At 49.0% G+C, this 138,147-nt stretch overlaps 24 protein-coding genes across 24 annotated transcripts; 11 read left to right on the top strand and 13 right to left on the bottom strand.

The window, feature by feature from the left end:
- Positions 1-15,421: 15,421 nt before the first annotated feature.
- Positions 15,422-15,861, bottom strand: VC83_08764 (uncharacterized protein; the record flags this gene model as incomplete). Its single annotated transcript, XM_024472307.1, has 2 exons — positions 15,422-15,720; positions 15,768-15,861. Coding segments are annotated over 2 exons (393 nt in total), but the record flags the coding sequence as incomplete, so codon positions are not given.
- A 5,106-nt stretch (positions 15,862-20,967) lies between these two features.
- On the bottom strand, positions 20,968-21,273 carry VC83_08763 (uncharacterized protein; the record flags this gene model as incomplete). The annotated part of the gene is made up of 2 exons (XM_024472306.1): positions 20,968-21,106; positions 21,203-21,273. The coding sequence occupies 2 exons, from the start codon at positions 21,271-21,273 to the stop codon at positions 20,968-20,970; spliced, it is 210 nt and encodes a 69-aa protein (XP_024320373.1).
- Positions 21,274-21,796: 523 nt separating this feature from the next.
- VC83_08762 (uncharacterized protein) lies at positions 21,797-23,335 on the bottom strand. The gene has a single exon (XM_024472305.1). The coding sequence runs from the start codon at positions 22,848-22,850 to the stop codon at positions 22,140-22,142; it is 711 nt and encodes a 236-aa protein (XP_024320372.1). The 5' UTR covers positions 22,851-23,335; the 3' UTR covers positions 21,797-22,139.
- A 12,040-nt stretch (positions 23,336-35,375) lies between these two features.
- On the top strand, positions 35,376-37,861 carry GAP1_3 (glyceraldehyde-3-phosphate dehydrogenase 1). Its single transcript, XM_024472304.1, has 2 exons — positions 35,376-35,859; positions 35,910-37,861. The coding sequence occupies exons 1-2, from the start codon at positions 35,559-35,561 to the stop codon at positions 37,463-37,465; spliced, it is 1,857 nt and encodes a 618-aa protein (XP_024320371.1). The 5' UTR covers positions 35,376-35,558; the 3' UTR covers positions 37,466-37,861.
- Positions 37,521-38,130, bottom strand: VC83_08760 (uncharacterized protein; the record flags this gene model as incomplete). Its single annotated transcript, XM_024472303.1, has 2 exons — positions 37,521-37,548; positions 37,622-38,130. The coding sequence occupies 2 exons, from the start codon at positions 38,128-38,130 to the stop codon at positions 37,521-37,523; spliced, it is 537 nt and encodes a 178-aa protein (XP_024320370.1).
- Positions 38,131-50,393: 12,263 nt separating this feature from the next.
- VC83_08759 (uncharacterized protein) lies at positions 50,394-52,658 on the bottom strand. Its single transcript, XM_024472302.1, has 4 exons — positions 52,334-52,658; positions 52,257-52,282; positions 51,284-52,164; positions 50,394-51,213 (listed from the first exon to the last, which is right to left on the bottom strand). The coding sequence occupies exons 1-4, from the start codon at positions 52,495-52,497 to the stop codon at positions 51,010-51,012; spliced, it is 1,275 nt and encodes a 424-aa protein (XP_024320314.1). The 5' UTR covers positions 52,498-52,658; the 3' UTR covers positions 50,394-51,009.
- Positions 52,659-54,051: 1,393 nt separating this feature from the next.
- VC83_08758 (uncharacterized protein) lies at positions 54,052-58,281 on the top strand (the record flags this gene model as incomplete). Its single annotated transcript, XM_024472301.1, has 3 exons — positions 54,052-54,491; positions 54,782-57,772; positions 57,845-58,281. Exons 1-3 carry the CDS (start codon positions 54,437-54,439, stop codon positions 58,279-58,281), a joined length of 3,483 nt encoding a protein of 1,160 aa, XP_024320315.1. The 5' UTR covers positions 54,052-54,436.
- An 11,627-nt stretch (positions 58,282-69,908) lies between these two features.
- VC83_08757 (uncharacterized protein) lies at positions 69,909-70,547 on the bottom strand (the record flags this gene model as incomplete). The annotated part of the gene is made up of 2 exons (XM_024472300.1): positions 69,909-69,968; positions 70,023-70,547. 2 exons carry the CDS (start codon positions 70,545-70,547, stop codon positions 69,909-69,911), a joined length of 585 nt encoding a protein of 194 aa, XP_024320322.1.
- A 26-nt stretch (positions 70,548-70,573) lies between these two features.
- On the bottom strand, positions 70,574-71,727 carry VC83_08756 (uncharacterized protein; the record flags this gene model as incomplete). Its single annotated transcript, XM_024472299.1, has 3 exons — positions 70,574-70,585; positions 70,645-70,936; positions 70,994-71,727. 3 exons carry the CDS (start codon positions 71,725-71,727, stop codon positions 70,574-70,576), a joined length of 1,038 nt encoding a protein of 345 aa, XP_024320323.1.
- A 2,309-nt stretch (positions 71,728-74,036) lies between these two features.
- VC83_08755 (uncharacterized protein) lies at positions 74,037-74,937 on the top strand (the record flags this gene model as incomplete). The annotated part of the gene is made up of 2 exons (XM_024472298.1): positions 74,037-74,151; positions 74,201-74,937. The coding sequence occupies 2 exons, from the start codon at positions 74,037-74,039 to the stop codon at positions 74,935-74,937; spliced, it is 852 nt and encodes a 283-aa protein (XP_024320320.1).
- A 12,489-nt stretch (positions 74,938-87,426) lies between these two features.
- Positions 87,427-89,574, top strand: VC83_08754 (uncharacterized protein). Its single transcript, XM_024472297.1, has 4 exons — positions 87,427-87,788; positions 87,834-87,900; positions 87,952-88,041; positions 88,157-89,574. The coding sequence occupies exons 1-4, from the start codon at positions 87,629-87,631 to the stop codon at positions 89,481-89,483; spliced, it is 1,644 nt and encodes a 547-aa protein (XP_024320321.1). The 5' UTR covers positions 87,427-87,628; the 3' UTR covers positions 89,484-89,574.
- Positions 89,575-89,761: 187 nt separating this feature from the next.
- On the bottom strand, positions 89,762-90,338 carry VC83_08753 (uncharacterized protein). The gene is made up of 3 exons (XM_024472296.1): positions 90,239-90,338; positions 90,009-90,133; positions 89,762-89,918 (listed from the first exon to the last, which is right to left on the bottom strand). Exons 1-3 carry the CDS (start codon positions 90,291-90,293, stop codon positions 89,814-89,816), a joined length of 285 nt encoding a protein of 94 aa, XP_024320318.1. The 5' UTR covers positions 90,294-90,338; the 3' UTR covers positions 89,762-89,813.
- A 134-nt stretch (positions 90,339-90,472) lies between these two features.
- On the top strand, positions 90,473-93,115 carry VC83_08752 (uncharacterized protein). Its single transcript, XM_024472295.1, has 4 exons — positions 90,473-90,747; positions 90,828-91,023; positions 91,072-91,248; positions 91,307-93,115. Exons 1-4 carry the CDS (start codon positions 90,697-90,699, stop codon positions 92,860-92,862), a joined length of 1,980 nt encoding a protein of 659 aa, XP_024320319.1. The 5' UTR covers positions 90,473-90,696; the 3' UTR covers positions 92,863-93,115.
- Positions 93,116-93,519: 404 nt separating this feature from the next.
- VC83_08751 (uncharacterized protein) lies at positions 93,520-95,362 on the top strand. The gene is made up of 2 exons (XM_024472294.1): positions 93,520-93,956; positions 94,026-95,362. Exons 1-2 carry the CDS (start codon positions 93,590-93,592, stop codon positions 95,006-95,008), a joined length of 1,350 nt encoding a protein of 449 aa, XP_024320316.1. The 5' UTR covers positions 93,520-93,589; the 3' UTR covers positions 95,009-95,362.
- An 833-nt stretch (positions 95,363-96,195) lies between these two features.
- VC83_08750 (uncharacterized protein) lies at positions 96,196-97,892 on the top strand (the record flags this gene model as incomplete). The annotated part of the gene is made up of 3 exons (XM_024472293.1): positions 96,196-96,650; positions 96,714-97,251; positions 97,307-97,892. 3 exons carry the CDS (start codon positions 96,196-96,198, stop codon positions 97,778-97,780), a joined length of 1,467 nt encoding a protein of 488 aa, XP_024320317.1. The 3' UTR covers positions 97,781-97,892.
- Positions 97,893-99,422, bottom strand: VC83_08749 (uncharacterized protein). Its single transcript, XM_024472292.1, has 2 exons — positions 98,985-99,422; positions 97,893-98,767 (listed from the first exon to the last, which is right to left on the bottom strand). The coding sequence occupies exons 1-2, from the start codon at positions 99,147-99,149 to the stop codon at positions 98,333-98,335; spliced, it is 600 nt and encodes a 199-aa protein (XP_024320354.1). The 5' UTR covers positions 99,150-99,422; the 3' UTR covers positions 97,893-98,332.
- Positions 99,405-100,603, bottom strand: VC83_08748 (uncharacterized protein). The gene has a single exon (XM_024472291.1). It carries the CDS (start codon positions 100,070-100,072, stop codon positions 99,764-99,766), a length of 309 nt encoding a protein of 102 aa, XP_024320353.1. The 5' UTR covers positions 100,073-100,603; the 3' UTR covers positions 99,405-99,763.
- A 651-nt stretch (positions 100,604-101,254) lies between these two features.
- On the top strand, positions 101,255-101,811 carry VC83_08747 (uncharacterized protein; the record flags this gene model as incomplete). Its single annotated transcript, XM_024472290.1, has 2 exons — positions 101,255-101,382; positions 101,538-101,811. 2 exons carry the CDS (start codon positions 101,255-101,257, stop codon positions 101,809-101,811), a joined length of 402 nt encoding a protein of 133 aa, XP_024320360.1.
- Positions 101,812-102,159: 348 nt separating this feature from the next.
- Positions 102,160-104,741, top strand: VC83_08746 (uncharacterized protein). Its single transcript, XM_024472289.1, has one exon. The coding sequence runs from the start codon at positions 102,677-102,679 to the stop codon at positions 103,916-103,918; it is 1,242 nt and encodes a 413-aa protein (XP_024320359.1). The 5' UTR covers positions 102,160-102,676; the 3' UTR covers positions 103,919-104,741.
- A 137-nt stretch (positions 104,742-104,878) lies between these two features.
- Positions 104,879-105,765, bottom strand: VC83_08745 (uncharacterized protein; the record flags this gene model as incomplete). The annotated part of the gene is made up of 3 exons (XM_024472288.1): positions 104,879-105,012; positions 105,074-105,431; positions 105,739-105,765. 3 exons carry the CDS (start codon positions 105,763-105,765, stop codon positions 104,879-104,881), a joined length of 519 nt encoding a protein of 172 aa, XP_024320362.1.
- A 308-nt stretch (positions 105,766-106,073) lies between these two features.
- VC83_08744 (uncharacterized protein) lies at positions 106,074-110,422 on the bottom strand. Its single transcript, XM_024472287.1, has one exon. It carries the CDS (start codon positions 110,301-110,303, stop codon positions 106,767-106,769), a length of 3,537 nt encoding a protein of 1,178 aa, XP_024320361.1. The 5' UTR covers positions 110,304-110,422; the 3' UTR covers positions 106,074-106,766.
- A 710-nt stretch (positions 110,423-111,132) lies between these two features.
- Positions 111,133-112,433, top strand: VC83_08743 (uncharacterized protein). Its single transcript, XM_024472286.1, has 2 exons — positions 111,133-111,338; positions 111,394-112,433. The coding sequence occupies exons 1-2, from the start codon at positions 111,179-111,181 to the stop codon at positions 112,242-112,244; spliced, it is 1,011 nt and encodes a 336-aa protein (XP_024320356.1). The 5' UTR covers positions 111,133-111,178; the 3' UTR covers positions 112,245-112,433.
- Positions 112,434-120,780: 8,347 nt separating this feature from the next.
- On the top strand, positions 120,781-121,170 carry VC83_08742 (uncharacterized protein; the record flags this gene model as incomplete). Its single annotated transcript, XM_024472285.1, has 1 exon — positions 120,781-121,170. The coding sequence occupies one exon, from the start codon at positions 120,781-120,783 to the stop codon at positions 121,168-121,170; it is 390 nt and encodes a 129-aa protein (XP_024320355.1).
- A 6,472-nt stretch (positions 121,171-127,642) lies between these two features.
- On the bottom strand, positions 127,643-129,672 carry GNA2 (G-Protein alpha subunit). Its single transcript, XM_024472284.1, has 5 exons — positions 129,333-129,672; positions 129,048-129,205; positions 128,715-128,973; positions 128,303-128,643; positions 127,643-128,152 (listed from the first exon to the last, which is right to left on the bottom strand). Exons 1-5 carry the CDS (start codon positions 129,477-129,479, stop codon positions 128,125-128,127), a joined length of 933 nt encoding a protein of 310 aa, XP_024320358.1. The 5' UTR covers positions 129,480-129,672; the 3' UTR covers positions 127,643-128,124.
- Between the last annotated feature and the right edge of the window lie 8,475 nt (positions 129,673-138,147).

Genomic DNA, 138,147 nt, shown 5'->3' with positions numbered 1-138,147 from the left:
AAGGCCTACCCAAGTAGGGAACGCCTGTTACAACTGTGGCAGACCAGGCCACTTTGCAAAGGACTGCCGTAGCCAGCACACTGGGCCGGGAGTCCGGAAGCTGGATACCCAACTCCTCAAGCGGGAGTGACTCCCTACCGAAGCCCTACGCCCTACGCAGGCGAAGAGGATGGAGATCGACATTGAAATCAAAGTAGGGCCTACCTGGCACAAGGCCAAGGCTCTACTCGATTCGGGGTCGGACGCGTCAACTATCCACCCCCTCTTCGCAAAAGATAAGAGCCTAGAGTGCCGAGACAAGGGCCCACCTCGAGCGAGGGCTGTGGACGGCAAGGAGATTGCCATATACGGAGCGGCGACCGTACAGATCAAGGCCTGGGACCATTTTCGAAGGGAGACGACCGTAGACCAGACGTTCCTTTCCATGGATACCCCTGGTGTGGATGTTATCCTTGGAATGGACTGGATCGTACAGGTCAACCCCCAGATCGATTGGCAGACCCAGATATGGCGCTACCCCTTCGATATATCGAAGGCGATGGAGGTGGGTATTGAAGAGCTAGACAAAGGCGATACTGCCTTTGTCCTGGCGTTGACCTCGGAAGGAGCATTGGAACCCCAATGCCCAAGGGAGTACGCTGAATTCGCCGACGTCTTCTCTAAGGAGCGGGCAGAAGACCTACCCGAGCTGGGTAGGAAGACCCACGGTATCGATACCAGCATGCAAGAGCCGCCTTACGGCCCGGTATACAACCTATCTGAGACGGAGTTGGCCACACTCCGGGAATACCTTCAATCAAGCGAAAGGAAGGGTTGGATCCAGAGGAGCATAAGCCCAGCGGGCGCGCCCATACTGTTCGTACAGAAGAAGGACGGCAGTCTACGCCTCTGCGTGGATTATAGGGGTCTGAATAAGATCACCGTAAAGAATAGGCACCCCTTGCCGCTGATCACAGAGACCTTGGATCGGCTCCAAGGAGCAAAGGTCTTCACAAAGCTTGATATTAGGAACGCCTACCACAGGATCCGGATCCGCCCAGGCGACGAGTGGAAGACCGCCTTCCGCACTCGTTACGGCCACTTTGAGTACAAAGTGATGCCTTTTGGCTTGGCCAACGCGCCAGCCACGTTTCAGGCCTATATGAACGAGACCCTCGAAGGGCTCGTTGATACGATATGCGTTGTATACCTCGACGATATCCTTATTTATTCCTCTAAAGAGGAGGAACATACCCACCACGTACAGGAGGTCCTAGGTCGCCTACGAGAGGCGAACCTATATGTAAAGCTCTCAAAGTGCGAGTTCAATACCAAACAGGTAGGCTTCCTTGGATATACCGTCACAACAGAAGGAGTGGCTATGGAAGGCGACCGGGTTGCTGCGATAGCTGAGTGGCCTACACCCAAGACCTACCGAGAGGTCCAGGTGTTTCTCGGCTTCGCCAACTTTTACCGACGCTTCATAGAGCAGTACTCCTCTGTTGTGGCACCCTTGACTGGCCTTATGAAGGGGGCCAAGGCCGGTAAACAGACCGGGCCCTTTGTGTGGGGAGCAATGCAGCAGGGCGCGTTCGATCGCCTCAAGGAGGCCTTCACCACAGCTCCCATGTTAGTCCATTTCGATCCAAGCTGTAAGATTAGACTTGAGACAGACTCCTCCGGCTTCGGGTTGGCAGGGAATCTTTCCCAATATGTAGAAGAAACCCCAGAACGAAGGGGTGGGTGGCACCCAGTCGCCTTCTTCAGCAAAAAGCTGGAGCCAGCAGAGCTGAACTATGAGGTCCACGACCAAGAGCTCTTGGCGATCGTGAGATCTTTCGAACAGTGGAGGCATTACCTAGAGGGTAGCCAACACCCAATCGAGGTCCTGACGGATCACAACAACCTGAAATACTTCATGGAAACCACCGCCCTCACAAGAAGGCAGGCGCGGTGGGCGCAGGCGTTGTCAGCCTACGACTTCCAAATATCCTATCGAGCTGGCAAGACCAACCCCGCAGATGGGCCGTCTAGGAGACCAGACTATGAGGAAGAGAAGGGTAGCCAGAACGTGATGCTTCCTACCCTTCGAAACAAGCTCCAGAAAGCCATACAGGCAGGAGAAGAAGCCCTGCAGATGAGGCGGGTAGTGGCTGACTTACAAGAAGTAGGCACCACACTGGGCGAAGACCAGAGTAAGGACACCAAGAGTCCAGGTCTCGTTGTCCCTCGAGTTATGGTGGCAGCCATGGCTCAGGGAGAGAGCGCCTACAGTGCCACGGCCGAACCCTTAGCGGATCTGATCAAAACCCTTCAAGCGGCTGACGAGCTCGCTGTTCACAGGGCCAGAGAAGCAGGGTCGGCGTGGGCGAAGGGCTCTTCAGGTTAGAGAGTAGACGATGCAGGCATCCTACACTTCAAGGGAGCGGCCTACGTGCCTCCCAATCAGGCAGTACGTATGGAAATCTTCAAGATTTGCCACGACGACCCTTTGGCTGGGCACTTCGGATATAAGAAGACCCAGGAACTGATCCGACGGAAATACTACTGGCCTGGATTAGACCAGGAAGCCAGGGAGTACGTACGTGGCTGCGATCGGTGCCAGCGGATCAAGCCGGTACGGCATAGACCCTACGGCGAAATGCAAGGCCTCAGAATGCCTACTAAGCCCTTTGAGTCCATAAGTATGGACTTCATCACAGATCTGCCGCCTAGTATAGGAGCAGACCAAGCTAAGGCTTCAGACTCCATTTTGGTAATCGTAGACCGATACACCAAGGTATCCAAATATATACCCTGCCAGAAGACCATTACTGCCACCGAGTTGGGGCGGGTCTTCCTTGAGTATTGGGTTAAGGACTTTGGAATTCCTGCTGAAATAATTACAGACCGCGGCAGCGTATTTACGTGCCACTTCTGGTCGGCCTTCTGTTTCCACCTCAAAGTACGGCGGAACCTATCGACTGCCTTCCACCCTCAATCTGATGGCCAGACGGAAAGGCAGAACCAGAATATTGAGGCCTACCTACGCCTACACTGCAATCAGCACCAGGACAATTGGGTAGAACTTCTTCACTTCGCGGAGCTTACCTACAATAATGCCTTCCACGATTCCATCCAGATGTCGCCAAATCAGGCTCGATACGGTATCAACATCGACCTGCGGCAAGGGATCGAGGACGACCCCATGAGAAGGGAGGTGCCGGTTGCAAGAGACCGAGTCCAGAAGATCCTCGACCTACGAAAGGAGCTTGAAGAGGCCTGGGCGAGATCGAAGGAAGCCCAAGTCCGAGGATATAACAAGATCCACAAGCCAATGCAGTTCATGGTCGGCGAACGGGTGTGGCTTTCTGCCAAGAATATCAGAACCACCCAGCCAAGTAGGAAGCTAGGTCACCGGTGGCTCGGACCGTATGAGATCACCGGGCGGATAGGTAAACAGGCGTATCGATTGAGGCTTCCCCCACGGTATAAGGCGATTCACGACGTGTTCCACGTCTCCCTACTCGAGAGGTATCGGGAAGGCGTTGAGAAGGCCGATCCTCCACCAGATCCAGAGATCGTGGATGGGGAAGAAGAATACAAGGTCGAGGCAGTCCTAGACCACAGGACTGTGCGGAGGGGTAGAGGAATCCGAGAGGAATACCTGATTAGGTGGGCAGGCTACACTGCAGCTGACGATCAGTGGGTTCCAAAGCTTGACGTAGGACTACCGTTAATCAAGGCATATCACAAGGAACAGACGCAGAAGGCAATGTAGTGTATTGTCCTAAACTAAGGGAAAAAAACAACGCGTCAAGTTCCGAAGGAGAAGGGCTCACAGACCCAGAAGCAGACCCCGACCCAGACCTAGAAGAAATGCGCGCGTCTAAGGATACAAAAAAGATGATGGGGAACCCCATCAGTCGATTTTCTCAAGTATCCGAAACCCATTCGACTCGGTTCCGACTCGGTTAGGCCACCCAAATGATCACACGTGACCACGCGGCTACCCGGAGTCTACTCCCTAGAATGAGAGACGAGAAGGCATCCTTACAAAACTAGGGCATGCACCACTCTATAACATGTCTTGAGAAGAGCTTGATCTTGTGAAGAAATACGTGGAGGACAATCTTACCAAAGGATTCATTGAAGCTAGCAACGCACCATTTGCCTCACCTGTGTTATTTGTACGCAAACCAGGAGGTGGACTTGGATTTTGCATAGACTATCGCAAACTAAATGTGATCACAAGGAAAGACTCATACCCACTTCCGCTCATTGAGGAAACATTGGCTCAAATCACGGGTGCCAAATATCTTACAAAGATTGATATTAGACATGCCTTTAATCGAATTCGCATGCAGACAGAGGAGGACGAAGATCTGACAACATTCAAAACTCGATTTGGATCATACAAATACAAAGTTCTCCCATTTGGACTTACGAATGGCCCAGCAACATTTCAACGATATATGAATGAAACATTAATGGAATACATCAACAAATTCGTCACTGCATACATGGACGATTTTCTTGTCTATAGCACAAGTAAGGAGGAACATGTTAAGCATGTCAAAATGGTTCTACAAAAGCTTTGAGAAGCAGGACTACAAGCAGATATAGCAAAATGCGAATTCTTCATTCAAGAGACAAAATTGTAAGGACTCATCATTGGAGTTAATGGAATTCGCATGGATCCTGGAAAGGTGAACACTATACTCGATTGGAAAGCACCAAAATTATTACGGGACACGCAAGCTTTTATCAGATTCTGTGTGTTCTATCGAAGGTTTATCAAGAACTATTCAAACATCATGAAACCACTCGTCAACTTAACGAAAAAAGACCATGTCTTTGAATGGACAGAAGCATGTCAGGAAGCATTCACACTTCTGAAAAAGACTGTCACAGAAGCCCCAGTCTTACGACATTTCGATAGAGAGAAGACAGCCTATGTTGAAGCTGATGCCTCAGATTTTATTTCCTCAGGGGTACTGTCACAGAAAGATGACAAGGGAATCCTACATCCAGTTGCATTCTTCTCGAAAAAGATGGCACCTGCAGAATACAATTACGAAATCTATGACAAGGAGTTACTCGCCATCATCAGATGCTTCAAAGCATGGAGACCAGAAGTCGAGGGCACAGCAATGCCAGTCCAAGTTTTGTCAGATCACAAGAGTCTTGAATACTTCATGACAACAAAGAAGCTTACTTGAAGGCAAGCTCGATGGGCTGAGTTTCTGTCAAGGTTAAACTTTCAAATTATATATTGACCTGGGAAACAGAACGGAAAAGCAGATGCATTAACTCGAAGACCAGGAGATAGACCAGAAGGGAACGAAGAAGATGACCACCAAAAACAACAACTTCAAACCCTGCTACCACTCAAGAGACTCCATCCAGACCTCCAAGAGATAAGGAAATTTGAAGATGCTAAGGTGAATCAAGACATCCAACTCGCGCCAGTCCACCTACAGGAAGCAAGTATTCTAGACAAAATCCAAACTGCGCAACTTCAAGACAGCTTATGCAAAGACACTATTCAGAAGCTTCAGAATGGAGAACGAAACAGTCCAGACATAGCTCTAGCATATTGCGAGGTGAAGGAAGGGCTCTTATATTATAATAGAGTCTGGGTTCCAGAAAGTGCTCATGTCGAACTCTTGCAAGAAATTCATGACCAACCAGCAATGGGATACCCTGGCATTGGGAAGATGATTCGGGTCATCAAAAGACAGTATTACTGGCCCCGGATGGATAAGACAATTATACAATACATCAAGAACTGCCATATCTGCAAAAGAAAACCTACAAGAGATGCTTACACGAGCTTTGGCCCGAAGGCAGCGCAGGCAGAGGACACGGAATGCGTCTGACAAAGCTCTTGCGGGAGTCAGAATCGGCATCGTCAAATTGGAATTCTGTGAATCTCGTCAGCCCAGCACACGTTATCACCCACGTGCCAACGCATTCCCATCTCCTACTGGTTCTCGTGGATTGTAAATATTCTATCCAATTTATTAGCACACCATCAGACAATCCACAAGAAGGGGTCACTTACCGTTCTCGGAGGGGTGGTCACTGGCGTTGTTGTTGGAAGACAACAAGAGGAAGTGGGCACGGCTGCGTACTCATAGTCTGGCTTACAACAATGAACTTTGAATCGGGTTAGCGCGGCCACTTCTCCTTTCATACGAGGGAAAGTACAACCCAAACGCTTCGCGGATGTGATTCGGAGCCCACTAGGACCACCAGGAATTTACCCCAGAGCGAACAAAGCAAACTCTGGTTTCGCACACTAAACGGAGTCGATACGGCACAACTCTAGCATGACATACAACGCACCTTCCTGACACGGCATATAAACAGGGTTGTTACAGATGCAATTACAAACAGAATTACCACCAACATAGAATGCTCTTTTCACGGATACCATTCGGAGATGTTGCGGAAATGATTCTCACAGCGTGTTTCACGGACAAAACACTCTCTTAAGAGGGGGGGTAGTGTAAGGATGCCTGTCCCTCAGTGACGGAAAGGATCTGAGTCAGACAGGTTACGGTCACATGATAAGAGTTAAGGCAGGTTAGCCGAGTCAGACCCGTTTCGGGTACTCAAGGAGATTGACCCAACGGGGTTCCTCTCCTCATCTTTTTTGTATCCTTCATAGTAGACCTATAGGATAGCATCCATTTAGCCTCCGACTCGCACTCTCATATGCTATTACTGTGAGCTGGGTGCCCTGTGTCCTTCACCTAAGTCCTTGTAGTAAGCTAAGAGGTGATTCTATGCCTTGAAAATGATAAATGGTAGGAGTGCCCATCTGTATGAATTAACACCTTAGATAATTAACACCCATTCCCTATTTTCTAGCTATATAGTCTTTAAACAACTCTTTGCTTCTAAGCTTGTAACTACCTTTGTAGTAGCAATAACTCCTATTATAAAGCCTGCTTTATCACAGTTGTAGATATCTTACTCTAACTAGTGTTCCTAGTAGTAGCCTCTATAGTAGTCTCTAGTTTAATAATCCAGTCTGTACTACTACAGTCTGTAAGTCTTAGCAGTCCATAGTGAGGTGCCTTAATTACTAAGTCAGTCTATAGTACTAAATAGGGCTATAGCTGTAATTCAGTCTGTAATGCCTAATTAGGTAAATTATGAGGCTGATCCTAATTAAAAATTTATACTCTGTGCTAACACAACACTATACGATCTCAATTCTTTAATGCCCTTAATTCTGTGATATCAATCAACTTAATATGGCCTCTTAAGTAGATTCTAAACTGTCTAATCTTTTTACCAGTGCTGTCAAGGACTTTAGCTTCTAATTATAGATGCCCTTATCACCATCACTAGTAACACGACTCTAAGCCAAATTTATAGCTAGTTCCCAAGCTAGTATATAAGCTGGTTCATTATGCCTTACTTGAGGATTATCTGTGTTAGATCAAAAGGCTAAGGGACATACATCACAGGTCTAGAACCATTGTTCCTTTCCTCCTAATGTCATTGTTCATAATGTAAGGGGCAAGTCTATCTAGCCAATATTGCTTTACTATCCTGTAAGAAAAAGGCAGTACAGGCTGTTACGATCGTCATGGAGGTCATGATTGTCATACTGACATTCGTTGCACTCAGTTTGCTATCAAACTCAAGAGCAAACTTAGAAATCTCCTCCTCAAACCTACAAGTCACCATACATATCTTGGCTTATCACACCAACAAGAGCAATACTACTCAACGATTGCTGCAAACTTTTCTACTACATCTGTTTATGCTACATACATCACGGCATATCATTTGGACACTCATTGAACAAGTTATTAAGAAAATATCCTCCTTAAGGGGGTGGGCCAATACTACCACATGGCATATTTCTACCAACTAGAGGCCTAGGAACATGAATGATAGCTCTAACCCTCTATGATTCATTACACGTCATCGCTCCTTAGTTACCCACAAGATTGGTTAAGTTATGACATAATTTATCTATAGGTACTCTGACCTTGGACCTCCTTTTCACTTCCTATAGGCTAGGAACCCAAGAGATGTTTCTATGGGATTCTCTTACGTTCACTACATGATTAGCAAGCTAGTTGTGGGTCGCACTTGATTTCTAATACATTTACCAAGCCTGGTTAGTCATGGAAAGTCATGGAAAATGAGAGAACTACACTCCTTTGGCATAAATAGGATTGCCCTTTCCTTAAGAAAGGGCAAGCAGGGAATACAGTAAATCGACTAGCACATACTTCTACGTCTTTTCCAAGCTTCCAAGCATTGATCTTGTTATTCTCTGTTTTTGAAAAGTCAGTGAGGTGCTAACCTCTGACTTACCCCTGAGTTCTCAGACTCAACATTTGTTGCAACTTGTCTAAACCACTTCACCACATCATACACCTGATTGCTGCGTTGTGGAATAGTCTAAGCTACAACCCTTTGGCTCTGTTTCCTAAGACAGTGTGTTGTCTTAGTAAATTCATCCCTTCCTTGGGTGGCTAGATTCTCATATCTGGTGCACCCACCATTACACACGAAGCTCCTATCTAAGGAAATACTATCTACTTATATAGTGGCTTCGTGCCAAAGGGATATCCGTGGATAACATGGATAACATAATATCCATGATATCCAATGTTATCCATCATGTGAGGTTTCAGCCATAAGCGCTAGCCATAGCACTAGCACTTAGCCATAATGTAATGGTGGGTGCACCAGATGTGAGAATCTAGCCACCCAAGGAAGGGATGAATTTACTAAGACAACACACTGTCTTAGGAAACAGAGCCAAAGGGTTGTAGCTTAGACTATTCCACAACGCAGCAATAGGTGTATGATGTGGTGAAGTGGTTTAGACAAGTTGCAACAAATGTTGAGTCTGAGAACTCAGGGGTAAGTCAGAGGTTAGCACCTCACTGACTTTTCAAAAACAGAGAATAACAAGATCAATGCTTGGAAGCTTGGAAAAGACGTAGAAGTATGTGCTAGTCGATTTACTGTATTCCCTGCTTGCCCTTTCTTAAGGAAAGGGCAATCCTATTTATGCCAAAGGAGTGTAGTTCTCTCATTTTCCATGACTTTCCATGACTAACCAGGCTTGGTAAATGTATTAGAAATCAAGTGCGACCCACAACTAGCTTGCTAATCATGTAGTGAACGTAAGAGAATCCCATAGAACCATCTCTTAGGTTCGTAGCCTATAGGAAGTAAAAGGAGGTCCAAGGTCAGAGTACCCCTATAGACAAATTATGTCATAGACAAATTATGTCATAACTTAACCAATCTTGTGGGTAACTAAAGAGCGATGACGTGTAATGAATCATAGATGGTTGTAGCAATCGTTGAGTAGTATTGCTCTTGTTGTTGGTGTGATAAGCGAAAATATGTATAGTGACTTGTAGGTTTGAGGAGGAGATTTCCAAGTTTGCTCTTGGGTTTGATAGCAAACTGAGTGCAACGAATGTCAGTATGACATGATACCCCTCTTAAGGACGTTTGTTAGCTGTGTGCTTGCCCTTTAGCCAGGTGGCTTTCTTAGAAAGAAATTCTAGAATGAGCTTAGATGCATTTTTTAGATTTCTCTTAGGCTCCCAAGTGTTGTCACTTGTAGGATAGCCTTTCCACTTAACGAGGAAGTAGTCCTGACCTCTAAGTGTCTTTTTGTCAAGGATAGACTCTACTTCATATTCTGGTTGATCCAAGATCAGAACAGGAGGTGGAGGAGACTGAAGTGGTCTTAAGGAACTTTCTTGTGCCTTAGACAAGAGAGATGCATGGAAGACATTATGGATAGTCCAAGTAGGTGGTAATGCAAGCTCGAAAGCATTCTTGCCAATAGTCCTTGTGATCTTAAAAGGTCCAAGTCTTTTAGTATCAAGTTTGTCTGAAGGTCTAGTAGTTGTGATATGTCTTCTAGACAAAAGACTTGATCACCAACTTTGAATTGTGGTGCAACCACCCCCCTGTTAAAGGCCTGAGCCTGCTCGTGTATTTGAACCTTGAGATAGTCCTGGAGGCCCTTAAGGTAGATGATTCTTTCAGTAGCAGAAGGGTTTTTGAACCCTTCTGCTAGGTTCAAATAGTCCTGGAGGCCCTTAAGGTAGATGATTCTTTCAGTAGCAGAAGGGTTTTTGAAATTTTCAGGACAATTCAGTTCTGCCACTTCAAACCTAGGGTGATAACCATAGTTTGCATAGAAAGGTGTCTCTTTTGTGGTGTTAGAGACTGTGTTGTTGTAAGCAAATTCTGCAAGATGGAGAAGATCTGCCCAGTTGTCTTGAGCATAGTTTGTATAAATTCTTAGATATTGTTCAAGTACAGAGTTGACTCTCTCTGTCTGGCCATCTGTTTGAGGGTGATAAGCTGTAGAGAAGCGTTGTTCCATGTTTAAGAGTTTAGAGAACTCCTTAAAAAAGTTTGAAGTGAAAACTGCTCCCCTATCTGAGATCCAGTGTCCAGGAATTCCATGATATTTAAAGACCACCTTGAGGAATAGCCACGCAAGTTCAGAAGCTGTGATAGTCTCATTGCAAGGCTCAAAGTGTGCCATTTTTGTGAGCCTTTCTACCACCACAAGGATAGAGTCATAAGGGGTAGCACCCCCTTTTGGGATAGAAGGAGGCAACTTGACTATAAAGTCAATGGATATGGAGTCCCATGGGCGTTCTGGTATAGGTAGAGGCTGCAAGAGGCCATAGGGCTTTTGCCGTGTAGGTTTGTTCAAGTTGCAAGTAGTGCAAGAAGATATATAGTCTTGAAGAGTAGTCCTTAGACTAGGCCAGTAGAACTTTCTTGTTAGAAGTTCATAAGTTTTTGCAAAGCCAAAGTGCCCTGCAGCTGGAGCATCATGGAACTGCTGTAGGAGGTGTAGCTGTAATCGTTTATTCCTTGGGACATAGATATAGTTCTTGAATAAGAGAAGTCCATGCTGATTTTTTGAGAAATTCTGTAGTCCAACTTTCTCAAGAGAGGAACCTTTCTTCTGGAGGTATTCCAAAGTTCTTTTCACAAAGGGATCATGGTTGTAAGCATCTTTAAATGCTTTAAGAAGTGTTGCTGAGGGTGTATAGTCTTTAAAGGTCTCTGGTTCCTGAGAAGAGGTAATGGGGGCAACTTGGTCTTGAGGGGATAAGTTTACCCCTAAGTCCTCTGTAGTACTAGGGTTGCTTAAAGATGCTGCTATAAGCTTTGCTGAGTCTAGCAGAGCCTTTGTATTGCTAGTTTTAGCAGAATCTTGGTAGTCATGTCTTCTTGAGAGGAGATCTGCTCTTTGATTCTTGGCCCCTGAGACATGTTTTATAACAAAGTCAAAACCTCCTAGTTGTTCAGACCACCTTGCTTGTCGTCGATTGAGCTGTTTAGTGGTTGTAAAGGTCAAGAGATTTGAATGGTCACTGTAAATAGTGATAGGATAGTTTGCCCCTTCAAGGTAGCATCTCCAATGCTTTAGAGAACATACTATGGCAAGCAGTTCCTTGTCTGTAATGGGATAGTTTTGTTCGGCTGCTGATAGCTTTCTTGAGTAAAATGCCACAGGCTGTAGCTCTTCTTGTTTGTCTTTTGGAGCTTGGTATAAGATTCCAGAAATGGCAAAATCTGAGGCATCTGTCTCAAGAGTGGCAGGTTTCAAGGGGTTAAAGTGTAGTAACATTTTCCCTTCTTTGAATTCTCCTTTAAGAGCATCGAAAGCATCTTGCTGTGTCTTATCCCAGTGATACAAAGTGTCCTTGTGAAGTAATTGAGTAAGGGGTAAAGCCAAGGATGTATATCTTGGTATAAACCTCCTGTAATAGTTGGCAAACCCAAGGAAAGACTGAACCTCTTTAATGCTGGAAGGAATAGGCCACGTTTGTACTGCTTTTGTCTTTTCAGGATCCATCTGAATGCCTTCTGTTGAAATTCTATGTCCCAAGAAATCAACTTGAGACATATGGAAAAGACATTTCCCAAGTTTGCAAAACAGTTGTGCTTGAGATAGCTTCTCTAAGACTTGTCTAACATGTAGAACATGCTCTTGAGTGTCTAAAGAGTATATAAAATGTCATCTAAGTAGACAACAACAAAGATATCCAAGTAAGGTCTTAGAATATCATTCATGAGAGCTTGGAAAGAAGCAGGTGCATTGGCAAGCCCAAAAGGCATTACCTGGTATTCAAAATGACCATAGCGTGTTCTGAATGCTGTCTTCCACTCATCATCTTCCTTGATGCGTATCAGGTTATAAGCTCCCCTGAGATCTAACTTGGTAAAGATCTTTGCTGAAGAGAGCCTATCCATGAGCTCAGGGATAAGGGGTAAAGCATATCTGTTTTTAACAGTGACTGCATTAAGGCCCCTATAATCAACACAGAGACGCAAGGAGCCATCTTTCTTCTTGACAAAGAGAATAGGAGCTCCTGCTGGTGAGGAAGAAGGTCTGATAAAGCCAGAACTAAGGTTCTCATCTAGGTATTCTCTGAGAGTTTTCAGCTCTAATTCAGATAGAGAGTAGATAGGGCCGTAGGGAGGCATTGAGCCTTCTGCGAGTGGTATCACATGGTCATAAGGCTGGTGCTTTGGCAGAATTGATGCCTTTGCCTTGTCAAAAAGATGTTGGTAGTCTTGGTATGCTAAAGGCAAAATGACCTCCTGAGATGATTTCTCCAAATCTGAAGTAGCTGCTATCTCCAGGACAGGTTGGAAAGGTTTAACCCATATCAGAGATGATATATCGTCCATAGTTTGGTCAAAATCCTTGATCTGGGACAAGTCTGAGTCTTGGACCTGAATAGGGGTAACTGAGGCTTGAAGGGTTTTTTCAGTATTGAGCTCAGGATTTGAGCTAAACCCAAGCGATAAATGCTTCCAATTGATGGTTGGATCATGCCTTTGAAGCCATGGAAGACCTAGGATGACTGGGTACTTCATTGGTATAACATCTGAAGAGATGGTGTCTGAAAATGTTGATTTTCCTAGGGGAATCTCAAGTTTGAGTACTGGGGTGTTGCAGGTAATGGAACCTGAACTGATAGGAGTTCCATCAATGACTCGGAGCAACTCTGGAGTGCGTTTGGGAATTGTAGGTAACTGGTGTATCAAGATTAGGTCTTGAGATATAAAGTTGCCTGTTGCCCCTGAGTCTATCATAGCCCTTGTATACAACACCTGTTGTTTGAAATGGAGTTGAATAGGGATTAACAGGTGTGTGAGACTCTGAGAAAGCACCATCGACACATCTTTGTTGTCTAGGGGAGAAGTTATAGTCTCAGTTGAAGTTGTGCCTGCTAGGGATTTTTTAAGTTTTTCAGGAATAGCAGTTGTGACTGTGTCTGAGGCTGCTATATGTTTTGAATCAGCACTCCCTCGTGCTGAATAGCACTCCTGAATTCTGTGCCCCCCTTTGCCACAGTATAAACAAAGGTTGTTGTCCATTCTGTGTTTTCTTTCTTGAGGAGTAAGTTTACCCCTTTTCAGTTTTTGAGGGCTTCTTGTAGGCTGAGGTGCTGGATTTGCTGTAGATCTCTTTATAGAGGCGTCTAAGTCCATAGGTTCAGGTGCTGAGTCCTTAGCAGTTGGTGTAGAGGTGTAATTGTTGAAATTTCTTGTTGGATGCCAGTCTTGGTTCTTCTCCTTTCTTCTTTCAAAAAGCCTATCATCAAGTCTGACAGCTTTCTCTATAAGCGTTTGAAGTGTTGTAGGGCGTTCTTCTTTGCTGAGTTCATCCTTAATAGAGCTCTTGAGCCCTTGGTAGTAAGTGAAGACTAAGGCTTCTTCATTCCAAGTCAAGTGAGAAGTGATTCTCCTAAATTCTGTTGTATACTGAGCAGCAGAGGTCTTTTGACATAGCTTCTGTAGCTCTCTTTCTGCTGTAGCAGTTTCGTTGATGTCTCCAAAGGTCCTGGTAAGTTCCTCTTGAAACTGGTCATAAGAGGTAATCAAAGGTGTAGTGGTATTTTGGTTGTTGCCACTAAGTCTTCTAAGATATGGCTCAAAGAAGTTGAATGCAGATCCACGGAGGTAGCTGGCAGCAAAATAGATCTTCTGAATGTCTGAGGTGAACTGATGAGGCCTGAGGGTGAAGTAGATGTCCAGTTGCATAAGAAATCCCTTCAACTTCCTCCTGTCTCCATGGTATAAATCTGGTGTTTGCACTTTAGGAAGTGCACCTGGGGTACTCGAAATAGCCAGAGGAGCTGTGGAAAGTTCTGTATGATGTGTCTGAGTTGAAGATTGTGTTGCTGAAGTGTTGGCTTGAAAGGTGTTTTCCAAATTCTCAAGTTTGTTTGCTATAGTTTGTATAAAGGCAAACAGTTGTTGCATCTGCTGTTCAGCAGTAGTTGTAGGAGCTTGGTCGTCCTCCATTGTAGTATCGAAGTGCTGCTATAGAAATAGTTGAAGCTTGAAGCAGGCAAGGTGTAATGGTGGGTGCACCAGATATGAGAATCTAGCCACCCAAGGAAGGGATGAATTTACTAAGACAACACACTGTCTTAGAAAACAGAGCCAAAGGGTTGTAGCTTAGACTATTCCACAACGCAGCAATCAGGTGTATGATGTGGTGAAGTGGTTTAGACAAGTTGCAACAAATGTTGAGTCTGAGAACTCAGGGGTAAGTCAGAGGTTAGCACCTCACTGACTTTTCAAAAACAGAGAATAACAAGATCAATGCTTGGAAGCTTAGAAAAGACGTAGAAGTATGTGCTAGTCGATTTACTGTATTCCCTGCTTGCCCTTTCTTAAGGAAAGGGCAATCCTATTTATGCCAAAGGAGTGTAGTTCTCTCATTTTCCATGACTTTCCATGACTAACCAGGCTTGGTAAATGTATTAGAAATCAAGTGCGACCCACAACTAGCTTGCTAATCATGTAGTGAACGTAAGAGAATCCCATAGAACCATCTCTTAGGTTCGTAGCCTATAGGAAGTGAAAAGGAGGTCCAAGGTCAGAGTACCTATAGATAAATTATGTCATAACGTAACCAATCTTGTGGGTAACTAAGGAGCGATGACGTGTAATGAATCATAGAGGGTTGTAAAAGCTTCTAGAGCTATCGTTCATGTTCCTAGGCCTCTAGTTGGTAGAGATATGCCATGTGGTAGTATTGGCCCACCCCCTTAAGGAGGAGATTTTCTTAATAACTTGTTCAATGAGTGTTCAAATGATATGCCGTGATGTATGTAGCATAAACAGATGTAGTAGAAGAGTTTGCAGCAATCGTTGAGTAGTATTGCTCTTGTTGTTGGTGTGATACGCGAAGATGTGTATGGTGACTTGTAGGTTTGAGGAGGAGATTTCTAAGTTTGGTCTTGAGTTTGATAGCAAACTGAGTGCAACGAATGTCAGTATGACATCGTGCTCAACTCAATATAGTATTCTTTACAATACTGTAACCTGTTACTTGGAAAGCCTTTGTGTCTAAACCCCTGCCTGCTCTGTCAAGTGAACATTACACAAGAAAAATGCCTTTCCAAGTGACTTCAAAAATCATTAGGGCCGCCTCTTGATGTTTTTTGATGTGTTTGGAAATGGTGTCGATCGCATTATCGGATGTATACTCTCCCATTCTAACTTCCTCGGTGTAGGCAGAACGGAAAGAATCCATGTTGAGGAAGCCCTTGAAAGCCTTATTCACTTGGCAAACCCTCAAAAGGGTTCTTGAGTCTATAATTTCGGATATAATTTGCAAACTTATTTCGGTAGGTAATCGGGAGAAAGGACCACTGATGTGTGAGGAAAGGCGTGACTTCTTTCGCCGCAAATTGTCATCCCGGTTTTCTATCCACTGTTAGCACGGCCCGGTATGCAAATGTTGATATTCTTACCTCGAAAAATAGAGTATGACCTCTTGCGTTTTGCAGCTTCCTCGGGACAAGCCCGGTCGTCGCCTTTAGTATCTGATACCAAGATAGATGGCATGTATTGCCATGATAGTCCAACTAATTTTGCCAGGAGTGTAGAGTCTCAGCTACCTGTTCAGGATTTGGAAGGGCAGTATAGATTGTTGTATAATCGCGGTAAACCTTGTTTGGGGAACTTAGGGGGGGGGGCATGCTGAGTCTATGGATGGCACAACAGTATTTACGGAACCAGTCAACCGTTTTCGCGCCTCTTAGGTTGCTGTTGGCCGCTGTCGTAATAGAAGATACAGGATGCGGCCATTTGAGAGGCCCGAGGCAGATTTGGGAAATCAACCAACCATACCCCGTTTCCATGAAGCTTCTGTTATAATCGAAGATGCAGATTCTAGAGTTCTTAGCTAGTTGCTAGAGCTGCTTATAGACCATAATCCATTTATCTACATATATAAGACTGTAACGCTGACTTCTAAACGATAGAAGATACAGAGGTTTCTTGCGTAAGGTTGACTTGACAGAGGAGGCAGGGGATTAAACACAAAGGCTTTCCAAGTAACACATTACAGTATTGTAAAGAATACTATATTGAGTTGAGCACGAAGCTCCTATCTAAGGAAATACTATCTACTTATATAGGGCATCATGCCAAAGGGATATCCATGGATAACATGGATAACATAATATCCAAGATATCCAATGTTATCCATCACATGACATTCCATGGATCGCCGTGGATAACATGGATAACATAATATCCATGATATCTGCTGTCCTAGATGGTAATAGTCCACAACGGGTCATACTCAACCTATAGATGTGTCTTATAGTTAAGAGTGGTGCTAATAAGTGCCACAAGAACCTACTAACAAGTGATGAGATTGCAGCTGTTATTCTAGACGAAGTAGGATATTCTAGTCTACAAGACTTAGTATGAGCCTTCTATAACACTTCAAACGGGCAGCAGCAGCTATTAAAGGTTCATGTTACACATGCCTCTTATATGCCACTCTACTACATGCTCTTATTTGTCTTTAGTGAATATAGGCGGCATTAGGGTCTTACCTTATAGGAGAATAATGGTCTATAGTAGCAACAGCAGCTAGAGCAAAGACCATTCTACTGCTTCTACATGTTCACCTATAACGAGTGTTTTAATACTCTACACTATGCTAGGCACCTCTTTTAGCAGTTTGCAGTTGATATTTTGGTGATTTGCAATCTACAGCCCTAAGTTGGCTCTATAACAACTAAAAATCCACCTGTTTAGATGTATATAGTGGCTTAGCTGACACTATCTCTTGCGACGACATTGGTATGGATAGTCTCGGCCATGGTGTTGTATTATCTTCAAGCTTTATAGGTAGTGATTGTGTAATGTAGCGCCTTTATTAGGATTTGATGGCTATTATACACCACTTTAGAAAGCCTATATTTTTTGTCACCTTTATGGCTCATCTGAAATGGCTAGATGTTACAAATGCACTGTTTCTAGGTTCGCAAGCTATGGATCAGCCAGGTCTTATTGCCTAAGTATTCCACCTAAAGGTCTATAGCCTACTTACAGACCTTAAGGATGGTGTGCTTAGGCAGTATGTCAGCCACGTATATACTATTAAGTATTATAAATGGGGCCTACTATATATGCACCTATCACTCTTCATTTAGGGGTTCTAATTTAACATTCCGTCCCTAATTAATGAGGTGGTCTACGCAGAGCTCCTAGATCCAGCTTAGGATGTTATAGGTGAGCTTATAGATGTGATAATTTCCATAATGACCTATAGGCCATGTAGAGATGATCATTTATAGGCACTGTGTATGGCCTGTAAATCACCTACATCACTGCTATGATGTATGAAACAGTTCCTAAAGCCATTTACACCTGCTACTATTGTTACTAAGAAGGGATACCCTTAATATAGGTGTTGTAATGATGGCTGGACGTTTACAGTCCTATAGCTAGGCTTATGGACTAAAAACATTGTCTATAATAACTAGTAGTTAGTTCTATACAACCTATAACGTACATGTATAGCGAAAGCGCCAAACAAGCGAAAGCGCCAAAATGATGCGGTGACCAAACCCCCCAACTAAATGTTAAATTCCTCAACAACAAAACATGCCCCATAAAAACGATGAAAGCCAATTAGTGCTAGCTATCCAGGCTATGCAAAGCGACCCAAAGTTACGCCTTCGAGTTGCTGCTAGGATCTATTCTGTGGACCACCGCAAGCTAGGTCGTCGTCTAGAAGGTGTACCTTCACGACGCGATATCCAAGCCAACTCACGGAAATTAACTAACCTAGAGGAGTCCGTCCTTGTTCAGTATATACTCGACCTAGCTGCCAAAGGGTTTCCTCCTCGGCTGTCTGTTGTTGAAGATATGGCAAGTCGACTACTTGCAACACGCGACGCGTCACGCGTTGGGTCGCGTTGGGCTTCAAACTTTGTTAAGCGGCGTGTAGAGCTCCAGACACGCTTTCAGCGCAAATACGACTACCAGAGGGCTAAGTGCGAAGATCCAGAAGTTATTAATGGCTGGTTTGAGCTTGTGCGTAACACAATTGCGAAATATGGTATCGATGAAGCAGATATCTACAACTTTGATGAGACTGGGTTTATGATGGGCGTTATCTCAACTGCTATGGTTGTAACAAGCTCAGACGGGCGGGCAAAAGCAAAGAAGGTACAGCCTGGTAATCGGGAATGGGTTACAGTAATCCAAGGCGTTAGTTCTCAAGGTTGGGCAGTACCACCATTTATCATTGTTGCAGGCAAAAACCACCTTACATCTTGGTATGAGAATAGTGGATTTTCAAGCGATTGGGTGATTTCTGTTACTGAAAATGGCTGGACTACAAACGAGAGAGGCATGGATTGGATTCAGCACTTTGAGAAGCATACAAAGGCCCGGAGTGTTGGTGGTTATCGCTTGTTAGTCCTTGATGGTCATGAGAGCCACCACTCAGATGAGTTTGAGGAGTACTGCAAGGAACACAACATTATTACGCTTTGTATGCCTGCTCACTCTTCTCATCTACTCCAGCCACTTGATGTTGGCTGTTTCGGCCCGTTAAAGCAGGCCTATGGTCGGCAAATTGAAGATATGATGCAGGCTCATATTTCTCATATTACAAAGGATGACTTCTTTCCTGCCTTCCACGCTGCATTTAACACTACAATGACGGAAAGTAACATTCGAGGCGGGTTCCGAGGGGCAGGGCTTCTTCCATTTGACCCTGAGAGAGTGATATCTACACTTGATCTTAAGTTAAGGACACCAACGCCTCCAAGCTCCCGCCCAGGTACTGCTCAACCTTGGGTTTCTCAGACACCAAACAACCCAATTGAAGCTATGTCACAGTCTACATTTATTAAAACTCGGATTTCACGCCATCAAAATAGCTCTCCAACCTCAATCTATGCAGCTGTTGACCAGTTTACAAAGGGTGCATCGCAAATAATGCATCAATTAGCACTGCTAAAGGGAGAGAACCAAAACCTACGACAGGCAAATGAAGTACTAAGCAAGCGCCGGAGAGCTAGGAAAACACGACTACAGCAAGGAGGATCACTTAATCAACAAGGGGCGCAAGAGCTACAGGATGAGAGGGATGTTGTGCAGCAGGTAGAGCAGGAAATAAGGGCAAGCCGTGGTCGGAAGCCAAGGGAAGAAACCCGTGCCCGTCACTGTGGCAAGTGTGGTGAGACTGGGCACAATGCGCGCACGTGTCAGATTGTAATAGACACCTCTGAGGAAGAGGACTCCGAGTAGTTTCAATTGATTTCTAATGTTGTGGTAGATTTATCGCAATGTTTGTCATGAGGGTAGATAATTTTGGCGCTTTCGCTTGTTTGGCACTTTCGCTATACATGTACGTTATCTACTTTAGAAATATTGTTGTCATATGAACATTAAAGTATGTAGTACTATACAGGCTGTTAAATATATTCATAAATATAATGCAGCTTTCACACAAACAGCTGGTGTACTTTCTAACTGTATTGTCTGCTTGCCCTTTCTTCAGGAAAGGGCAATCCTATTTATGCCAAAGGAGTGTAGTTCTCTCATTTTCCATGACTTTCCATGACTAACGAGGCTTGGTATCTCTGGTCAACGTAAGAGAATCTCATAGAACCATCTCCTAGGTTCCTAGCCTATAGTAAGTGAGACTTTCCATGACTAACGAGGCTTGGTATCTCTGGTCAACGTAAGAGAATCTCATAGAACCATCTCCTAGGTTCCTAGCCTATAGTAAGTGAAAGGAGGTCCAAGGTCAGAGTACCCCTATAGACAAATATTTCATAACTTAACCATCATAGTACCCCTATAGACAAATATTTCATAACTTAACTAAGGAGCGATGACATGTAATGAATCATAGAGGGTTGTAGAAGCTTTTGGAGCTATTATTCATGTTCCTAGGCCTCTGTTGGTAGAGATATGCCATGTGGTAGTATTGGCCCACCCCCTTAAGGAGGAGACTTTCTTTAATAACTTGTTCAATGAGTGTCCAAATGATATGCCGTGATGTATGTAGCTAAACAGATGTAGTAGAAGAGTTTGCAGCAATCGTTGAGTAGTATTGCTCTTGTTGTTGGTGTGATACGCGAAGATGTGTATGGTGACTTGTAGGTTTGAGGAGGAGATTTCTAAGTTTGGTCTTGAGTTTGATAGCAAACTGAGTGCAACGAATGTCAGTATGACACTGTTTGTGGCTTGGGCTGGGAAGTTAAAATCATGTTACTGACCTCCTCGATGGAACGTTTTTGGACTTTGCTGTTCTGGGCTGGGTGTTCTGGCTGGGTATCTTGGGTTGAGGCATGTTTGCTGTCGTGCTGGGCATGGCTACAGATCATGATGGCGCTGTTTGAAGCTAGATCTGGCATGAATACTGGCTATATGATAGAAATAATACGCAATGAAGCTTGATTCCCATGCCTTATTTGACACCTGCTTTCCTGTGCCTGCCGCCTCTCTTTTGTGTTCCTCCGCAGCTTGCGTGGCTGCCGTGATCAAAATGATCATACTCTTAGTGCTCCAGCCCATGCCGTCGCTGATCTATCCTGCCGCTGAAGGAAGGCTTCCCGGGCCCCAAGAGCTCTACAGATCCAAATGACAGATAGCTGTGTGTCTATTAGGCTATCTGCCCTTGGAATCTTGGCCTCATTTCTCAATTTCCTCGCTCGCTTTCCTCTCCCGGTCTTCTTCGCCGTTTCCTTCGCCGTTTCCTTCGCCATGTCCTTTGCCGTTTCGATCACCGCTTACATCACCGCTTCTATCATCGATTCCTTCGGCGTTTTCTCTGTCATTTCCACCACCATTTGCCTCTGTCATTTCCTTCGCCGTTTCATCTGCCATTCTTCAGTTCCTCTTTGCCTTTCTTGCTTGGCCGGCGTACCTTTCAACTCTTGCGGCTTCCTTGCCGCCGCTCCAACTCTTGGTCCCAGGACCGCTCATAGCCTCATCCATGGCCGCAATGGTTCCATTCGAGGAAACCAGAAACGCCTGCCCTTGGTCTCGCCCTGGGGATGGTGATAATACCGTCCTCACTCCACACCGACAGTGTCAGGACCAAGGAGCGAGTGCTTTCGGTCAGTATTAGCCGTCGCCGTCATGGATTCGTGACGATAGTTTGGCCGGCGACGGCAATATCACAACAACGGTCCTAGGATTAAAAACAGTGGGCTTATTTCACTGTCATACTACTGTTTATTTTATATCTACTGTTCTACAGCTTCAACCGTATGGGTTGAAGCCTGATCCCGGATTTTGGACGGTCTTCGGACCGGTGCACGGGCCAACTGACCGTGGGATGACCGGCCAAAATGGCTGGTGATCCCCAGACCGTCCTCGGACCCCTCCACGAATACGTGGCGCGCCGGTAAGGTCGGTTCCGACGATTAAACACCGAAGATTTTGACGAGCCTATGATACTCTCCCCCTTCTAAATATTTATAGATATAATTCTCTTATTTTTTAATTTGAGAGTCACCGTCAACAATATTCATGGAGTCTTCATTATGGACAGCCAATGTTCACGCTTTTTGCTATGTACAGATAATCGGCTCGTACCCAAGAGCAGCACAATGTGCTTCAGGCCCAAATATGTACCCAGCCTAGAGATGAGTTTTTGGAACGCCTCACATCCTCGACCTCGCAAGGAATGCCTTTATGCCGGGAGTAAAGAAAAGTTAGGCACCGCTTTACAATATGTTGGTCGTGATGCGCCGTGGCTGAAGTCGGTGCTGTATTTCCCCGCCTATTTTCCAGCCTTTTTTCCCCTTATGCAACCCGCTCCTTTTTGTATTAGATCCGTCGTTGCTTCTTTTATCGTCTCAGCTACACTGAGCCCTCCCCCTCCCGGTACCTGTCCTTTCGACTTGGTGGTCGCCTAGCGTAGCCTCGCTCTCCTCCACCTCCTCCCGTTCTCGAACCCACTGCTCTTGGAATCCTCTTCCCATACCTTCTAGTCGCCTCGCCGCCCTCCGCGCTTCGCTCATCTGACTATGTGACTCCGCGACCACAGTCGCAACCAGCATCGGTGCCAGAGGTGGCCCGATTTCCTCCGCCTCTTCGCAGCCTCCTGCAGCTGGTGCACCAATTTGCATCGCCGCAACTCCGTTTGTCAATTCCGCATGCCCTTGTTCGTGAGCCTGCCCCTCTCCAAGCTCCCCACCCTCCCCTCTCTCCTCCCCAGCCGCCTCAGGACTTCCCCTCGAGCTCCGCAGTCGCGGCTCTTCCCCCCCCACAGAATGTACATCCAGCAACGCCGTATTTTTCAGCGTCTCCCCCCGCTTCGCCTCCGGGTCGAGGAACGCATGCATCGCCACTGGCCCGCCATCCTTTGTCTCAACGAGGATATGCACCGGGTACCCCAGCTCCAGCCTCGAAGCTGATGTATGTGCACTCAATGCAGCAGTGGTAAGGGCGCGGAGGTTCTTGGCCTGAGAAGAAGGCGGCGCCGCCGTTGAAAGAAGCGGTTTCAGCGCTGTGTCGGCCAGATGGAGGGAGAGCGATGGGGGCCTGGGGTGAGGGGGTGATGTCATGGCGGGCTGTATGGTGCAGTGTGTGCGAACTGGGAGATGGGAGTCGCTGCTGTTATGCTATTGCATGATGACGTTGGGGCGCGAGGAAGGTGTCCTTTTTGATCGCGGTTGCGTGCGTGGGTGGTGTTATTTTGGGGTGTTGTTTGGTGGTGGTGGGTGGTGCAATTGGGAGGGAAGGCGGGGTTGAGCACCAGTTCAGTTCAGTTGGGGTCGTTCTTGCTAGGGTGGCTGGTTGCTCGAGTCCCGCGGCCAGTGGCTGGCAGGGGTGTGGGAGCTTGGGCGGGCGCGTGCGGGAGGTGTCCGCTAAACTCCGCACCCTCCAGCGCGAAGCCGAGGACGCAAAGACTCGCGTAGTTGACCTAGAGAAGAAAGTTGAGGCACTAGAAAAGAAAATCACCACCCTCACGACTCTCCACAAGGAGCACGACGCTCGCAGCTAGACACTTAAGCGCGAGCGCGACAAGGCAGCGACGCCGCGGACCTACGCACAAAGCTCGCAGCCGCTAAGGTAGCAAACCGCGGCGACGACGACGGCGTCGATGACATCGAGACGGAAGTCCCGCAGCGCCTCGAGCGCTGCATCCTAGCTAGAGGCTGAGGTTGCCGAACTGAAGCGCGGACTATGGCGCAAGGGGAGGAAGGAACTCGAGGCTAGGAGCCCGGGCGCGTAAGTTAGTTCTCGGTCTCGGATATAGACCTGAGTGGGGGTGATAGGGCGAAACGAGATGCTAAATTATAGGATTAATGCACTAACAGATACGGGACAGCATGGTGGTTCTAGCGCCTATAGGGGACATGATGATGGGTTGTTAATCGTCGTCAGTGTTCGCACCACCGACCACCCTGCAGGTGGTTGGCGAAAGCAAGTTGCACACGGAAAGCAAGTTGCACACGGAAAGCAAGTTGCACACGGAAAGCAAGTTGCACACGGAAAGCAAGTTGCACACGGAAAGCAAGTTGCACACGGAAAGCAAGTTGCACACGGAAAGCAAGTTGCACACGGAAAGCAAGTTGCACACGGAAAGCAAGTTGCACACCGCCAGATAGTATTGGTATATAGATTCCAATACAACCACCATCGTAATAAATGTACCATGACTTTTTGACTGTAAATGATGAGCTATTCCTAACGTCAAAATAAACCAGGATCTAAATTGTCCTCAAGATCAAGCTCATGGTCTACAAAAAAGCTATCGCTCTCCTCCACATCTAACCCACTGAATCTAATAAAACCAGTATCCTCATCTTCATCTACTTGCGACTCTAAATAGCCCATTGTTGAAATTAGATAGGAGGTAGCTTCTTCTTAGAGCTCTGATTCTTGAGCTAATTTCTCTAGGTTTTGCATTGGCTCAAGTAAATCACGAGGAACCTCCTTATTTGCCTTTAACAGAATGCTAACTTAACTCTTTCTTGCCTGCTTAGCTTTGCGTGCTTCTACTCCACGTTTATAGATTGCCTTCTTGACTTTGCTCACTACAATCCAAGACCTATAATTTGCAGTCTGCTCCTGTGATTCCTTATGTTTTTTAGCCTTGTCTTCTTTCTTTTTCTATGCGTCTCTTGCTGTTAACCGACCACTAGTTGTCTAAAGAACAGAGCGACTTCGGATCTTAGCCTTGTATTGATTTGCAACCTTTATAGATAGTAAATCATGCTGTAGGACTACAAGCTCTCTGTATGCAAGCATATTTTTAGTACCACGTGCCTAGGAATTCCACTCTAGAGCTGATGGAGTAGACAGTAGATCTGGTATTCGAGCTTGCTAGTGTTGAAGTTTAAGCTCTAAATGTATAAATTTCGTTAGTGTTCTTGGAATTTCTTAACAGTCTTCTTGATGCTCAAGAGGAGCATATACCCTCATTTTCTTCAAAGCTTCTTAGGAGTTGATTGGCCACATTCTAGAGTTGCGAAAGGCTCCTATAATGGTTCCCTTTTTAAATGTGTTCTTGCGAATCTCTAATAAATCGCAGAAGAATGAGGCTATATTGTAATTAATATCTAAGCTCTGTATTACATGTTAAACTGCTTTCTTATGCTAGTGTTTATATGGTTGGAAAACACCAACATTAAGAGGTTGCATCACAGATATGGATGAATATTCATCTCTATAGCCCATAAGACAAACTCTAGAGTTGTATGGCTTATATAGCTGTCTATAAGAAGCACTTTCATTAGTTTATTAGGGCTAGCATCTGTATGCTTTATAATGTGCTCTAAAAATATCATCGTAAGCTTGCTGTTTGTATATCCTAAATCTAAAAGCAAGACTAATTTGTCACCATTTAATTTTTTATGATACCAAGACTCTATATGCTAGTGTCCTTGTATAATAATCACAAGTGGATACTCTTTTTCAATAGCATAGATAGACTCAATAACTATGACAGATTTGCAGTTTTCAGCCATAGGAACATAATCTTAAATAAGTAAGCTTAAAGCATCTTGAATAATAAACTGTACAAACTTCTGTGATATATGCTAAAACAACCACCTCTTCTCCTAGTGCTACTACTACTCGGAATCCGTATCATCAAAGTTGTAAATATCATATAGCTGGATATTATGCTAACTACACCAAGCTAAGTACTCTGCTAACCAGTTTGTGACTGTAGATATGTTGTGAGAAGTGACATGCACTCGAGCAATTGCCTTAGTTTTAATAACTCGAAATAGATCTAGATGTGCCTTTATAAACCCTTGAAACCAGCGCCATGAAGGTGGCAGCTTTGACAGTATTTCTATAGACTGTAAATGACTGATTGCTGTAAATACCATCTGTTTTGACACTCTATATCCTGCATGATATGAATCCTCTATATACTTGTAGACTACCTTGATTTGCGCCTCTAAGAGTATCCTATTATGTCCTCTATGTTTAAGTAGTCGAGTATTTAGAGCGTCCTTTGCTCCCATGCAAGAGAGGTTTAAGTAGAGGGTATTTTTATTAACATAGTATATTCGTGCAGCAGTGACAGGCTCTTCAGACAGGTTCTCATTAAAGGAACTCAAGGGCTTGCTCTATAGGATCGAGAGTATTAGGTGTAAGGAAGCCATTTTGTCACAAGTAAATAGATAAGAAAGAGAAATGTATGTGTTTTCTAAAGTAATTTCCTTCTTGGTTATACGACTATGTGCAACTTGCTTTCTGTGTGCAACTTGCTTTCACTAACCACCTATAGGGTGGTTGGTGCAAACACTGACGATTAGATGATCAAAGAGATGATTTTGATGAGGAGACCCACCCCCCCAACTAAATGTTAAATTCCTCCACAACAAAACATGCGCCATAAAAATGATGAAAGCAAATTAGTGCTAGCTATCCAAGCTATGCAAAGCGACCCAAATTTGCGCCTTCGAGTTGCAGCTAGGATCTATTCCGTAGACCACCGCAAGCTATGTCACCGTTTACAAGGCGTACCTTCACGACGCGATATCCAAGCCAACTTACAGAAATTAAGTAACCTAGAGGAATCAGTTCTTGTTCAGTATATACTTGACTTAGCTGCTAAAGGGTTCCCTCCTCAGTTGTCTATTGTTGAAGATATGGCAAATCGACTACTTGCAACACGCGACGCGCCACGCGTCGGGTCACGTTGGGCTTCAAACTTTGTTAAGCGCCATGTAGAGCTCCGGACACGCTTCCAGCGAAAATACGACTACCAGAGGGCTAAATGCGAAGATCCAGAAGTCATTTGTGGCTGGTTTGAGCTTGTATGGAACACAATTCTAAAGTATGGCATCAACAATGCAGATATCTACAACTTTGATGAGACTGGGTTTATGATGGGCGTCATCTCAAGCGCAACGGTAGTAACGAGCTCAGATGGGCGGGCAAAGGCAAAAAAGGTGCAGCCTGGCAATCGGGAATGGGTTACAGTAATCCAAGGCGTTAGTTCTCAAGGTTGGGCAGTGCCGCCATTTGTCATTGTGGCAGGTAAAAACCACCTTGCATCTTGGTATGAGAATAGCGGATTTCCAGCAGATTGGGTAATTGCTGTTACTGCAAATGGCTGGACTACAAACGAGAGAGGTATGGATTGGATTCAGCATTTTGAGAAGCACACAAAGCCCCGGAGTGTTGGTGGTTATCGCTTGTTAGTCCTTGATGGTCATGAGAGCCACCACTCAGACAAGTTTGAGGAGTACTGCAAAGAACACAACATTATTACGCTTTGTATGCCTGCTCACTCTTCCCATATACTCCAACCACTTGATGTTGGCTGTTTTGGCCCATTAAAGAGAGCTTACGGTCGGCAAATTGAAGATATGATGCGGGCTCATATTATTCACATTACTAAGGATGACTTCTTTCCTGCCTTCCACGCTGCATTTAACATTGCAATGACAGAAAGCAATATTCAGGGAGGGTTCCGAGGTGCTGGGCTTCTTCCATTTAGCCCTGAGTGTAATATCTACACTTGACCTTAGGTTTAAGATGCCAACACCTCCAACCTCTCGCCCAAACACCGCTCAACCATGGGTTTTTCAGACACCAAATAACCCAACTGAAGCTGTATCACAGTCTACTTTCATTAAAAACTGAATTGCGCATCATCAAAATAGCTCTCCAACCTCAATCTATGCAGCTGTTGACCAGTTTACAAAGGGTGCATCGCAAATAATGCATCAATTAGCATTGTTAAAAGCAGAGAACCAAAACCTGTGACAGGCAAATGAAGTGCTAAGCAAGCGCCGGAGAGCTAAAAAAACACAACTACAGGAAGGAGGATCACTTAGTCAACAGGTAGCACAGGAGCTAGAGGACGAGAGGGACATTGTGCAGCAAGTAGAGCAAGAAATAAGGGCAAGTAGTGGTCGGAAGCCAAGGGAAGAAACCCATGCACGTCGCTGTGGCAAGTGTGGTGAGACTGGACACAATGCGCGCACTTGTCAGATTGTAATAGACAGGTCTGAGAAAGAGGACTCCGAGTAGTTTTAATTAATTTATATTGTTGTGGTGGATTTATCGCAATTCTTATGGGGTAGTCGCGATATTTTGGCACTTTCGCTTGTTTGGCACTTTCGTTATACATGCACGTTATACATTACCTAATTAGGACTAAGTTGCAATAAGATAAAATAAGATAAATTACTAATGTAATTGCTTATAGATGCTTATAGATGCTTATAAAGACATATAAGGATATGTAAAAGCTTTTAAGTATAACGTGGTTGTACACCGAGTCGTGAATGTCACCGAGTCGTGAACTTTTCCCTACTTAGCTACCTACGAACTTCAACATGCGTTTCCTCCACAACTACCAATGGAAATCCAAACCCAAGAAGCGCGAATCATTCTAGCTATTGAGGCTCTTCAAACATGTAAATCGCTTAATCGCAGGTCTGCATCAATACTATATAAAGTGCCTTATTCTACGCTTACTTATAGAATGGCCGGCCGACCTTCTCGACGCGAAACCAAAGCCAATAGTCATAAATTGACTGAGCTAGAAGAGGAAGTGATTATTCGAAATATATTGGATATGGATGCAAGAGGATTTGCACCTCGGCCTGCTAGTGTGGAGGATATGGCAAATTATATCCTTGAATCGCGTGGGGGAAAGCACGTTGGGACGCGGTGGGCATATCGATTTATACAACGCCACCCCAAGTTAAAGACGCGTTTTAATCGCGTTTATGACTTTCAAAGAGCCTTGTGCGAAGATCCTGAGCTTATTGGAGCGTGGTTTCAACTTGTGCAGAACATGAGAGCAAAGTACGGCATCCAAGACTGCGATTTCTACAACTTTGACGAGACGGGCTTCATGATGGGCGTTATTAGCTCAGCTTTAGTTGTTACGCGCACCGATCGATGTGGCAGAGGCAAGGCAGTTCAGCCTGGCAATCGGGAATGGGCTACAGCAATTGTTTGTGTGAATGCTGAAGGCGGGAGTATCCCTCCGTTTTTAGTAGTTCAAGGGAAATGTCACCTTTCAAGTTGGTATACTGAAGGCGGCCTTCCTCACAATTGGGTAATTAAACCAACAAGCAATGGATGGACCAACAACGAGACAGGTCTAGAATGGCTTCATCATTTCGATAAACATACTTGCAGTCATGCAAAAGGACCATATCGGATGTTGGTTTTAGACGGGCATGAAAGTCACGAATCAGCTGCGTTTCAGGAATATTGCAAGCAAACAACATCATAACTCTCTGTCTACCTCCTCACTCGTCTCACCTAACTCAGCCACTTGATGTTGGGTGCTTTAGTGTTCTTAAACGCATGTATGGGCGTCAAATTGAGACCTTTATTAAGGCTCATATAAACCATATTACAAAGGTTGAGTTTTTTATAGCTTTCCACGCAGCTTATAACCAGTCAATAACAACTCAAAACGCCAAAGCTGGATTTCGCGGAGCTGGTTTAGTGCCCTTTGATCCGCAAGTAATCATTTCAAAGCTAGACGTCAAGTTGCAGACTCCTACACCTACAGGACCCCCCTCTATAGACGCTGATCCTTGGGTTTCTCAAACGTCTCGCAACCCAATAGATGCTCTCTCACAGACTACTCTAGTTAAAAATCGCATTGCACGGCACCAAGGAAGCTCGCCAACCCCCATTTTTGCTACTGTTACTGCATTAGCTAAAGGGACAGAGATTTTGGCACATGAAATGACTTTATTGTCAGCTGAAGTCCGCACCCTTCGAGCAGCAAACGAAGCTCTTAGCAAACGCCGGAGGGCTAAAAAGTCTCGTGTCCGTCAAGGGTGTGCACTTTCTGTAGGGGATGCACATGATGATTTGTCCCAAAGGGCAGTTACGGAGCAAATAAATCGCGAGAAGCGCTCTGGAGGGGTTGGTAGGAATGAGGGGCAACCAGGTGTACGACATTGTGGCACTTGCGGGGGGGCTGGCCATAATGCACGAACTTGTCAGGAGGTCATAGAAGTACTTACCTCATCAGATTCTGAATAGTTTTAGTTTTAATACATGTTGTGGTTGTTTAATTATACCTTACAGTGGTGGGTATAAAAAAGTTTCACGACTCGGTGACATTCACGACTCGGTGTACAACCACGTTATATATAATAATAATCTCCCTCTTAAATTTTTATTTTTATAATAGAGATCGTGGTATTTGAGCTTCGGGTTTAGCGCCCCCCTAATCGGCAACCCGCGTGCACGGGCCTGCCGCCGCTTTCAACTTCTATAAAAGGGCCACTCCCTCCCCCCTCCGACTCTGTCCCTCTCCACTGTCGCTCCTCCCTCCCAACATTCTCGCACCTGCTGCGCTCATCGTGCCACACTTGGCCCCTTCCACCCCCCTCCGCACTGCATGGCCCCGCCCAACGGACTCCCCGGCTCGGCCTCGCCGCAGCTGAGAACCCGCAGTTGCACATGAACACATTTACAGAGCCACAACCTCGATTTACACTCTTCGATGGCTGCACCTTCCATGCCACAGAGCTCTTCGCAATGGCAACGAGCCCTCTGAGTATCGACGTCTGGTCGTCAGATCGGTCAAGGTGCGAGAACGAGCTGAGCTGCGTTCCGCTCAAGCTGCCTCTCTCACGCCTTTCCTCGTCGCCGCGCACATCTGAAGCCTCTTGTGACTGCAACATGCGCAATATGGCTTGAGAGTGCCTTGCCTACGACCTAGCCAATCGCAAAAATATCTCGCAATGACGTAGCCAGCCTGTAAGGATGCCTCCTTACCTAGATACTCGAAGAACCTGCCTCAGAGCTGTTACGGTCACCACAAGCATGAAATCCGACTCGGTGTGGTTTCGAACCAGTAGAGGAGGACATAGCGAGTTACACTATAGTGGGGGACGGTAAGGGTGTAGGGTTCAGGGTCGATGCGGACCTGTTGTGGTGGAAGGTTCAGGGCTAGGGCTGGGATAACTGAGTCGGGCCCGTTTCGGGTACTTAAGGAAACAAACTTAACGGGGTTCCCCCTTCATCTTTTTTGTATCCTTCGTAGTAGACCTATAGGATAGCATCCGTTTAGCCTCTGACTCGCACTCTCATATGCTATTACTGTGAGCTGGGTGCCCTGTGTCCTTACATTATACAAAAAAGATCACTCCTGCCGGGGACAGCCATACTTAAATAATATCCCACACCGGAACTCTCAGGAGAACTACCGTTACACCATAGACTGCAACTCGGTGACGTTTCGGAGGAGAGACCTGACAACTTCAAATAGCCGTGATTCCAGAGATCTCACGGACAGCCAGCGGATCAGGGTTTGATTCTTCAGAACAAGCTGGTAAAGTCACTGACGCGTTGGCGCCAAATAGGATACGAGATCCTTAAGAACCCCCTCCTAGCACAGAGGAAATTGTGGACAAGAGTGTTGATAGCTACGAGCCACCAGAAGTCAAGCTCTTTCTTATCAGTACTGATACACACCCGAGGCAATATGTCGAGAAAGCTGACATCAAACACACCCCAAGACAACGATGGTCAACTGCCTAGAATGACTACCAGACAAACCACCGCTGCAGCTATGACCGCTGTGCCATCGAAGACATCCCGAGTCGAATGGCCCACCTTGAAGCACAGATACAGGAGGTCAAGGATCTACTAGTTACCCTTACGGCAGCCCAGACCAGAATCCCGTCCACACCGCCGGTGGACGCCCCCATAGTGTCATGACACTCCTTCGATATTTGTGTCACGACCCTTCGATTCGCTTTAGTCTCTAGTACTTATTTCACTATGTCATTCACTTCACCTGCTTCGCTCACTTCGCTCACTTCGCTTCACTTGCTGACCTAGATCAGCCCAAACGTTGACTACTGGCTTAGGCTCTCTTGTTATTGGCTTGCTGCATTAGGGCTCGCTTAGCTAGGGTTCGGTTAATTAGTGCCTTCGCTTATTTGGCACTAGGGATTTTTACTGTTATATAAGCACTTATTGCTCATGTCTCTTATTGATTTTTAGCTAGCAAATTATATACTACTTGGCCTTCTTGCAATTCCTCCTGCTTCGACTTACTTTGCATTCCCTTACTTCGAGTCGAACCACTTGGCCAGCCTGTTAGTCTCACCACTTGACCCCTGTGGTATAAAGCATATGCTTTGGAGCCTGAACTACTATACCTTGTCCTACTGCTTCGAGTATCGAAGTCTTCACATTATACTTTGGATACTTCTGCAGACTTGAAGGTCAGCCTCAGTTCGAACTGTCCTTACACATAGCCACAGTCAAAGCTACGGAGCAACAAACACCTCGCACATGAAACACCCCTGAGACAGTTCAATTGCCGCCTCTTCGGAACACTCGTTCTCCATCGATTCCAGGGTCATCACGAATGCTCACCGAGGACCCTCCGAATCGCTATAAGAAATCAACCATCTCTGAGAAAATCCTTCCTCTCAGCGATGGGATAGAACATACCTTCCTACAATGGAGCGCTTCGATTCAGGACTGACTCATAGTCAATGAGGACCACTACCTTACTGACGTCTTGAAAAGAGCATTGATATGGGGAACTACGACAGGCCTGGCGAAGACCTACCTAGAGCCCCAATACCTGTCTGCTACGCATGGGTTCTGCAGTACTGAGGAGATGATCGATCTACTAGGTTCATACTACTTCACAGTCAACGAGATGGAACAGGCCAGGAACCTCTTCGATGACCTGCAAATGGGAGAGAAGGGGCATGCTATCGAAACCTTCCCAGAGTTTAAGGGTCGTTTCCAAAGTGCAGCTATCACAGGACAAGTCTCCGAGTCGGAATGGTTTCGGTACATGTGGAACAAGTTGACTCCCCAATTCCGCAGCCGCGTCGCGATCATCCAAAACCAATGGAATGGAGACTACCAGACTGTCATACTGACATTCGTTGCACTCAGTTTGCTATCAAACTCAAGAGCAAACTTGGAAATCTCCTCCTCAAACCTACAAGTCACTATACATATTTTGGCTTATCACACCAACAACAAGAGCAATACTACTCAATGATTGCTACAACCCTCTATGATTTATTACATGTCATTGCTCCTTAGTTACTGGGCCGATATGACCACATAGCATATCTCTACAACCCTCTATGATTCATTACATGACATCACTCCTTAGTTACTGGGCTAATACTACACATGACATATCTCTATCAACTAGAGGCCTAGGAACATGAACGATAGCTCCAAAAGCTTCTACAACTGTCTATGATTCATTACACGTCATCGCTCCTTAGTTACCCACAAGATTGGTTAAGTTATGACATAATCTGTCTATAGGGGTACTCTGACCTTGGACCTCCTTTCACTTCCTATAGGCTAGGAACCTAGGAGATGGTTCTATGGGATTCTCTTACGTCGACTACAGTTACCAAGCCTGGTTAGTCATGGAAAGTCTTGGAAAATGAGAGAACTACACTCCTTTAGCATAAATAGGATTGCCCTTTCCTTAAGAAAGGGCAAGCAGGCAATACAGTAAATTGACTATCACATACTTCCACGTCTTTTCCAAGCTTCCAAGCATTGATCTTGTTACTCCTTGTTTCTGAAAAGTCAGTGAGGTGCTAACCTCTGACTTATCCCTGAGTTCTCAGACTCAAACATTTGTACAACTTGTCTAAATCACTCCACTACATCATACACTTGATTGCTGCGTTGTGGAATAGTCTAAGCTACAACCCTTTGGCTCTGTTTCCTAAGACAGTGTGTTGTCTTAGTAAAATCATCCCTTCCGTGGTGGCTAGATTCTCACATCTGGTGCACCCACCATTACAATCCTACCTATAATGCCTTAGGGTTCTTGTGTGCAGATTGTCTAAGCCTGTTTACAGTGCTCATTTGTATAGTCACGGCTTTAGCAGCTACATTTACAGGTTAATATGCTTGTCTAAGGTGGGGTGCTTAATGAGGAATTTGTTATGTGGATTAGGAGAATATACAACCTGCAACTTAATGGCATAATGCTAATACCACCATATATTACATAGTTAAAGGAATTAGATGGCCTTATTGCTACAATCTACCTAGATAATGTATTCAGCTGCAGAATCATATAGAAGATCTCTTTACAGACTAGGCTATTCTTACGGTCCATAATGAGACCGTATTACACCTTAATGTTATTATACTATCTTGGTATCTAGGTCTAGTATGAACCTTACTATCCATTGATACTATAGATGTTAATGATAGAGGTGGTGATCTTCATCATGTCCTAGCTAAGGATCTTTAGAATTACTCACCTACCTAGCTACCATTATCCTTTCTATAGCTTAAGGTTAGGGCAACTATAATGCAGCCTAGTTTGGGCCGACTCTCTAGTAGTACCACTAGCTGACATACCATCGGCTAGCCGAGTTTGCTTCTAGGGTCAAGATGCCATAGTTATTACTTGTATTGAATATAATACAATCATACATACGACTCTTTATTACTAACTCTACAGCTACATGAACTGAAGCTGTAGAGTTAGTGAAGGTGATTACTAATAAATACTCTAACTACAACAGGAATATGGCTCGCTGTAAGTCTTCAACAGGTAACTGTTAAACCTCTACAGTCCTAAGTCCTAAATAGGAAGTAGTGGAGCTTGGGCTTGCAAGGTTTGTACAGGGATTATGGCACTAAATTCTTATATTTCTATACTAACTACATACGGGGGTGTTGAACAGCCTGTTCAACAGTTGCTAAAACGCTCGAATCACGATGAGAATCGTGATTTTGGACCGTCATCGTAGTAGCCAATAGTGGTGTTAAATTAAGTAGTGGCCCCATAACTTTATAGGAGAGCTTCGATTGTACCGAAACGCAGCGAAGCCTACAGTAATACAGCACCTACGATTCGCAAACAGGGTTCTACAGGCTTCTACCGTTCACTCTAGCACTTGTTTTATATTGCTGTGTAGGTAAGGTACGGTAATACAGCATATAAGAGCCCATTTACAGCTTTTTACGAAGGTTGAGCTATATACGGTCGCTGCCATCGAGCAGAATCGCTATAGCCACGGTTGAGTTGGCACCGACGTTGCGACCGTGGGGGCTACGGTCCAATTCAGAAGGGTAGGTGCAGGGGGGTGGTTGCGGCCTGAGGCAGCGCAAAAAATCCCTCATCGTGATTTGGTCCTTATTTCTAGTTCCCGTCCCGTCCTCCTAAATGTGACAGGCCTTTCGACGAGAACAATGAAAGACTGATGGACTGGATCTCCACCACGAGACCGCAGTTGTGCAGATTTTATTTCCCAAACATCTAGAAGGCTGTCAGAAGATCACGATGAACTAACACCACTGTATGGGGAGAGCCTTTGTGGGGTATGGGGAGAAGCCTCCTATCCTATGAGGCTTATTACGTCGGGGTCTTACTACGAATAGCGGATTTACTAGTCCTTGAAATGTTGCGATATGCATCTCGAATACGAAAAGGGCAGGAGCGGATGGCGAAGCAGCGCTAGTCACGCCAGCCACATCACCCTCGCCCACACACTGAACATTCCGCCACTACCCAGCTGCCTACTCGGGCAAGATGAGTAGAATTAGTGCACCCAATAAAAGCCCCTTTGGCTATCAATGGCCATTTAAATGCATCTGCTTAATCTGCTCTGCACCTTTAATCTCATGGAGAATCCGAAGGTCCGTTGTTGGGCACAGTAGTAGCTCGTTCCCGAGTCGCACTCTAGCACGGACGGTCTTCCCCGCATCTCAACTCCTATTTAAACGGCCATCTTATCATCAACTTATCCCCTCCGCATACTTCAAGTTAGATAATTGCATACTCGGAGAATACAAGAGGCACAATGTCCACAAAACCTTTTGAGCGAGATCCTGAAAAGGATGGTAATTATGGTGGATCATCCCCCAAGAACGGCGACGACCAACTAGTATTCGACGGCGCCGAAGAGCAACAAAAGGGAACTATATTGACACGCATTGTCGACAGTTTTAAGCGGGACCCCACAACCAAAAGCACCCATACTTTCAAGGCCGAGGGCAGCGGTTTCGATCATGAGGGTGCCGCGCAGCGCACTGCCAACTCTGGCCTCGCTCGTAAGCTCAAGGGCAGGCATCTGCAAATGATTGCCATTGGTGGTTCAATTGGCGAGTTCTACGAGAATCAATTAGAGAGAGACGTCGCTAACAGTCCCCAGGTACTGGCCTTTTCGTTACATCTGGCGCTGCGCTTTCCAGGGGTGGACCTGCATCTCTGATCATTGCATATGGAATCATTGGCATCATGTTGTTCTGCACAGTTCAGGCTCTCGGCGAGCTGGCAGTTATTTTCCCTGTAGCCGGATCTTTCTCTGCGTATTCCACACGGTTTATTGATCCTGCTTGGGGTTTCGCCATGGGATTGAACTATGCCATGCAGTGGTTGGTCGTTCTTCCGCTCGAAATTGTCGCCGCTTCCATCACCGTATCTTTTTGGCCAGGAGCTGCGGACACCAACTCTGCCGCATGGGTCACCATTTTCTTCGTATTGATTGTTTCAATAAACTTATTTGGCGTTCGAGGATACGGCGAGGCTGAATTCGTCTTCTCTATTATCAAGGTCATCGCTGTTATTGGCTTCATCGTATTGGGTATAGTCCTCAACTGCGGTGGTGGCCCCGTTGGTGGCTATATTGGCAACAGGTATTGGAAGACCGACAACGTCCCAGCAGACTACCAAGGATACACCCAGAGCTCCAAAAACCTACCTGGATCAATCCATTCTGGCCCTTTCAACAATGGATTCAAGGGACTTTGTAGCGTTTTTGTCACAGCCGCCTTCTCCTTCGCTGGAACTGAGCTTGTTGGTTTGGCCGCTGCTGAAGCTGGTAACCCGCGCAAGACCCTCCCAATCGCTATCAAGCAGGTGTTCTGGCGTATCTGCCTCTTTTACATGGTCGCATTGACCGTCGTGTCACTCTTGGTTCCATACGGAGACTCCAGACTCCTCGGCACTGGTTCTACTGATGCCAAGGCCTCACCTTTCGTCATCGCCATAGAAAACGCCTCAATCGCCGTTCTGCCATCGATAATGAACGTTGTAGTACTCATTTCCGTTCTGTCCGTCGGTAATTCCGCCGTGTATGGCTCGTCCCGTACTCTCGCCGCTCTCGCAGAACAAAACCAAGCGCCACGTATCCTGGCATACATTGACCGCAAAGGGCGCCCAATAGTCGCCATAGGGGTTTCATCGATCGTCGGTCTCCTCTGCTACGTCGTCGCTGGTGGACCACAAACGTCCAACACCGCTCTCAACTGGCTATACTCCCTCTCTGGGCTCTCTTCCATCTTCACATGGGGTTCCATCTGCCTCGCTCATATTCGCTTCCGCTCTGCGTGGAAAAAGCAAGGTCATTCTCTCGACGAGCTCGCATTCCGCTCCCAAGTCGGCGTCTATGGGTCCTGGCTCGGCCTTATCCTCAATTGCCTCGTGCTCGTTGCTCAATTCTGGACTGCCGTCTGGCCTATTGGCTGGAAGCAGATGACCTCCAACGAGATCGCTGAGAATTTCTTCTTGGCATACCTTGCGGCGCCTGTCGTGTTGCTCTGCTACTTCCCATACAAGTTCTACTTCAAGACACCGTTCATGCGCACGCACAATATGGACTTGGTTACTGGTCGTCGTGCGCTCGATACTGCTGAACTGATTGAGGAAGAGATGCTGGAGAAGAAGGCGTGGCCTAAGTGGAAGAAAGCGTACAGGTATATATGTTAGGTTCATGCTTTAGCTTTAAGTGTGGTGGAGTTTTTCAAAATGGAGACTCCAGATGTTAGATGGCTTCTGAATCATATATGAAACTATGAGTTGTGTTAGTGTCCTTTAACGTTATACGCGTCAATGTATTCTGCAATCCTGGTGAGGTCGACGCACCCACTATGCTGGAACCATTTCCGCAACATCAGGCCCCATGTCCAAGGCCAGCCGCTATTCCACCGATAACCATCCGTGTAGAGCTTGAATCGAGACGGCGCTAGCGATGGAAGATCGATCATCTTCTCTAGGCACGATATGTGGAAATACTCGAGGTTATGGCTCACAAGGGCAATTCTGTAATCAGCCATGATCAGGCTATCTCCTCTTAGCGACGTATTTGTGATAAAACATTCGTTTGCCCGGCAATGTGCTCGTCTCATATGTATTGGCGGGGACGGCTGTAGGAGAATTGTCATTGCGGCATCTTGCTCGAGCTGCCGTTGTAGTTTACTCCCGTCGTCTACCATCCTTTCCCCTTGGGTTAGGCGGGATCGCCTCTCTAATTCAGCACCAAACTCCTCCGCTTCCCCTACGTAGTAATGTCTGTCTCTTACATCGCGTGTGGGACTTTCCGGTGAAGCGGATCTCCGGCGGCTGTGTCGGTGTCGGTGGAGTTTCGTGTCCATCGCTTCTGCGTAATGGAAGTGGGAAGATTTCGGAGGAGGGTTCTAGGGTGCGTCATTTGCGCCTTAACATTTTAAGTGGATATTTTACAAGTAATTTAGACAGATAAGTTGGTAGTTGGCAATTACTATAATTGTTACTATATATCTACATTACGCCATAACTCCCAAATTTCGCGACCTAACCGTGATGTGTTACGGAATTGGCCTGGTTCAATTGATGGGACTACTTCTCTTTGAAGAATTTGAGCCCCATTATTGTTCCGTGGCCTCTTTGCAATAGAAGAAGGCCTTGTAAGTAAAGGTAATTGATAATCACCATTGCTTTGACTTGGTAGTAGCCCTACAACCTCATTATCTAACTCTTGGTTGTTTACATTAAATGTAGATGTAATAGCTTGACTCTAGCGTTAGCTTTGTGTTTGCTAGACCCTCTGTAAGCCATAGAGCTCTCATTGTGATTAGATAAATGCAAAATGTTCTTCATTCTGCTATGTCTAGTTATGAGTATTTGACATATCAGGGCTTCGATTAGGAATATACTATATTGCCTACTTGTCTTAGATAGCCTCAACCATAGTGTTATACTCTAACCCTATTTTGTCTTTAGTCATATTAGTAGAATCAATAATATCAGTTACTAAATAGTGTTTAAATTGCTGCTCCCGTTCAATCTTCTGTCGGTAATAGACAAGCATAATTGCCTATATTGTTTTAGGGGCTATTCGGTTACGCTTGTAATTACGCACTGTCTATGTAAGGATGCCTCCGCCCTCAGTGACGGAAGGGATCTGAGTTGGACAGGTTACGGTTGTTACGACGGAACAAGAAGGCTGGCCAACTACAGGACAGGAAGGAGGGAGGTCGCATGAGACCGGCCCTGGTACCTGGAGGGGCAGCGGGGAATAGTAGTTCCGAAAGTATCACGTGATGGACTCGCAGGATGATGAGAAGAGTCCTAAGAGTCCAGGACTCCGAGGACTCGAGTGAGTTCTGTTGGAGAGTAGGCCGTGGGCGTGGGATACGGTGGTATTTGGCCCTATAATCCACTACGGCATCCCAGGATCTCCGACCGGTGCTGGAAACCACCACAGTCTCAACTGGGGTTTCAGCTCTGAAGCCACCAGAATAGGGGGCTTTTGGGGGGTCGAAGCAGAACCTCCGAAAGGCCTACAAATAGCCACGTAGGCCCATTAGATAGTGTAGTTAATCAATCGATCTTATTTTGCTATAGTAAGCTATATACTGTGTGAGAATTCCTGCCCCGTTGCACCCGTGAGAAGTCCCGACCACTGGAGAAACCACATGATTTGTGTGTGATCCCGTACCACGGTACTTCCTGTTCCAACAGGTTATGAGCCCGGCAACGCCAAGGAAATTCTCATATTCAACGACGAATTGATTCCGAGGTCTCACATCGAAAAAGTGAGAGCCTGAGCTATCCGCCGCCGATACTCAGCCCCAAAAAAAAAAAAAAAAAAAGGAAGTGATAGCTGCCCTCCACGATGGAGACCGAATCTATCACCGAGCGGCCCCGGATCCAGAAGCTCACGGGGCCCAATTACCGGAATTGGGGCAAGCAGCTCAAGGTCATACTCCAGGACCGAAGAGTCTGGAGTGCCGTTGATCTGACATATACGCTCGACGACGATCTGGAGCCCGAGCTCGAGACGAAAAAGGAACCCAGCGAAGCAGCTGCGGCCCGGTCCAAAGCTCTAAAAGATCATAAGGCCAAAAGACGAGATCTACGGGCAAGGAATATGATAATGGAGGCCTGTACCCAGAGTATCATTGACAAGATACTCAAGTTCGATAGTGCCAAGGAGATGTGGGATTACCTCAAGAAAACCTATGCTAGGGACGGAATACAACAGTTGACTTCGAGGAGCGAAGCTTTCAACACGTACTCGCCGTCGGCGACGACTTCGGTGAGCGATATTGTCACCCAGCTCGACTACCTCCAGGAGGATATCGGCCGAATTGATCCTAATGAGCAGCCATCCGACAAGGGGAAGGCCGGTCGCCTTATCACGATTATGATAAGTCGGGGGGGCAAATACGACATCGCTGCTACCCAGATCCGAGCAGCGAACATTACGGACTACGAGAGTATTGTTGAGCACTTCGTCGACATCGAAGAGCAGCTCACAAAGTCGAAGACAGTCACTGAGTCTGCCCGGCAAGCCTCTACGGATACTGGAAATACGAGGGGCAAAAGGGGTGGGCAGGGCGGTGGGGGCAGGTCCTACCACAAGGATACCCGTACCTGTTATCACTGCAGAAAAATCGGCCATATAAGCCGGGACTGCAACGCGAAAAAGAGGGGGGAGCTGAAGACGGCAGGGCCGTCGACTGGCCCCCTCGCTGCCCCTGGCGGGGGAAAGGGGTTATCGCCGCCCCCATCGGAAGGGGCGAACGCTGCCTACATCCGGGCCGCTCCCGTCACCGAGACGTCTTGGATCGCTGCGACCAACGACTTGTGTGGCATCGATACGCGCTGGGTCGGCGACGGGCAAGCTAAAAGAAGGGCGTGGATCATGGATTCGGGTTGCTCTCGCCATATGACGTACGCCAGAGAGGCGTTCGTCAACTACATCATACTAGACAAGCCGATTCCAGTCAGACTAGCCAACGGGACGGAAATCCAGGCCGTCGCTGAAGGGACTGTCAGCTTCGAAATAGCTGTCAGGGGCGACAAGCGCCATATCCAGCTTCACGAAGTACTGCACGTACCGAAGCTCGCCGGAAGTCTCGTCTCAGTCCCCCATCTCCAGGATAGGGGTATCATGACAAGGACGACCAGCGGCGGCAAGATGCTCCTGGAACTCAAGGGGCAAGTCGTCGGCGTAGCTGATCGAATCGGACGTTCCTACATCCTGGACGGCACCTAGGAAGGCGCCGTCACTGCGCTGCGCGCAGTGGCGATGTCACCAGATGAGGCCATGCTTTGGCATCGGCGCTTTGGGCACCTGAGCTCAAGGAGTCTGAGGCTGGCCCACACCGCAGTCGATGGGTTGCCAGGGCCGATTGGTGATCTTGCAGACCCGTGTGGAGAGTGCCTACTCAACAAGAGTACGCGGGTTATCAACCGAAAAGCATCAGAGCATGCGACAGCCCCCCTCGACAGGATCCACAGCGATATCTGGGGGCCATACCGGACGCCGTCACTAGGCGGCAGTAACGTCTACTTTGTGACGTTTACAGACGACTATACACGGAAGACCTGGGTCTACGTTATGAAGTCTACGGGGCAGCTACGGGCGATCTTTACAGAGTTTAGGACTCAGGTCGAGCACCAAACCGGCCGGAAGATCAAAGTCGTACGCTGCGACAACGGCAGCGAGTACAGGGCTCTCGAACGGGACCTCGGGAGCACTCAGGGAATCCTGTTCGAGTTTACGACGCCGTATACGTCGTATCAGAATGGCGCTTCTGAGCGCCTGAACCGGGCCTTGGTGGCCCTGATCAGGGCGATGCTGGCCTACGCGCGCCTGCCTAGGAAGCTCTGGGCTGAGGCGGCGATTGCCGCCTCCTACCTGCGGAACAGGCTGCCAATCGGGCCTGAAGGCAAGTCGCCGGAAGAGTCATACAGCGGCAAGAAGCCGTCTGTGGCTCACCTCCGCGTCTGGGGTTGCGTCGTATATGCAAACCTCGCGATGGAACAGAGGGGCGGCGACAAACTCGCGCCCAACGCGATACGGACTGCACTGGTTGGCTACGCCGGCACCTCCAAGCAGTACCGATTGTATGATCCGGTCGGCGACCGCATCATCATTGCAACTTCGGTGAGGTTCGTCGAGGATCAATGCCTTGATCTCGCCGACTCGGACGAAGGGCCCGTCGAGGATGTGGGGTTTGACCCCATGGAGGCTTACCTCGAGCAGGGGCCCCCTATAGAGGCAGTTAGCCATCGGCGCAGCCAGGGTGATACCCCAATAGGGGGCCTGCGCAATGCCGGCGACGATATTCTGGCCGCTGATTCCCCAGCGGGCCAGGAGCCGCCACCCCCTGGATTACCGCCTGAGTCGCAATGCCGAATCGACGATGGGCAGTACAGCGATGGGCACCCCCCTATCGTGGGAGCACAGGGCGATTTGGGGCCACCGCGCTCTACGACATCGTCGCCGCCGATCCAATCGATAGAGCGAGACGATGACCAAACCCCTGGCCCAGGAACTGACCAAGTTGACGAACCCTTCGACGAAGAAGGCGAATCTGACTCTGCAGCCAATCAACTCCTCACAGAAGCTGAAGTCGCCAAAAAGAGCCCTCCTGCTAAGGAGTTTACTGTCCGGCGAAGTGGCAGAGAAAGGCGGTCAACGAGACCGTTCGAAGAGGCTTTCGAAGCGTCTTACGCAGCGCCGGCTAGACTGCCAGTCCCCGACAAATATGCTGCGGCTGTCAATGACTCAGAGCATGGCGCGGACTGGACGCTCGCAGTCCAGGAAGAGCTTACGCAGCTCCAATCGCTCGGAACTTGGGAGCATGTGAAGCTGCCGAGAGGAAAGAGAGTTCTGGGTTGCCGCTGGGTGTTCAATGTCAAGTATACGCCCACCGGCCTCCTTGATCGATTCAAGGCAAGACTTGTCGCCCAGGGCTTCGGCCAAGTCCCTGGCGACGATTACCTCGAGACGTTCTCACCGACGATTCGGGCTGAGTCTCTTCGACTTCTACTGGCGATCGGCGCCTACGAGGACATGGAAATCCGGCAGATCGACGTCGTGAGCGCGTACCCGCGCTCAGATCTACATGCAGAGGTCTATATGAGACCACCAGAAGGATTATACTGCCCAGAAGGCTACGTACTACGGCTACGGAAGTCGCTCTACGGGCTGAAGCAGTCCGGGAGGGAGTGGTATATTGAGGCCTGCAAGGGACTCGGCGAGCTGGGTTTCCAGCCGATATTCAGCGAACCAAGTATCTTCGCGACCGCTGACAGACGGCTACTGATTGGCTTATACGTTGATGACATGCTGATCCTGGGCAAGGATCCGTCGGATATCGGTCGGGTCGTCAAGGGTATCGAAAAGCGCTGGAAGATCAAGGACCTTGGCGATGTCAATATGATACTCGGTATCAGGGTGACCCGAGACCGGAAGAATCGCCGGATCTATCTGGACCAGGAAGGGTATATCGACGAGGTGATCGAGCGCTTTCAGCTACAGAAATCCGCGCCACTCTCGACCCCGGCGATCGACAGAGCGGCGCTCGTCAAAAGTGACGGCAGCGAGCCCGAGGCCGACCAGCACCTGTATCAGCAGGGCGTTGGGTCCTTGGCCTGGCTTGCGATTTGCACTCGCCCAGACGTCGCATACGCCTGGGGGCAGCTCAGCCAGAGCTGCTCTAAGCCTACGATACGGAACTGGAACGGGGTCCTCCACGTATTGCGCTATGTGAAGAAGACCCGGGGTTTACGGCTCTCGTTTGGAGGAATAGGGGGCAAAGACTGCCCCTATCTACAAGGTTACAGTGACGCGGACTACGCTGGCGACCACCTTGACCGGCACTCGGTCTCGGGCCATATATTCATACTGAATAGGGGGCCGATTAGCTGGAGTTCGTTGAAACAGCGCTGCATTGCGACGTCCACCACCGAGGCCGAATATATCGCCCTCTGCGAAGCCAGCAAGCAGGGCCAATGGCTCCGCACCCTCCTCCAGGAAATCGGCCGGAAAAAGCTCCTCGGTGGCAGGGGCCACCGAGTTCAACTGTACGGCGACAACCAGGCCAGTCTGGCCATCGCCGCAGATCCAATGTCCCACCGCAGGACAAAGCACATTGACGTCCGATATCACTATGTACGCCAGTTGATCGCGTTCGGGAAAATGGACGTCGACTACGTCCGGACAGAAGATATGCTGGCGGACGTACTCACAAAGCCGCTGCCGCTCCCAGCGTTCTCACGCTGCATCCAGGGATACCTGGCTCCGCAGGCATAAAAACGCCACAATCCCCGTCCCCCAAGGCCTGCCGTCTGGCAAAACGGGGCCGTTCGCCGCAGGCGCAAGAGCAGCTCAACGCAGTCGAAAGATTTTGGGAGCGCCAAGCCCTCGCCGTCTTCGGCGACCTATTTTGGGTTCCCCGGCGCTCAGGGTGCACGGGGGAGGAGATCAGTGCGAGGGAAGAGGTGAGAACCACCGGTGAAGGCCGGCGACGAGAAAAGAGAGGGCGGCAGCAACACCGCGGCGACGACAGAGGGCTGGCATCCGGCAGCAACACCGGGTGACAGCGAGCGCTCACTGACCGATTCCGGGTCTTCGGTCCCGTCTATCAAAGACAGAAACCAATGACCCAGTAGAGTCGGCGGGCAACCGACCACCGTGGATCGGAGAACTTGCCGAAGGGTAAAAAAAAAAAAAAAATAATAAAAAAATAAAAATAAAAGGGAGGTTGCCCTGAAGAAGGGCTTTTATATTCGTGCCTTTTAGGCTGTTTGCCGGGTAATCCGGTGGCGACGGCGGTGGGTTGGTGATATCAAGCTTACCGGTCGATTTACATAGTTTGGTTTTTATCACTTTCTTTCTGGGCTACGTGAGGGGGCTGTTGGAGAGTAGGCCGTGGGCGTGGGATACGGTGGTATTTGGCCCTATAATCCACTACGGCATCCCAGGATCTCCGACCGGTGCTGGAAACCACCACAGTCTCAACTGGGGTTTCAGCTCTGAAGCCACCAGAATAGGGGGCTTTTGGGGGGTCGAAGCAGAACCTCCGAAAGGCCTACAAATAGCCACGTAGGCCCATTAGATAGTGTAGTTAATCAATCGATCTTATTTTGCTATAGTAAGCTATATACTGTGTGAGAATTCCTGCCCCGTTGCACCCGTGAGAAGTCCCGACCACTGGAGAAACCACATGATTTGTGTGTGATCCCGTACCACGGTACTTCCTGTTCCAACAAGTTCCCAGGAGTCCACTAGGCACGTGACGGACTCGCAGGATGATGAGAAGAATCCTAAGAGTCCAGGACTCCGAGGACTCGAGTGAGTTCCCAGGAGTCCACTAGGCACGACGCCACTATATAAGTAGATAGTTAGTTCTTAGATAGGAGCTTCATGCTCAACTCAATACAGTATTTGTTATATACTAGTAACGTGTTACTTGAAGCCTTTGTGTCTGATCCCCTGCCTCCTCTGATAAGTAAACCTTTACGCAAGAGAACCTCTGTGTCTTCTATCATTTAGAAGTCAGCGTTACAACGGTCACATGGGGAGAGTTAGGGCAGGTTAGCCAAGTCGACCCGTTTCGGGTACTTAAGGGGATTGACCCAACGGGGTTCCTCATCATCTTTTTTGTATCCTTCGTAGTAGACCTATAGGATAGCATCCGTTTAGCCTCTGACTCGCACTCCCATATTCTATTACTGTGAGCTGGGTGCCCTGTGTCCTTACATTATACAAAAAATATCACGCCTGCCGGGGACGGCCGTACTTCAATAATATCCCACACCTGAACGATCTCTTACATTGACTACAGTTACCAAGCCTGGTTAGTCATGGAAAGTCTTGGAAAATGAGAGAACTACACTCCTTTAGCATAAATAGGATTGCCCTTTCCTTAAGAAAGGGCAACCAGACAATACAGTAAATCGACTATCACATACTTCCATGTCTTTTCCAAGCTTCCAAGCATTGATCTTGTTACTCCTTGTTTCTGAAAAGTCAGTGAGGTGCTAACCTTTGATCCCTGAGTTCTCAGACTCAACATTTGTTACAAGTTGTCTAAACCACTCCACTACATCATACACTTGATTTCCTTGGGTGGCTAGATTCTCACATCTGGTGCACCCACCATTACAGTCAGGGTAACTAATAGATCCTTGACCTCCTGTATCTGTGCTTTGAGGTGGGCCATTCGACTCGGGATGTCTTCGGATGGCACAGCGGTTGTAGCTGCAGCGGTGGTTTGTCTGGTAGTCATTCTAGGCAGTTGACCGTCGTTGCCTTGGGGTGTGTTTGATGTCAGCTTTCTTGACATATTGCCTCGGGTGTGTATCAGTATTGATACGAAAGAGCTTGACTTCCGGTAGCTCGTAGCTATCAGCACTCTTGTCCACAATTTCCTCTGTTCTAGGAGGGGGTTCTTAAGGATCTCGTATCCTATTCGGCGCCAACGAGTCAACGACTTTACCAGCTTGTTCTGAAGAATCAAACCCTGATCCACTGGCTGTCCGTGAGATCTCTGGAATCACAGCTATTTGAATTCGTCAGGTCTCTACTCTGAAACGTCACCGAGTCGTGGTCAATGTGTAGTTCTCCTGAGTCGTATCCCATAGAACCATCTGCTAGGTTCCTAGCCTATAGGAAGTGAAAGGAGGGCCAAGGTCAGAGTACCCCTATAGACAAATTATGTCATAACTTAACCAATCTTGTGGGTAACTAAGGAGCGATGACGTGTAATGAATCATAGAGTGTTGTAGAGATATGCTATGCGGTAATATCAGCCCAGTAACTAAGGGGTGATGACATGTAATGAATCATAGAGGGTTGTAGCAATTGTTAAGTAGTATTGCTCTTGTTGTTGGTGTGATAAGCGAAAATATGTATAGTGACTTGTAGGTTTGAGGAGGAGATTTCTAAGTTTGCTCTTGAGTTTGATAGCAAACTGAGTGCAACGAATGTCAGTATGACATTACCCCTGAGTTCTCAGACTCAACATTTGTACAACTTGTCTAAACCACTCCACTACATCATACACTTGATTGCTGCATTGTGGAATAGTCTAAGCTACAACCCTTTGGCTCTGTTTCCTAAGACAGTGTGTTGTCTTAGTAAAATCATCCCTTCCTTGGGTGGCTAGATTCTCACATCTAGTGCAGCCACCATTGCAGTAGGGGGAAAGTACACAAGGTACTAATATGTGCAAGGTACTAATAAACCACATTATAGAACTTATTATAAGAAGACCCCCCTACACCTCTACTTTACTAAGACATAGATGGCAGTTTAGCAGAACTTTACATCATCGAGCTTTAATAGCAAACAAGTCTACCTTCCTAGCCCTGCTAACTAGTACCCTAATGGCTATGATACTAAGTTCTATAGCTTTTAGTTGGATTCTAATACACTTAGTACCTTTTAGGTTCAGGAGATGTTAAGAGAAGAGACTAAGCTAGCTAAGTACTAGTGGATCCTTCTATCTAACCGCAAATTCTTGCTGTTATCTCTAACTAAGGAACTAAGGAGCTTCTCTCTTAGTTCTATAATATATAGATTAAGTGCTGCTTTTAGAATATACTAGATAGCCTAATGCACTACTTTCTATACTACAAGCCCTCATTAAAGTAAGTTATATACTTTAGATCATTTTTCATTATGTTACGTGGTTAATACAGCTTGTATATAACGTGCATGTATAACGAAAGTGCCAAACAAGCGAAAGTGCCAAAATATCGCGACTACCCCATAAGAATTGCGATAAATCCACCACAACAATATAAATTAATTAAAACTACTCGGAGTCCTCTTCCTCAGACCTGTCTATTACAATCTGACAAGTGCGCGCATTGTGTCCAGTCTCACCACACTTGCCACAGCGACGTGCATGGGTTTCTTCCCTTGGCTTCCGACCACTACTTGCCCTTATTTCTTGCTCTACTTGCTGCACAACGTCCCTCTCGTCCTCTAGCTCCTGTGCTACCTGTTGACTAAGTGATCCTCCTTCCTGTAGTTGTGTTTTTTTAGCTCTCCGGCGCTTGCTTAGCACTTCATTTGCCTGTCGCAGGTTTTGGTTCTCTGCTTTTAACAATGCTAATTGATGCATTATTTGCGATGCACCCTTTGTAAACTGGTCAACAGCTGCATAGATTGAGGTTGGAGAGCTATTTTGATGATGCGCAATTCAGTTTTTAATGAAAGTAGACTGTGATACAGCTTCAGTTGGGTTATTTGGTGTCTGAGAAACCCATGGTTGAGCGGTGTTTGGGCGAGAGGTTGGAGGTGTTGGCATCTTAAACCTAAGGTCAAGTGTAGATATTACACTCAGGGCTAAATGGAAGAAGCCCAGCACCTCGGAACCCTCCCTGAATATTGCTTTCTGTCATTGCAATGTTAAATGCAGCGTGGAAGGCAGGAAAGAAGTCATCCTTAGTAATGTGAATAATATGAGCCCGCATCATATCTTCAATTTGCCGACCGTAAGCTCTCTTTAATGGGCCAAAACAGCCAACATCAAGTGGTTGGAGTATATGGGAAGAGTGAGCAGGCATACAAAGCGTAATAATGTTGTGTTCTTTGCAGTACTCCTCAAACTTGTCTGAGTGGTGGCTCTCATGACCATCAAGGACTAACAAGCGATAACCACCAACACTCCGGGGCTTTGTGTGCTTCTCAAAATGCTGAATCCAATCCATACCTCTCTCGTTTGTAGTCCAGCCATTTGCAGTAACAGCAATTACCCAATCTGCTGGAAATCCGCTATTCTCATACCAAGATGCAAGGTGGTTTTTACCTGCCACAATGACAAATGGCGGCACTGCCCAACCTTGAGAACTAACGCCTTGGATTACTGTAACCCATTCCCGATTGCCAGGCTGCACCTTTTTTGCCTTTGCCCGCCCATCTGAGCTCGTTACTACCGTTGCGCTTGAGATGACGCCCATCATAAACCCAGTCTCATCAAAGTTGTAGATATCTGCATTGTTGATGCCATACTTTAGAATTGTGTTCCATACAAGCTCAAACCAGCGACTTCTGAATCTTCGCACTTAGCCCTCTGGTAGTCGTATTTTCGCTGGAAGCGTGTCCGGAGCTCTACATGGCGCTTAACAAAGTTTGAAGCCCAACGTGACCCGACGCGTGGCGCGTCGCGTGTTGCAAGTAGTCGATTTGCCATATCTTCAACAATAGACAACTGAGGAGGGAACCCTTTAGCAGCTAAGTCAAGTATATACTGAACAAGAACTGATTCCTCTAGGTTACTTAATTTCCGTAAGTTGGCTTGGATATCGCGTCGTGAAGGTACGCCTTGTAAACGGTGACGTAGCTTGCGGTGGTCTACGGAATAGATCCTAGCTGCAACTCGAAGGCGCAAATTTGGGTCGCTTTGCATAGCTTGGATAGCTAGCACTAATTTGCTTTCATCATTTTTATGGCGCATGTTTTGTTGTGGAGGAATTTAACATTTAGTTGGGGGGGTTGGTCACCGCATGATTTTGGCACTTTCGCTTGTTTGGCACTTTCGTTATACATGCACGTTATACCTAAATAGGTTTAATGCATTTTCTAACTCATTAACTCATGAGTCTACTCGAGTTGGTGAATTTGAGTTTGAGTACAGGTCTAAACTCTAAACTCAACTCAATGAGTTGAGTTTGGTTTCAAACTCATGAGTCTACTCGAATTGCTAACCCTGCCGACAGCCTGGAACGGCAACAAGAATGGCAGGGGTGTGATTCGGAGGCCTGGACGGAGCATAGCCAGATGCGGGCTAGAGAGAGCGCCTGGGTTCTTAGACACAACACATCTGTTGGTTGTGTTCAAGAACCCTACGCCGCATTGACTAAAGGTTGGGGTTATCTGATTCATATTTATGGGTCTGTGACGATGCAGATGAGACCGGAGTTGGCGTGGTGGGGGGGTTTATATACATGGATTTTCTATCCCCGGGTATGGTGCGGGTGGTGGGTAAATATGAGATGTCTGTTCTGTCCATATGGGGGGTTGCGACGTCGGATGTCTCGTGTGCTGGGGTTTATATACGTGGATTTTCTATTCCCGGACTGCTGCAGGCGGTATATATGGGGTTTCTGTTCATAAGTGGGGGGTATTCAGCTACTTGCACATATAGAGGATATGACTATGATAAATGGATAAATGAGAAATATATATTCCCCTCTATCATATATACCGTACTTATATCTACCGCGCCCCAAACCATCCTCTCCGAAATCTCTATCCCCTAGAAACATAAAAGTCCAATAAACAAATAAATAGACCCCACGAGACGCAGCAAGAACAATAGCGCGCAGCATTGTCACTCCCCAGCGTCCCAAAATACACCCCATTCAAACGCCAATTCCGTCCCAGCGATGGCGTAAAAAGCACTGTCGCCGCCCGAGCCCCCACTCCTTTCTGTCTAATAATGGGTATATGGAGTGGCTCGGGATATGTTCATGAGGGTAACGCCTGTTGTGGTATATGCGTGGGTATCTCTGTGATGATGATGCGTGTGAATAAAAAAGTCAGGTAAATGGACCGGATCGTACCCCGCCCCGCCCCGCCCCGCTGCTGTTGTGGAGACAGGGGGTGGGGGGGGGAGGGGGGTGAATAGGTCGTATGAGAAGTGAATGCGGTGCAATGCACAGGTTGAAATGGGCTGGGCTGCGGAAACAAATGAAATAGATGTTGAACCTCTCCCCCCACCATCTCATCACAGAGAGAAGCACCCACACCCCCTCTCGAACAACGACCATACACAGAGGGTCAGATGCAGGATCAGGACTATGGGCACTCCGCATGATGAGATCTCTTAGTTAGTTAGTTAGTTAGGCGAACTAAGCGCCACGAGTCCAGCACCGCCGTCCTAGACCTCGCTCCTGGACTTCACGACGTGCGGCACCGTCTACGATGACCGCGTCTGCGGCGGTGGCGTTGGTGGTGGTGGTAGAGCTACCACTACTGACGACCTTGGCGGGTTCATTCCCGAAGTAGCGGAGCAACACCGTCATCGTGATGGCAGCAATGATACTCCCACACAAAATCCCAATCATCGCCAAATTACTCCCCCTGAAGCGATGCGGCCCCTTCACCGCATCATCCGGCCACCCAGAGTACAACGCATACGTCGTGGTGATACTCCCCAGATTCCCCAAACCACTCACCAGCGCCGACGCAGCCGCGACGCCTACCTCCCCGTGGCGGGCTTGGAAGACCTCAGAAGTCCATGTCATCGTGATGGGGACGGTGGGGCCGAGACCGGTGCCGACGAGGAGGAGGCCGACGTAGCGGGCCCAGGGCGGGAGGGGGGGGCGAAGGTGGTGGTTAGGAGACCGGCGATTTGGACGAGGACGGCGGTGATGAAGAAGTGGGGGCGGAGACGGTGGAAACGGTCGGAGAGGGGGGTTATGAGGAGGATTGCTAGGAGGTCCATCTGCGGGTGTTGGGTTAGCTGGGTTGTTGGTGGTGGTGAAGTGGGGTGAGGGGTGGATGGGGGGGCGTACGATCCAGATGGGTGCGAAGAGCAAGCTGACGGTGATGGAGGAGAAACCGGGGTCGATGCCGGCGATGATGACGGAGCCGTAAAGCTGTGTCCCGATTCCCACGCCTACAACGCCAAAATACATAATCACCAGCGGCCATAACCTCCAATCCGCCAGAACGCGGAGTAGATCCCTCGTCGTCCACGGACGCACGTGATACACCCTCCCAAGATCCCGATAATGGATTTCAGCGTCTTCGCCCGTCAGTATGGGCTTCGGACTCGGCAGCCAGCGCAGCAGTCCCTTTTTCTCTGGCGCGACCTGGCCGGGGACGAGGGGACGCTCAGGGAGCCACCAGAGCAGGGCGATGCCGAGGGCGGCGCCTAGGACGCCGTAGACAAGGAACATCCACTGGAACCCAACGAGGCCGTGGAGGCCATCCATTTCCTGGAAGCCCGCGGAGACGAGGCCCCCGACTGCGGCAGAGAGCTGGGCCGCGGAAAAGTAGTATCCGATGCGCTTTCCAGTGCGGGAGGGGGGGTAGAAGAGGGTGAGGTAGTAAGCCATCCCCGGCCACATTCCCGCCGTTACGACACCGAGGAGAAAGCGGAGGAGGAAGAGTGACCAAGCTGCTTTGATGGCAGCGAAGCAGGCGCCGATGACGCCGACGGCGAAGACGATGCGGGCCATCCAGACGCGGGGACTGAGGCGGGACATGATGAGGTTGGAGGGGAGGTCGAAGATGACGTAGGAGACGTAGAAGAGGGCGAGGCCCAGGGAGACTTGTTTGGCGGTTAGGTGGAGGATGGAGGCGAGGTCGTGGTGCACGGAGGCGTTCATGGTTTGGGAGAGGCCGACGTTGGAGCGGATGGCGGAGCAGAGGAAGTAGAGGATCCAGAATGCTAAAGGGGGTTAGTGAGGGTGCTGGGAGTTAGGGAGAGTGGTAAGAGGAGGGGTTGGTGATAAAGGGGTTGATGGGGAGAGTGAGACTCACGAGGAATGATCCTGCGGTCGATTTTTCTAGTAGATAGTTAGTCGTGCGTGCGAGGAAATGAGTCTGTGATCACGTACCTGTAGACAGCCTCGACCTTGGCGACTTCGACATCTTCTAGGATAGCAGCTTCTGTGTCTTCTACCACTGCTCTGCCGCCATCAACAGTCTTAAAACCATGCTTAGAATCCCCGAGGCTAGACACTGCATCACCGCGGTCTACCATCTTGTCGTCGTCTGCCATCTCGACGGGGTAGCAATGGGAGCGAGTGCTAGCAGTCTCGAGAGTGGTTGACGGGAGTCTGGTCTTGCTAGCTAAAGTACAGCAAAATCTTACAGAGCTTCTTGCATGTACAGATCCCTTCTACTATCTTCTACTCTCAACTGGGGATAGGGATAGCAATGATAGGACGAGCAATATAAAATATAAAATATAATTTGGAGGGGGAAAGTGAGGGCGGGCCAGACCACTTGCCCCGCTTAATTTTTTGGTCGGACGGCTGGAGACGCATGGACAGCTCCGAGGTACGGTGGAGTGGGGAGTTGAGTCGGCTCATCCGAGGAGATGTAGAGTGTATTTATGATGTATCTAGTTATATAGGTGTTAAGGGGATTTAGTAAATTTAACGCAGTATCTTCGAATTAATTCCTTGTAGAATATATTTTTTGATATTTTGGTGTCGTCCTCCCATGTTTATCACGTGACTGGTTGAGAGCTTGGCATATTTTGATATTCGGTACTGTGGTACTTGGTAGACGTCAGAGTTTAAATTATGCACCACGTGACCTAAAATCAATATTACGGGAAAGGCTCCGTACAAGGGTACTAGGTGTACTAGGGATCAACTGATCCCTAAAGCTGACGCTGATGGGATGGTGAGGGATGATATATTCCTTATACTGTATAATTCCAGTATATAGTCCAGCCGGAGCTGGTCTATCTAACGCCTAACTGTGCGGCAAGACCACTTTCCTTATACGTAACCTGGCCCGAGCTAACCCTAGCACCCAGCCTGACCTACTACCAGGCTGGGAAGTTGTTTTTACGATCATGCATGAGGGATTATCTATCGGATTGACAGATGGATGGGTTAACGGTTTTCTTCAGTACCAAAGTGCCGTAAAGGTATAGGATGCTTATAGCCGCAGTGGCATTGCTGTTAGTTACGGCATTCATTCTATAAGATATTCTATTCTCAAGAGGAGCGGCGGCTATGTATATATCCACCTATATTTCCTCTATAGCTGCAAACTACGCCGATCATGCTATATCCCACCACTCTGGTCGTCAGAAAGTATCTCTACCGATGTGGTTACTACTATTAGATACTTCTATTAACTTCCCTAACTTCCACTAAAGATAATCTTACTTTACTACAGACTCCGTGCTCTACCGATGTGCTTACTACTATAAGATACTTTTATTAACTTCCCTAACGTCCACTAAAGATAATCTTACTTTACTACAGACTCCGTACTCTACCGATGTGCTTCTACTATAAGATACTTCTATTAACTTCCCTAACTTCCACTAAAGATAATCTTACTCTACCAATGTGCTTACTACTACCAAGTACTAACGTTTTTGGATAAACTCCTCTGGTTGGCCGTTCTCCACATCCATCGCGTGTGAGTGGACGAACCGTCAACCTATCAACCGTCAACCCGTTCACCCATTGGTACTTCTGATTATATAGCATCTCTCGCTTAATCTCAAGTACCGCTCCCCACCTCCACCACCCCACCAAAAGCAAATACTTGGGTCCCCCCATCACGTTCTTCCCCCATAACCGTCATCACCGTCATCACCGTCTCCCCCACGCATAAACTACACGGGTCCGAGTAGTCCTCCAGTACCAATAATAGCCCAGCATCATCCCTCCAGCCACGCTTATACCTTTATCCTCACCGAAACCCTTCTACCACTTCTACAACTTCGAACACCGCCAACCAAAAAAGTCCCGCGAGGCTCCCACTCCCAACACTGCGCTGTGGTTCATCATGGTGCGAGCGCGATCGTGACATTCGCCTTGAACGGTCACACTGCTGCGTCCGTGTCTGCGACTGCGACTTGACTTGGGGTTCTACGATCGGACCTATACGACCCCACGCCACACGCGCTACGCCCATTTGAGACATTGAGACGACGGAGACGGGTGGGATAGAAAGAGTAGGAGAGCAAGATGGAGAATATGCATGGGGTGGATGTGTCGTGGTTGCATAATACGAATAGTAGAGGTATGTTGTTGTCTGTCTTGTTCTTTGGTGGTGGTGTGGTGGGGGAGGTGGTCTTGGGTGAGGCAGCCATGGTCGGGAGAGCTGAAGCTGAAGCCAAGGTTGGGAGGGCTGCGGCTGAGGATGCCTTAAAGACCGCCGATAAGACTGGGGGCTCTGAGTTGCGCTCTCGAGTGAGGCAAGATTCAAAGAGCTGCAGCTGCAAACTCCATTGAGAGAGCTGAACCAAACACCTACCCCGGATTGACAAAACTAAACACTGTTCTGACCACGGCTAACATCCCACTCTCCAGAAATCACACGCTCCACACGATCAGAACGATCTACTTCCCTCACATCCGACATAGCGTGCCGCTCATCCCCAGCCCCTAAAACGAACGGCACCACAACCACCACCTCCGCCCCCCGAGAAACCTCTCCCTCAACGCCCCGCCAGATTCCCCAACGCGCCGGACCCCCCACACGCACAATCCCAACCACAGACAAAGTAGGCTCTCCCTCAAGCCTGCCCGGAAAATCAACCCTCCACGGCCCAACTGGCATCCGCCGCAACTCCTGGCTATCCAGCATCTCCTCGAAGTTCTCCTCCTCCCCCTCCAGCGCCCAGCCCGCCGCCGCAGCAGCAGCGGGTGGCGAACAGACCCCGCGCTCGCCTGTCGCGCCGTTGTCAAGCACACCTGAAGAGGAGGAGCCGCGCCCGCCTGTGCAGACGGCGCTGCGGAATGCAGTGCTCCCGCATGGACAGAAGGCGGGAGATGGCAATGCGCCGTACACGCCTGTCCCGCCCAAGTCGACGCATCCGAATTTCCTGACTAGTGCGCTGAGGCGGCTGTCGTCGGGGGGGCAGCTTGCGTCGTCGGGGTCGCCGAGGGGGAATGGCGGGATCTGCGAGAGGAGGGTGCTTAATGTTGATGTGGGGAGGGAGAGGTGCTGTATGCCGGAGCTGGATCAGGCGAAGTTGAGGAGGGTGGCGTTTTGTGTGGATGTGGAGATTGCGAGTCGGCCGCGGTATAATGATGAGGAGCCTGTGGAGATGGCGAGGGATAAGTTGAGGAAGAAGAAGTTGGGGGAGAAGGGGGAGGGGGAGGCGCTGAAGCATGCTGCTGAGGTGAAGGAGCAGAAGGAGAAGGATGGGGTGGTCCATGTATCTGGGGAGCAGGTGGGGAAGGAATCGGCTAAGGAGGGCGTAGAGCCCGCGACGAACGGCGCACCGCAGATCTCGCCGGAGAAGCCGATGACGCGGAGGAAGGAGAAGAAGAAGAAGAGCGATGAGGAGCGTAAGGCGCGCAAGGAAAAGAAGCGCAAGCTCGCCGAGGAGAGCGGGACTATCCCCGTCGAGCTCGTCAGGGGTGACAGCGATAGCACTGCCTCCGCTACCTCCGCAACAGCGCCTGTCCCGCGCTCATCATCCTCGCCCACCACCGACCCGGTCCGTGTCTACCGACGCTGCTGCCAGCTCCGCGAGACTCCCATCCTAAAGAAGATCACTGAGCAGCTCGCCCTCCCTTCCAACACGACCGACAAACCTGGAGTCGTCACCCGCCTAGACCTGACAGACTGCTGGCTTCAGCTCGCCGATCTCGCCACCCTGGGTGACTATCTAGCGGTCGTTCCCATCAAGGAGCTCATCATGGAGAACTGTGGCCTCACCGACGAAGGCGTACGCATTATCCTCGCGAGCCTCCTCGCCGTAAGCTCCCCCGACCAGGTGAAGCCGCGCCGGTCGCCATTAGGGCATCACCACGGCGCTACTACAACGGTCCCGCGTCACGGCGCTGTGCAGCGCGTCACTCTGAAGAATAATCCCAAGATCGGGCGTGATGGGTGGAGGCATATTAGTTTATTTGTCAATATGTCGCGCTCGCTGCGAAATCTGGACGTCTCGATTATTCCGTTCCCGCACGCTGTGTCGCCGAAGTCGATGGAGAATGCGTCGCCTGTTGTTGGCGGTTTTCCTGGTGCAGTTCCAGCGACACCCGCAAGGATCGGCACTCCAGCAACGGCGACGGTGACAGCAGCAGCTACAGACCCAGCAGCGATACTATCAAAAGCTCTCGGCACGCGCCTCGCAGGCGCCGAACTCGAGCTTCTCAACATAGCCGAGACAGGCCTAACAGCCCCACAAATCGGCCTCATCGTAGACGGCGCCATCCAAGCAGGCCTCCGCCGTCTCGGACTCGCCGGCAACAACCTCGACGCTGAAGGCATGTCTCACGTAGCACGCTATCTCGAAGCCGGGAAATGCGAAGGCCTCGACCTGGGGGGTAACCAACTCGGCGACCTCCCCGACCCACTCGTCGACTCCATCTCCCCCTCGCACCCCCTCTTCGCCCTCTCCCTCGCCAACTGCGGGCTCACCCCCGACTCCCTCGCGCACCTCTTCCCGGCACTGGTGCGGCTCAGCAACTTCCGCTTCATAGACCTAAGCCACAACGCCGCTCTCTTCGCCACCAAACCCTCCGCCGTGCAGCTACTACGCAAGTACCTCCCTCTCCTACAATCCCTAAAACGCATCCACCTCTCCTCCTGCGCCATGTCCCCCGAGCAAGTCATCGCCCTCGCAGAGATCTTCCCCGATTCCCCAGGCCTCGCACACGTCAACCTCCTCGGGAACCCGGAACTCACCGCCCTCGCTACAGCGGGGGAAGAGGGGCAACAAGAGGAAGCCTGCGCGCTGTACGCCTCCCTCATGGCGGCGGTCCGCGTATCGAGGAGTCTGGTATGCATTGACATCGACCTCCCCACCGCGGCATCAAGCGAAGTCGTCAAGGCCCTCGCGAAACAAGTCGTCGCCTACTCGCTCCGTAACATGGAGCGCGGCCCCGTCGCGGAGATAACGCAGGATCCGTCTGCGCCGCCCCCCGCTACGGAGCCGCGCGATGATGTAGCGGTCCCGGATGTGCTGGCGCATTTGGTGGGGTACCATTATGCTTCTAATGCGGATGATGTGGATGATGATGCCGATGCGGCGTTTCATGGTGTTGATGGCGAGGGCGCGGGGGCACCGGATGAGGATTACGTTATTGGTGGTACGGGGGTGGTCAAGGCGCTCGGGATCTGTTTGAAGAACCGGTCTGGGGATTCGAGAAGGGCGAGCATTGATAGGGATCCTGTGCGGTCGTCTGTTGATTTGCGGAGGGGCGATGAGGGTGGGGCGGGGGCGGCTGGTGCGGGGAGGGCAAGGGATATGTCGAAGAATCTGTTGGGGAGTGCGAGGAGGATTAGGGCGCGGTTGCAGCCGGCGTTGTTGAAGGAGGCGAAGGAGTCGGGGGGGTTGGATTATCGTGAGTTCTTTCCCTTGCCCTGGTTATATTATACTACCGTTGCTGTTCCCATGATTCTAACACAAAAACCAGACAAACTCCTCTTCCTCGACCAAACCCTCTCCCGCATGATCACCCGCTTCGAAAACGAATACCCCGATACCCGCCTCCCCCCTTCCCCCCCTTTCACCACCGCCCTCCCCACCACCTTCCACACCCCCTCCAACCCCGCCACCGCCACCCACCCCCCCGTCGGCTCCGCGGCAGACTACGCGTACCCCGACGAAACGGCGCTGTCAGACGAGGACATCGATGCCGTCCCAGAAGAGGGACGCACGAGCCGCCCGATACTGTCAAGGCATAATTCGGATGTGTCGCTGGCGTCGAAGGCGTTGTCGCAGGAGGAGGGGAGGATGTTGAGGTTTGGTGCTAAGTTTGGGGGGGAGGAGGATGAGGAGGGGGGGCTGGGGGGGTGGAGGGGGGGAGTTGGTTGCTGCTGTCGAGGCGGAGGCGGAGAGGGTGAGGGTTAGGGAGGCGGGTGGGGGTGGGGGTGGTGGTGGTGTATAATCACCCTGTGTTCTTCCTTGTCGCCACACCTTGCCCTCAACTGCGCACTCGCGGTGTTGGTTGAATTCTCCCCTGTCTTTTTTATGTCTCGCGCTTTACACTTTTTTTTTTTTTTTACCTCGTTCGCTGGAGGTGCTGTCTTTCTGCTCGGGATTTTTATGGAGAATAGGGGTTTGTTTGATGGTAGGAGCTCGGGCATTTTCTTGGGGGGGGGGCGCTAGAGGCGCCTTTTTTTATTTTGTGATTTCATGGTTTTTTATTTGTGCAACCAAGGCTAGACACCTGCGGGGTGTCCAACGAACAACGCAGAAGTCAATACGACTAGGCGGTCGGTGCCGGACCCTTCATTAGTATCGCAAATGACATGCCGCTCGCAGATGGAGTGAAGACTGCGATGGTCTTGTCAACGCGCCTCCCCCGCTGTCGCTATTTAGCTGTCACTCTTTTCTCACCACCGACGGGCTTCTCACCACCGTTGCCCCCCACCGCCAACCATGGCCGCCCCATCTGCACCCCGGATCAAACCACCTGCTTCATCTTGTCCATTTCTCTGTGAGAGACAATTGATACCCTAAGGGCGATCTTGCGTGTGGTTGAAGCACATCTGGAGCTTTAGATGGTTGAATGGTCTTCTCGTTCGTCTTGGTTAGTATTGGTCTTCGCTTTAGGGAGTGAATCGGATTTTTTTGGGTTTCGTATTCTCTGATCTCATACCATGTTATTGTTCATAATAATATTGACCATGACTGTGATTCATCTGTTCCATTTTCCTAGCACATATCTGCTGTTAATACCTTTATTTGCACATATAGAGATACATTATCATTGTCTGGCTTTTTCACATATGATGACTTTGGATTTTGTTCATGAATCTCTATTAACTTTCTAGAGTGATATCACGAGGCGCAACCTTATATCTAAGAAAATAAATATAATCCGAGGACAAGGGCGAGTGACTATTGGTGCGTAAATCTCTTGCTAGGGAGGTGGATATTTTTGCAAAGCCTGAAGTTATTGAGGAGCAACATCACCAACAAAACTGCGGGTGTTTTACTCCCCTTTAACACTTCACCTCACTCCTTTAGTCCAAGATTTCCTCTTTCTTCCTTAAAAATGATTATTTCTGATAGAGACATTACGGCACCGCTGTTCCCCTACGCTTGTTACGATATCAAGTGCGCCTTGCAGCTCGAGTGGGGGTTCAGGGGTGTGGGGAGCTTTCCGGGGTTGGAGCGAAGTTTTCAGTTGTGGAGTGAATTCTCAGAACTGGTCTCGCTAAAGAGAATTCACTCCACAACAACATAGCTGTATATAGATCGAGCCACTGCTCGAGTGCTCCTCTTCTCTTTCCTTTCTTCTCTAGATTGAGTTTAATTCATAATACCCAACTGGCGCCCTATGCCTTGGTGAACCGTGACATAAAACTCAATCTCTCTTATACCTCTTTTCCTGCTCTTTGAGCTGAACCCTCTTCTGAAATCGAAATCGAAATCCACTCTTTGAAAACCCCAGAACCAGAAACCTTATCCTGAAGTCGATTCCAGGACGATCTCGAGGCAACCTCTCAAAGTTGGCTTTCGACAGTCAGCTCGATACACACACACCACCTTCGCAAGTCAGACCTTTTACAACGCTCCCTCGACAAGGATATAACTGTGAGGGAAGTGCGCTCCTCTCGAGTGGCTCCTACAGCCAACAACTGCACAATAGGGCCTTTGGCAATATGTGTCTGACTTGACGATATAAACCGAAATTGAAATAGCAACTCGCTATGGCTTATACAGCTGAAGAAAAAGCTGCAATGGCAGCTCGAAATGATTCAGAACAAGACCAGGAATCCCTGGCAGAAGGAGCATCAATTCCAAGCTCTGCAAACCAAACCAATGAACTTCATGATCCTAATTTCAAATCCGAAACCTTCCTTCACACTCTGGGCAAAACAGCTCAAGAGAGACATGAATCTATACTTGCAAATCGACATGAAAAGGCTGAATGGAATGTTGAAACCTTTGACGAATTCCAGAAACTATCTGTCACCAACCAGAAAATGGCATGGACTTTGCACAAGAACATTCTTCGGGACTATTTGGCCCTAGCAGAGGACTCAAATTCGATACTGGCTGAAAAGGATGATGCCATTCTCCAGTTACAGGAACTGATCCAGAGCAACGAGCAACAAATCACAGAGCAACAAACAATTCAGAAATATCTTGAAAAGCAAACCCAACAAGCTCTGAAGAATGAACCAGGACACCACTCTCACAGTCGACTGTCAGCTCGGATTCCAGACCCTCCAATCCTCACAGATGGGATAGAGCCAGCATTTGAAGACTGGGTTGTGAAAATTTGCCTCAAGCTCGAAGCCAACATTGATCATTTTCCAACACAGACTTTACAAATGAGCTACATTCAGAGTCGACTGGGAGGACTGGCAGTTCGACATGTCAATCCAAGGCTTCGACCAAACTCTACAAACAAATTGCAGACAGCAGAAAAAATTCTCGAACTTTTGGAAAAAGTCTTCAGTGATCCCGATCGAAGGCACACAGCTCAAACTGAGTATCGAAAGCTGTATCAGAGAAACAACACCTTTGCAGTGTTCTGGGCTGAGTTTCAAAGGCTCACGAGAGAGCTTTGCTGGATGACTTGCGCTTCAAAGTCAACCAACAGATGCAGAAAGCCTTAGTGGCTGAAGTTGGAGCTACTACACTTCACGAGTTTGCAAAGAAATGCATGCTCATCGACCAGAACATTCAGCGGATCAAGGAACAAGAAGACAAAAGGAAGCCAAAGTCATTTTCGAACAACATGGGCCAAACTCAAAATCAGGGCCAGGCACTTCGAACTTCAATCCCTCAACCTACAATGGATTCCAACATGCAAAACAAGACGCAGAAGCTGTATCGACCACCGCATCAAGATCCAGCAAAAGAAATGCTCATGAAACTTGGGAAATGCTTCATATGCCGACAAAATGGACATCGAGCTCGAGACTGTCCCCAGAAGCTCAAAGCTCAAGTGAATGAGGTATCTACAGCTGAGTCTATCATCGATTCGAAAAACGAATAGCCTCTAGACAAGTCATCACTAGAGGCAGTGCAGCCAGAATTGCAGCTTCTTCCTCGAGATCCAGTTTTGATCCGGACACCCCTTTCTTAGCTACTTGTAGAATAGGAAAATACAAAGCTATTGTCCATGCATTGATCGATACTGGTGCCACAGGTGGAAACTTCATTAATGCTGCTGATGCAGAAAGAATATGTGAAATGGAAGGGATAGCCCCAGTCGAACTTGTGAAGCCAAAACAAGTTGAAGGATTCAATGGAGAGGCTGCCCCTGCTATCACACATGCTATATATCCTCGACTACAAGTAGGAGAGCATGTGGAAAGCCTATGTCCATTATTCATTACTTCGCTGGGAAAACATTCCATCATTCTCGGGAAAGCTTGGATGAAGCAACATGGAGTTGTTCTCGATATGATCAATGATCAAGTCCTCTTCACTGGAGATTATTGCAACCATTCTATACCAGATCCAGCCCTCGAAACAGAGCCTATATCTAAAAGCGAAAGACAAAGGCCAAAGAAGAAAGCCAAAGAAATGCCTCCTCCGGAACCTGCTCCGAAAGTGGAAAAACCAAAACCTTGCACCATAGCAATGATTGGCGCAGCACCATTTCAAATGCTCATGAAGCAAAGAGGAGCTCAAGTCTTTGCTATATCAATGAAGGACATAATCGAGCACAAGAACAAGACCAAAACTGAAGAAATTGACTCTCGACTGATCCTTCCGAAGGAATTTCATGAATTTTTGGATGTTTTTTCAAAAATGGCAGCAGACAAGCTACCTCCCCATCGACCTTCAGACCATCATATTGAACTCGAAGGTGATGCAAAGCTGGGATATGCACCACTCTGGAATATGTCAAAGGAAGAACTTGATTTGGTCGAAGAATATGTCTTCGAGCACTTGCCAAAAGGTGTAACGCTGACTTCTAAATGATAGAAGACACAGAGGTTCTCTTGCGTAAAGGTTTACTTATCAGAGGAGGCAGGGGATCAGACACAAAGGCTTCAAGTAACACGTTACTAGTATATAACAAATACTGTATTGAGTTGAGCACGAAGCTCCTATCTAAGGAAATACTATCTACTTATATAGTGGCGTCGTGCCTCATGGGTAATCTGGATAGTTGGCGGATAGCTAGATATTCAGGATAGTCCGTGGATAGCTCAACTATCCAATATCCACTAGTTTCTGCAACTATCCATTAGCCCCGTCACATGGCAGCCTACCCCGCTTCCCACTGTGACTCACACGTCACGTTATGTGACTCACACGTCACGTTACTAGGCCCTGGCCCTGTAACCATGACATCATGTTACTATAGCCGTAACAAAAGGGTTCATTGAAGCAAGCAAAGCCCCATACTCTTCACCCATTATGTTTGTGAGAAAGCCAGGTGGTGGTCTTCGATTCTGTGTTGACTACAGGAAGCTAAATGCCATAACGAAAAAGGATCGATATCCCATACCACTCATTGATGAAACGCTGGCCCAAGTCATAGGAGCAAAATATCTCACCAAACTGGACATTCGACATGCCTTCAATCGAATTCGAATGCAGACAGAAGAAGATGAAGACCTCACTACATTCAGAACTCGATTTGGATTCTACAAATACAAGGTCATGCCCTTCGGACTCACCAATGGTCCAGCAACATTCCAGAGGTACATGAATGAAACCCTCATGGATTACCTCAACCAATTCGTCACCGCATACATGGATGACATTCTTATCTACAGTGCTACTCGAGCGGAGCATACAGAGCACATAAGGAAAGTCCTACAGAAGCTTCGAGAAGCTGGACTGCAAGCAGATATCTCAAAATGTGAGTTTTTCGTCCAAGAAACCAAATTCCTAGGACTCATCGTGGGAGTCAATGGCATTCGCATGGACCCTGCAAAGGTTTCTACTATATTGGAATGGCGAACTCCAAAATCGCTCAGGGATATGCAAGCTTTCATTGGATTCTGCAATTTCTATCGAAGGTTCATCCGAAATTACTCCAGCATCATGAGGCCATTGGTGAACCTTACCAGAAAGGATCAGATATTCGAATGGACTCATGAATGCCAAACTGCATTCGAGCTGTTGAAACAAACAGTCACAGAAGCTCCTGTCTTGAGGCATTTCGATAGAAACAAGACAGCCTATGTCGAAGCAGATTCCTCAGACTTCATCTCATCAGGAGTCTTGTCACAAAAAGATGATCAAGGGGTTCTACATCCAGTTGCATACTTCTCGAAAAAGCTAGCACCTGCAGAATGCAATTACGAGATATATGACAAGGAATTTCTTGCAATCATCAGATGTTTCGAAGCATGGAGACCAGAACTTGAAGGGACAGATTTTCCAGTCCAAGTCTTGTCTGATCACAAAAGCTTGGAATACTTCATGTCCACCAAGAAGCTGACAAGAAGACAAGCTCGATGGGCTGAATTCCTCTCTCGATACAACTTCCAGATCATCTATAGGCCTGGGAAGCAAAATGGAAAAGCAGATGCTTTGACTCGAAGGCATGGTGACAGACCAGAAGGCAATGATGAGGATGATCGACAAAAGCAACAGCTTCAGGTGTTGCTACCACCTTCGAGGCTACATCCAGACATTCAGAAACTCAAAGAACAAGGCCAAACAGCTCAGCTAGCTCCAGTGGAGACTCATATCAGAGAAATGACAATTCTTGAGAAAATCCAAAAGTCTCAACTGAAAGACAAATTCTGCAAGGCTACACTACAGAAGCTTGAGAATGGTGATCGAACAAGCAAAGAGGTTGCATTGGCTTATTGCGAACTCAAAAACGGCATGATAGAATATCAAAATCGAGTTTGGGTGCCAGAAACCATTCAGGTGGACTTGTTGAGAGAAGTTCATGAACAACCTTCTATGGGACATCCAGGAGCTGGAAAGATGCTGCGAGTCATGAAACAGCACTATTACTGGCCAAACATGGACAAAACAATAATTCGATATATCAAAAACTGCCATAGTTGTCGAAGATCGAAACCATCTCGAGATTCCTACAATGGACTTCTACAACCAATCCCTATTGACAGTCGACCATGGATGGATATATCAATGGATTTCGTGACAGGATTACCACTCTGTGAAGGCAACAATGTGTCATACTGACATTCGTTGCACTCAGTTTGCTATCAAACTCAAGAGCAAACTTGGAAATCTCCTCCTCAAACCTACAAGTCACTATACATATTTTGGCTTATCACACCAACAACAAGAGCAATACTACTCAACGATTGCTACAACCATCTATGATTTATTACACATCATCGCTCCTTAGTTACTGGGCCGATATTACCACATAGCATATCTCTACAACCCTCTATGATTCATTACATGACATCACTCATACTACCACACTACACATATCTCTACCAACTAGAGGCCTAGGAGCATGAACGATAGCTCTAAAAGCTCCTACGAACATCTATGATTCATTACATGTCATCGCTCCTTAGTTACCCACAAGATTGGTTAAGTTATGACATAATTTGTCTATAGGGGTACTCTGACCTTGGACCTCCTTTTACTTCCTATAGGCTACGAACCTAAGAGATGGTTCTATGGGATTCTCTTACGTCGACTACAGTTACCAAGCCTGGTAAGTCATGGAAAGTCTTGGAAAATGAGAGAACTACATTCCTTTAGCATAAATAGGATTGCCCTTTCCTTAAGAAAGGGCAAGCAGACAATACAGTAAATCGACTATCACATACTTCCACGTCTTTTCCAAGCTTCCAAGCATTGATCTTGTTACTCCTTGTTTCTGAAAAGTCAGTGAGGTGTTAACCTCTGACTTACCCCTGAGTTCCCAGACTCAACATTTGTTGCAACTTGTCTGAACCACTTCACTACATCACACACCTGATTGCTGCGTTGTGGAATAGTCTAAGCTACGACCCTTTGGCTCTTTTTCCTAAGACAGTGTGTTGTCTTAGTAAATTCATCCCTTCCTTGGGTGGCTAGATTCTCACATCTGGTGCACCCACCATTACACCATGCTATCTTGGTTGTTGCATGCAGGTTGACGAAAGAAAGACATTTCATGGGCAAGAAGGGACTACTGCAGAAGCTACAGCACAGCTCTTACTTCGACATGTATGGAAGCACCATGGTCTACCAAACTCGATAATATCAGACAGAGGTCCTCAGTTCATTGCAGAAGTCTGGAGTTTGCTCTGCAAAATTTGGAAAATTTCAGCCAAACTTTCAACTGCCTTCCACCCAGAAACAGATGGACAGACTGAGTGATTCAATGCAGAGCTCGAACGCTACTTGCGAGCTCATGTGAACTATCTTCAAGACAATGCGGAGTTTGCTGCCAACAGTTTGCCATCAGATGCAACCAAGACAAGTGCGTTTTTTGCGAACAAGGGCTATGAACCAAGAATGAGCTTCAATACAGAGCAGCAAGCATATCACAAAGCCAAACAAGAGCACAAGAACATAGCTCAGACCATGGCAAAGGTTTCAGAGTTTCTGCAGGATGAAATCACGCTCTCGCAAGCAAAAATGGAACATTTCGCGAACAAGAAAAGGAAACCTGCACCACGCTATCAAGTGGGAGACAGAGTATGGCTTTCAACTCGAAATATAAAGACACAGAGGCCATCAAAGAAGCTAGACCACAAGCAAGTGGGACCTTTTGAAATTCTAGAGCGAATTGGGCAAGTTGCATATCGGCTCAAACTTCCAAACAGCATGAAGATTCATCCAGTATTTCATGCCAATCTATTAAGACTTGACTCTAATGATGTAATCGAAGGGCAGCAACAGGAGCCAGAGCCTCCAGTCATTGTCAATGGCGAAGAGGAGTGGGAAGTGGACTAAATCCTCGACTCAAAAGTTATTTGAAAGAAGCTTTTCTACAAGGCAGCTTGGAAGAACTATCCACCGGATAAGACATGGTATATTGCAGAGAGCTTTGAAAATTCTCCAGAAGTTACCCAAGCATATCACAGAAAATACCCTCAGAAACCAAAATGAGAGCTGGAGACAATGTTTTTTTTTGAAAATGGGATTTCAAAAAAAAACAGTCCCCCCCCCTACTCCAGAGTTGATCAGGAGATCAACTCTGGAGTAGGGGGGGGGGTAGTGTTACGATATCAAGTGCGCCTTGCAGCTCGAGTGGGGGTTCAGGGGTGTGGGGAGCTTTCCGGGGTTGGAGCGAAGTTTTCAGTTGTGGAGTGAATTCTCAGAACTGGTCTCGCTAAAGAGAATTCACTCCACAATAGCTGTATATAGATCGAGCCACTGCTCGAGTGCTCCTCTTCTCTTTCCTTTCTTCTCTAGATTGAGTTTAATTCATAATACCCAACTGGCGCCCTATGCCTTGGTGAACCGTGACATCCTATACCCGAAGTGCCCAGCCAATGGGTCGTAATGGCAAATCTTAAAGATTTCCATCCTCACTGCCTGATTGGGAGGTACGTATACCGCTCCCTTGAAGCATAGGATGCCTGCATCGTCTACCTTCCAACCTGGAGAGCCCTTCGCTTGCACAGTCCCAGCGTCCTTGGCCCATTTAACAGCTAACTCGTCAGTCGCCTGAAGGGTTTTAATCAAGTCCATCAGTGGGCCCGTTGCAGCTCCATAGGCACTCTCTCCCTGAGTTACGGCTGTCACCGCAACTCTAGGGACAACGAAACCTGGACTCTTGGTGTCCTTATTTTGGTTCTCGTCCGGTCAGTGATTGCAGCTACACAGTCGCTTTCCATGGCTACTCCTTCCATAGTGACAATGTACCCAAGGAAACTTACCTTCTTGGCATTGAACTCGCACTTTGAGAGCTTCACATATAGGTTCGCCTCATGTAGGCGTCCTAGGACCTCTCATACGTGGTTGGCATGTCCCTCCTCGTCCTGGGAGTAAATGAGGATATTGTCAAGGTACACCACACAGGTGGTGTCCATGAGCCCTTGTAGGGTCTCGTTCATGTACGCCTGGAACGTTGCTGTCGCGTTTGCCAACCCGAAAGGCATCACTCAATATTCGAAGTGCCCATAACGGGTGCGGAAGGCTGTCTTCCACTCGTCGCCTGGGCGAATTCGGATTCGGTGATAGGCGTTCCGGATATCTAGCTTTGTGAAGCACCTTGCCCCTTGGAGTCGATCCAAGGTGTCAGTGATGAGTGGCAAGGGGTGCCTATTCTTTACAGTGATCTTATTCAGGCCCCTATAGTCCACGCAAAGACGTAGGCTTCCATCCTTCTTCTGGACGAATAGGATAGGAGCGCCTGCAGGGCTCACGCTCCTTCGGATCCATCCTTTCTTCTCGCTCGCGTCAAGGTACTCGCGAAGCGTGGCCAGCTCAGTTTCCGATAGATTGTATACTGGCCCATACAGTGGTTCCTGGGTTCCTGTATCAATGGCGTGGGTTTTTCTTCCTAGCTCTGGGAGGTCCTCTGCCTTCTCTTCGGAAAAGACGTCAATATACGCCTTGTACTCCTTTGGGCACTGGGTGAGCGTATTGTCTTCTGTGCTCAGAGCCAAGACAAAGGCTGTATCACCTTTCTCCCACTTTTCAATGTCCGACACCTCAGCCCTTGCGATATCAAAGGGCTGGCGCCAGGTCTGTCTGCGCCAATCAATTTGTGGGTTCACTTGCGCTATCCAGTCCATGCCCAGGATGATGTCTACACCTGGGGTGTCCATGGAAAGGAGGGTTTGGGTGACTACACACTCCCTTTTGAAGTGGTCCCTTGTTCGGATCTGGGCGGTAGCTGCCCCATATATCGTAATATCCTTTCCATCGACTGCCCTTGCGCGTAGGGATGCCTTGTCCCGGCATTCCAAACCCTTCTCTTTGTTACGATGGTCATAGAGGTCATGATGCCAGTCCAGGAAAAGTAATCTAGATTGAATCTAAAGAGAGAAGAAGAAGAAGAAGGAAGGAAGGTGAGGCTATTCCTCATAACATACAGTTGTCTGCTTAGCGGTTGTAACCTTGGTGGCTAAGGCTACACCCGTAATCCCCATAACAACCGTAATAACCCCTCTCCAGTTGGAGGAGCCTCCTCGTGAGGAACCCCCCTCGTCCCTTTGGCTATTCTTGTGGCCATCAGGGTTCTTCTCAGAGACCCAGCGGTTGGTCATTTCCAACATCGCAAGGAGGTTAACAATAACGTCCCTGCGGGTGGAGGATCGCTCAGCGTGCCCCCCTTCAAGGAGTCATTGTCTCATTTCTGGGTGGATCTTCATCAAGAGGTGGGTGGTCTTCTGCGCCTCGGTATACGGGTCCATTTCGCGCTCGAGGTCCTCAAGATAGGCCACAAACTTGCGGATACTCTGCCCTTTCCTTTGGGCAGCTACGTTATACTTGATGGCTGCAAGATGCTGTCGGTTGGCCGGGTCAACGTGACGACTTGACTACCGATCTAGAACCGATTTCCCGACGAGCATCGAAGGATGCTTTACAGAAGCAGATAAAGGCCGCAGGCCAAAAGCCATGCCAATTATCTTACGACGAATCAGTAGTAGTGTAAGCACTTAGCTGTTGCTACAATTTGCGATCCACGAATGAATCATACAGTATTTAAAAAGATATATCTAAATACGATACATGAAGATCACGAGCAAGGGCGCAATTCGAAGACGTTTGTAGAACGTACCAAAAGCGAGAGTATCACCTTGATACAGAGCGTATCGACCGTGAAATAGCTCTTGCGGAAACAATAGGTGCTACTAATACAATAGAGCAAGAACCTGATTCTGACGACCTATTTGCGTTAGAAGGCTTAGCATTTCAGGAGCTAGCATGGAAGCGTTGATGCTTGAACCACGGCCTAGTAAGCATACTGATATCCTCAAATATTGGTGCGCAAAGCAATACCAATATCTGGTTATTGTCCGTATTGCTCGTGACCATTTAGCAATTCCAGCAGCATCCGCAGCCATCAGAACGGGTATTTAGTAATGGTAGTGATATTATTACAAAAAAGCGGAATAGGTTATCACCGCCGACGATTAGATATTTACGTTCATTACGGAATTGGGGTCGGATACAAGAGGCTGACAGTGATCGATGATGCTGACGATGTGGCATACGAATAGGGGCACACGAATAGGTTGGGTTAGGTTAGGTTAGGTTATTACTATTACCAAAAGCTTCATTTTTTATATACTCCATTTAGCCTCATATATCCGGATATATACCTACTCTACCAGTAAGAAATTGGCCGGGTATATACCCTACCCGTGGGAATCACGGATACTACCCGGATACATATCCGCCGAACACAAGTCCAATAGAATGAGACTTCCAGAGAAATGCTCCTCCAGTGATACACAACGAATGGGAATGCATGGAGCAGTGCGAGGATAAAGAAGGCATATAAAATCCATCCATGGAAGACCTGAAGCCTTTCGTGTGTAGTTATATATATAGTGTGATTTGATATTTGGTTTATATGGCAACATATCTATAATATATCTACGCTTGCGCTAAGATGGATTGACAATGATCCTTCCAAAAATGATGATGCTGCACCAGCGCTCACAATGATACTATAGCTTCGAATCCTTCGCCGCAAGGTCCCGCAGGGCCTTTCTAAGGATCTTCCCCGACTATGGAATAGTTAGCATGCAGTTCCACCTATTATTCTCGAGTGCAAAACTTACCGGATTCTTAGGTATTTCATCCACAAATACAACGCCTCCAGTGAGCCACTTATACCTGGTGGTCTGCTTCTCGACAAACTCGGCGATCTCCCTCTTCGTCGCCGTCATCCCCTGCTTGAGCGCAACATAGGCCCTCGGGCACTCTTCACCCTGAACAACAACGCCCACCACACCCACATCAGCCACCTTAAGGTTCTCCAGTATCAGTCCTTCCAGTTCCGCCGGTGCAACCTGGAAGCCCTTGACCTTAATAAGTTCCTTCAAGCGATCAACAATGAACCAGCGGCCATTCTCGACCCTCGCCATATCACCGGTCCTCAGCCATCCGTCGCTCATCGTATCCGCCGTCGCGGTCGGGTTGCGCCAGTAGCCCTTCATGATGTTGGGGCCGCGGACCCACATCTCGCCTGTGGAATCGGGGTGAACGGGAACGTCGATGCCGGTCTTGGGGTCGACGAGGCGGGCAGACAGGCCGGAGACGAGGGAGCCAACGGAAGCGTCGGTAGCGAGCACGGCAGGGTTCATTCCCGTGGCTATAACTGTCGTTTCTGTCATGCCGTAACCTTGCAGTGGGGTTGTTAGTCTGTTAATGGGAGGGGTAGGTTGTACGCGGGTGGCTTACCTTAATGTTTAGATTGCCACCCCATAGGGTCTCAGCCTCGCGGGCGAGAGAGGAGCTTAGTGGCGCACCGCCGCAGAAGACGTAGTTGACGCTGCTAAGGTCGGCTTTCTTAGCTGCGGGGTGCTTGGCGAGAGCAGTGACGATGGGCGGCACGATCACGAGCTCGGTGACACAGTGGGTTGAGATGTGTCCCAGGAAATCGAGGAAGTCGAATTTGGGCATGATGTAGATTGGGATTCCGCGCTTGGGCCCAATAGAGCTGTACGTCACTTGTCCAAATGCGTGGTAGAGACTACAAGGTAATTAGTATGTATCGAATAGATCCTGTAAAATTGATCGGGGATCATACGGTAGCACGCATAGGCCTCTCGCAACCTTTAAGTTCTTCTCGTAGTCAGGATCTTCCTTCATGAGGTTGATCATCTGGGTGCTGGTGGCCATGTAGTTATAATGTGTGATCTCGACGCCCTTCGCAACCCCAGTCGTGCCGGAAGAGTAGTTGATGACGCAGGTCGTATTCTTTGGGTCCTTCAGATGCGCCCACTGGAACTGGGCACCCTCCAAGTTGCTCGCTACGAGCGCCTCCCAATATTTCACGCCGAGACGAGATGCCCCTCCTCCCTGGTAAATTTCGTCGTCAAATATGAAAATGTTGTCCTTGCTGAACCCCGCAGTTCCGGCGGCGTCCAGTGCCACCTCCAGACTCGCCCCGGAGGACACCATGAACCTAGGCTGCGAATCCTTCAATTGATGCGCCAGCTCGCGGGCCACATATGTCGGGTTCGATCCAGTGAATATACCGCCAGCCATGATGATGCCCATGAATATAACGGGATAGAAGAGCGCATTGCCGGAGTAAACCAGCACTCGGTCACCCGGTTGCAGGCCAGCCCTTTGCAGACCAGCAGCTACACGTTTTGACCATTGCCTCCACGATGCCAGTGTCAGGTAATGGGTATCAGGGCGTGTGGCATCGAGGAATGCTACCTTGTGAGGGATGGGGTCAGATGCGGACCCGAATACCCATTCGTGCAGCGATGGGGATCGGATTGGGGCCAACGCCGATGAAGGTTCGTAAATCATTTTGAGCAAGAGGGCTAGGTGGTATTCGAATCGCGGACGATAGCGTATCAAGGGAGCAAAGAATGATATTTATGTAGAATAGAGGGACAACAACGTTGGGGGAAGTCAGCGATGATCAGTTGTATTCTTATATCCGCACTCGCATAATCCTATCCACACACACATATGGATGCAAGGTTTCCATACCAACCACCTAGCTAGATACAGTAAGCAATAGCTTACTAGTGTTAAAAATGTCAGCCTCGCGCAAATAAAAGCCGATTGTAACAGAGTCATATAACCAGAATCATAGATATAGTCGGCCTTGGTAAGAGCTGTTTACCGTGCTCACCCTCGGTACAAGTTAGGATGCGTGGGAAACTTGTTGGGTCTGGGCAGTTGCTTTGCCCTATGGTTGGCGGAAACAATGGTTAGTTGCCGAGAGGCCACAAATCATAAAAAATATACGGAGAGTGTTGCTGTAAGACCCTCGAGTACTACAAAAACAGTCAAATATTAACTTTGTCGCCATATCCGTGCGATCAAGCGGTTTAGTTACCGTGATCCATCGTTCCTTCCCATATAAGGATTACTCAAATATCACGTGATGCATATATGTGTTCGTCACGTGATACATAAGCTCTTTGGGCTAGGTTAGGAATAGCGTCTAACTCCGGCGAAACACCCAACGTCCCAAGCTCAGGGCGGTGAGAACAGAGCAAGTCGCCTTCTTATATCAGATCTCAGTTGCGATTGGTGGCTGATGTCCTAAACTGCAATAGGGAGCGCTCTAGAGACGACATGTAGCTTGAGAGTCAAGCAAGCCTGGCTAAGCACATATCAACTGCCGCCCGGGTTGCCGGAAACCCCCAGCGCTGCCTCGTCCCACTCCGCATTCTCGGAGAGGCCTCCCCGCTGCGTCCCCCATGCATATGGAAGGGTTTCATTGGTCACATAACATGGCGTTGGCGTTTTTTGTAGCATAGATGGGCGAATTGGTTGAGTTGCAATGGGTTGCAATGGATGGGACATGTACATACAGTCATGACGCGTTAAGTCGATACTCGATTCACGTTAAGTCGATACGTTTTGCTGGCCTCAACCCCCCTGTCCACTACCAAAATACGTTCGATATCTCGATATTTACGCTATCTCGATGGTATTTACGGGACCCGAGCTATCGACTTAACGGATTATGACTGTACTAAGATGGTGTAGCAGTGTGCATATCTCAGGCCGGCCGGGAGGTGATACAGAGTGCGGACGGGAGGGTAGTGAGTGAGGGGCTGCCGATGTTAGATTGTCTCGGGTTCGTTTTGAGTGTGATGCACCTGTCATCACGCCCCAAGGGGAAACCCTTCCAGTGACCAAAACGGCAATATCTCGGAAGCATTTCTACATCGGGGACTTTTTGCGAACCTAGACGCTTGGAATCATGCATTTCTGCAAAGAGTGTGCCGAACAGAGCAGTGCTGGTCCAGTTGCACGTTTGACAGACTGCTCGAACCGAGGCCGGAGCTTGGGTTTGAACTAGGAGCCGGCGTTTGTGATCTGCTTGGTGGCGCAAGGGCACCTTGCGAAGATCTGTACATCTCGGGGCCCTATCTGTGGGGCGCTCGCGGGGAGTTTTGCAAAACATGGTGCCCTGTTCGCCGGATTGTCAAGAGGTTGAAGGACCGAGATAATGATATCCCACGCGGATCCTTGGCCTGTCTAGTCCTCTTCGGGCCTAGCCGAGACGTGTAGAGCCTCACATTACGAGCATTGGCGCCCGCGCTTATGGAGAATAAAGTCCTGAAATGTGCAGCTGGTAGGTTTTTTTGTTTGCCGCCTATCCCTTTCAGGGCTATGGGGAGGCTGTGCAGTTGGAGAAACATGATTAGAAACGATAAGGGGTAGAGTCTAAGAACAGACAACTTGGAGACAGGCCTCTGGACCGTACTTCACGACACCTCATTGGATGATTGTGCTGTCACAATAACACTACTTGCGGTTGGCTTGTTTCCGCACAGCGCCGCGGTGATCGAAACAACTCTAAGTGCCGGTTTTCTGGCTTGGGATTGTATCCGTGCAGAGGAAGTTGCATGCGATTGGTTGATATATCTGATAAGTTATTCACTGGCGGCACTATGTCTCCATTGCCCTCTAGCACGAAACAATTTTATATTCTCCATGACTTTCAACGTGTTCGTGGATAGATAAAAGGGAGGAGAATCCCCTCACAATGTTTGTTCTCCATCAGCTTCACAGCCGCTTCTCTCTGTCTTCATCAGTTTTCTGCTTCAATCTATTAAAACTTTTTATTACATTTCACTTTCACAAAAGCAAATATGCAGATTACTTCCGTCATCGTCCTGGCCGCTTTCACCATTCCAAGTGTCTACGGCCATGGAGTTATCACCGAGGTCCAAGGCGCTAACGGTGTCGTCATGCCAGGCATTACAGGTGAGAATATTACGCTCATACTCAAAACCACCCATCTAACAAGTCATAGTAATCGACGGCACTCCACGTGACTGCTCCAGCGCACTTTGCGGCGCACAGGCTGATACGGCTATCACCCGCAACATCGAGCTTGGGACGAGCATGGCCTCTGCACTTGGCCGCACGTCAGGTAGCGGACCAGTTAATGCCGCCGCCGCCGTCGCCAACTTCATGGGTGGCGCCAAGAACATCGCGGCTCGCGACGCGCACATGTCCAAGCGCATCGATTTCTCCAGTTTCCTCGGTGGAGCTGGCGGGGGTGCAACCGGCACTGGTGTCAAGACTGTGAAGGGCACATCGGAATCCGGTGTTGCGGCGGCAGCTGGGTCGGGCGCCAAGTCCGGTCTCCCCACCACCGCCGACGATGGAACCCTCACAATGACCTTCCATCAAGTGAACCAGGACGGCGCGGGCCCTCTTACCGCAGCCGTTGATGGAACCTCCGGCGGCACCGACCCTGCGGCCTTCAAGAGCGCGCAGGTAGTCCAGAACGTGCCCGGCACCATTGCAGGGCTCAGCACGGCAACCAGCACCGACTTCCCCGTCAAGATCCAAATGCCAGCCGGCATGGTGTGCTCGGCGACCGTGGCGGGTGTCAACAATGTTTGCGTCGCGAAATTACAGAACTCGGCGCTGGCTGGGCCATTTGGCGGTTCGGTGGCGTTCACGCAGAGCTCGACGGCGAAGAAGCGCGCGGTCGAGTTTAACTTCCGCGCGCGCCGATTTGCGCGCGCTCTTAGGGATTAGGTGGATATGGAATCTAGATGCTGGCAGGGGTGGGGGAGTCTAGACAGGAGATGATGAGGGTTGGTGCTGGTGCTGGTGCTGGTGCTGGTGCTGGTGCTGGTGCTGGTGCTGGTGCTGGTGCTGTTGGGTTTTTGTTTGGCACTTGGCGCTTGCCCTCGTCTGCGGCGCGGATCCGGGATACACTCCTTATAGGTGACGCTACGGGATAGATTTCTGTATTACCAGATTAGTTTATATGGATTTTATCTTCTCCAGAAATTAATAATTTGTTGCGGGCCGCTCTTTGTTGATCTATTTGGGGATTCTTGCATTGGGGCTGGAGTGTGCATTTGTTGGAGTCAAACGTTGAAGGCATCATCGAACAACACGCCTTCGCAGAGGTGTGGCCATTTCCATTATTAACGAGGCTGTATATGAAATATCCGTGGCCAGCTTCCACTCACAATGCCTCCCGCTATTGACGGCCTCCCCAACCCAACGAGATCATCTCGTCCATCTTCGCCCATCCACGGTGAGTCGGCGACCCTCGCAGCCATATGCCGTTTGTCATGCTACTTTTGTTGAGAGTAATTGATGGGGTAACGGAGATACATAGCTAATTTAGTATGTAAATCCCCGATCAATCAGTCTCTTGGCGCACAGTAAATACAGAATGCACAATATATAGATCGATTGAATTTTTTACACTATCCTACGGGCCTACGTATTCTACTTATAGGCCTCGGGGGAAGCCCCGAAACCCTGACAAACTGAGGGCTCTTCAGCTTCAGCTGTGATAGAATTCGGTGGCTGCATAAGGCCTACATCCAAGCCAATAGCCCATCGTATCCCAGCGCCCGAATCCTTCTCCCTCCAACAACTTTGGCTTCGTTGCAGCGCCCTCACCGTGCCATACAACAGCATGAGGACGCACCACATGACCCACGCCGTACCCCGCTGCTGTTGCGGACGCTGCTACGCAACCCAGCGCTTGGGAGTCAGATAGTCGAGGTGCAACTTAAGCTACCAGGCCAAGAACGTGAAGATATCGGTTGCTTTTCTGAAGAAGAGGGGGTGCTAGCGAGGGGTCTGGTTTCCAGACTGTATGGGAGGGGATTGTTTACAGAGGAACTGTTTGCTAGGAACATCCTGTATACTACAGACCGACGTGACGGTGCCGGCTCAGAGGAGACTTGGAATAACAATGTATACGAGGGTCAATGGGATGCCGTCTTCTCCCTTATGCTGTTCTGCTGTCCCCGCCTGGAGAAGCTCCGGGTTTCCAATGGGACCGTTGGAATGGACTTGGGCCTACATATCCCGGTTTCTACTATTTCACGTTTTTCAAAAAGCCCGACCCCTTAATCGTCGGGACCGCCTGTTCGCTTCGCTCACAGTCGGATCAAACAAGTGTCCCCCCACAACCAAGTGTCCCCTCTCAGGGCAAAATAAGTAGGTATCTGTATATAGAAAAACATATAGATAGGTACTTCTTCTCATTTATTCTAAAATGTAAAAACTACACTTTCATCATCACTTCCCTCTGAACTATCACTAGCCATATCTACAATCTCTATTCCTTCTACTTCCTCTACTGCCTTTGCTCTTGCCTCTATCTCTAGATCTGGAATAGGGGTCAAAAGCTCAATTGGTATAAACTCTTTTGCCCCAGTAAGCCTTGTAACCTCCTTCTTTCTCTCTCTCGCTCTCTTCTGTGCTTCTACACCTGCTTGATGAAGAGCTTTCTTTGCTTGTGATGCCTCTGCTTTTGCTATTCTAGCAACTTGCTTCTCATGTTTATCAACCTCCTTTTGTGCCTTCTGTTGAATTGTAGCATGTGCATGAGCAGCAGTTAAAGCACCTCTAAATTGTAGTGTATGGTAGCTTTTGCTTTTGCGATTCTAACTCTGTTGAACCTGTCCCTATAGCATAGAGAAGTCAAACTCTCGTATCTATACATCTACTAAAACCTCTTCCATTCCCTTGATTGATGTATGAAATTGATGCTTTGATGGGCTACTTAATAGAGGTGTAAACTTGTGTTTCTATGCTTATGTAACGCTGACTTCTAAACGATAGAAGACACAGAGGTTCTCTTGCGTAAAGGTTTACTTATCAGAGGAGGCAGGGGATCAGACACAAAGGCTTCAAGTAACACGTTACTAGTATATAACAAATACTGTATTGAGTTGAGCACGAAGCTCCTATCTAAGGAAATACTATCTACTTATATAGTGGCGTCGTGCCTAGTGGACTCTTGGGAACTCACTCGAGTCCTCGGAGTCCTGGACTCTTAGGACTCTTCTCATCATCCTGCGAGTCCATCACGTGCCTAGTGGACTCCTGGGAACTCACTCGAGTCCTCGGAGTCCTGGACTCTTAGGACTCTTCTCATCCTCCTGCGAGTCCGTCACGTGATACTTTCGGAACTACTATTCCCCGCTGCCCCTCCAGGTACCAGGGCCGGTCTCATGCGACCTCCCTCCTTCCTGTCCTGTAGTTGGCCAGCCTTCTTGTTCCGTCGTAACACTCGCTCCCTTCCCCTGGGCATTCGTCTCGAATCCTATAAGTACGTCCATGTCTCCGGGACTCTGCTGCTCCTCAGCGAGTCCTTCAACATGCAACATGCCTACTGACACTGCCCGCAAACTCCAGGAACGCAACGATCTTGTCCGTCGAATAAAGAACCACGGATACGAACTACCCGAAATGGATTCTTGCTCGAACTGCGTGAGGCGAAACGTTACTTGCGTGTCGTCTCCAAATGATTCACGGCGGTGCGCCGAGTGCGTTCGTCGCAACTTGAAAGAAAAGTGTGACTGTATGGGTCCTGAGCATCCCGACTGGGTGAAGCTCGAACGGGAGGAGGATCGCCTGGATCGCGAAGAGGAAGAAACCCTTTCGAAGTTACTTCGTCTGCGGAAGCAGAAACGCCTCATCCGAACCCGTGGTAAAGATATGCTCCGGCGAGGTTTGAAAACCCTCGACGAGCTTGATGCGGCAGAGGAGGCCGAACGTGTGGCTGCTGAGAAGCGTGATGCTGTTGAGGCCGAGGAACAGGCAGTTAGCGCTGCCTCCTCGTCTGTGACCGGGACCCCCGCTTCCTCCGATCCACTGGCCTACTCCCCTGCATCTTGGGATCAATGGCTGGCGGATGGCGGCATCGATATTCCTCCAGCAGTTCTTTGCTGATGTTCCTTGTTGGTTCCCACGAATTATCCGTAGGTTCGTAATTTTCCCATTTTATCAAAAACTCTTCTCGACGTCCTACTAACCTTCTGTCTAGGATCGCTTCAACCTCATATTCGATTATCTCATTCTCGGGTTGGAGTTCAGTGTCGGTCGCAACTGGGGTATTTCCTCTTGCTGGTTCCAGTAGTGAGACATGAAATACCGGGTGTAGTCTAGACTTCTTGGGTAGCTGCAGTCTGTAATTAACTGAGCTGACTTTGTTCAATATTTTGAATGGTCCCAATTTCTTGAAGTCCAACTTTGTGCTTGGTCGTTTCGTTTTGATATGTTTCCGGAGTAGGTATACTTTATCCCCCTCCTTGAAGGCAGGTTCCATACTGCGCTTCTTGTTTGCGTATGCGGCGGATCGTTCATTTAAGAATTGGATGTCCGTCGCAAGTTGTTCGTGGAACGATTTCAGTTGTTCCACCACGATCAGGGCTTGTTCAGCTCGTGATTCATCTGGTCTTGGTTGCCTATATGCTTCTGGCTGGTAGCCGTAATTGGCAAAGAACGGTGAGACTTTCGTTGCTTCTGTCATCGCGCTGTTATATGCAAACTGTGCGATGGGTAAGATCTGAACCCAGTTATCCTGTTGATGATTGACATAGCTTCGCAGGTACTGTTCAAGGGTCTGATTTAATCTTTCTGTTTGGCCGTCTGTCTGGGGATGAAAAGCTGTTGATAGCTTATGATTTGTTCCCAGTAGCGCCATCAATGATTTCCAGAATTTCGAAGTAAAGAGCTTGTCTCTATCTGAGATGATTTCTTCTGGCATCCCATGATCGGCTAATATGACTCGAATGAAGGTATATGCGAGCGCCTCGGCGTCGCTAGCTTCTAGATATGGTATAAACTTCCCATATTTTGTGAGTCTTTCCGTGATGACGAGGATAGAGTCATATTCTATTCCTGTTAACGGGTCCTTGGAGGGTGGAAGCTTGACGATGAAGTCCAAAGCTATTGATTTCCACGCTCCTTTTGGTACTGGTGTCGACTTGAGTTGTCCGTATGGCAGATGCCTATTGGATTTTGACTTGCTGCAAATGTCGCACTCTCTTACCACTGTCTCTACCTGCTTCCTCATACCTGGGAAGTAGTAGTGTCGGGTGATTCGTTCGAAGGTTCGCGTTACTCCCTGATGACCGTGTGCTGGTAGCGAGTGTTGTTCTTGCACCAGCGGGCGTCTCATTTGACTTGGGACATACACTAACCCTTTGTATCGAATCAATCCTTGTTCGTCGATGGCGAAGTCGCCTTCGACTTTGGACAAGACTCGCTTGGCGCATTCGTCTGTTGCGTAAGCTTTCTTGAGTCTTTCCTCGAGTTCTGTATCTTCGATGACTGAGATCGTCGCTAGTAACTCGTTGTACTGTATTCCTGCATCTGTTTTCTTCAGAATTGCTCTAGGTCTTTCTTCCTTTGGGCCGGCGTAGTCGGTCCGTCTGCTGAGAGCATCTGCTCTTGCATTCTCGGAGCCCTTGCGATAGGTTATCGTGAAGTTGTAGGCTGCGAGGGTTTCTGCCCAGCGGACTTGTCTGTGGTTTAAAACCTTGGTCGTGGTGAAGTATATGAGGTTCTTGTGATCCGTCCATACCTGCACAGGGTAGGTGGATCCCTCAAGATATACTCGCCACTGCTCAAAGGCAACGACAATAGCCAGTAGCTCCTTGTCGTGGATGTCGTAATTGAGTTCCGCGGGTGACAGTTTCCTAGAGTAGTACGCGATTGGTTTGAACTTACCGTTCTCGTCTGGTTGATTCAGACATGCTCCAATTGCGAAGTCAGAAGAGTCCGTTTCGAGGATGATCTTCTTTGCAGGGTCAAATGTAGCAAGGATAGGTGCTTCCGTGAACTTCGTCTTAAGTTCCTGGAAAGCAGCCTCTGCCTTGTCCGTCCATTTGAATTCGAGATCCTTTCTGGTAAGCTCCGTGAGTGGTTGAGCTACCTTGGAATATCCCGAGATGAATCTCCGGTAGAAGTTGGCGAAGCCTAGGAAGGCTTGCACTTCCTTGACCGTGGTCGGTGTTGGCCATTCCAACACTGCCGTTACTTTTGCTTGGTCCATCTTGATGCCGTGCGTTCCAATAATGTAACCCAAGAATTCGACTTGGTTTTTATGGAACTCGCACTTCTCTGGTTTGAGGAGTAAGCTGTACTCCTTTAGTTTCTTCAGGACGAGTTTGACATGCTTGACATGCTCCTCCTTGGTTGCTGAATACACCAGGACATCATCTAGGTAGACAATGGTAAAGATGTCTAAGTATTCGTGCAAAGCATCATTCATCAGTCGTTGCATGGATGCGGGTGCGTTTGTTAGCCCAAAGGGCATGACTTGATACTCGAATAGGCCATAGCGGGTGCGGAATGCTGTTTTCCACTCTTCTCCAGCCTTGATTCGGATCAGGTTGTATGCTCCTCGCAGATCTAGCTTACTGAAGATCTTTGCTCCTTGAAATCTATCGTGTAGTTCGTTGATTAACGGCAGGGCATACCTGTCCTTGATTGTGATGTTGTTCAACGCTCGATAGTCCACACATAACCGTAGGGAGCCGTCTTTCTTTGGTACGAAAAGCACCGGACTTCCTGCTGGTGATGTGGATGGTCTGATGAATCCTTTCGCTAGGTTATCATCGATGTACTCCTTAAGTACCTTCAGCTCCTTTTCCGATAGCTGATATATTGGTCCGAACGGTGGACTCTTGTCTTTCTCCAAAGGTATCTCGTGATCCCATGGTTGGTGCTTAGGAAGCGCCTCGTTCTTAGGGCCTTCCTGGAATAATCGCTCGTATTCCTTGTACTCCACCGGTATACTCGTCGGTGAGGATGCCTGGGCTAGGTCATCGAGCTCGGAGGTTGCACATAACTCCTTCCGGCCCTGGGAGGGTTTCTCCCGTTGTCGCGTGTCCGTCCGTTGTTCACACGCGCACTGGCTCATCACAACTTTCTCGTTCCACCAGTCGATCTGGGGGTTGTGTTTCTTGAGCCATGGCATACCAAGGATGCACGCATGGTTGTCCATGTGCACGATGTCAAACTGAATCGTTTCCTTGTGCCCGTGTAGCATGACCATTTCCAATGGGACCGTTTCGTGGGTCACCATTCCTTCATTAGTCGAGATGGGCTCTCCATCTACGACCATTAACGGGTATGGTTCGGTTTTCAATTGCGTCTTGAAACCTTGCGTGTCTGCTACTTTCTTTGTCATAAAGTTGCCCGTCGCTCCTGAGTCAATCATTGCTCGGAGGTGTCGCTGTTGTATCTTAGCGACCACATATAGTTGCATGCTGCCCATCGTGGCGCATAGCTGGTCTGTACTAGGCCTCTTCATGTCGCTCGCCGGTGGCCTACCGTCGAGGACTCCTAGTTTTTTGACTCGTCCGAGGAAGGATAGTATTCATCCGCTTCCAATGGTGGTCCTTGGGGAGATCGTTTTCCTCGCTCTTCTGCTTCGTCTAGCAGATGTGGGTATTTCTTGTATACCTGTTCGCTTTTGATAGGCAAGTCTCCTTCAGACTGGCTTCGCCTGAGGGCGTGAACTTGCTCTGTGTCTCTGAAGTGTATCCTGGGCGAGGATCGGGGAAACAACTGATTCTGGTGTTTCTTTTTCCAGTGGAGCTTGCAATCATCTTCGCTGCAATACTCCCAGTAGACATACGCGTGCCAGGGATGATCAGTCTCTGTTGCGTCTGTCGTTGATAGTTCCCGCTGTCCTCTCACCCATGCACTATCTTCCCTCGGAGGCGTGGAGAACGTGTCTAGTTGCTCCATGGCTCTCCTTTCGATGCGTGGAGTGGGTCTCGCATTTTCCCGTCGGAGCATATCTCTGGCTTTCTCGTCGTACTTCTTCAGGGCTCTCCTGCGGTCCTGGTAGTAAAGTTTGACGCTTTTCATATACTTCAGTTTAGCCATATGCTCGACATCCTTCTCCAGTTCTTCCGCTTCTTGGGCTTCCAACTTAGCTACGTCTTGGGACGTGCCAAGCAGCCTGCGGGTATTCGTTAGTTGGTCGTAGTATCTCCAGAGGTCATCCTTGCAGTCGTCCACCTTGCACTTTAACGGAAGTTCCTGTAACAGGTTCCCGTAGAGGTCTTTAAGCATGGGGATTTTCCTCTGGCCATTGGGCTTGCCTCGTTCGGCCCTAATCTTCGCGTGGGCGTGTTTTGCCATGCGTCTTACTACGTTCTTGCACTGTGGACTCGTTGGTTCCGTAGGTGCGAGTTCATCGAAGGTCTCCTGTTCCGAGACGGTGAACGATTCCGCCTCCGACCCTTCATCTGAGCTCTCGTCTTCTGGGGTGCTTTCGCCGTTTATTCCCCAGTCCTGTTTGCTCACAAACGTTGCGTTCAACTGTCCTGTCCAGGTGGCATTGAGTTGTTTGCCGACTTTGCGTCCGCCGTTCCCTTTCTTTGGCTGTCTGCAGTCTCGGGCCATGTGGCCTGGCTTGTCGCAGTTAAAACAGAGTCGTTCCTTGAATTGTCTGTCTTTCTTAGGGTCACGGGGTCGTCCAGGTTTGAACGTGGCATCGAGTTCCATTGGGTCCGACCAACGGTTGTCTCGCGGGTGTTGATCCCGTCGTCTGCCCTCGTTTCCCCGGTAGGGGTAACTTTTCTTGGGCTTGTCATAGGTCCGACGTTCCTTCTGGAATTCGTATAGTCGATTGTCGATTCGGACCGTATGTTCGATTAGCGCTACCATGTCCGTTGGTTGTTGTTCCAAACGGGCAAGTTCCATACGTATATGGCTCTTCAGCCCACGTCGGTAGTGGCTGATGAGTGCGCTGGCGTCCCATCCTGTCTGATTGCCGTATCTCTGGAATTCTGTGGAGTACGTGAGGGCGCTGCCAGTCTGCTTAAGTGCAAACAGATGGTCTTCCGCGGTCTTAATCTCATCGATGTCTCCGAACATGCGTCGGATTTCCTTACAGAATCCTTTCCAGCTGCCAAACATAGTCTGCGTAGTTGTCATGCTTCCATTGGTACTTTCATATTTGAAATAGTCCTTGAGGAATGGTTCGATCCATCGCAGGGCTTCCCCCCTAAGGTAGGACGCAGTCCACAGGGCATAGCTCTCCTGGGTGGGAAACTTCTCGTCATTGAAGTGCTGGTACAGTTCGACCTGTAGCAAAAACACCTCAAGTTCCTTTCGGTTGCCGGAGTAAGTGTCGGGCAACTTGACGCGTAGAGTTTCCTTGAGTTCGTTGACGGTGGGTGCATCGGGCATTTCTTCATTCTCAGGCTTAGACCTCTGAGATGAAGTTGGCGTGGTGGGGGTTTTCCCCTTCGAACTGACGACAGACATGTTGCTTTGTGTGTAAGCCGGTACCTCGTAGAAGTGGTGCTCAAAGTGTAACGCTGACTTCTAAACGATAGAAGACACAGAGGTTCTCTTGCGTAAAGGTTTACTTATCAGAGGAGGCAGGGGATCAGACACAAAGGCTTCAAGTAACACGTTACTAGTATATAACAAATACTGTATTGAGTTGAGCACGAAGCTCCTATCTAAGGAAATACTATCTACTTATATAGTGGCGTCGTGCCTAGTGGACTCTTGGGAACTCACTCGAGTCCTCGGAGTCCTGGACTCTTAGGACTCTTCTCATCATCCTGCGAGTCCATCACGTGCCTAGTGGACTCCTGGGAACTCACTCGAGTCCTCGGAGTCCTGGACTCTTAGGACTCTTCTCATCCTCCTGCGAGTCCGTCACGTGATACTTTCGGAACTACTATTCCCCGCTGCCCCTCCAGGTACCAGGGCCGGTCTCATGCGACCTCCCTCCTTCCTGTCCTGTAGTTGGCCAGCCTTCTTGTTCCGTCGTAACAGCTTAGAGTTGATTCTCAGAGCTCCTCAAAGTTGGTAAAAGTTGCTGTCCTTCATCTTCTTAAGTGTTGGTTGGTTTTGAGTACAGTTGAACCTGGATATAAGGATCCCTCGATATAAGGATATCCTCGGTATAAGGATGGGTAGTCTGGTCCTGTAGTTTTTTAGCTGTAAAATAAGGATTATTTCTGTATAAGGATGATCCTTAAATCCGTGGTCCCAAAATTATTTTTATACCAAACAATCCTTATAACTTGTGTTCACCAACTCCACCATGGAGGCCTCGCAACCAAAAAAAAGGCACGCACTCACCGATGTTCAGCGACAATGTATTCGACGCAGATATGCCAGCCACCCGTGCACTCAGCCTGCACTTATAGCCTGGTATGCCGCTCAAGCTCAAGGTCACCAACTTAGCCAAGGCCAAATATCCTCAATTTTTTCCATGAAGTACCAATATCTCGACTCAGATACACGGAAGAAGACTGAACTTGGCACAAAGAGAAAAAGTAATGGCAAATATCCTGACCGAGATAGCTCTCTTCGACTGGCAACAATGCTGTAACGCTGACTTCTAAACGATAGAAGACACAGAGGTTTCTTGCGTAAGGTTGACTTGACAGAGGAGGCAGGGGATTAAACACAAAGGCTTTCCAAGTAACATGTTACAGTATTGTAAAGAATACTATATTGAATTGAGCACGAAGCTCCTATCTAAGGAAATACTATCTACTTATATAGTGGCGTCGTGCCAAAGGGATATCCGTGGATAACATGGATAACATAATATCCATGATATCCAATGTTATCCATCACCTGATATTCCGTGGATCCCTGTGGATAACATGGATAACATAATAAGATATCCAATGTTATCCATCACATGACATTCTGTGGATCGCTGTGGATAACATGGATAACATAATATCCATGATATCCAATGTTATCCATCACGTGAGGTTGCAGCTGTAAGCGCTAGCCATAGCACTAGCACTTAGCCGTAACACTAGGGGGCCCCCTAATAGGCCTAGTCCCTAGGTCTTGGTGATTAAGTAGTATGCTGACTACTTAGGTAGGGTGGCGCCCACCACTGTCCATAGACAGTCAGTCTTTAACCATGTCATCTTCCAAACATACCAAAATCAAAGAACATCTTGCTCTTTCCCAAAGGATATTGGCTACTGGCTTCGAGATGCCTTCAGTGCTTATGAAGTTGTAATGGAATGTCTTATGGATAACGGAACTCCGTTGAAATGGACACAAGTTATGTGGTTTCCTCTAAACATAACGTCAATTTATCAACCACTTAATCAAGGGATTATTCAAAATCAGAAGTGCTATGTACAAAAGCAAATGATTCTATTCTTGCAAAAGGAGTTTGATGCAAACCGCGATTACCAAAAACTCACCATGTTCTCTATGCAATTTGATGGGGAATTTCTACATGGGAAACAATTCAACCAATGACAATTATCAACTGTTAGAAGAAGGGGTTTATGGTTTCTACAGAACGTAGTTTATATAACCCATATGTCATACTGACATTCGTTGCACTCAGTTTGCTATCAAACTCAAGAGCAAACTTGGAAATCTCCTCCTCAAACCTACAAGTCACTATACATATTTTGGCTTATCACACCAACAGCAAGAGCAATACTACTCAATGATTGCTACAACCATCTATGATTCATTACACGTCATCGCTCCTTAGTTACTGGGCCGATATTACCACATAGCATATCTCTACAACCCTCTATGATTCATTACATGACATCACTCATACTACCACACTACACATATCTCTACCAACTAGAGGCCTAGGAGCATGAACGATAGCTCTAAAAGCTCCTATGAACCTCTATGATTCATTACATGTCATCGCTCTTTAGTTACCCACAAGATTGGTTAAGTTATGACATAATTTGTCTATGACATAATTTGTCTATGACATAATTTGTCTATGACATAATTTGTCTATAGGGGTACTCTGACCTTGGACCTCCTTTTACTTCCTATAGGCTACGAACCTAAGAGATGGTTCTATGGGATTCTCTTATGTCGACTACAGTTACCAAGCCTGGTAAGTCATGGAAAGTCTTGGAAAATGAGAGAACTACACTTCTTTAGCATAAATAGGATTGCCCTTTCCTTAAGAAAGGGCAAGCAGACAATACAGTAAATCGACTATCACATACTTCCACGTCTTTTCCAAGCTTCCAAGCATTCATCTTGTTACTCCTTGTTTCTGAAAAGTCAGTGAGGTGTTAACCTCTGACTTACCCCTGAGTTCCCAGACTCAACATTTGTTGCAACTTGTCTGAACCACTTCACTACATCACACACCTGATTGCTGCGTTGTGGAATAGTCTAAGCTACGACCCTTTGGCTCTTTTTCCTAAGACAGTGTGTTGTCTTAGTAAATTCATCCCTTCCTTGGGTGGCTAGATTCTCACATCTGGTGCACCCACCACTACACCATAGGAAGCATCTCATGAAGTTTTATAAAGATTCAAACAAGTATGAGTACATTAGCTGAAGAGCAAAGGATTCATAGGCTTATGAACATTCAAAACTTCATGAATCCATCAAATGAGGTTATTGAAGAATTGTATGAAGAGCTTGTTAAGCAGATTGCAGTACAATATGACATTATACAAGAGGAGGAAGAGGATAACAATAAAGTTTCAATGTCCAAAGTAATTGCAGCTTTGAAGACCTTGAAGCTATATTAAGAACAGCAAGCAAATCAATCAAATCAAGGCTTCATTGCTCACTTGAAAAGAGAGCTTCGGAAAGTAGAGGTTGTACGGGTACAGTTACAGAAACAGTCTACTCTAAATGGCTGGCTGGGGGGTATGGGGGCAGGATTGTAGGGGCGAGGACTTTGGAACGAGCATGTGCGACCTATAATGTTCAGCTTTCCATTGCTCTTCACCACGGATAGTACATGGCACCAGGCCAGCCGGCAATGAGCAGTGAACGGGAAAGCTTCTAGATATTTATGATTCTGCATACAAAAACCACCGCTCCAAAGACATATAAGATGCCAATTATGGACGTACACCTTTGATATAATATGAAAAGCGCACGAAAGGGATATCGATGGCGGGATATCGATGGCTAATCTTAGTATATGTACGTGCCATCTCAAACGTCGATTTTGTCATGATTTGTATTCAAAATTGCCAGTCGGAGAATATCGTCCAAATTGCGCATTCCGCAGTTTGTTTCTATCCTTGGCGACAAGAACATCCGTACGGAAATAGATATATAACATCCCATGGACATTTAGGAGTCGGCTTAATTGGTTGTTTCTTGTTTTTGGTGGACTCGCGCTACCAGGAGGCCTGGTCCTGCATATGTATGCGGCTTCCTGCAGGCGCTGTTTGTCCCGCACAGCTGTCTGTTGGGGGTGAAAACAACTTAACTTGACATGTTCCCCATATCTTAGGGATACCCCAATGAATTTTCCCATAGCCGTGGCGTTTTCTTTGTTCTTCCTCAATGTTTGGGCAAACCGTAGTGCTGCCACGTACGCTTAGTACTTGACACCTTTGAGGCTATCTACCTTTCTTCCTCTACATCCGTTTTTCATGCTTTGCTGCACGCGGTGCAGGGGTATCCGAGGAGTGAAACAAAGGGCCTTCCAATGTACTGAACCATGATCTCTCGGGTTGTTTACCGTCGCCTTTGGGCAATGGTGTTGATAGCTTCGTCGGCGGCTGGGGGTGTTATCACATCTCCCGCAGTGCTGCCAAGAGCAACAACGACAGGCTCCGCTCTCATAGACTACCTTCATGAGTGTGATGGGAAGCATATCTGTAAGTTCTAAATAGCGTTTGGTGCGTTCAAGCTGACATTGAAAGTCTGGTGTCCACAGGCATCTGGGACTTGTTATACTGGGATCGACGGCTACATCGGATGCTGCTCTACGTATGCACCTATCCTTCCACGTTATATTGATAGATTCTAACCTTTCCACAGGACCTCATGTGCAGCGCGAACTACTTGCATTCCCTATGATTCCGAGGGTTCGCAGAAATGTGATCCAAATTCAGGTGGTTGCTGGAGCTGGTACGCTACCCCAGTACCCCCAGTCCCTGTTGACAGTAGCTGCTCCTAAATAGGCTTATTTACGGCAGACACTTTAAATTGGCTTCTAATAGTACCCAGTGCTAACAAGACACAGCTCAGACTCCAATCTTCCAGCATGCGTTACGGTCACGAATGTTGTGGCGAAACAGCACATATTCTATTGCAGCTTCACCGAAGCCATATACACATCCTCCTACGAGAACCTGGTCACCATTGGCTCCATGGCGTTTCCTCCTAGTGGTGCCACCATGACCACGGGATCAAAGACTGCCCAAATCTCGTCATCCACCATGGGCCCAGTCTCACCGACCGCTACCGTCCCCACTTCCATCCTCTCGTCTCAATCCCGATCTGGGCTCTCTGCCGGCTCCATTGCAGGCATCGTTATTGGTGTAATCTGTGTCCTCGCAATTATAGCCATCATTGCTTACCTCCGTTACTGCCACTACTGCAAGCGCCGCGACCAAGTCCAGCATGTCATTGACGCCAGCTGTGGCCCAAGAAACGGCAATATGTCCCAGAAACAACCCGTCCATCCATCTCCTATTAATGACGGCCCAGACACTCCGCAGCCGACGTACACAGACCCTGAGTCACCGGGTTATGTCGCGAGGTCGGTTGCAAATGACCCAGAAGACTACTTCTCTCCCATCGAGGTTATCAAGCGAGTGAATACCGCAGAGGCACTGGCGAAGCTGGAGAATAGAGACAAGGGCTTGTTTGAAATGGGAGCAGATACGGAACATTCCGTAGATCGAACGATTGGAAGAGCGGAGATAGGATTTGGGAGTGGTGATGCTGCCGCTGGGATCTGGAAGACTATTGCCGCTCAGTCGGGAAATCCAAGTGCGGAATGGAGGAACAGATACGGGCCAACAGAATTGGAACCCTCCTCCACAAGGGAAGGAGAGGGTGTACTTAGTATACAAAAGGGTTCACCGCCATCGAGGCAGCCTTGGAGAGCAACGGACCCGGCTGATGAGGAGCTGGTGCAGCATAATCAGCGAGCTTTCAGTGCCAATAGCATCGGTACCGGTGTAGCAGATGCGAATGGAATCAGCCCCGCCCTCACAAGCACTACGTTTGACGCCAGCACCGTTGTCAGCCCTCTTCTTTCTAGCGGGACGTTCTCGACCACGGCACTGATGGGTCTGAACCCGAAGCCATCCGTGGGTGAGCTGAATCCGAGGGCAACAGTTGAGGGTCCGCTGAACTGGCCAATCTTAGCAGTAAACCGAAACTCGAGCAAGTTGACGAGCGCGACCGGATGGGAGTCGAAGTATCTGAGTCCCGAGATGGCGGTTTCAAACGGGTTTTCGGCTGGGGAGGAAGTGGCAGAGGGTGCTAATATGACTCCGGAGAATCGCGATTCTGGTCCCTCTGATGCCGCCTCTATTATGCCGTCGAGAGCGTCGAGATGATACCACGGGCAGATGAAACATCAGCCGTAGAATAGTGCATGGAACTTCAAATAATAGCTTGTGAATGCAATGCATTAGGATCCTACTTACCACAGTAGGTTAATAAATCAGTCAACGGCAATCTTATGTGATCGAATAGATCCGTCATAGCACGTATTCCTTATGGCACTCTGCTCCCAGCTCGATGGGAAGGTGTGTAGTTTCGTGTCACAGTTGGGTCGAAGTGGGATCCATCCTTCACTCACAAGTCCACCGACTGTAGCTTAAATATCAATATCGTTCCATTCCAGTCTATATACACCCATGCACACAACCCAAGGCTTCCCACTTCTAGTTACTCCTCTCTCCGCCCTTCGCGGCTCTGAGCTCATCCATCTTCGCGACGCGCTTCTTGAATTCCTCGTACTGGCACTTCTCGTAGCTGTGTCTCTCTGTCTGTAGAAACTAGTTAGCACCTGAAGTCCCATTATGCCATCATCCAACGGGTCCAGCAAATATAGACTCATTGGGCCTTGCTCAACATACCTCGCACTTCCATGGCAAGTAGTATTCCTCGTAGCGGCAGCGGTTTAGGGGGATGAGGAGGTTGGCGCAGGAGTCTCTGTATGCCATAGGCAGCTTGGCCTCGGACATCTGGGCCCTTGTCGCAGCTGTTCCGCAATAATCATTAGCAAACATAGCTTCCCAATCGCTGAAGACTCCATGGCTCTCCGAAAACAGCACCACGGCGACCCATTGGACCGTAGGGGACTCACGAGTAGACGCATCACTAAGGCCAACGGCCGACTTCACAGTTTCAACGACTGTCATATTGCTCAATTGGCCCTCGTTCGATGTTGCGGAGGGTTTGGGTAGTTCGCTTTTGCGGGGCATACATACAGACGTGTCGTCGGTCGAGGTTTCTCGCGGATGCGCTACTTCCAATGGGGACTAGCGCCTAATGTACACTTAACGCGGTCAAAGCCGCGGACAACGCGTTTGATCGCGTTCGTTTATCATCCCTACCCGCAACAAACCGAACGGCCGCGCGAACGATATCAAGAAGGCAAATCAGTCTGTGGAAAGCCGAGAGCGGATATTTCTACGAAGGGAATTAGGATCTAAGGTTACTTAATGGTACTACTGGACGTCTAGAAGACCTTCTCGAATCTCAGATCTCAGTGACATAGCGTGACAGCGCTCTTGCGCTGCGCAAACATCAATCGCCAGCAAGATGGTGAAAGGTGCCGTAGGACCGGGAGTGTATAGCGCAACATACAGTAACGTGAGTCTCTGTCATTTATATGCAGCTCTTCGACGCTGGCACTTGCCCAAAATCCCGATGAAAACCGCTAACCGACCTAGATTCCGGTGTATGAGTTCCAATTCGGTGTCGATCTGAAAGAGCATGTTATGCGCCGGAGGCACGACGACTGGATCAATGCGACGCACATCTTGAAAGCCGCTGGATTTGATAAGCCTGCCAGAACGAGAATCCTGGAGCGCGAGGTTCAGAAAGAGTTGCACGAAAAAGTTCAAGGTGGCTACGGAAAGTACCAAGGTATAGATTTCAATCATAAATCTTCAAATGCGGTTCTGACATATATAGGAACATGGGTGCCTCTCGAAAAGGGCGAAGAACTGGCGCATCGCAACGGTATTTATGAGAAGTTGCGCACAATCTTTGAATTCGTTCCTGGCAACGATAGCCCTCCTCCAGCACCAAAGCATACGACGAACAAGCCGAAAGCGCCCAAGAAGCCTGCAGTGCCTAAGTTCCACAGCAGTGAGTTTCTAATCTACCATGCTTAGCAGACCACTTTTGGCTAACAATCAAGAACCAGCACCCGCACCAGCTCGGATAGAGGAAGATCAGTATGACAATATCAGCGCGCAACTCAACGACGATGAGACGCCAGACGATGCCACTGTGGCTTCGGCGTCGTTTATGGGCGAGGATGATCGCTATGATCTCTCTGCTCCTTCTACCGCTCACCGAAAGCGAAAGCGCGATGAGGCGACTGTGAGCCTGTCCGACCAATACCACATGGCTTACTCGGACGAGCTTCTGGACTACTTTATGCTCGCCCAAGCCAGCGAACCTGCCTCGCGTCCCGAGCCGCCACCAAACTTTCAACCCGACTGGCTTATCGACTCGGATGGTCACACTGCACTCCATTGGGCCAGTGCCATGGGAGACATTGACGTGATGAAACAGCTCAAGCGCTTCGGTGCCAATCTCTCGTGCAGGAATATCCGCGGCGAAACCCCTCTCATGCGCTCCGTCCTTTTCACAAACTGCCTCGACAAGCAATCCATGCCCCGCGTTGTCCAGGAGTTGATCTCGACAATTGACTGCGTGGATGCCCACGGCGCAACCGCGATTCACCACGCTGTCGCCTTGACCCACTCCCGCACTAAACTCCACTGCGCTAGATACTACCTTGACGTGGTGCTCAACAAGCTCTCCGAGACAACCGAGCAGGATGAGGTTCGCCGCCTCCTCGACATCCAGGACTCGAACGGCGACACAGCATGTCACATCTCCGCGACTAACAAGGCCCGAAAATGCGTACGGGCTCTCATCGGCCGCGGAGCCAGCACCGACATCCCAAATAATGCAGGCGTACGCGCGGACGAGCTGATCCAGGAGCTAAACAACACTCGTCGCGAACGCAACCTTGCCGCATCCTCGTCCCCATTTGCGCCAGACTCGCAACGCCAGATGACGTCGTTCCATGACATCAACATTTCGCAATCGACTCCTAACGCCAGCCAACACCTCAGTTCAGCGCTGGCTTCGCGGAAAGAGGCGCATCACAGCGAAGCGGCGCAATCTGTCTCGACGAAACTGATGCCTCTCATGGCGGAGAAATTCATGGACCTAGCGCGCAGTTTTGATGAGGAGCTGCTCGACCGGGAGAACAGCGAGAGGGAGGCTAAGCGGATCCTGCAGAGCTCACAGGTGGAGCTCGCGACGATCCAGCGGCAAATCCACGAGCTGGGGAATGTGGAGGAGGATGACAGTGCGGTTCAGAATGAGGTGAACCAGCTGGCGCATGCGCAGCAGCGAGTAGTAAGTCTTGTAGAACAGCAGCAGGCGATTATGCTTGGTGCGGGGGCGGCGCAGGAGGAGAGCATGGCGAATGGAAATGGGCATGAGGAAGGTGGGGTGGAGGGTTTAGCGGAGCTTCTGAGGGCGCTGTTGGAGGAGCAGGGGAGGAGACAGGGGTTAGTAACTGAGTATGCGGGCGCGATGGCTGATGTGGGGATGGGGGAGAAGGGAGGGATGTATAGGAAGCTTACAGCTAAGTGTTTAGGACTTAGCGAGGAAGAGGTGGATGAACGACTGGATGGGCTTCTCGGTGTGTTGGAAGAGGATGGGGGTGCCGAGGGATAAAGAAACGAGAGCCGAACGAGGTTGGAGTAGGTAGTAGTCTGTTTGGGTATTTCGGGTTTCCTCGACGGATCGAATCACCGCCGGGTTGTTGGATTAAAGGAGTCATGGGCGCCACATGATGGTATGGAGTTCTCTGGTTGTTTTGTTTGATTGGTGGCTATCTGGATTATAACGATGATATGCCCGGCGGTTGACGACCTTTTGAAAGGTTATATTTGAATACGTTCGTCAGTATCGCAAACGAAAAGGTTCAAACACCGTCGAATCCCGGCCAGGAACGGCTATCGGGTATTCTGACTATGGTGACTACTGTCCAGATTGTGATTGTAGTGACTGTAATCGGGTATTATGGCTGTAGTGACGGATGTCTAGTGCTGCAGGTATGGTGACTGTGGCGGTAAAATCACTGTAGAAGACCCGAAGACATAGACCGTGCGATTAGGGAAATGTAAGGGTCTTAGATAGGGCTGGCGCTACGTGTGAAGAGAACTACTGTAAGGAGAGTGCTAACAAAGATTTAAGCAGCCGTCATTCTTTGCGGGTGAGTACTGGAATACAATCAAAATGTAACAGCGCCAAATAAGACTGCTTACAGCAAATTGATATATTAATTTTCGGAATGGAAACAATATACCACCTTGGTTAATAATAATAAAACCTCGCTAGTATTCCCAAAGAGAATTGACGCGCTCGCGTCAGAGTTGTCGGGCTTAATCGGGCTAGCGCGATGGCTAGCTCGCTTTGCCCACTACAACCATCGGATGTAAACAACGGCGGCAGGAACAACCTAAGAACATCACGAAGCACGCCAACGCAACGCCCAACGACTCCCACGATCACCACAAAGCCTCCAATTCGATATCAAGCGCGTCGACATACCCAAAGCATTAATTCAGGACCGACTGGAGTTTCGAAAACGCGACATTTTTCGCGCGTGGCGATCCACACCACCACCCAACCAACACATACCAGAGAACAAGCCCATGACGAGCTCGGTCACCGCTCCATGACTACCCTCATACGCACGCGGAATCCTCTAGAAACGCTGAGCATGAATACACAGCCGCAGCGCAGGCGCAGTAAGCGATTAGCCAGTATGTGCAACCCATGCGCCAAGCCAGGTGAGATAGATGGATAGAGGGGCATGCTAACAATTGTCACAGCATACGATGAATCAGATGGCGACTTCAACTTCACTCGCGGCTCGAAACGAACAAAGACTACGGCACCGCTAGAGGCAGTAGCTGAGACGGAACCGGCCCCGTCGCGGAGTAGGAGGCAAGAGAAGACTGAAGATGATGCGCCAAAGGATTTACCGTGGCGGCCCTCAAAGCGAAAGATGAGCTTTTCCGCCACGCCCACAAGGCCTGATCCCAAAGTACCATCACCTAAAAAAGACGCGCGCGACACGACCAGGAGGAAAAAAGAGAGCGCTACAACACGACCCGAGCCGCGCCGTGGGACACGCAGGAGTACACGCTCCTCCCTCGAAAACGCGCGCCGAAACGAGGCAGAGCCAGACTATGACGAAGACGCCATCGAAATGGTCGGCGGTGTATCCACCGTCTCGCCACCCCCACCAGAGCCCGAGGCGCAATCGATAACGCGCACGCCTATCCTGAGCACATCTCACGCGACGACGATCGCGCTCCCCTTCAGCGACACGCCAGTGTTGAACCGGAATAAAGCCCTTCGCCAGATGACAGCACGACGGTCGAGTCTAGGATTGCGGGGGCGACGCGCCAGTTCACTGATAGATAGCGGACACACCGCCACACCGCACGCGGCCGTGCCAACGGACGAGTTCTACAAGCACATCGAAAGTTCTCTACCCGAGCCGCGGCGCATGAGGCAGCTTTTGACGTGGTGTGGAGAGAGGGCACTGGGAGAGCGGCCCGGAATGGGAGAGGGTAGCGCGGCGGTGCTGGCGGCGAGGCATATACAGGAGCAGGTTCTGAAGGAATTCTCGGAGCGAAGTGAGCTGAGCGATTGGTTTGCGCGGGCGCGGGGAGAGAAGAAGGTGGTGGTTGTGCCGAATCCATTGAATGTGGGGAATGCGGCGAGGGTTGCGGAGTTAGAAGAGAGGGTTAAACGGTATGTCCTATTTTTTTTCATCCTCTCTGGCACGCGAGGGAACTACAGATAGATGAACAGCTGACTAACGATCAAACACAGATTACGGAAAGAGAAAGCAGAACTCATCGCCGTCTCCACGCCTCCGCCCTCTCAACCTCCAAAACCACAAAAATCAGCACCCTTAGACCCTACCCTCCTACCCGCCTCTAGCGCCCCCATACTCGAGGCGCTGCATACCAACACCACTCTCGCGCCGCGCGTCACGTCACGCCTTAATGCCGTGAGGGATCGTCTAGAGCTGGCAACGGATGTGTTTGCGCATGCGGTGCATGGGCTCAAGCAAGACGGGAAAGAGATGGACGGAGTGGCGGGACGGGTGATGGATGGGTGTGAAGGGCGGTTGGGTGAGAGGGAAAATAAGGAGAGGGGAGGTGGCGTGGGCATGAGGGATGTGTTGAGAGCGTTGGGTGGGGTTATGCCTGGTGGGGCAAGGAAGTGAGGTGGGGTTCAGAAGTTGACTTGCTTTTAGCTTTTAAGGGTGCGGAGGGTTGGGCTTGGGGTCGGGGCGTATTTTGGGGGTGTTTATTTGATGGCTTCTGGAGGGATGGCTAGGACGATTGATGAGTTTGTTGTGAGATACGGGATTGGTGTTGCACATACGATGAACCCCGTGGTGGGGTAATGAAGGAATCATTCAATCATTCGAGCTTCTTGTGCTTTGCGTGTCCGGCTGCAATGTCTCATATTCTAACATCCAAGCTACGGGGCAATGCAATTTCAAGCTTTCAAGTAATTGTTTCGGCAACCTAGACTACCAAGTCTAATTTTCCAGGTTGCCAAGCTCAAAGGTAAGCATCAAGGTCCACATACAGACGGTAAGCGCCATAAATCAATGGCTGCTCGCGTCTAATCCTCATCTTTTCCCAATGAGGCAAGTACGACTCTGGCATGCCCTGCCTGCCGTGGTAGAATGGAGCATGATGTTACTAATATAGCATACTTCGACCCCAAGTCACCAGCACAAGGAAGGCAGGACCATCCAATTATGGAAGATGTTCACCGTCAGTCACCGTACAACAAACTTTGGAATATTAGAATCCTAAAACGATATGTATGACCTTGTGACCCTCGCCAGCTTGACTATGTAGGTCACTCGTCGCCTGCCGCCTGTGCGATGCGACACGCCTATAAATACAACCACGCCGACATCAACAGCCCTAAAATTTCAAGACTCAATTTTGTCATATCAACCCCACAATGAAGCTGCCAGCACTACTCTCCCTCGGCTTCCTAGCCGCCTCCATTAACGCCACCACCCCCCTACTAAACTGCCTCTCCAGCGCCCATGTCCCCTTCATCACCCCCACCTCCCCCACCTGGCCCCTCTTCGCCTCCCCCTTCAACAGTCGCGTAACCTACATCCCCGCCGCAATCATCATCCCCATCTCCACCTCCCAGCTCGCCGCCGCTGTCGCCTGTGGCGCCGCGCACAAAGTCAAGGTAACCCCGAAGGCAGGGGGCCACTCATACGCCTCTCTCGGTTTAGGGGGGGAGGATGGCCATTTAGTGATTGAGCTTGATGAGATGGCCGGTGTGAGTTTGAATCGGGAGATGGGAATAGCGACAATCGGGCCGGGGGCGAGGTTGGGTGATGTTGCGACGGGGATCTATAATCAGGGGAAGAGGGCGTTTTCACACGGGACGTGTCCAGGGTGAGTTGCCCCCATAACTCCGGAAGGGGCTTGTCTGTGAAGAGTCACTGACTGACCAGGAAGTGTCGGGATCGGGGGCCATGTCTTGCATGGGGGCTACGGTATGTCATCGCGCAATCACGGGTCCGCGCTCGACTGGGTGGATAGCATGACCGTCGTGCTCGCCAATGCAAGCGTAGTTGATTGCTCCGCTCACCTGCACCCTTCTCTATTCTTTGCAATGCTAGGTGCAGGGTCGAGTTTTGGGATCGCGACCGAGTTTCGGTTTAGGACGTTTGAGGCGCCGGAGGTAGTGACGTGGTTTTCTGCCGCGCTGCCGTGGGATGGGGAGACGGCGGTGGAGGGGCTAGAGGAGTTGGAGTTGTTTACGAGGTATAGAATGCCATCGGAGCTGAATATGCGGCTCATGGCATCGGTGAATGGGAGTTCGCTGGATGGTGTTTTCTATGGAGATAGGGCGGGGTTGGATGGTGCGCTGGGTCCGTTTTTGGACAAGGTGAATGGGAGTATTGCAAGGGCTGGGACTACGGGGTGGATTGGTGGGTTGGAGCATTTTTCGGAATCTGCTACGGGGTTGATTGTACCGGAGCCTTATAATATTGCGAGTGCCTTTTTCCCGCTACCAAGAAGATGAGATAGTGCTGACACGCCGCAAGCACGACACTTTCTACGCCAAGAGCCTCACGCTGACGGGGCTAAATGGCACGTCGGCTGAGAATTTCGTGGACTACTGGTTTAACGTCGCGTTCAACGTGGATCGGATATGGTGGTTCCAACTCGACCTGCACGGCGGGGCAAACGCAGGCGTCTGGGAGCATGATGATGGGGTGACGTCGTATGCGCACAGGGATAAGTTGTACATCATCCAGTTTTACGACAGAGTGATAGGGCAGCCGTATCCGGCGAGCGGCTTCCAGTTTCTAGACGGCTGGTGGGATGCTACGACGGAGCCGCTAAATTGGGGAGAATGGGGGATGTATGTCAATTATGCGGATGCGAGGTTGGGGCGGCGGGAGGCGGAGGAGCTGTATTGGGGGAAGAATGTTCCAAGGCTGCGGGAGATCAAGGCGCAGGTTGATCCGGGAGAGCTTTTTTTTAATCCGGTTTCGATTGAGCCGGCAAGGGGGTAGGTGAATCTTCGAATATAGCAGCAGGCTGAGATGATCTATGGCGCTCGTTAGGTACTACGAAATGTCTAAGGATTGTTTGAGTCCACAAGTGTTTTGCACTGTATCATGGTATGGTTCATGAGTGTTGCTTTATGATGTGGGTGGTTCGGCAGTCTGCGAGATTGATTTACATATATATACATACAATAACGATCTCGTCAGTGGCCGCCGCTTCGTGTAAATGAGAGGTTCCTCCTTTTACGACGCCAGTGGCTGCTCCCTCTTGCTCATCCTTCGCTCCGCTTCTCTCGTCCTTTGCTCTATACTCATTACTACATCTCTCATCCATTCTTCAACTTTGTCCCCAGAGTGCGTCGGCGTTCCATTAGCCACGTTGCCAGAGCATATCATCAACCAGAAGCACGCTGCCAATCGTGGTACAGTATATATCCTGTGCATCTGCGCCGTTTGTGTGTCCGGAACCGTTCCCCCGGTAAATGTCCCAGGATATACAGCAAGGCGACCCGCGCCCGGTCGTCATGCCGCATCGTCGTACCCATCTTAGCTTAACTATCATCCTCCAGTCATCCACCTATCCCCCCCTCCCTCCTTCTCCCTCCGCCTAATCCTCCAAGGCACGCCGCCGCTCCCAAGTCCAACGCCCCATGCCCTCCGCTCCCGCGGCGCGTCGCTCTCCCAATCGCATAACCCCTTCTGCGCGACGCCGGGGGGTACGCGGCCGAGTAGGTCTGCGGTGATAGCGGAGTGGCGGGGGTGGGTGGGTGTGTAGGGGCCGTAGATTGGGGAGGAGCGTATGGAGAGGGGGGGGAGGTGCGGGGAGGGCCGGATGGTGAGGGTTAGGTTTTCCTGGTAGGGGCCTGGTGATTGAGACTCTGGCGCGGGCTGGGTGAGGGGGATGGTGAGGGGGGAGGCGGCGAGGAGGGCGCGGGAGGCGGTTGGGGGCAGGATGGCGTGAAAGGCTGAGGTGGTGGGGGTTGTGGGGTGGTGCTGGAGTGTGTTAGTTTTGTCATGTGGCGTCTGCGCGCTTCATCTCATCAAACTGAAAACAGAAATCCATCCTGGCCATCCATCCCCAATCTGGCCCACCCCAATTACAACACGTGCCACAATCCAATCAACAACGGGAAGAAAAAAAATATCCGACACGCACCCCAAAAGAGACCCAAACCACCCAGCCAAATAAAATAAAATAAAAGTAACATACCTTCAAGCTCCGAAAATGCTCTACCTCCCCAAATGACTCAAGCGCAACCAGCACCCTCTGTCGCGCCGCCATCGTCACTGGCGTAGGATGCGCGCGAATGTGCAACACGCGCTCTGCCGCTGTGTGGGCTGCTGCATTTGCCGCTGCGGCTGCGGCGCGTGACATCGTTATTTGGCGTGACGTGGATATTATGTATAAAGTGTGAAGTGGATAAGAGCACGTATCTAGGATATGGAGTGGATGGAGGTGGTATTCATTGTTGGGTTGTTGGATTTATATACAGAGAGTGGAGAGATGGGGGCTGTTTAGCGCGGTTAGCGGCAAAGTTGTAGATTTGCTGGGGTCGCGGCCAAGGTTGCCGCGGGCGGCGTCGACGACCACAGCACGATGGGTGGTTTATGATAATACAAGGGGCAAGATCCGTGGTTTATTTTTTGGTGTTCTAATTACGTTTTATTTATTTATACTATTATATTTATATTTATATTTCTATTCAATGGCCTATCCTTCACTTCGCTCGGGTATCCAAAATACCCTAGCTGATCGCTCCATGTATCTGGCCGTTTCAATATTGTAATCGTACAATAAATATCTAATATAAAAATGTGACATCCCTCCTCCGCCACACCGCAGCTAGTGGCGCTTGTGTATATATGCAAACCCGCCCATCGTCTATGCCATCGTTATCATGTACACATCCAAACCACCTCCTTTATATAACCCCAATCCAACCTATCGCATACACACCCCGCCTACTTCCTTTCCCTCTTCCTTTCCCTCTAACCCCCCTTCACTTTCCCCACCTCCCCCTCTATCGACCCCATCCCCACCGTCCCCTTCTTAACCGCCCCCCACGCCCACGTCTCCAACGCCCCCTGCGCAAACGTCTGCGTAAACGGCACCTGCACTATCTGCGTCACCCCGGCCGCAACCTGCAGCTTCGGCACCGTTAACACGACGGGGTATTGCGTTGGGGCTGGGGGCACGGGGCCGCCTGCAGCGACGGCTTGGGAGGAGACAGGGGTAGGGGGGAGGAGGATGGAGAAGAGGAGGGCGAGGAAGAGGGCGAGGGGTGAGGAGTGATGCATGTTTATTTCGAGTGTGGTGCGTGGTAGGCGGAGGAGACCCAGCAGATTGCGCGTGCGGGGTGTTTTGTAGAGTAGAGCGCGGTGCGTTTGGTCGCGCTGCTCTCTCTGCTGCCGCTGCGCTCTGCGCTGCGAGTAGAGTAGATGGCGTGGCGTGGATCTGTGCTCGAGGAGCTAGATATGCCCCTTGGGCGACCCCTTATCTGTGGCTGGCGCTGTAGTAGTCGCTGGGGCCCGACGTTTTATGGAAGGATTCGTCGGCAACGTTGTCTTCGTTTACCAAGCAACCGTGCGATGCGCAATTGTTTTGCGATATGGATGGGATGGGTGAAGCGGGTTGAGTGGCTTTTTCTTGGTGTGTCGTGGAGGGAGGGGGCGAGGGAAGGATTTTTCGTGGGAGGGCGATGGTGTTGCGATGACGCGCGGGCGGCACTATAAGGGTTTGGTGTGGAGCGTTAGCGTGGGGGGCGGGGCGGGCTGCGAACGTTTTGAACGTTATATTTTTAGAACTTGGAAAAGCCAAGTATAGCAAGGGAGTGAAGTTGCAAGACCGATGGCAAGTATTGAAGGAGGGCCGCCAAACAAACTACCAGCAGAAACGCAAAAACCCAAATGCACGGCTTGGCTACGCAACCGGAGCTGGGCGAGGGTGCGCCGTCGGGGATAGGAGGAAGGGCTAAGGGCTGTGTGGATAACCAGCCTCACCCTGAATTGAATTGAATTATTTATTTTTATCACTGGGAAATCACGTGCACCCCCACGCACCCAGGGATGTCACGTGCACCACCACACACCCAGGGATATCACGTGCGCGATCGACCCCAACCAGCGGGAATAGAGGAGGTGCTCGGAGATGGAGCGGGACCCGAGGAATTGGTTGAGACGCAAGGAAGCGGGCGTTATTTAGGGAGTACGTCAGCCGTCTCGGTACGCCCGTTTGCGAGTTGTTTGGTGCAGCTGTGTCTCTGAAGGAAGGGCAACTTCGTTTACGGCAGCGTGTGACCGAGCCGTGTCTGACGATCGTGTGTACCTAGTGGTACTTTGTGTGTGGCTGTCGGATGCATGGGGCAAGAAGTACAGGGTACGGAGATCTGCGTGGAGGGTGAGGGAACAAGGGTATGGATGCGCATTGCCAAGGCTGGCGAAGGATGCAGATGATTGGCTGTAATGGCTGTAATGGCTGTAATGGCTATTCTTATCGAAGTACGCGAGTGGGGCCAAGACGCTAGGGCTGGATGGGGTCAGTGGCCCGAGTTGGTGGGAGAGATGGAGGGACGGGGGGACGGGGGGACGGGGGACGGGGGGACGATGAGGTCAGTCGACCGAGTGGGTGGGAGGCGGCGGGGTTGGGAATTAGCGGGGGAAGCGAGGGAGTGGATTGGTGAGGAGATTCCCAATCACACACGCAGCGTAGGCTGGGTACTGCAGGGTACTGCAGGGTACTACAGCGTACTGTAGGGTACTGTAGGGTACTTGTGTACGGATTGCTGGGTCGGGCTGGGACTTTGGGCTTTGGGACAGCGGGTGGGAGTTGGAGTTGGAGTGGGAGTGGGAGTGGGAGTGGGAGTGGGAGTGGGAGTGGGAGGAGTGGGAGTGGGAGTGGGGGTGGGAGTGGGAGGAGTGGGGGTGGGAAGGGGGGAGTGGGAGTAGCAGATGGGAGTGGGTGGGAGGAGTGGGAGTGGGAGTGGGAGTGGGAGTGGGAGGAGTGGGACTGGGACTGGGACTGGTGGGACTGGGACTGACTGGGACTGGGACTGGGACTGGGACTGGCAGGTGGCAGGTGGTCAGAGTGCTAGTGCTAGTGCTAGTGTACATGGTACTTGGGTAATGCTCCCCCTGCACTGAAAAACAGGTAGCTGGTATCTGACACCAGTACAGCATTGTCTTCCCTGTCTTCCCTGTCTTCCCTGTCTTCCCTGTCTTCTCTCTACCCTGTTTTCCCTGTCTTATCTCTACCCTGTTTTCCCTGTTTGCCCTCTCTTCCCTTTCTTCCCTCTCTTCCCTCTCTTCCCTCTCTTCCCTCTCTTCCCTCTCTTCCCTCTCTTCCCTCTCTTCCCTCTCTTCCCTCTCTTCCCTCTCTTCCCTCTCTTCCTCCCTCTCTTCCCTCTCTTCCCTCTCTTCCCTCTCTTCCCTCTCTTCCTTGAGGGATGTCTACCCTCTACCCTCTACCCTCTTCCCTGTCCATCCTGTCTACCCTGCCCTGCCACTCACCTACTCTACCTTCAAACCCTCCCAGCCCTCCTTCCTCTCCAAAAAGATTCTTCCACCTATTCACCACTCTTCAACCAACCTCTTCATCCTACCTACTACCACAAACTCCCGACAATCCACCCAACCAGACCGGCAAATATCATTCATCACCCATCCCACCGACCAAGAACCCATCCACCCAAAGCCAACCGGAACCCGACAGACCCAACGACGGGAGTCCTGCCATTCACCACGACACATACTACAGGACACAGCCTTGGATGGCCGTATCCACCATTACACAGCGCCGGGCGAGTACTCTTGCATTTACCACACCCTCACCACCGCTGATTCTCGAGTCAATGCCCTCGCCGTAACACGCCGCCTACGGCAAACGAGTCCGAATAAACCGCTAGCATGCGGCCTCCCGCCGCAGCAGGGAGGCATCCGTCGCCGCTACGCCGGCGTGAGAAGTCGCCGGTGAAGCAAGCTGGAGAGAGTGCATATCCGTATGAGCACCCCTCGTCGAGAGCGAGGCCGTCATGGAGGACAGAGCCAGAAGAGGACGATGGGTTCGACGAGGACGAGGAGGAGGATCTTTACGGGCTAGAACCTTCATGTACGGAGAGGTCGTCGGGGCAGGCTTCATATACGCAGAGGTCGTCGGGGCAGGCTTCATATACGCAGAGGTCGTCGAGGCAGGAGCCGCTAGACAGGCGAAGTATAGAGCCGGACGGTATACATCTCGAGGACGACCTAGGTGAAGACATCGACCTCGACACGGTCTCGCGGTTGGCATACGCCTTCAGTCGACGGTCCGGGACGCAGCGTGACCCCTCGATGACGTCGCTCCGCGATATCGGGCGGAGGGGGCGGACTGCGTGTTCGGTTCTTGTTCAGAGCAAGGGGAAGGGGAAGTACGCGGGGATTGCACAGGTGGCGCCGCTGGAGTCGATATCGGAGTCGGTAGCGACGTCGATGCCAAGGTCGAGACCTGTCGCTTTCGACTACCGGGCACGACGGGCGGACTCACCTCCGCCGATACCTGCGCCCATGGGGGATGCGATCGAGGCCGACCACCCGTTCTCAGACACGTACTCGGCTTTCTACCTCACGCCCCTGCCGTCTCTAACCACAACATCTTACTCCGCCCCCCTCCCCGCCGCGAAACGGTATACAAACCACTATATAAACCGAGCCACCATCGTCCTACCACACACAACGGCGATAATAATCGCTGAATCCGCCAACACCTCTCCAACCACCACCACCGGCACTACTACCACAACTACCACCACCAACCTCGCCACAACTTTGATATCCACATCAACCACCACAGCTACCACCGCCGCCGCCCAAACACACATAACAACCATCCTTCCCCCCGCCGCCCTCACCCCCGACCCTCCCCCCCTCGAAGAAGAAGACGAAGGATTCTCCGAACCCACCGTGGTCGAGCGGCTCGCAGCGCTAGAACGGGAACGGGAGCAAGCTTTTCTCGCGGGTCTATCGCGCACGTGCGGGCGCGTTGCTGTGCGGAGAGGGGTGGGCGATCTAGGGATGGATGGGGGAGGAGGAGGGAGGGAGGCGGCGTGGGTGGTGAGACCGAGGGTTCGGAAGAGGATTAGTAAGAGGAAGGGGGGGGGGAGGGATCCTTGAGGGGGGTGGGGGGGGTGGGGGGGTTGTGACTGGGATCACTTACTACCATCGTTGAATGACCGACAGCGGTATATTTGGCGAAACTGCTACGTCCTAGACGGACCTACCAATCTCACCCCAAGAAGACCGGGTTGAGGTTCTTCCATCCCTTTTTCATTTCAACAAGCATTAGCAAAGCGTGGAGCGTTCTTTTTTACTTTCAGCAAATGACCAAATGGACGACATGATGGACGGACGGTGGAGCGTAGAGAAAGGGAAAGGGGTGGCCTGCGTGTTACCAGGTAGGTGCATTGGCGTGTGTGTGGCGTTCTCGGATATTTTTTTGGGGAGAAAGAGGGATTTGGCGATGTTATTTTGGATACCCAACCTATGACTTTATTCATTTATTAGTTTTTACGCCAATTTTTCTCGGTTTTGGGAAGGGGGATGGATGGGTTGGACGGCCTGTATGGATGCAGATGCGCTGAGCCAAGATGGCGGGGGAGGGAAATGGCGAGGTGGGAAGGGGGAGATGTATTATCCACCGATTCGCGTGTGTATACGCGAGAATCCGGGGGGAAGGGGGGTATACAGATACATATACAGATACAGAGATGGAAATGGGTCCACGAGGGACGGATATGGATAAAAATAGGAAACCCATACACTCACTCCCAACCAACCTACCCAGCCTCAATCCCGATTCGACGCGTGAAACCGTCGTGCGTGTCGTGTTTTCTGTGAGAAATTGAGTGTGTGTGTATGACGGGCAGAAAGTATAGCATAAGTTCAAAGTTTGCTCTCGAGAGGAGGTAGATATTCCCCCTTTTCCCCTGCAAAAAAGCTAGGCAATGGCTTTTGCGGCAGTTACCAGCAACGACGAGCATCCTATCTCATCGCAAAGCTATGTAAAGTATGCATCGTGAAACATCGCGAAGAGTCACAACAGAGCGACACGAAGAAGCACAGAGCAACCCCCCCCTAATCCGAACCGTACGTATCCTCATACGCCTCCTCGACCTCCTCCCTATCACTACTACTAACCGAGCTCCCATCCGCCGTCTCATGAGGCAGTTCTCCCTGCATCGGTGCGCGATGTTCGTCATCATCATCATCTGCAGCAAGACAACCCATTTCCGCCACCACCAAAAGCTGGAAAAGGCAGGGTAGACGTACCGAGAGCGTTCATGAGTAGCGCACCGCCGATTGCGCCAGCGGCCAGGCCACCAGCGGCCCCCATCATCATCTTCTTCTTATCGTCCTTTTTCTTGTCTTTGTCCTTATACTCGCCCTGCTCCGCATAACCACTTTGATCATATCCGCCCTGCCCGGCATACCCAGGCTGTCCTCCATACCCTCCCTGCCCACCATATCCGGCATCATAACCGCCGCCGTGGCTGTTGTCGAATCTGCGAGCACCTTCATCGCCATGTCCACCATACGAAGGGGGGGATGTAGGAACCGTCCACACGACTTTGCTACTCGACAGCTCTAGGTAGACCCACTGCGACCCAGCGGGGTCCCAGAGCGCGGACTAGCCCTGGGGGAGGGAGGGAGTGGTCGGGATGGGCGCGCTTTGGGGGTGGGGTGGTGCGCTGTATTGGCCTGGGGGAAGGGCGTCGTATTGGTGATCTTGAGGAGCTCCGTATTGGGCTTGGGGAGCTCCGTATTGGGGTTGAGGTGGTGCGTATCCGTTATTGTCCACAGCTGAAAGATACGCGGAGGGTTAGTGATAGGCATTTGTTAAAGAGTTGCATGTCGCACGCTGCGTTGTATTATAGGGGTGGGTGTAAAGGTTGTGAAGGGTAAGAGGGGTAAGAGGGGTAAAATAATCAACTTACCTCGCTGTTGATCGCCCTGAGGTTCATCCTTGGGCGTCTTTTCATTGCCCATAAGGTTTTCGAAGTCCTTGGTTATCTTTTAAAGAATTACATGGCTGATCTATTGTTTCTGCTGTCTTGTATTGTGGTTATGTGACGAGATGTTGATGTTGTAAATGTTAAAGAGACGAAGGTGGGGGGTTATGGCAACTGGCAACCAACTTAGCAGGATACGCATCATAACAACTGTACTATGCGCTTCTATGCATGGCATTTGCGGTATTTGCGGTGTTTTATTCTCGCAAACAGCGACACCTTAAACTGAAGTAGTTTAAAATCATAGAGTGCTTCCCATTCCCCAATGTTGCGAGTGAGTAATGTTAATACAGTACACCACCCTATTCCGAACCCCATCACTCCCCACACTCCCAGAATAAAGCAGAATTCTCTCATACCTAACCAAAAAAACGCCCCCGTCGATCCAAAGGGTTCTACTATCCGATCACTCTCATCCTCTGGGACAGCTACCCCTTTAACGCCCTTTAACGGCGTAAACAGCCTCGAGCTTTTGCACTGTCTATCAACCTCATGCGCTTCCCAAGACTAGGCAGACCCAGCTGTGAGATTGGTGGCTGGTTATCTGAATGTACAAAATTCTTGGTATTTCGACATTTTGTCACGGGAGGTTCGGGGATCACCAAATTAAAGGGGTCGTCTGCGTACTGGCGGGGGATACTGGGCGAAGGGAACACGGAAGCAGCACGGCTTTGCGGTGAGTTGGCTCTGGTTACGATGCCAGTTTCGGGCTGCATTTGACTGCGGCTCAAGCATCAGCCATCGTATTCATGAAACCCACACGCAAACCCCACCCAAACTCGCCGAAAACACCCCCGAATGAGGCTCAATAAACCCAAACAAGGACGCTCCTGATTGTTATCAATGGCCTGAACCATTGCTGAAGTTACTAACCCCAGGCATCCCGGCCTTCAAGTGAAATAAACCCCCAGAATCCCCGTACACCACACTCCCATCAACGCAACCAGACCACCTCAAATTGACATAGCATACCTGTTGTCAGGGCCAAAAACAATATATACGCAGAGGAGCAAATAAATGAACGCAACACTAAACCCAGCCGCCAGAGTAACCAGCCTCTCATCCGCTGGAGAAATATCTCCCGCACCCCTATGTTGGCGAGATCCCGCCGTTACATAGACGCGCTGCGTATCGTTGCTACCATCCGACCCTTCATCATCATCACGAACTCGCGCTGGGGTTGTGATATGAGGCGGCCACTCAAATATCTGGCCCGAGTTCTCCCTCTCGCCGTGCAAGAACTGCATATGGTGAGCTTCTTCGTAGCTGATGCGGTGGCGCCGTACGATGGCCCTGTTTGGTTTGCGACGAGGCGTGATGTATTCTATTTCCGACTCCATCTCGTCATCTGCTTCATGGGCGCCATCCATGCTTGTATGGACCCTGAGAGCTCTTGTACTATATTGAGAAGTAGGGAGTCCACCAGAACCCTGGGAATCGTCACGACGTGGTACTCTCATAATGAGAGAACTTCGACGAGGCTGGATAGGTGGGACGTTATGCTCCTTGACAAATCTTAATATTCTCTCCTTGCTCAGCTCTCGGTCCCTTGATCGGGGTACGACTGTAGCTCTCTTACGCATGTTCGCAGCGAAGGTTGTTTTGTACGGCGACTTGCGGAGGGGCTTGACTCCAGAAGGTGTGTAACAATCTGCATTGATAGGCTTCTTGCGGACCCCGATGGAGGCCTCGGATCCTGCATCCCGAGGCGAGGTCAATGCGACTTTATCGTTCAGGAGATAACTAACGATGCTCCGCTCTGGCTCTGGAGACTCCAACGTCGTCACCACTCCTGTGGGGAATGGCGCAGTACTCGTGACTGGCAATGCACCGGGCATTCTCCTGGACATATTGTCGACATTGCTGCTGCGTAAATTAGACGCCAGAGGTAGAGGATATTTTCGCATTGCACCGTTTTTATCACTACCATAGGAGACTTTTTCGAAACGGGATCTGAGGTCACTTGTCTTAATAGCACCATAACCCTCTGAGCCACCTGGCTGGATATAACGTGAAGTATGTCGAATTGGGGATCGCCTTGCATGGGCTTCCACTCTCCCAGTTATCTGCTGTTGCGGCACAACTTCTGCAACATCTGCATAATGAACTTTATGAGCAGGGTAGAGAGCTTCATCAAGACGCTTTTCAAGATTTTCAATCATCATAATAAGCCTCTCCGTATCCTCTGAGGCTCTCTTTCGAATAGAACCACTGTGACTTGCATGCTTATCATATGGTATAAATCCAGACATGGCAACTTCTCTATTGAGCTTTACATCGCTCTTTCGCTTGGAAAATAGAGTTGTAGACTTATCTGTGCCCTTTTTGTGAAACGATAATATCCCTTCGAACCAATTTTTTGGACCTCGCGTCTTTTTTTCGGAGATGGCAGACATTTGCTCATCAGTCGCGGTTGAGTTTGTTTCATATTCTTCTGAAGTTGCTTCTTTCAAAGCCAATAATTCCTCGGCAGAAACAGTGTTCTTTGAAGAAGTATTTGAACGGCCAGTTCTGAATCTGCGTGAAAATCTTTGCAGCTGCGATGATTTAGATGGCACCTTTCTCTGCCTAGCCCTCTGCTGGGAACCTATTTTCGTGTAATCTATTGCACCAGCTCTCCGAGGAGAGCGACGAGCGAAAATATTAGTATACTGCGAAGTTGGCTGTTTGATATTGGCTGGTTCCAAGGGAGATTTGGGTTCTGGAGGTTGTGTTAATTGAGCTGTTCCTTTCTGATCTGCATCTTTCACGTATTGATTTGAAGGTATAGCGTCAAATGTACCGTTTGAATCCTCTTGGTGGTATCCTAATCTCTCATATCTGTGAGTATCGTCCTCACCACGAATAAAAGCTGCGCGAATATCAGACATCAAAGAATGTGATTCCGGTTGACTATATATCGATGACGATGCGGATTTCGCAAGTAGTCTTCTCTTATATGGTGGCCACCCTCGTTTTGACATATTTGGCTGTTCTAAAGTACCCGCTTTAGTAGCCACGGCCTCTGATGAAGAAATTGCCTGAGATTTGTCTGCGTGTTGTTTTCGACTCCCACGCACTTCGGGCTCACGCCCTATTGATTTGATGGCTGTAGAACTTTGGAGATCCGAAGATGCCACCGATGGCTCAAGTGGACGTGGGCTTCCACGCAAGTATTCGCTCCCCTTTCTCGCAGATTCTACAAAAGAGCTCGCTGTAATCTTTTGATAGCCCCTTTCCACCGGTTTCTCTTCCCTGGGCGTTGTCGATATTGGCTCATCAGAAGCATCCTCATAAATAGATTCCAATGTCGACGGCTCGACAGGTGTTTCAGTATTATAGCTGTGCATAGAAGCGATGCCATCATAACTTGCTCCAACAGGATGTAGTTGACGATCTTGTAGATGGTTGGTGTTTAGTTTATCACCTCCTGGATGCGGGGCGACAACATCGCGTCTAAATGCCAACTCGCGATCCGTAGGAGAATTTCGAACATGCGCAACAGCTGGCATCGCAATGTCCCGTGCAGCCCGTGCGATGTGGTCAACCTCTTGGCTTACGCTTATGGGAAGATGGGGCAACACTGCTGGAGCCGGTCGAGCTGGAAGATCCTCTCTATGTATCGGCGGTTTTCTCCGTAGCGTTTGTCGATTTCGATGGGCGGCCTCTTGCGAGAAGTGTGAACTAAACGGGGATGGTTCTGCCGACTTCGACAGTATTGACGGACTTGAAGTTCCCCCAGCTTCTACTTCCGCCACTAGTGCCGAGGATGGCAGAGATACAGAAGATGCCAGCCCCAGTCTTGCAAGCACATTCAAGTTGGTAGGGTTCACCGGTTCGTCATGTGCCGATATCCGTTCAGCTATAGATGGCGGGATGTATCCAAATCTGTGGCTACCGGTCTCACGACGTGTACGGGGCCATGGTCTTTCGTATTGCCTACTGCTAGAGACGGCTTTGACTCCAACCGCGGCGGTCTCACCCCTATCCAGGTTGTCTGGACCCTCAGAGTTTACATCATCGACTGGGTTTGATGCCTCCGGCTGATAAAAGAACTTCTCGTCACTTTGTTGGTCCGGATTGCGCGCCAAAATTACCGATGAGGTTTCCTTTTCAACATTCTTGGGGTCATATAAACTGGACTCCTCTCGTTGGTGGGGATGCCCGGCCAAGCTGGGATTCGGATCCGCCAGCTCTTCGCTTTTGCGCTGGAGGGAGTGGCCTGGGGACTTGTCTGTGATTTCAAATTTTGGACGTTCGAACGTTTGACCATGCTGGCTTAGATCCCCAAGTGGGTGGCTGTTTGCGGCATCATTGACTGAGATATTATCGGAAACAGCCTCAGTCGTTGCTGCATTGTCAATTTTAGCTGGCCTGCGAGGGCTTGATGAATAGAAGCTTTCAACTCCATCGGCTCGTCGATTTCGTCTGCTCGGCAGCCCCCATGAGCCCTGGCCTCTGAGAAGACGTGTTCCCAACGCCTTGCCCTGATAACTCGGAGTATCTGACATCTAAACTTGAGAGGGCTCAGTGTCTCCAGTAATAGCGAAAGGTGGGGTTGTACGGCAGAGTCCTGGACAATTTTCGAACGAACCTGACGTAAACTCTGCCCAAAAATAGGATAGCGAACGCAACAATCAGGACACCTATCATATCATCAGAGTAGGGCCGGTATTTTGCCGGATGGTCGCTCAGGCGCGAGGGGTGAAGGAAATCTGATGGTCTGGCTGTCCGGATTGGAGAAGAGCGTGATCGGACAGTCTGTAAAAATGTTTATAGGAATGATACATCTGCCGTAACAATGGATATAGGATAGATGTACCAACTAGGAAAAGAAATTATAGGAGTAAAAACGAATAGTATATATACGAGTAATGATGCTGTTGACGATGGAAAGGATTGTGAAGATTTGGAGAGAATCCGTGACACCGACAGGAAATTCAGACTTATCTGATATGGATCAAATGAAATAACTTGACCAACATGGTAGGAGCTACCGGCCTCAAAATGAAATAGCATGGCGAAGAATGTAAGGAAGGAGCAAGCAAGCCCTTCGCTCTTTCCTTCCCAAGGTGCTCTCCGTGGGCATACACGATGAAATCGACCCATTTCCAACATAATTGCCTACCATAATTGCCAGCATCTGAAGCACTTTGTGAACTATCAAAAGCCAAGATAAAATCCAGACCGAATGAAGTTTGATAAAATGGTTATGTTATATAAGACTTCTGGAACAATATACTCGCAAGGCTACAAGCAGCGGAACGATGGACCCGTTCCGAGCCGAAGCCCCAATTCTTCTGTCATCCATCATCCTTGTCACTGCGGGGTAGCAGCATCCCCAACTTCAGTCCGACTCAGTTGTTTCCCAACTTCACAATTCTAAATGCGCCAATTAGTAAATCGTGCTTTGAGAACACTTCAATCATACCCATTAACCTCGACCTTCCAACCATCTCACAACCGAGCATATCAAAAAAGCCTATCCACTATGTCCACAGTCCTGAAGCAACCCGTCAAGCTTGCGCTCGTGCAGCTCGCAAGCGGTATGCAAGCCCCCGCTCCTCCCCCCAGTGCAAAATACTAACACCACCTCCACAGGCACCGACAAAGCCGTCAACCTTGCCAACGCGCGCACACAAGTCCTCGCCGCTGCCTCCAAGGGAGCCAAAATCATCGTCCTCCCCGAATGCTTCAACTCGCCCTACGGCACACAGCACTTCCCAAGCTACGCCGAGACGCTGCTCCCCTCCCCGCCCACACCCGAGCAATCCCCCTCCTTTCATGCTCTCGCCGCTATGGCTAAGGAGGCAAACGCCTACCTGATCGGTGGTTCGATCCCCGAAGCTGACGCGGAGAACACGTCTGCCGCTGCTGGTGTCCCTAACAAATACTACAACACCAGTCTTGTCTTCAGCCCGTCAGGTGCCCTGCTCGACACCCACCGCAAGGTGCACCTCTTCGACATCGACATCCCGGGCAAGATCACATTCAAGGAGTCCGAGGTGCTCACAGCGGGGTCTCAGACGACGATTATCGATTTCCCCGAGTACGGGCGCGTAGCGGTGGCCATTTGCTACGACGTGCGGTTCCCCGAGCCAGCCATGATCGCAGCGCGCAGGGGGGCGTTCGCGCTCATCTACCCGGGTGCGTTCAACCTAACGACCGGTGCGCTGCACTGGGAGTTACTCGGCCGGGCTCGGGCGGTGGACAACCAGGTGTTTGTGGGGTTGTGCAGTCCAGCGAGGGATATTAGCGCGGGGTATCATGCGTGGGGGCATAGCATGGTTGTTGATCCGTGGGCGAAAGTGCTGGGGGAGGCCGGGGAGGGGCAGGAGATCGTGGTTGCCGAGTTGAGGCCGGAGCCGCTGGAGGAGGTAAGGCGGAATATACCCGTGTCGACGCAGAGGAGGTGGGATGTATATCCGGATGTTAGCAAGGGGAGTGAGTGAGTGAGTGTAGTGTAGTACCCGGGTAGATGGGATTGCCTAGATGCGCAATTTAATGTACCCTTAGCTGCATCGAGTGTGGAACCGGACATACTTGAGAATCTTGAAACGGAAGTCGCTTGTCCAAACTCGGAGGAGATAGATCCCTGATATTGGATTATATCACAGGCTCAATATGCATCTCCCATCCCATTTCAGTCTCCTGAAACTCTCATGTCAGCAGGGGAAAGCATCAAAGCGAAGACAAGACCTAGCCCCTCCCCAAAAAGAAACCCCATAACCACCGCCGCCTGAGAAGAGAAACAACCAGTCAAACTGACACCCACGGCTAAACCCCTCTGCTGCCAAACCTGTAACCCGAAATGACGACCGAACAAACAGACTATTCAGCACATACAGTGCAGCACAGCCGCCACTCCTCGCCGTCAACTCCTTCACCTCGCCATCAGACCTGGATACATCTACAACTATTTTCTCAAATCGACAAATGCTCACAACTTTTCCCCCTAGACCCTAAGGGCTCTACTTCCAGTCAATTAACGTTGAAGTGTATGATATCACTTGCAGCGGTAGTATAAGTATCAAGTTGAGTTGAACAACAGTTCACTGGAATATGTGTTGTATTGTTGTTTTGAGTGAAGCTATCTACAGAACTATTTGTGGGTGGTCCGCAACCCGATTCGGTTGGCGAGCCACACGCCCAACCAATCAGTCTGAGCAACCTCCTCCTTCAACACACCCCTTTGCATGACTGAATTGAGGCTATTCCCATTTCCTAGGCTGTGATCACCTTCATCTGAAGCTGCTGTATGAACTTCTCATGTTGTGTGGCGGGTAGCGGCTTAGTCAATCCATCTGCTACCATGTCGGCTGTTTCCACATACCAGAGGTCAATTGACCCGTTTTCAATGTGCTCCCGAATGAAGTGGTGCTTGACATCGATATGCTTGGTTCTCTGGTGGAATTTGGGGTTTTCGGCCAAGCTTAATGAGCCTTGGTTGTCTCCATAGATCTTCGTAGCTTGAATGTCATTTCCTGTGTACATCATCTGCTTCATGATCTGTTGTAGCCATAGTGCTTCTGACACTGCCTTTGCGAGTGCGTAGTACTCTGCTTCTGTGGTCGATTGTGCCACAGTCTGTTGTCGCTTTGAAGTGTGTGAAATCACACCTCCGGCAAAGAAGAAGGCATTTCCAAGGACCGATTTACGGTTTGCTTTATCGCTTGCATAGTCTGACTCACAGTATCCATGGAGCTGCGTATCGCCTTGCATGCCATATTCGATTCCAAGCATCTTTGTGCCTTGTAAGTACTGAAGGATTCGATCTGCTGCTTTCATGTGAGCTGGCGAAGGATTGGTGAGGAATCTGGACAGAACAGAGACTCCATATGAGATATCTGGTCGAGTCTGGACAGCGAGGTACATGAGCGATCCAATCTTCAATCATAGAGTTCAATTTCTGCGTGTGAAGCCTTGCCTTCAAATGGGATCATGACTTCTACAGCTCCTGTAGCCACAGGTGTGTCCACTGCCTTGCAATTCTCCATGCCATAGCGGTATAGAATCTTTGTGACGTATGCATCTTGACAGAGGGAAATTGTTCCTGCCTCTCTGTTGCGTGTGATCCTCACCCCTACAAAGTATGCTGCTGGCCCAAGGTCTTCAATTTCGAATTTTTGCATCGGCTCCTTCTTTAGCTTTTGGATTGTTGTGATTTGTTTGCCAATGATGAGCATATCATCCACGTATGTGACAATTAGGATTCCAGTCTCTTGATTGCAATATACGCTATAATCGCTTGCACATGCTGTGAATCTGAGTCCATAAAGTGCCTTTGCAAGCTCTCTTTGCCAAAGTCGAGGCGCTTGTTTCAATCCATAAAGTGCCTTCTGCAGTTGGCACATCCAATTTGGCGCATTTTCCAGTATGCTACCATTGACTTCCCAGTCTGGTGGAACATCCATAAAGATTTCTGTGTCCGTATCAGAATTGAGGAAGGCTCCAACCACATCCGCTTGCTCAATTTCAAGTCTGAAAAATGCTGCAAGTGCAATTGCAAGCTTCCAAGTGGTGGTTTTGCATACTCCTGCGTATGTCTGATCGAAATCTATGCCTTGCTGCCGTCTGAAACCCTTTGCAACCCATCGAGCTTTTCGTTTCGTAATTAATCCATTTTTGTCTCTCTTCGTTTTAAGAACAAGCTTTCCTGGGAGCACCTTTGCATTAGCTGGTAGTTGTGATCGCTGCATAAGCTTCCAAGTGCCCTTGTGTGTAAGGTTTCAATATTCTTTGTGAATTGCAGCTTGCCATTCTGACCAGTCTGCTCGTTGTTTTGCTTCTTCAATTGTATTCGGATCATCATAGATTAATGTCTGAGCCCCTGCTATGAATGCTGCAACGAATGCAGAGCTCGAATTCTGGTTTTGTGACTGTTGAGTGAGCTTCATAGCTTGCAGTGGTGGCTGTTGTGGTTGATGCGGAAGCTGTGGTCGCTCGCGGGTTTGGTTGCGGGTGACTCTGTTAAACTCAGGTTTTGGAGTGTATACATTTTGAGTTCTCCTCACTGTAACAGTCAGTAACAGCTCTGTATCTTCATCATCAACTTCTTGGTCTGATTCATCAAGCTCTGGTTCAGGTATGATTGAGTTTTCGTTATCAGTTTCAATTTCTGAATGATGCTCTTCATCCTGGGTTTTGGAGACTCGCTGAATTAGCTGTTTATCATAATTCGTCTCACCCCTGGCTCTATAAGGCAGTGTGATAGATGCATCTTCATTATCATTTTCAATTTCGTCCTAGACTCTGTTGAACTGTGTATTAACCATTTTCTGGAATTTGAGGAGTGCATTGTATGCACCGCTTTTCGAGTTGTGGAAGTAAGCCCAACGGACTGTGGTTGCCTTTTCTGTAAAAATGGTTGCATACTTCTTCCTTCCAATTCCTTCTGGCTCATGACTGTTACGATTATAGCTTACGGTTGTTACGGTTGTTACAGTTGTTACGGTTGTTACGGGTGCAGCCTTAGCCACCAAGGCTACAACCGCTAAGCGGACAACTGTATATTACGAGGAATAGCCTCACCTTCCTTCCTTCCTTCTTCTTCTTCTTCTCTCTTTAGATTCAATCTAGCTTATTATTCTCCGGACTGGCTTCTTGACCTCCGTGACCATCGTAACATAAGATTGAATCTCACCTTTCTTTTGCTCTCTGAGCCTGAACCTTGATACTGAAATTTGAATTCCCTTCTTTGGAAACCCTACAACCATATCCTAAAGTCGATTCCAGAACACCACAGAACACACCAGAAACACCAGAACACCACAGACGTCACAGATCAGACCTTTCACAATGCTCCCTCGACAAGGAATATAGCTGTGAGGGAAGTGCGCTCCTCTCGAGTGGCTCCTACAGTCGACAAACTGCGCAATAGGGCCTTTGGCGATACGAGTCTGATCTACTGAATACAAAAACCGAAAGAATAGCAAAGCTGCTATGGCACACACAGCCAAAGAAAAAGCCAAGATGGCTGACTGAAACCCAGAAGACTATGAGTCTATAAATGAGAAAACAACCTTGGCAGATGAGTCTGAGAAGAGAGATGAACTTCAAGATGACTTCCTCGAAGCCCAAGAAGATTTCAAGAGGATGGGCAAAACAGCTCAAGAAAGACACCAGTCTATACTATCAAACGGCCACCAGATGAGGAATTGGAATGTCAACACCTACACTGAATTCCAAAAGCTGTCACCTAGCAGCCAAGAGTATGCCTGGTCAATGTTGAAAGCCATTATGAAGGACTACCTCATCGTCGGTCAAGCTTCTGATGCTACTATTGCAGAGCGAAATGATGCTATTCTACAGCTCCAAGAAGAAATTCAAGACAAGGATGAAAAGATTACTGAACTGCAAGGCATTCAAAAATATCTTGAGAATACAGCTCCTATTCGCAATGCAGCACCTCGCCAGTCTGCTCGCATTCCGGATCCTCCTATTCTTATGGATGGGATTGAACCAGCTTTTGAAGACTGGGTTGTGAAGATCTGACTCAAGCTGGAAGCCAACATTGACCACTTCCCAAATGACAAGATGCAGATGAGTTATCTCCAAAGCAGACTAGGAGGACTCGCAGTTCGCCATGTGAACCCAAGGCTTCGCATTACCTCACCAAACATTCTTCAGTCAGCAGAAGAAATCCTCCAACTCCTCGAGAAAGCGTTTAGCGACCCTGATAGGAGACGCACTGCACAAACTGAGTATCACAAGTTATACCAAGGCAAGAATACCTTCACAACATTCTGGGCTGAATTCCAGAGACTCACTGCAGAGCTGGACTACTCAGAAGAGACCTTGCTTGACGATCTCCAATTTAAAATCAACCAAGGCATGCAGAAAGCCCTTGTTGCAGAAGTGGGAGCTACCACTATACATGAATTCGCGAAGAAATGCATGCTTGTGGACCAAAACCTACAGAGAATTCAAGAAAAGGAGAAGAGAATGAAGCCACAGCCATTCGCCTACCAGAAGCAGAGTGGCCAGAGCCCTACTGCTAGTACTGCTGTTGAAATAGTGGCACCACAGAAGAAGCTCTACCGCTCTCCCCACCAAGATCCTGAGAAAGAATCGCCCATGAAGCTTGGCAAATGCTTCCATTGCCATGAAAGCGGCCATCGTGCTCATGACTGCCCTCAGAAACAGAAAGGCAGACTCAATGAGATCTCTGATAGTGAGGATCCTACCCAGTATGAGTCGGGAAAAGAATAGCCTCTAGAAAAGACGTTGCTAGAGGTTCTACAGCAAGAATTGCCTCCTCTGCCTCATCATTATCCCATTTCGACTATGACACTCCATTCTTAGCTACCTGCAGAATAGGAAGGAATCAAATTGTCATGCAAGCCTTAATGGATAGCGGTGCAACAGGTGGAAGCTTTGTGAATGCTGTTGATGCAAAACGAATTTGTGAAATTGAGAACATCTCTCCTATCCAACTTATAAAACCAAAGAACATTGAAGGATTTAATGGAGTTGCAGCACCTACAGTTACGCATGCTATATACCCTCGACTACAAATTGGAGATCACGTTGAAAGTCTATGCCCTCTATTCATTACTACTCTTGGGAAACATTCTATCATTCTTGGGAAAGCTTGGATGAAGCAGCATGGAGTCACACTCAATATGGTAAACGACCACGTCATCTTTACAAAGGGTCACTGCCAGCACACTACACCAACAGACACTTTAAAAGTGAAAACTACAAGTCCCCAAGCTGAGAAGGAAATACAAGATAAAGAAGCTCTGAAGCCAGCCCTCCAACCTCATTATAAGAACAAGACAAATGCACTGTTACAATGATTGGAGCTGCACCATTCAATATGCTTCGGAAGCAGAAAGGAGCTAAGGTTTTTGCAGTATCATTTAAAGATATACTCACTGAACAAGCAAAGGAGGAAACGAAAGAAATCGACCCAAAACTGATCCTCCCAAAGGAGTTCCATAAGTATCTGTTCTCAAAACAGGCTGCAGACAAGCTCCCGCCTCACAGATATGCAGACCATCACATTGTGTTAGAAGGGAACTCGAAACTAGGGCATGCACCACTCTATAACATGTCCCGAGAAGAGCTTGATCTTGTGAAGAAATACGTGGAGGACAATCTTACCAAAGGATTCATCGAAGCTAGCAACGCACCATTTGCCTCACCTGTGTTATTTGTACGCAAACCAGGAGGTGGACTTCGATTTTGCATAGACTATCGCAAACTAAATGCGATCACAAGGAAAGACTCATACCCACTTCCACTCATTGATGAAACATTGGCTCAAATCACGGGTGCCAAATATCTTACAAAGATTGATATTAGACATGCCTTTAATCGAATTCGCATGCAGACAGAGGAGGACGAAGATCTGACAACATTCAAAACTCGATTTGGATCATACAAATACAAAGTTCTCCCATTTGGACTTACGAATGGCCCCAGCAACATTCCAACGATATATGAATGAAACATTAATGGAATACATAAACAAATTCGTCACTGCATACATGGACGATTTTCTTGTCTATAGCACAAGTAAGGAGGAACATGTTAAGCATGTCAAAATGGTTCTACAAAAGCTTTGAGAAGCAGGACTACAAGCAGATATAGCAAAATGCGAATTCTTCATTCAAGAGACAAAATTCTAAGGACTCATCATTGGAGTTAATGGAATTCGCATGGATCCTGGAAAGGTGAACACTATACTCGATTGGAAAGCACCAAAATTATTACGGGACACGCAAGCTTTTATCAGATTCTGTGTGTTCTATCGAAGGTTTATCAAGAACTATTCAAACATCATGAAACCACTCGTCAACTTAACGAAAAAAGACCATGTCTTTGAATGGACAGAAGCATATCAGGAAGCATTCACACTTCTGAAAAAGACTGTCACAGAAGCCCCAGTCTTACGACATTTCGATAGAGAGAAGACAGCCTATGTTGAAGCTGATGCCTCAGATTTTATTTCCTCAGGGGTACTGTCACAGAAAGATGACAAGGGAATCCTACATCCAGTTGCATTCTTCTCGAAAAAGATGGCACCTGCAGAATACAATTACGAAATCTATGACAAGGAGTTACTCGCCATCATCAGATGCTTCGAAGCATGGAGACCAGAAGTCGAGGGCACAGCAATGCCAGTCCAAGTTTTGTCAGATCACAAGAGTCTTGAATACTTCATGACAACAAAGAAGCTTACTTGAAGGCAAGCTCGATGGGCTGAGTTTCTGTCAAGGTTAAACTTTCAAATTATATATTGACCTGGGAAACAGAACGGAAAAGCAGATGCATTAACTCGAAGACCAGGAGATAGACCAGAAGGGAACAAAGAAGATGACCACCAAAAACAACAACTTCAAACCCTGCTACCACTCAAGAGACTCCATCCAGACCTCCAAGAGATAAGGAAATTTGAAGATGCTAAGGTGAATCAAGACATCCAACTCGCGCCAGTCCACCTACAGGAAGCAAGTATTCTAGACAAAATCCAAACTGCGCAACTTCAAGACAGCTTATGCAAAGACACTATTCAGAAGCTTCAGAATGGAGAACGAAACAGTCCAGACATAGCTCTAGCATATTGCGAGGTGAAGGAAGGGCTCTTATATTATAATAGAGTCTGGGTTCCAGAAAGTGCTCATGTCGAACTCTTACAAGAAATTCATGACCAACCAGCAATGGGATACCCTGGCATTGGGAAGATGATTCGGGTCATCAAAAGACAGTATTACTGGCCCCGGATGGATAAGACAATTATACAATACATCAAGAACTGCCATATCTGCAAAAGAAAACCTACAAGAGATACTTATAATGGACTTCTTCAACCAATCCCTGTTGGCAGCCAGCCGTGGCAGGACATATCACTCGACTTTATTACAGGATTGCCATTGTGTGAAGGAAACAATGCTATCCTTGTCGTAGCATGCCGACTTACAAAAGAACGACATTTTATCCCATGCTTTGCAGGCCAAGAAGGCACAACTGCAGAAGCAACAGCACAGCTACTCCTTCGACATGTATGGAAACACCATGGTTTACCAAATTCGATCATCTCAGACAGAGGCCCCCAGTTCGTGGCTGCAGTGTGGAAAATCCTCTGCAAAGTTTGGAAAGTTATAACAAAATTGTCTACTGCCTTCCACCCAGAAACGGATGGGCAAACTGAGAGGTTCAATGCAGAACTTGAACGATATTTACGAGCTCATGTTAACTATCTCCAAGACGACTGGGTCGAATATCTTTGCATGGCAGAATTTGCAGCAAATGCTCTACCTTCTGACTCTACAAAAATCAGTCCATTCTTTGCAAATAAGGGCTTCGAGCCAAGAATGAGTTTTGATATTAAGAACAGCGAGTTCCAAATAGCGCCACAGGAACACAAGGATATGATACAAAGCATGAAAGATATTTGGGAGTTTCTGCAAGACCAAATCACACTCTCACAAACTCGCATGGAGACATTCGCAAATCAACGCAGGAAAGCTGCACCAAGATATCAGGTTGGAGATCAAGTATGGCTATCTACACGAAATATCAGGACTCAGAGGCCATTGAAGAAACTCGATCAGAAGCAAGTTGGTCTGTATAAGATTCTCGAACAAATTGGGCAAGTGGCATATCGATTAGAACTACCACCAAGCATGAAGATACATCCTGTCTTTCACAGCAACCTCTTCTGACTTGACTCAGATGATGCTTTACAAGGCTTGCACCATGAACCACCCCTGCCAATCATTATAGAAGATGAACTTGAATGGGAAGTTGAAGAAATCCTAGACTCTAAATTCCTACAGAAGAAGCTGTTCTATATGGCAGCATGGAAGAACCACCCACCAGACAATACTTGGTATCCCGCTACAAACTTCAACAATGCACCTGAACTCACACAAGCTTTCCACTGAAAATACCCACAGAAGCCACAATGATCCTACTCTTGATCAGGAGATCAATCTTAGTAGGGGAGGGGTAGTGTTACGATTATAGCTTACAGTTGTTATGGTTGTTATGGTTGTTATGGTTGTTATGGTTGTTATGGTTGTTATGGTTGTTATGGTTGTTATGGTTGTTATGGTTGTTATGGTTGTTATGGTTGTTATGGTTGTTACAGTTGTTACAGTTGTTACGGTTGTTACAGTTGTTATGGTTGTTACAGTTGTTACGGTTGTTATGGTTGTTACAGTTGTTACAGTTGTTACGGTTGTTACAGTTGTTACGGTTGTTACGGTTGTTACGGTTGTTACAGTTGTTACGGTTGTTACGGTTGTTACGGTTGTTACGGTTGTTACGGTTGTTACGGTTGTTACGGTTGTTACGGTTGTTACGGGTGCAGCCTTAGCCACCAAGGCTACAACCACTAAGCAGACAACTGTATATTACGAGGAATAGCCTCACCTTCCTTCCTTCCTTCTTCTTCTTCTCTCTTTAGATTCAATCTAGCTTATTATTCTCCGGACTGGCTTCTTGACCTCCGTGACCATCGTAACAATGACCACGTCAATGTGCACTTCATCGAACAGTTGCAAGTTCCGAGTTATAGCTTGCTTGCAGATGTGTTTCTTTGCCTTTCCTCTCTCACATGGATCGCACAATTGGAGAGCTTCATCTTCTTGTTCTTGTGGCGTAAGGTCTTCCTCATTAGAGATTGCCATGCCTCTCACCATTTTTGAGGTCTTCTGTACATTCACAAGTCCAAGATGTCCAAATCTACGATGCCAGAGTCGAATTGAGTGTGGAGGATTCTTCTCATCTTTGTGAGTAGTTGCTGGAAATGCATATGTACGCAATGCTTCAATTATCATCATGTTCTTATCAAAGCGGAACATTGGAATACCCTCCTTGTTGAGTACAAGATTCTTATCCATGATCCGTAAATCACCCCTTCCTAAGAGCTTTCGAGCTCCAAAAATGTTCATTCCACAATTTGGCAGATATTGAACTTTGGTAAGGTGTAGGGTGTGAATGTCTCCATCATCTGTTGCGCATTGCAATGTTCTTTCGCCTTGACCAAGTGGCTTGGTGATGCCACTTGCTGTGTCAATGGATGGAAGAGTCAATGAGGTTTCGTATGTGCCACTGTTAAATTCCTCGATTGAGCTGGCGATATGTGTCTCTGCTCCAGTGTCAAATAATGTGCCATTTTGAATTGGCGACCTTGAGTGGTTGAGTTGAACACAAATGTATGTGGTGGCATTCTTGCCAAATTGACGATCTTCATCTTCTTCATCTGATGAGTTGTCATTCTTTGCCTTCTTTAGCTTGTTTGATTTGTTGCTTAATGCATTGAATGGTGTAAACTTCTTTCCTATTTTCTGCTCCCATTCCTGTTGAAGCTTCTTGTTTGTGACGAAGCAGTTTTCAGGTTCGTGCCTTGCATTCAGATTTTTGCAGTTCTTGCACATCTTTCCTCCTTTGCCCTTTATGTCCTTGAATTTTGACTTTGGCTTCCCTTTCTGATTTGGCTTTCCATTGTAATGTGCGCTTCCATCCTCTTTCTTGTCCTTCTTTCGGGCTTAATCTGTAATGTCCTCAATAAGTGCAGAAAGTGTAAGCTTTGTTGCTTCACTGCGTGTATTCGAGCGCTGGCGTTCTGCCATATTGGCCATGCATCTGAGAGTGCCATGATGAAGAGGATTGGGTGCCAGACATCTGGTGGAGGGATCTCGAGGTTGGTAAGTTTCTCAATTGCCTTTTTGAAGCCAATAATGAACTGTTCGAGGTTTGCGTAATCTTCGTACTTGATCTTGGTGTATGTCTCAATTGCATTAAAGTTGAGCACAGCACCAGTGCCTTCATATTGAGACTGTAAGATTACCCACATTTCGCGTGCAGATTTGCAACCTGCAAGCAGCTGTGATGGTGTTTTCTTCACATTAGTTTGGATGATGAGTTTCATCGATGCGTCTCCTGCTTTCCATGCTTTCCATGTGGCGAGTTTCTCAATGTCCACCTTCTCATCGAACTCATCTGCTTGTGGAGGAGCTTTGCCTTTTGGGTGTACGAAACGGACAGGGTCGTTGGCATCCGCGAGGTCCTCCATTGCAGTTTTCCATTGTATGTAATTCTCCTCTCCTTGGAGTTTCATGTTCTCTGGGAGGTTATTCCGACCTCCATTGCCTTCACCCATTGTGAAAGGTCTTGTGTGTTTGTATAAGGAATTTCGAGTTTGTGAGAGTTGGATGATGGATGATGGATTCGATCTGGGGCTTCCTAGATTGTAGAATTGATCTTGTTCTTCCTCTTCTTAGTTGAATCGATCATCTGCCAGAGGCTGCAAGTTCGTCTTGAGGTTTTCATGGAGTGTATGTGCTTTATGTTAGCACTTGTCCATGAATTCAGATTGTATGTGCTGTAATGAGCACTTCTCTGAATATGATAACTTTGGCTTTGCGATAGTCAGGCTCATAACCTGTTGAAGTGTATGATATCACTTGCAGCGGTAGTATAAGTATCAAGTTGAGTTGAACAACAGTTCACTGGAATATGTGTTGTATTGTTGCTTTGAGTGAAGCTATCTACAGATTTGTGGGTGGTCCGCAACCCGGTTCGGTTGGCGAGCCACATGCCCAACCAATCAGTCTGAGCAACCTCCTCCTTCAACGCTAAGGAGTGATGTCATGTAATGAATCATAGAGGGTTGTAGAGATATGCTATGTGGTCATATCAGCCCAGTAACTAAGGAGCGATGACGTGTAATGAATCATAGAGGGTTGTAGCAATCGTTGAGTAGTATTGCTCTTGTTGTTGGTGTGACAAGCCAAAATATGTATAGTGACTTGTAGGTTTGAGGAGGAGATTTCCAAGTTTGCTCTTGAGTTTGATAGCAAACTGAGTGCAACGAATGTCAGTATGACAGTTTGGATGAGGACATATTTACAGACAGGACAGAAGAGAATTTGGATTCAGGGTTGTTTTAAAGTAAGAATAACGTACATGTATAGCGAAAGCGCCAAACAAGCGAAAGCGCCAAAATGATGCGGTGACCAAACCCCCCAACTAAATGTTAAATTCCTCAACAACAAAACATGCCCCATAAAAACGATGAAAGCCAATTAGTGCTAGCTATCCAGGCTATGCAAAGCGACCCAAAGTTACGCCTTCGAGTTGCTGCTAGGATCTATTCTGTGGACCACCGCAAGCTAGGTCGTCGTCTAGAAGGTGTACCTTCACGACGCGATATCCAAGCCAACTCACGGAAATTAACTAACCTAGAGGAGTCCGTCCTTGTTCAGTATATACTCGACCTAGCTGCCAAAGGGTTTCCTCCTCGGCTGTCTGTTGTTGAAGATATGGCAAGTCGACTACTTGCAACACGCGACGCGTCACGCGTTGGGTCGCGTTGGGCTTCAAACTTTGTTAAGCGGCGTGTAGAGCTCCAGACACGCTTTCAGCGCAAATACGACTACCAGAGGGCTAAGTGCGAAGATCCAGAAGTTATTAATGGCTGGTTTGAGCTTGTGCGTAACACAATTGCGAAATATGGTATCGATGAAGCAGATATCTACAACTTTGATGAGACTGGGTTTATGATGGGCGTTATCTCAACTGCTATGGTTGTAACAAGCTCAGACGGGCGGGCAAAAGCAAAGAAGGTACAGCCTGGTAATCGGGAATGGGTTACAGTAATCCAAGGCGTTAGTTCTCAAGGTTGGGCAGTACCACCATTTATCATTGTTGCAGGCAAAAACCACCTTACATCTTGGTATGAGAATAGTGGATTTTCAAGCGATTGGGTGATTTCTGTTACTGAAAATGGCTGGACTACAAACGGGAGAGGCATGGATTGGATTCAGCACTTTGAGAAGCATACAAAGGCCCGGAGTGTTGGTGGTTATCGCTTGTTAGTCCTTGATGGTCATGAGAGCCACCACTCAGATGAGTTTGAGGAGTACTGCAAGGAACACAACATTATTACGCTTTGTATGCCTGCTCACTCTTCTCATCTACTCCAGCCACTTGATGTTGGCTGTTTCGGCCCGTTAAAGCAGGCCTATGGTCGGCAAATTGAAGATATGATGCAGGCTCATATTTCTCATATTACAAAGGATGACTTCTTTCCTGCCTTCCACACTGCATTTAACACTACAATGACGGAAAGTAACATTCGAGGCGGGTTCCGAGGGGCAGGGCTTCTTCCATTTGACCCTGAGAGAGTGATATCTACACTTGATCTTAAGTTAAGGACACCAACGCCTCCAAGCTCCCGCCCAGGTACTGCTCAACCTTGGGTTTCTCAGACACCAAACAACCCAATTGAAGCTATGTCACAGTCTACATTTATTAAAACTCGGATTTCACGCCATCAAAATAGCTCTCCAACCTCAATCTATGCAGCTGTTGACCAGTTTACAAAGGGTGCATCGCAAATAATGCATCAATTAGCACTGCTAAAGGGAGAGAACCAAAACCTACGACAGGCAAATGAAGTACTAAGCAAGCGCCGGAGAGCTAGGAAAACACGACTACAGCAAGGAGGATCACTTAGTCAACAAGGGGCGCAAGAGCTACAGGATGAGAGGGATGTTGTGCAGCGGGTAGAGCAGGAAATAAGGGCAAGCCGTGGTCGGAAGCCAAGGGAAGAAACCCGTGCCCGTCGCTGTGGCAAGTGTGGTGAGACTGGGCACAATGCGCGCACGTGTCAGATTGTAATAGACACCTCTGAGGAAGAGGACTCCGAGTAGTTTCAATTGATTTCTAATGTTGTGGTAGATTTATCGCAATGTTTGTCGTGAGGGTAGATAATTTTGGCGCTTTCGCTTGTTTGGCGCTTTCGCTATACATGTGTACGTTACTAATGATATCTGGCTGGCGGGATGCAATTTCGCTTTCCGGATGCACTTCGCTTTCGCCGACCACCTGTAAGGTGGTCGGTGCGAACACCGACGATTAGATCAATTGAATTACTACACTATCTACGGAGCCTACGTATTATTTATGTTATTCGGAGGGCCTACCCAAACGCCCTAAGTAGCAGGAGGGTTTGGGCCCAAAACCCAGTGCGTCGGGGTTCTGAGGCAACCGGCTCACGCCAAGCACCCATTGGGGAGCCCGATGGTCCCACGGTGCCCGTGCTCTTTTCCCCAACACTTAGGCAACAGGCAACTATAGTAGCCACCAAGGTTACAAGGAACCGCTAAGCGTTCTTCTTCTTCTCTCTTTAGATTCAATCTAGCTTACTTTACCTAGACTAGCATCATGCTCCGTGACCATCGTAACAAACCTCTAAGGCACTACCCTCTACTACAAACCTAACACCATCCTAACTAGCAGGGAAGGCGCTTAGTTAACGGGCCTTACAGCCACGCAAACACGCAAGAACTGCTCTCTAAGGTCATACTCTGTACATAAACCCATAGCTTAGCACGTCCTAGGGCCGCGGGTTACACTAGACGTAAATAAATATCATCATCATCATCACTAGACTGGGATACAACGCAACACAAGACGGCAAAGACAGCGTGTAAGCTCAGGACGATAACATGCACAGCACTTTACATCCGACCGCTCCCCTCCCATCCAGGCCGGCCCTACCTCGCAAACAGCCACAGGTGAACGCCACAACCCCCCATCGCATCCCCCTCCCCCTGTCCCCTGCGCAATAGCCACCAGGGTCCCTCCCCTGACGCCTCACAAGCCCCCGCACGGACACCTCGATCTCTCTAGGCCGATGCAGTCAGTTCGTTACGGGACGAATACGCGCATCTCAATCTCCATATCAGCGAGATTAATCATCGCGCCGACCTAGCCCCATCGTGCCACTCTTCGCACTACACGAAGAAGCCGCAGCGTGATGGGCTGGCTTTGGCGTGAAGGGCCGGCGCGCGCACGGGTATAACCGGTTGTAGTATCGGCGGAGGGGCTGGGGTTGTTTCAATCTCGGGTATGAGGGACAGAAAGAGGAGAGGGAGGGGGAGGGGAAGGGAAAGGCATGTGAGATTGCTGTCTGTGCGTGTGTGCGCTGGGTACGTTTCTAGGATTGCCAGTTCTGAGATGCTATCCAGGGTATATCTCATATGGAGACGTGCGTATCTCATACCCTACTCCCTCCTACTACTCCCTCCTACTACTCCCTCCCACTACTCCCTCACACCACCCGCACCCCCCCAAACCAAGCACATCACCGTTCTCAAAGCAGTGTCCAGCCCACCAGCGTAGCGCGCACCTCCCCCCTCCCCCTCCCCTTCCACCGCGCCCAGACCCCGCCGAACAGACCCTCCCCTCCCCATCTAACTGCAGTAACCCCGTCACTCTCGCAAGGTACGCCCCAAATAAACAACTCATCCGAACATTGACAGTGGTAGAGGGGACGTGCGATACGGTCCGTCGGTCTGTGCACATCTCGTCTACTTCGGTACCGTACTCCAGGATAGGCCCTCGCGGCGCGGCGCGGCGCTAGATTGGAGGTGAGGCGAGGCGTGGGATCGGAGGGAGGGGTGAGATGGGGGGGTTGAGATGTTGACGGGGAGGTTAGGAGGGGGAATGAGTGAGAGGTGGGTGGGTTTTAATGGTGGAGGGGTATAGGGAGTAAATACGCGCGCGGGTTATATACAAAATTTCACAAGGCGCAAGAGGGTGAGAATGTGAGTGGATAATGCGGTCGTGATCTTCGTTATCAATCAATCATTTCCAAGTCTACACACACACCTCCTTACTCTCCCCCTTCTCCTATTCCCCTTTCCATCTTCTCCCCCTCTTTCCCTCGTCTTCAAACCATCCCCTCCCTTCCTCACAGCCCATGCATTTCCATCCCATCAACTCAAATCCAATAAAACCCTTCGTCTCAAACGCACTATACAGACGTACGAACTTTGACGCGCCCATTTATCTTTTTCTCTTCAAGCCCCTCCCCCCAGCAATCTTCCCCCCTTCTCCTCCCGCCCACGTTACTTTTCCCACCACAACCCATCCCAAAAGAAAGAACCATCCATGGGGTATGTCTGTCCACTCAAAAATAAAGTAAACCCGGCCCATTCGCAAAAATAAAAGTTCAAAAGCTCAAGAAAAACTAACAAGAGAGTTTTAAACCACCCACACACAAAAAACAACAAGAAAGGTAGTAGTGAATGAGAAGATGCCCTTCACAAGGAAATATAAAAATAAAAAAAGTGATAAGAAGTTTCGAACCCCAGCCGAGATCGAAATAAAAATCAAAACAGCTTCGGTGCCGCGCCTGTCGGAAGTGTCGGTGGTAGTGTACAAAAAAAAATGAATTTCGCGCGGGCTATGGGAGGATGCAATAAAAAACAAAATTCAGACTTGCGTAATGTCGGTGTCGGTGTCGGTGTCGGTGTCGGTGTCGGGACAGTGGTTGTTTCGTTTAAAGGGTCGTTCAAGGTTGTTCGTTCAGCACGGTTCCGCCTCTGATCTAGCTCTTGTGACAAGGTCAGCGAAGGGTACTACAACACTACACAACACAACACCGCAACGAGACGGCCTGCGCGCGCGTGCAACAGTCCCTACGCATAAGGCCGGGGCGCTGCGGTTGCCGCCGTCTCGCTCGGCCGCGGGAGGGGCGGCTCACAGCACGAGCTGGTTGAGGTTGCGCTGGATGATCATATCCTGGACGGAATCCATGGTGATCTTGAGCAGGTTCGTGTCGGTGGCGTTGGTGAAGTGACCGTAGACCTCCTTTTGAGGGTTGCGGTTGAGCGCCTTGAACTTGTCGAGGAAGTACTTGGAGGTGGCTTTCGAGTCGCTGGCGTCGCCGACAAAGTCGGGGAAGCCGTGCTTGGTGATTGGGTTGTCCTTGATCTTGGACTTGAAGAGATCCATCTTGTTGAGGAAGAGGATCAGCGCCGAGCGCGTGAACCATTGCGAGTTGACGATCGATTCCCATAGCATGAGAGCTTCTTGCATTTGGTTCTAAGAGAGGGTGTTAGCGCGCCCTGATTCGGTGCGTGTGCTGGGGCCAAAAAAGGGGGAGGGAGACATACGCCATGCTTGTCTTCAACAAGACACTGATCGTAACCGCTAATGGCAACAAGGAAGAGCAGACAGTTAACATTCTCAAAACAATGAATCCACTTCTTGCGCTCAGAGCGCTGTCCTCCGACGTCAAACATGCGGTAAGTTAGGTTCCCCAGATCAAAGACCGTCTCAGTGATACCTGTCGTGCGCAGGCGCGAGCGCAGCACATCCTGATCTGTAGGTATGTAGTCGCGCGCAAATAGGCGGTCTACGTCTTCGAAGAAGCTGCGGGAGGGAGTAATATGTTAGCATTGACTATTGGGGGGTGTTGATGTAAGGGGGTTATAAGGTGTACGCACTAGTTCAGGTTATCGTGTAAAGCATATTCGTTCCCCTTCTCAATCGCCTTCTGCACCCCTGCATCCGACCACAACCCTTTAAACAGCGTCTTATATTCCGTCGGTAACGGGTCCTTCGGTCCCAAATCATGGTCGACGAGGATGAGTGTGATACATTTCTGCAGCAACCACATACGTTAGCCCCATCCATACACACGCACGCACCAACGCCCGCCACAGTCCCAAGCGAAACCCGTAACCATGGCGCCGGGAGCGGAAATGACGGGGCAGGAGAGGAGGACCCACGCTATTGAATTGGCCTTCGAACGGGATCTCGAAATCCTCCATGGCGTCGAGGATGACGCGGAAGGCGGTGAGGATGTTGTTGAATATGATGGCGCGCCATTCCTCCTTTTCGCTCTTGGAGAAGCCTTGGGAGTAGATGAGGCGCATTTGCTTCAGCACGGTGGACTTGCCGCTCTCGCCGGCACCTGGGGATCGCACGCATTGTTAGCCGCGGCAATTGTGAGGCGACAAAGGTCATAGGGAGGGAGTCGGTTCGTGTGAATTGGATTGGGAATTGGCAGTTGAGAATTGGGAATTGGGAATTGGGAATTGGGAATTGGGAATTGGGAATTGGGAATTGGGAATTGGGAATTGGGAATTGGGAATTGGGAATTGGGAATTGGGAATTGGGAATTGGGAATTGGGAATTGGGAATTGGGAATTGGGAATTGGGAATTGGGAATTGGGAATTGGGAATTGGGAATTGGGAATTGGGAATTGGGAATTGGGAATTGGGAATTGGGAATTGGGAATTGAGAAGGGGAATTGGGAATTGGGAATTGAGAAGGGGAATTGGGAATTGGGAATTGAGAAGGGGCAGTTTTGCTCACCTAATAGCAGCAGCTTGACCTCCCTCGCGGCCCTCTTCTGATCAGCCTTGATAGTCTTCTCGATCTCGCGGTTCTTCGCCAGACCCTCCTGGTCCGCGCCGCCGCCACCGCCGCCGCCGAAGCACATCTTGCCTGCGGGGTCTGGGAGTTTCGTGTGAAGGGTGAAGGGTTCCGGTGGTGGTCGTGGCGGTTCGCAGTCGTGTCGGCGCGGGCGGGAAGCTAATTGGGATGTGGTTGGTGATGTGTGGGACAGGACATAGGAGGAGGGAGGACGAGCGCGGGTGTTTCGGTGGTGGTGATGTTGGAGGAGAGATATGAGCGAGACAGGACAGGATAGGATAGGAAGGGCGAGTACGACGAGACACGGACGGAGTCGAGCTTCAGGTGGTGGTACTTGGGTCAGTAGATTGTTAGTCGTAGTAGTACAAGTACAGTAAGTTTTTAGTAGTGGAGTAGTGGTAGTAGTGGAGTAGTGGTAGTAGTGGTGGAGTGGCAGTAGTGGAGTGGCACTAGTGGAGTGGCACTAGTGGCAGTAGTGGTAGTGGTGGAAGTAGTGGGGTGACAGTGGTGGAAGTAGTGGAGTGGCAGTAGTAGTGGAGTGGCAGTAGTAGTGGAGTGGCAGTAACGTAAGTCGTGGCGTCATGAACAACAACAAAAATAAAATTATATATACTCTAATCCTCAATTAAAATACAATTAGATACTTCTTCTAAGTTCTTTTCGATAGATTCTTTATTTCTTTCGCTCAATTATAGCCTTGTTTGTGGTTCTACTGCCTGTTACTATTGACTTCTATCAAGTAGCCTCCTCTGCCTCAATGACCTGTAGCTGCAATTCCCTTGTAGAAATATGAAAATGACCCTTTAAAATTGCTCGCTTGCCTTTTTGCTGTACTCTCCAAGCTTGAACAATTGATCGTAGATTATCAGTATCACGTTGTTGTAGAAAATTGCGTGTATTTAGTCGCTCTGTTGCATCTGCTAACCTTTGAATATATCGCTTTGTATAAAATGAGGCTATTTACATAAACCAGCTATCTAAAGTTCCCTATGCCTTAGACTTAGCAACTATAAGCCCTAACTCTCTCTTAAAGCTTCTTAAGGGACTGTAAATACACTGTTGCATCCTTCGTGCTACTATTCCTAGATTCTATGAACTTAATCAGACGTTATATAGCTTGATGTACAGCTTGTGGTGTTAGTATAGGCTGTGGATTAAGCTCTTCATCCTCATCATCATCTTAAGCCTTAGTATCTAGTATATATTATGAAATGACCTGCTCTAACAGTATATCCTCCCCTATAGGCTCTGTAATGCTCTCCTCCATTGTCTCTATGTCCTCCTCTACTAGATTTAAGAAGTTCAAGAGATCTATAGCATCGCGGATGTAGCCAACTTGTTGTACTTGCTAATAAAGGTTGTTTATATTAGGAAGAGGGTGTATTAGAAGCTAAATTAGGCGTTAGAGAATTGTGCTTTTTTGAAAGCAGTTATAGATAGTTGTGTTTGTAACATCATGAGTCTATGATCAAATGAGCCATTGAATAACAAGTCAGACATTCATTGCTTAGACAGTCTTTATTCGCTTTGTAACATTCAAGCATATACTAGAGCCACTGTTGCTAATAGTATGCTTTAAGGGCAGTAATGATACCTTAATTAAGAGGATAAATCAGCTATTTAGGGGAGGAGGAGTTGATTTAATAGTAGCGATATGTGCTAAGAAGTTATCCATCGTTAGGAGTATTGATTGAGATGTGCCTACTTGTAAATAGAAGGCCTTTAACCATTCTGCTATAATGAACTGATTCATCTAAGCCTTTTTATTCCATCTCTAAATGCCTACCATTACTATGACTTTAACATCTTGAAGAGCTCATAGTGTCTTTGCCTTTCTAATAAACCATAGAGGAAATCGGTCTGTGCTGGTTGAATTAACACAGACAACTACTAATATCCTTGCTTTCTCTCTTTTCTAACCTATAGCCACCTCTGCTATTATAAAGCTCCTTAATAGGGTCATCTTCTAGTATAGTCCTGTTTCATCTATGTTGTATATATCCTTCTCTAAGTATCCCCCTACTACTGTTTGAATTACTTGCATCGCTTCCTCTACTATAGCTAGAATGTCATACTGACATTCGTTGCACTCAGTTTGCTATCAAACTCAAGAGCAAACTTGGAAATCTCCTCCTCAAACCTACAAGTCACTATACATATTTTGGCTTATCACACCAACAACAAGAGCAATACTACTCAACGATTGCTACAACCATCTATGATTCATTACACGTCATCGCTCCTTAGTTACTGGGCCGATATTACCACATAGCATATCTCTACAACCCTCTATGATTCATTACATGACATCACTCATACTACCACATGACATATCTCTACCAACTAGAGGCCTAGGAGCATGAACGATAGCTCTAAAAGCTCCTACGAACCTCTATGATTCATTACATGTCATCGCTCTTTAGTTACCCACAAGATTGGTTAAGTTATGAATCTAAAAAGGATGGATCCTAGAAAATATATTAAGATATCATAAATACTTGTGTATTGACTTAACAGATCAGGTGGAGTGGCAGTAGTGGTGTAGTGGTGGAAGTAGTGGAGTGGCAGTAGTGGTAGTAGTGCAGTACTACGCCAACAGCGGTGGTGTGGGGGGTGCCAATTCCTTGCATACATAGTAGGTACATCCCCTCCCATACACTCTTCGCAGCAAAGTAAAGTACTCCCAATGCCAAACTCTCCCTTCCCATCTTCCCATCCTCGGCGCCACCGTAATCAAGAAAGTGACAAAGACACCTCTAACCTCACCCCCCACCCATCCCTGTATGCACGCATCCCACCATCCCTGTATGACCCATCCCTCCCTCGCCGTTTCCAGCCTAGCCCACCCGTCCAAACCAAATTCCCACCCCCACGTACCTCCAACTCGTGGCACGCCTGCAGTGCAACTCGTCATCCTCAATCGGTCATCCCCCCCAACCAATCATGAGCTTCGTTGTGTCTGCGGTCCGGGACATGCGCAGAATGGCTGAACGACGCCCCCACCGTTGTTGAGAAGGAGGCTTGCTTGGTTGCCGCTTGGGTTCGCGACGGCGGCGTTGGCCTTGTCCGAAAGCACATCACCGAAGCGAAGAAAACAGATGCATGCACCAGCGCTCAAGCACTCTCTCTAATGTGGTGCAGGCAGTTATAACCACCATGCCGATATTAGACGACTGCCATCCCATCCCACCCACCCTGCACACTCCTGAGCAAAAGCAAATTAAGGACCGCTACCCATCCCCCGGCCCCTCAGCCACCACGCAGCGCGAATAGATTGCCCACTCTGGTGTGCAGCTCATTACGGAGTGGCCCCCCCCTTGGCTGCATCATCCGTGTGCGACGCCGGCGCGCCCTCGCCACCACTCGCGTGGAAGCAGCGTGGACACCGGCCACCCGCACTCATGCAGTGCGGTGCGAGGCGTGTGTAGTGGTGGAGTGGGGACCACAATACAGCGTCTACCTACCTATCCTACTCATGCAAATCATTGCCATGAACAGACGAGCTGTCACATTCCCAACCATGTGGTGGTGCTGGTGAACTAGAAGAGGCGAGAAATTGCGGCGGCGGCGGATCGGCTGGGCTGTTTTAGGAGGTTGTTTGTGCCGCCCCCGGGAGGATGGGACGTGGAGGCATAGTACAGTATGGATGGGAGGGATGAGGGGGAGGACGGGGTGGGCTGGATACGGGTGCTGCTGTAGGGGTGTATACCCTGCCATGCAAGGTGGACTGTGAGTGTCACTGTCAGCACTTACTCACGCTGTAACGCGGGAGGCGCGGCGACGCTTTGGGGGGGGTTTATCTGGGGAGGGAGATGGACCGATTCGGTGAAATTTGTCATCGTGGTCGTGGCCCGATTCAAAAGCTTCCTGTTTCCACTTCCACTCATCCTCTCTCCCCACCACACAAAGCCCACAGTAGCGTAATGCGCGGTCCGAGTTGACGTCTGCCCAACCAAGATCCAGCCGTTATGACCACCACCACAGCCCAGCCCAGCCCAGCCACTGCTGTGGACAAAAAGAGGCTGCCCCACACACAACCAATAATCGTCGTGACCAAACTTTTCCCTTCGCTCTGTTGTAGGAAGGACCGAGATATTGCGACCGCGCGCAAATCGTGTGGTGTCTTTGGTGACCGAGCCTTCGCGCTTTTGCGCAACGGGCAGGAAAACTCGACAGTAGACTTCTCGACAGTAGACTACTCGAAGGTCAGCCTCTGTAAGGACGCAGGGCACCGTATCACGAGAAGTGGCATATGGGAGTGCGAGTCGGATATGAGTCGGTGCAATCCTATAGGTCTACTACGAAGGATACAAAAAAGATGAAGGTGTAACCCTGTATGACTGTTCCCTTAAAATACCCGAAACCGCTCCGACTCAGCTAGCTCCCTGTTTGCCTAAGGCTTCCTTACGTTATGTGCCTAAGGCTGTCAGTCGCGACTGACCCGTAACGGCCCCGAGTCTCGATGACGCCACGTGACGGCCGTAACTACCCCGAGTAAGGAGGCATCCTTACACTACCCCCGCCTTGAGAAGGTGCTTTGTCCTCAAAGCACGCAAGCCGAGTAGCTGCCGCGACGAGCCCTTGTTTGGGTTGGTGGGTGAGGTGCGGGCGCCAAGACTAGAATGCCCTTTGTTTGTCCAGAAGGCTGATGGTAGGCGGCCGTATAGGCACTAGAAGTGGTCTGAATCCGTTTGCGCAAAGTCGCGTCCTTGTTGTGTACGCGGCGATTAGTGTTGCGAGGGTCCGTATTGGTATCGAATAGGGTCCGCGCGGTATGTGTCGACATAGAATTTCGATGTAAGGGGGAAATTTCGCGCTAACCCGATTCGGACGGCTTTGTTATAAGCCAGAATATGAATTCGAGCTTCGCCCACAACTTGTTGTTTTCTTCACAACAACGACGCTGACCCCCTCCCGAGACAGGTAAGTGGCCCTTCCGATGGTACAGCTGGATGCTAACAGGTTGTTTTTAGATACAAAAACACAACGAACGATTTGGTAGGTGACGGAACCGCGCTGGCGCGGTGGTGATAACTTGGGTTGGGCTGACGGGAAATCGCAGATTTCCAATTTGAAGATGCCGGTTCCCCCTCCTCCCGGCGCCCTCACTGTGGCTTTCCGCCAGCAGTGTATGCGCTGCGTGCGTGCCAAAGGGCGCAAGAAGGACGGAGATCCCGCCGTCTCGTGTGTGTGGAGCTTGGAAAGCTCCAAGTGTGAGCGCTGCGTGGCCCAACACGCAACGTGTGTTCCGGTGGGTTCTCGTTTGGTTTTCGGTTTTGTGGTTTGTCTGTCTGCCTCGTCGCTGACCTCTGGAGATAGATCTCCTGGTTTGCTGGCCCGGAGTACCAGAAGCTCCTGGCTGCCGAGGCAGCAACCCCTCCCGTCCCCGCCGCCATCAAGGCCGCTGCGGCGGAGATTGGGCGTGTGGTTACATTGGCCACCGCCAATATGCTGAAGTTCCGCTCCCCGGCCGAGCTTTCAGCCTATATGGAGAGTTGCGCCCTCCGCGCCGCCGTCGAGGACGGCCTGGAGGTAAGTTTTCCGTTTCCCTTGTGTGTTTTTGGTTCTCGCGCTGACGACCGTAGCGGGTCCGCCAGGCCGTGGCCGTCGTGGGCCAGAAATCGGCCCTGATCCTGGTGAACCAGGAGAAGGAGATCGCTGCCCTTGATGGGGTGGCTTCTGCGGTGGATGCGGTGGGGGAGTTGGTGGAGAGGATCCCCGACGTCCTCGCCGCGGCGGCGAAGGTGGGCAGTGGTGGGGGGAAGAAGAGGAAGAGGGGGCGGAGGAGGTGGCGGAGGAGGGGGTGACCGTCGACCTTGGGTGATAGGCCCTGTGTCGGAGGGAACTCGGGCGTGGTCTTTCGCGTGGGGTCACTTCGACCCTTCGTCTCTCATGGTGGTAGCCGCTTGTTGCGACGCCGGTGAGACGTTTGGGAAGGGTGGCTTCCGCAAGGGCTACGGCTCTGAGGGTGCCCTGGCTTAGAGGGTGTTTAGTTTAGTGTCGTAGGTGGCAACGACGCTGTTTTCCTCTGCTTTGCCGTGCCTCTCGTGATCGTAGCTTGGTTTGCCTGTCTCCCATTCCGTGATCCAGCCGGGTAGGTCCTGCGGCGGTCCTGGCAGGTTTGGGTACTCCGCGTGGAACTCCCGGATTTTGTAGGGGGAGTTCTTAAAGTTTGAGGCGGGGTACCATTCCGGGTCCGGATCGTATCCGACCCAGGATACCTGGTATTGAAGTTGTTTTCGCCGGATCCTTACGGCGAGGATCTTTTCGACCTCCCACTCCTCTAGGCCGTCTACGACTTTGCTGCTTGGCTCAGGCGCTGCTTGACCGGGCAGCGGGTTATTCGGAGCCTTGATGAGTACGTCTGGAGAGAAGACATCGTGTATTTGGGAACCCTTCGGTAGGTCTAGTCGGAAGGCGTGTCCGATTTGTTACAGTACCGTATAGGGTCCGACCCATTGTTGCCCCAGCTTACGGCTAGGGCGGTGATTTTTCAGATTCTTGGTCGATAGGTAAACCTTGTCTCCTACGTCCCAGTCAATGGCTCGTCGGCGTCGATTCGCGTATTTAGACATATCCTCTTGTGCTTTGGCCATGTTCTCCTTTGCGTAAATCCATGCGGAGTGCATGCGGTTTGCTACTGCTTTGGCTTCCTTCTGGTTCATGACTTCCCTAGGGGTCGTGGCTTTCGGGGTTTCCCAGTCCCAACTGGTGCGCGGATCAGTTCCGTACTTGAGTCGGTAGGGGGTCATTCCGATCGAGGCATGGGGAAGGGTCATTTGCACCCGATCCATGATGGGAATGAGCTCGCTCCAGTTATCCTGGTAATGTGATACGAAGGGCCTCAGTCTCTGATCGATATACCGATTCATGATTTCCGTCTGCCCGTCGGTCTGCTTGTGATAGGCTGTCGACAGCTTAATCTTGACCCCTATGATTCGGCAGAACTCTCGCCAGAAAGCTGATATGAATTGGGGTCCGCGATCACTAATGATCGACTCCGGGGTGTGTCCGAATCGATATATCCATTCGATGAATAGCTGCGCCATTTGGCGGGCATCGGTGGTCTTATGACACGGTATGGACACCGAACCCTTACCGAGTCGGTCCATGAACACAAGGATGCTGTCGAATCCGTGTTTATCCTTTGGGAATTCCTTAAAGTCCATCGTTAGGTGTTGCATGGGGTATTCGGGTACCGGTAGGGGGTGTAAGAAGCCTTGCTGCTTCGTCACGCTAGTGTGAGAAAGTCGGCACGTCACGCAGTTGCGCACATATCGGAGGCAATCCGCTTCCATTCCGACCCAATGATACTTCGGGGCGAGTAACTGATAAGTTTTCCTGCCACTAGGGTGGGCTACTGATACTTGATCGTGTGCTTCCCGTATGAGTTTCGTACATAACTCGGTGTGCCGGTTTACGCACAGTCGACCTTTGTATAGCAAGAGTTGGTCCTTCATTGTAAACCCGTTAGGTAGGGGGTCTTTCGCGCGAGTGTCGGTGAACGACCTCCTATTCTCCGCGCAGAGCGCTTCTATCAGGTCAAAGGGGACCTGGGTGTTCGGGGCGTCCATCGCATTGATCGAGGCCACGTACGTTTGTGCTAATTCGGCACTGATTCGGGAGTGTAGTCGGGCTGGGCCTAACAGCACCCTCGCACGGCTGTCGAGTTTGACCTTCTGTTGCGTAATCAGGTCTTGCTCTCTTCGGCTCAGTATATCTGCCTTCTGATTGTTCTTGCCAGCAGTATACGCAATAGAAAAATTGAAGTCGGAGAGTAGCTCCATCCACCGAACCTGCTTCGCCGTGAGAACCTTCGTTGACATGAAGTATTCCAGCGATCGGTGATCTGTATAGACGTCGATTCGGTGGCGTACCGATGCTAATTCTGGCCTCCATTTTGCGAACGCTTTGACGATGGCGAACAGTTCCTTGTCGTGGATCTCCCAATTGATCTCATGCCCAGATAGGATGTGACTGTAGAAGCTTACAGGATACCATCGCTTGTCGGGGTGTTCCTGAGAAAGGACACCGGCTACGACTCCATCAGAAGAGTCTGTTTCCAGCTTCGTAGGCAATTCGGGGTTGAAGTGGTGGAGCGCCTGCACGGCTAAAAGCTGTCGGCGCATTTCTTCAAAAGCGTTCTCACATTCGTCAGTCCACAG

This window comes from Pseudogymnoascus destructans (assembly GCF_001641265.1).
Source record: "Pseudogymnoascus destructans isolate 20631-21 unplaced genomic scaffold scaffold_27, whole genome shotgun sequence".
Lineage (NCBI taxonomy): Eukaryota > Fungi > Ascomycota > Leotiomycetes > Thelebolales > Thelebolaceae > Pseudogymnoascus > Pseudogymnoascus destructans.
This window is presented reverse-complemented; position numbering and strand designations above follow the sequence as displayed.

Bases quoted from the DNA above. Each gene is read 5' to 3' on its own strand.
- VC83_08749 (XM_024472292.1), bottom strand. From the start codon at position 99,149: ATGTCACGCGCCGCAGCCGCAGCGGCAAATGCAGCAGCCCACACAGCG. The intron at 98,768-98,984 runs GTATGTTACTTT...AACACACTCCAG, and splicing joins AGCATTTTCGGAGCTTGAAG to CACCACCCCACAACCCCCAC.
- VC83_08744 (XM_024472287.1), bottom strand. From the start codon at position 110,303: ATGTCAGATACTCCGAGTTATCAGGGCAAGGCGTTGGGAACACGTCTT.
- VC83_08743 (XM_024472286.1), top strand. From the start codon at position 111,179: ATGCGCCAATTAGTAAATCGTGCTTTGAGAACACTTCAATCATACCCA. The intron at 111,339-111,393 runs GTATGCAAGCCC...CCACCTCCACAG, and splicing joins GCTCGTGCAGCTCGCAAGCG to GCACCGACAAAGCCGTCAAC.
- VC83_08753 (XM_024472296.1), bottom strand. From the start codon at position 90,293: ATGACAGTCGTTGAAACTGTGAAGTCGGCCGTTGGCCTTAGTGATGCG. The intron at 90,134-90,238 runs GTGAGTCCCCTA...ATTGCGGAACAG, and splicing joins CCTTAGTGATGCGTCTACTC to CTGCGACAAGGGCCCAGATG. The intron at 89,919-90,008 runs GTATGTTGAGCA...TAGTTTCTACAG, and splicing joins ACTTGCCATGGAAGTGCGAG to ACAGAGAGACACAGCTACGA.
- VC83_08759 (XM_024472302.1), bottom strand. From the start codon at position 52,497: ATGGCAGACGACGACAAGATGGTAGACCGCGGTGATGCAGTGTCTAGC. The intron at 52,165-52,256 runs GTGAGTCTCACT...AACCCCCTTTAG, and splicing joins CGACCGCAGGATCATTCCTC to CATTCTGGATCCTCTACTTC. The intron at 51,214-51,283 runs GTACGCCCCCCC...CAACACCCGCAG, and splicing joins TCTTCGCACCCATCTGGATC to ATGGACCTCCTAGCAATCCT.
- VC83_08746 (XM_024472289.1), top strand. From the start codon at position 102,677: ATGCGGCCTCCCGCCGCAGCAGGGAGGCATCCGTCGCCGCTACGCCGG.
- VC83_08754 (XM_024472297.1), top strand. From the start codon at position 87,629: ATGATCTCTCGGGTTGTTTACCGTCGCCTTTGGGCAATGGTGTTGATA. The intron at 87,789-87,833 runs GTAAGTTCTAAA...TGACATTGAAAG, and splicing joins GTGTGATGGGAAGCATATCT to TCTGGTGTCCACAGGCATCT. The intron at 88,042-88,156 runs GTACGCTACCCC...AACAAGACACAG, and splicing joins TCAGGTGGTTGCTGGAGCTG to CTCAGACTCCAATCTTCCAG.
- VC83_08752 (XM_024472295.1), top strand. From the start codon at position 90,697: ATGGTGAAAGGTGCCGTAGGACCGGGAGTGTATAGCGCAACATACAGT. The intron at 90,748-90,827 runs GTGAGTCTCTGT...TAACCGACCTAG, and splicing joins ATAGCGCAACATACAGTAAC to ATTCCGGTGTATGAGTTCCA. The intron at 91,249-91,306 runs GTGAGTTTCTAA...ATCAAGAACCAG, and splicing joins AGTGCCTAAGTTCCACAGCA to CACCCGCACCAGCTCGGATA.
- VC83_08748 (XM_024472291.1), bottom strand. From the start codon at position 100,072: ATGCATCACTCCTCACCCCTCGCCCTCTTCCTCGCCCTCCTCTTCTCC.
- VC83_08751 (XM_024472294.1), top strand. From the start codon at position 93,590: ATGGCTAGCTCGCTTTGCCCACTACAACCATCGGATGTAAACAACGGC. The intron at 93,957-94,025 runs GTATGTGCAACC...CAATTGTCACAG, and splicing joins GCGCAGTAAGCGATTAGCCA to CATACGATGAATCAGATGGC.
- GNA2 (XM_024472284.1), bottom strand. From the start codon at position 129,479: ATGCGCCTCATCTACTCCCAAGGCTTCTCCAAGAGCGAAAAGGAGGAA. The intron at 129,206-129,332 runs GTGGGTCCTCCT...TGGTTGCTGCAG, and splicing joins TCGAAGGCCAATTCAATAGC to AAATGTATCACACTCATCCT. The intron at 128,644-128,714 runs GTATGTCTCCCT...ACCCTCTCTTAG, and splicing joins TTGTTGAAGACAAGCATGGC to AACCAAATGCAAGAAGCTCT.
- GAP1_3 (XM_024472304.1), top strand. From the start codon at position 35,559: ATGTCCACAAAACCTTTTGAGCGAGATCCTGAAAAGGATGGTAATTAT. The intron at 35,860-35,909 runs GCGAGTTCTACG...AACAGTCCCCAG, and splicing joins TGCCATTGGTGGTTCAATTG to GTACTGGCCTTTTCGTTACA.
- VC83_08762 (XM_024472305.1), bottom strand. From the start codon at position 22,850: ATGACATCACCCCCTCACCCCAGGCCCCCATCGCTCTCCCTCCATCTG.